At 41.7% G+C, this 128,000-nt stretch overlaps 2 protein-coding genes across 6 annotated transcripts; one reads left to right on the top strand and one right to left on the bottom strand.

Moving 5' to 3' along the window:
* Window positions 1-6,419: 6,419 nt before the first annotated feature.
* On the top strand, window positions 6,420-17,017 carry LOC140202241 (barrier-to-autointegration factor-like). The gene is made up of 3 exons (XM_072267113.1): window positions 6,420-6,864; window positions 11,462-11,604; window positions 16,806-17,017. The coding sequence occupies exons 2-3, from the start codon at window positions 11,479-11,481 to the stop codon at window positions 16,950-16,952; spliced, it is 273 nt and encodes a 90-aa protein (XP_072123214.1). The 5' UTR covers window positions 6,420-6,864; window positions 11,462-11,478; the 3' UTR covers window positions 16,953-17,017.
* Window positions 17,018-26,708: 9,691 nt separating this feature from the next.
* On the bottom strand, window positions 26,709-104,196 carry entpd6 (ectonucleoside triphosphate diphosphohydrolase 6). 5 transcript variants are annotated; one of them, XM_072265664.1, is made up of 14 exons: window positions 104,121-104,195; window positions 81,880-82,171; window positions 71,041-71,117; window positions 64,229-64,372; window positions 59,927-60,002; window positions 56,651-56,686; window positions 55,810-55,898; window positions 43,471-43,550; window positions 41,325-41,389; window positions 34,013-34,114; window positions 33,453-33,593; window positions 31,003-31,059; window positions 28,378-28,490; window positions 26,709-28,289 (listed from the first exon to the last, which is right to left on the bottom strand). In XM_072265664.1, the coding sequence occupies exons 2-14, from the start codon at window positions 82,097-82,099 to the stop codon at window positions 28,212-28,214; spliced, it is 1,278 nt and encodes a 425-aa protein (XP_072121765.1). In that variant the 5' UTR covers window positions 82,100-82,171; window positions 104,121-104,195; the 3' UTR covers window positions 26,709-28,211. The 5 variants fall into 5 exon arrangements, with proteins under 5 accessions (XP_072121765.1, XP_072121767.1, XP_072121766.1 ...); XM_072265666.1 differs by lacking the exon at window positions 31,003-31,059 and having other exon boundaries at window positions 104,121-104,196; XM_072265665.1 differs by lacking the exon at window positions 56,651-56,686.
* Between the last annotated feature and the right edge of the window lie 23,804 nt (window positions 104,197-128,000).

Genomic DNA, 128,000 nt, shown 5'->3' with positions numbered 1-128,000 from the left:
TTGGAGAGGGTCCAGAGAAGGTTTATGAGAATGATGGGTTAATGTATGAGGAGTATTTGATGGTCTGGGCCTGTACGTGCTGGAGTTTAGAAGAATGGGGGCACTCATTGGAACCTATCAAAGGCCTCAACAGAATGGGCGTGGAGAGAATGTTTCCTGTGGTGGGGGGGTCTAGGACCAGATGGTACAGCCTCAGAATACAAGGATTCTCCTTTAGAACAGAGATGAGGAGGAACTTCTTTAGCCAGAAGGTGGTGAATCTGTGAAATTCATTGCCACAGACAGCTGTAGAGGCCAAGTCATTGGGTATATTTAAAATGGAGGTTGATAGGTTCTTGATTAGTTAGAGCACCAAAGTTATGGAGAGAAGGCAGGAGAATGGGGTTGAGAGGAATAATAAATTAGCCATGATGGAATGGTGGAGCAGACTCAAAGGGCTGAATGGCCTAATTTGTTCCAATTTCTTTGCTACAAACAAAGACTGAAAAACAACCAATGTGCAAGAAAGACAAACCGCAAATAAAAATAAAATAAATAATAATGAGAACATGTGTTGCTGAATCCTTGAAAGTGAGTCCAAGGGTTAGGGAATCAGGTTAGAGTTGAAGAGACACCATGCATATAGTCAGCCAGACTGAAGCCTCACACAGAATATCAACTTTATCTGATGTGTTTTCAGGAAGGTACTGCTTCATACAGTTTTACAGCTCTAGTAACCAGGTGTTCATCCTGACCATTGGTGCTGTCTGTGTGAAGTCTGCATGTTCTCTTTATGGCTTGCTTGTGATTCCTGTGTGCTCCACGTCATTCCACTGTCCCAATGACATGCAGGTTGGTAGGTTAATCAGCTACTATAAAATGTTTTTGAGTGTGAAAGAATGGTAGAATCTGAGGAGAGTTGATAGGAATGTGGGAAGAACAAAAATTGGGATTGCTGTAAGTTCGATGATTGGCAAAGAGTTGGTAAGCCCAAAGGCCTTGTCTATGCTGATGATTGTATATTAACACTGTAGTGGCACATTATTGCATCCTATCAATGGTAATGCATATTACACACCCAGGCTGTTTTCCTTAATAACCACACAGGCTGCACTTCCAATATGGTAACAGAATGCACCTCTCTCTTATTAATAAACTGCTTTGCCTTTAGAAAGAGCAAGAAGTTGCAACCTGTATAAATGGCTAGCAGATTGGGTCTCATTTTCAGAATATTGTTGCATTGACAACAGGGAAGCATAGTCGTTAGCATAATTGCTTTACAGCAGCAGCTATCACTGATCGGGGTTCGAATCCTACTGTTGTTTATAAGGACTTTGTATGATTCCCCGTGACCGTGCGAGTTTCCCCTAGGTTCTCTGGTTTCCTCCCACATTCCAAAGACACTTGTTTAGAGTTAGGGTTAGTGAGTCGTGGCATACTATGTTGGCGACACTTGTGGGGTGTCCCCAGCACAATCCTTAACTGTGTTGGTCGTTGATGCAAAATGACACTTTCAATGTACTTTTTGATGTACTGTACATATGACAAATAAAGTCAATAAAGGTAATTAGCAACATACACAAAATGCTGGAGGAACTCAGCAGGTCAGGCAGCATCTACAGAAAAGAGTAAACAGTCCACATTTCAGGATGAGACCCTTCAACAGGACTGGAAAGGAAGGGGAGAAGTCAGGGTAAGAAGGTGGGAGAAGGGAAGGAAGAAACACAAGGTGGCAGATGATGGGTGAAACCAGGAGGGGAGGGGGTTGAAGTAGAGAGCTTGAAAGTTGATGGGTGAAAGAAATAAAGGGCTGGAAAAGGTGGGAAATGATAGGAAAGGACAGAAGACTATGGAAGAAAGGAAAGGGGGAGGAATAGCAGAGAGAGAAGATGTAAGGAGATATGGTGAGAGAGGGAAACAGGAATGATGGGGAAAGGTGAAGGAGAGGGGGTGGCCAGGTACTGGTGAGAAATCGGAGTTCATACCATCAGGTTGGAGGTGACCCAGACGGAATATAAGATGTCTGCAGTCTTCATCCCTCCTCCTCTTCCTAATCACCCCATTCTGGTCTTCCGCCTGCTCAAAATTTGGTTTTAATTGTCATCTGCCAACTTTGCCTCCTTCACTATTCCCCATTCCTGTTTTCCTCTCACCTTATCTCCTTACCTGCCCATCACCTCCCTCTGATGCTTCTCCCCCTTCCCTTTCTTTCATGGTCTTCTGTCCTGTCAGATTCCCCTTTCTCCAGCCCCTTATCTTGTTCACTAATCAACTTCCCAGCTCTTTACTTCACACCCTCCCCTTCTCCTGGTTACACCTATCTCCTCCCACCTTCTATTCTAACTTCTCCCCTTCCTTTTCAGTCCTGACGCAGTCTGAAACATTGACTGTTTACTCTTTTCCATAGATGCTGCCTGGCCTTCCAGTATTAGTTCTTCCAGTACTTTGTGTGTGTTGCTTTCGATTTCCAGCATCTTCAAATTTTCTCATGTTTGTAATAAAGATAATTATTTGGTTTCTCTTCCTGCTTCACTATTTCTGGACCTCCCAAGGATTTATCTGTGCCCCCTACTGTATCTTATCCACGTTAGTCATTGGTGACATCACCGAAAAACATGGTCCATTGTTCATACTGACAGCACCCAACCCTGTCTTACTATTTGTCATAACCACTTTCAAAGAAAGTGCTCTCCACAAATAAGAAACATTGTACTGCATATGGATAATGATATAACTTGTACCTCTGTGTAATGGAACAAACTGCACCCCATATAAATAAAGTTGCATATTTCACCCTCTCATGAAATAAAATTAACATTTCTCAACAATAGTGAGACCGATTTCACTTTCCCACCTCCAATGTTCCTTCTAAGCTGCACGGATGCACCCGTGCACATAGCCTTTGTTGCCATACAGCTGGAATTTTCTTTTACATAATGTTAATAAATAGAAGGGCCGAGATGGCCTGTTTCCATGCTGTAATTGTTACATGGTTATATATGGTTATAATATAATTTTGAAATTTTGCAAATATATTTTTGAAATCTGTTAATGTAATTGGGATACCCTATAATTATGTTAATACAGTGTAATCCATAAATTTTCTAAATAATAAATGTATCACAATCTTTACTTTGAAACATTTTAGAGCTTCAACATAATTACACTTTCAGTGTTTCAAGTTGCAACACTAAACACAGAATGGAAGTTGGTAGCTCTTTTTTAATAAACTGCAGGCCCATTGAACGCTAATGCCATCTCATCAAAACACTTTACTTTTGCCATTGTGCCTGTCAGTTGTTTTGACTGCCTGATATCGTCTAGTTGTGTTTTGTGTTGAAGTCTGTTTGTTTGATGTGCATATTACAAAACAGAAACATTTAAAGCGCTGTGCACTTGACAGACAGTAAAAATTTCCTGCTCAGAGCAATAGTTGGTTCGAGCAGCTGTAAAAAAAAATTAGAGGAGTGGTGCCCACCTCACATATAAATGCTGTAATTGTATATTTATTTATTCATGGGATCTGGGAAACACAAGACCAGTTCATATTTTCCAGTTCTGATAAAGGATCATTGACCAGAAGGGCTGAATCTATGCTGCCTGACCTAAAGAGTACTTGTATAAGTACTGTCTGTATTTTTCCCAATTTTTTTTACCTATGCCTAATTTTCCATGAGAAGGTGCTAGTTCAATAGCCTCCTGAACTGCTGCCATCTGTGGCTAAGGTAGTCTCGTAGCCAGGAGTTCCATTCTGATCAGAAATACGAATGAGATAAATATCCTTGAGTGATGTTGGAGATGAACACAATCAGGCAAATTAAAATATTCTATCGAACTCCAGCTTTGTATCACAGAAATAGTGGAAAGGTTTTATGAAGACAGAAGCTGAGTTGCAAATACAATTAACATTACAAAGCCAAGAAATTCTGCAGCTGTTGGAAATCCAGAGAAACACAGACAAAGCAGCATCCATGGAAAGGAATAGCGACAACTGTTCGGGGCAAGACCCTTTATCAGGACTGGAACTGAAAGGGGAAGAAGCCAGAATAAAAAGGTAGTGGGAGGGGAAGGAGTACAAGCTGGGTGACAGATGACGATAGGTGAGGGTGAAGGCAGGTGGTGGGGGGGGGATGAAGTGAAAACTGGGAGGTGATAAGTGGAAAAGTTAAAGGGCTAAAGAAGAAGGAATCTGATAGGAGTGATAGGAGAGGTCAGTGGACCATGGGAGAGAGGGAAGGAGGAAGGGCAGCAGGGGGAAGTGACAGGCAAGTGAGGAGAAGAGGTAAGAGAGGAGTCAGAGTGGGGATTGGAAGAAGAGGGAAGGGGAGGAGGGAACCACTAGAAGTTCAAGAAATGATGGCGGCTACCCAGATGGAATATGAAATGTTGCTCTTCCAACCAGACAGCAGCCTCAGGGCAGTAGGAGGAGGTCACGGACCAACATGTCAGAATGGGAATGGGGGATTGGAATTAAAATGGTTGACCACCAGGAAATCCTGCTTATTACAGACATGCTTGACAAAGCAGTCTCTCAATCTACGTCAGATTTCACTGATGTAGAGAAGACTGCATTGGGAACACTGGATACAGTAGATGACCCAGAAAGACTTGCAGGTGTAGCATTTCTTTTGCATAGTAGGGGATTTGAGGTTATGGGGAAAAGGTAGTTAGGTGAAGATGAGTCCATGGCCAGATCAGCCATGATCTTATTGAATGGAGAACAGATTCGACAGGCCAGATGGCCTACTCCTGCTCCTATTTCTTATGTTCTTATGCTTGCAGGGATATACATGATGAACGGAAGGTGAAGGAACTGAAAATAGCTTTGCAAAGAAGACTATCCTAATACTACCCCTCCAGTGATATCCTGGAATTAAAATGACTGACCTTCAACAAACACAAACACCTTCCTTTCTGCAAAATATTACTCCAGCCAAAGAGAAGTTTTACTGTTGATTCCTATAAATTTCAATTTTATTCAGACTTTCTTAATTGCAGGATCCATCAAGTAATCCTATAACGTCAAAGCAAGTTAATCTGGCTTTTAGAATCTGGAATTTAGTTCTGCCCATGTTTGGAGTAATGTATTTAGGAACAAGTTGTCATAACTGAAACTGTCCACTCTAAAACTGTTGCAATCAACTGCTAGAGCGGACCCAAGTGCAGGACACAGGCACGGAGAGCAGGTTAGGATTCTTACGCGGACCTGAACGTTGACTTGGACTCGGAGCCTGGACTTGGACTTGACTTGGACTCCGAGCCTGGACTTGGAATTGATCACTGAGCGACAAAACCAAACGACAACAGACAATTCATATCACAGCTCGGAGCAGCGGCAAACGGCCTCCAATACCCAGCCAGACAGAAGACGACAAAAACAAATAACGACAGACAATTCATATTGCAGCTTGGAGCAGCGGCAAACGGCCTACAATACTCCGCCGGACACAAGACGACAAAAACAAACGACAGACAATTCGTATCGCGGCTTGGAGTAGCGACAAATGGCCTACAATACTCAGCCGGACATGAGATGACAAAAACCAACGACAGTCCATTCGTATCTCGACTCCGGGTAGTACGTGAAGCAGCAAACGGCTGGCAAAACTCAGCTGGATGGCAGGCTCTCGATTCGACCCAGGAACTGCGAATGGCAGGCTGTTGACTCGACACATTCTCGGCAGTGTGGAATGAGCATAGCCTCACCGCTGAGGTTATGAACCAGCAGCGAGTAGATGTAAGCCAGAGTTTTTATGCTGCTGGTTCGAATGAGGATCAGGTGCCCTAATCAAGAAGCCCAGTGGAACATGGGGGAAAAGGAAATTAACTGAAATGAGGAGTCAACAGACCGGACCATGACAAAAACCCTGTAGTCCTACTGTCAGTGTTCTCCTCTGAAAGTTACCTAATCTCTTTTCAATATCACGTGGCCAAATGGTTAAGGCGTTCGTCTAGTGATCTCAAGGTCGCTAGTTCGAGCCTCAGCTGTGGCAGCGTGTTTGTATCCTTGAGCAAGGCACTTAACCACACACTGCTCTAGTGTCTGTGCAAGGAGTGGCGCCCCACACAGACTTCCAATCTGTGCCTTGTAAGGCATGAAAATGCCTAACACAGGTCTCTCATGGTCTGAGTCGATGTTCCCTCCCTCCCCTTTTCAATATACTTCAGATTTTATCAGCATCCTTTGGACTACTGGTCCAGGTCTCTCGATCACTAGTCCAGTAACATAACCACTGCAACACCATACCACAGTAGAGTATGCACTAATGATTAGAAATCATTCTGATGTTTTGGCCATTTCCCATTCCCATTCTGACATGTCTATCCATGGCCTCCTCTATGGTCACAATGAAGCAACTCATAGTTGGAAGAGCAATACTGATTTCTCTATCTTCCGGTAATTTCTCCCCCACCCCTTCTCCTTTTCCTTTCTCCATTTTGGTTGTCCTTTCACCCCATTTCCTCCCTCTGGTGTCCCTCCTCCTTCAGTTTCTCCTGTGGTCCACTGTTCTCTTCTCTGATTCCTTCTCCTCCAGCCCTTACCTTTTGCACCGATCACCACCAGCTTCTTACTTCATCCTCCCCTACCCTATCACCTACTTTCCAGCTTGCATTTCTCCCCCTTACCAACCCCCAACAACTTCTTATTCTGGTTTCTGCCTCTTCCTTCACAGTTCTGAAGAAGAGTTTCAGTTGGAAACGTCGACTCTTTATCCCTCTCCATAGATAATACCTGTCCCCCGGAGTTCCTCCAGCATTGTGTGTGTGTTGCACTGGATTTCCAGCATCTGCAGAAGCTCGTGCCTCTACGCGACCTTAAACCATTCTTCGCTTCGGGGCACTTAAAGCGATGGCGAGAGAATCCCGGCCAGGTTCACACACACGGTACCGGAGAGCGGCTCCCGCGGGAGCGCGAGGGCGGATCGCGCGGGGTGGTCGGGGGGGCGCGAGGGCGGATCGCGCGGGGTGGCCGGGGGGCGCGAGGGCGGATCGCGCGGGGTGGCCGGGGGAGCGCGAGGGCGGATCGCGCGGGGTGGCCGCGAGAGCGCCTCACGTGTGCTGACCGGAAAGCGCTAGGACGGCTCAGATAACGTCGAGGGTCTGGCACACGGTGAGGAGGGAGAACGGAGCGGTCAATTGACCTGTGGAGAGGAGGCGAGGGTGGGAGTCAGGGCCAGCTTATGTTGTGCGAAATGTTAGTCATTTACAGGAGATACCAGTTTATGCACATCAAGCTTCCAAAACGTGATAATGACCAGTCAGCGATGAGGTCGAGGTACTGTATATACTTTGTGGCCAGCGCTCCTAGGATGTGAGAACTGCACTTTACACCGACTTGAGGGAGCTGACAGGATCTTGGCTTTATATGCTTCCAAAAGGTGACATCGAAGAGGTGCACAGGAGCAGGGGCCTGGAATTTTTGTGCCTCGGACATGTAGTATGTTTCTGATTTCACGCCTCCCCCCCCGGTCTTCTTACTTATTAAGAATGTCCGCAAATGACCCATCACTGTCACTTGAAAGGAATGTGAAATAAGTAAAGATTGATGAGCTTCTCCTACAAGGGAGTGTTTCACAATTGGGAGATGCACACGCAGTTTAAGTGGGATAAGCCCTGTACTAGTAGCAAGAGAGTGCAGGTAAACACAGATGATCTGATCAGTTAGGTAAGGATAATCCATAAAACACTGGGGAAGATTTAGGCCATTTGGCCCATCAATTCTACTCCATTCCCGGGAGCTCCAGACTAATAGGGGGATGAAGGGAGTTAACGGCAAAGGCTAGGAATCCACACCAGTCAAGGGAAGAGCTCAATAATGCATTCATATGTTTTGAGACAGGTATTTTTGCTAGATCCTTTGAAGCCTTTTGTTGAACTCCTGGTTGAGCATGTATGCTCTACTCCTCTGCTTTTTTCCACCAACCCTTGTAATACCATGTTTGAAGTAAGTTAACTAAAATAAATGTGGATTAAAAAATACATACATCAGTAATGATAATTGTAAAACTACTGGATTGTTGTAAAAGCACACCAGCTGCAATAATGTCCTTCTGCCTTCCTTTCCTGATCTGGCCTATATGTGAGTCAGCAATGTTGTTGACTCCTCACCATTTCCTCAGTGGCAATTGAGAATGGACAATATATGCCAAAAATATACACATCTGTGAATGAATAAATTGCAAGCATGGTTTAATACTTGCAATGCCCTTTTCAAACTGATTAATGAAAGGAGTGAATAATGATTTCCAAAGTGTTGCCAGTTGCAGGAGATGGAATATAACTGTATTCTAAATGCCTTCAAATCCAGTGCTGCAGCTTCAATTTAACCTTGACTTGTCCCAGTATATCATGGGCACATTCCTCCCCACCATCGGTAATATCTGTAGGAGGCTTTGTCTCAAGAAGGCATCATCACCAACTGGGCCTTGCCATCTTCTCACAGCTACCACTGGGCAGGAGATACAGAATCTTGAAGTTTCCCACCATCAGCTACAAGAACATCTACCTCCCTTCAACCATTCAGTTCTTGAAACAACATTATAATTTAGCAACACCATGACCACATTTATCACTTTGCACTAAAATAGACTTTTCTGTGTTGTGTTCTTTCTTTAAAAATTGTGTAGAATTTATCATTTATGCTTTTAATTTATGTTTTCCTTGTGCATGCTATGTGCCTGTACTGCTTCTGCAAGTTTTTTATTGCCCCTGTACTTGGGCACATGGCAATAAACTTAGTTTTGACGTCGACACATCTCTTGGGTATATTGTCTGTATGTAAATGATGCAGCAAATATTGGGAGAAAGAAACATCAATCATTTACAATTGATAGATATCTTCCAGTCAACTGAAATTATTTTACACAAAAGGTAGTGTCAAATTTAATTATTTGTTTGCCAAGACTAAACAGCCAGAACTGAGGCCTCACTAATCATGTAAAGGCAATGGAGAAATGCTTTGTTTAAAAATAAATCAAGATTGAGATTGGAAGATTGAAGGACAAAGTATAACTTTTTTTTGCAAAAGAATTAGGAATGAGAATAGGTAATTTAGTTCTTCAAGCATGCTCCACCATTGAATAAGATCTTGGCTGTATCTGCCTCAGTGTCATTTTTATTTCTTTTTCTGATCTTGTGATTCTAAGCATCTTAGGCAGGGCAAGGATCCACTCTATCCATTCTGAGGACCGTAGCAAGAGCTTTAAGTATCAAAGAATTAGCTCTCATCTTTAAGAATGCCAGAGAATGCAGGCCTAGTATAGTTAATTTCTTCTCTTGGGCAAACCTCCAATTCCAGGACCCAGTATGGAGAACTTTTGCTGCATCCCACCTTGTCAAATTTGTATATACATTATCAGATAAGAAGTCTAAAATCATTCTTAACATTCCAGGTGTGGTCTCACCAAGGCCCGAAATAATTGCAATAATTTCCTAATTTGCAGTGAAAACATAATGCACTTAAATATTCGATTTGGTGCTTTTGCAGGCTATCAGGTTGGTTTTCTTTTCCTGCTAAGCCCTGTCCCTATAGCTTCCTGGGAAACATCCAGAGCAAAAGCTCTGCAGTCACCTACCAGATATGGGGATTTGGATTTCAGAATCTTGGAATTTCTAATCTGCACACTTTACAGATTGTGTAACCTCAGAGCAGTTACTAGTATTTAAACAGAGCCTTTTGTAGAGTCACAGCATTGTAGCACAGCACAGAAACAAACCTTATGGCCCACAGAGACCAAATCAATCATTAAGCGCTATTTACATTAATTCTACATTAATCTCATGCTTTACTCTCCCCACATTCTCACTCTAGATTCCAGCACGCACTATACATTACTGGCAAATAACCTAGTGTTGGGGGGTGTGGTGGGGGCAGTTGAGTTGACAATCAACAATATTGTTGAAGGATGGTAATTGGTTGTGTAAATATTTCTTGTTTTACTGGATGCCTTAGCTGAACAACCCTGTAGTTCATTGATTGATCCAATACTGTAGCTGTGTTGGAACAACTTGTTTGAAGTATAGATAGACTTTATAGAGGAATGTTGTTTGCCACTCATTGCCTTTGTTGTATCCACTGACTCAGGCAATATTTTCCATTCATTGCAAGTGAATATATAGAATATAAAATCATACAGTTCAGTACAGGCCCTTTGGCCCATGATGTTATGCCAACCTTTTAAACTACTTCAAGATCATTCTAACCTTCCCACCCACATACATAAATTTCAGAATTAAATCTTGACAGATCCAGTGTCAGGAGTTGACTGCCCTACTGGTGGGGCTATGCTGACTGTGAAATCTCTTCAAGAAGTCTAAAATGCCCAACATTTTTCATTCAGTCTGACATGTGTTCACGTGGCCCCACACACCATAACCATCTAGTTCGGTCCCCTCTTGCCATCATTGCTCCTCCCCCACCTCCTCCTGTCCACCTTCTTACTGGACAGGCAACTGAAAAACAAACAGCAAAAAACAAACAGCAGCTGTGGAGGCAAAGAGGTGGTCACTGCTTCAGGTTGAGATCCCGATGCATAGTCTGTGATGCTGGATCTCAATCTGGAACATCATAGTAGGGGTTCATGTTGCAAAGTTGTCCAGATAGGACCAGGCACAGCCTTAGAATACAAGAATGTCCCATCAGAGCAGAAATGAGGAGGGATTTCTTTAGCCAGAGGAAATCTGAGGAATTCATTGTTACAAACGGCAGTGGGGGCCATCATTGAGTATATTTAAAGCAGGGGTTGATAGGTTCTTGATTAGGAAAGGCGTCAAAGGTTACAGAGAGAAGTCAGGAGAAAGAGGTTGAAAGGGATAATGAATAAGGCATGATTGAATAGTAGAGCAGACCCAATGGGCTGAATGGCCTAATTCTGCTCCTAGGTCTTATGGCCTTATGGTGATTGGGCAAGATGACATGAAGCTTGTATACAACATTAACCTAGGCATGAAAATATCAGGCTAAATAGTCTGCCTCTGTCCTCATATTCTATGTGTTTTTAGTGGGTTTTTTTTCTTTATCTTTTCAGTTATAGTAATATATGCATGTTTTAAAATTAGGAACAGATTGGATACTCTTAAACATGAGTAGCAGTCAAGTTGAATGGTATGGCTTTTGTGCTTAAGGTTGGACAACTGTTGAACTTGATTCATTGCCAACAAATGTGAAAAGGGTTATTACTGATTAAAAAGTGAGCACTTGATTTGAAATAGCTTCTCCATTATTCTTCAGATCTGCACAGTTTTTAGGATGCAAATAAAGATAAAATATATTTAAAACTTTTGTAAGCAATACTGCTTTTTGTAGCTCTTTTCCAACTCTGAGATTATAGTGATAATACATAATCTGCCCTTGCATAACCTATTTATAATTTACTAATTTGTGGAAATAATCTGAACAGACAAAATGCTAAGAGAATCTTTGTTTTTCAAAGCTTGTACAGTTTATTCAGATAACTAAATAAAACTATCATTTTGTCAACAGATTTAAGAGACTGCGTGATGATTTCAACATCACACAAGCACAGGAATTTTGTGTCCGAACCAATGGGAAACAAATCAGTTTCTGCCTTGGCTGGAATCGGAGAAGCACTTGGAAGAAGACTAGAAGAACAAGGTTTTGATAAGGTAAGAATGGGCTATATGTTCCTGGAAAACAGGTGTATCTATTGAATCAAGGAATAGAGATCTGTGCGTGTTTGGAACCTGTCACATCTGATGAAAGGTCACTGGACTAAAACATGAGCTCAAAGCACAGGTACTGCTTTGCCTACTGAGAATTTTCTGTGTTTATGAATAATTCAAGCATCTGCTGTATTTTACTTTTGTACAGCTGATACACTTCCCTTCTGCAATTGTCATCTTCATTTCTTTCAATTCATTCTCCTAGTTTTGATCATGTTCATAGCCACCTCCTTTATCAGCATTATCTCCATTTCTGATTTAATTTGTATCTTATTGAACCAGTTTGATCATTAATGGCATTTGTTTTGGAAAATAACACACACAAAATGTTGAAGAAACTCAGCAGGTCAGACAGTAGCTATGGAAGGAACTGAGAGCCAAGGCTAAGACCCTTCATCAGGACTTTTGGGAGCTGTGGCTGGATTAGCCAAGGCAAACAATTGTAGTGCATTTTGTACATGGGACGCATTACAGCCGTGTGTATCAACAGTGGGGGAAATGAATGTTTAAGGTGGTAGAATGGGATACCAATCAAGCCAACAGCTTTGCTCTGAACATTGTTTTATCTTCTTGAATGTTGTTGGAACTGCTTCTATCCAGGCAACTTGAGAGGATTTCATCATAACCTGACTCGTGGCTTCTAAATAGTTGGAAAGCTCTGGGAGTCAGGAAGTGAGCCACTTGCTACAGAATGACCATCCTAAGGGTTACCACTGATCAGAGATATGATTGCATTAACCACAAGGTGGCAGGCCTCAATGGAGTACCTCATAAGGCTCTGAAAACTTGTGCCAACCAACTGGCAGGGGTATTCAAAGACATTTTCAATCTCTCACTGCTACAGTCAGAAGTACCTATCTATTTCAAAAGGGCAACAATTATACCAGCTCCCAAGAAGAGCAGTATGAGCTACCTTAATGACTATCAGCTAGTTGCACTCACATCTATGGTGATGAAAAGCTTTGAGAGGTTGGTCATGGCTAGAATCAACTGCTGCCTCAATATGGACCTCTCATCACCACACTGCAATTTGTCTGCGACAAATGTTGGTGATATTAACCCCGATTCTGATAAATACTGTGATTGCAGATACAGGTCAAATGATGCCCTAGTGTCAAGGGCAATCACTCTCGTCTCCAAAATTTGCCTCCTTCCTTCATGTTTGATGAGACTGAAGCGATGTGGTCTGATGAGCAGGTTGTGGCATTGTTGGAAACACCTTCCGTCGACTTTCTGATGCATGAAGCTAGGTGATAATTTGCCCCACCATTTGTGGATAAGAGAATTTTGATGTGCTGCCAAGTTGTAACTGTATTTAAACATTTTGGCTAGATGCATGGCTAATTCTGAAACAGATGTATGGTACTACAGCTGGGAACTTGTCTATTGCAATAACCTTCAGTATGTCCACTGCTCTCAACCATTTCTTGATGTAACAAGGGGTGAATTGAATCGGCAGAAGGCTTAGCTTCTGTGATGGTGGGGATCTCAGAGGGAAGTTAAGATTAATCATTTATTTATTAACTGAGGTTAAAATCCTTGAGTGCCCTGGTGAGGTACAAGTTCAAATCTTGGCTTCTGGTTATAAATCTGGGAAGTTTACCTAGCATCATTTCATATTACATTCAACCTCTCATGTTTAAGATTCATCTGAAGGAGGGAGGAGAAGATGGCAGCGTGACGCAGTGCGCGCGGCCGTTCCGAATGAATATCGATACGTGTAACTAGGGGTGCCATGCATCAATCCGGATTTGATGGGGACAGCCGTGAAAGCGCAGAGGAACGTCTGGAGTAACTTCTGAAATGCCTGCTTCGCTCCCGCTGCTACTGTGCGATCAAGAATCTCCGGAGACGAGGCCCCAAATCCTCGACTTTGTGTATCGCCTGTTGCCAGGGCCGGGGTTGAAACGCTCGGCAGAGATGGTGCTCGTGCTCGGTGTCGAATAGGTGGTCGGAGGCTCGGAGTTTTTCAGATGGACTCAGAGTCGGACTGTGGTTGGATGCTTCCGGGATGCTGCATCGGCAAGTTGGCGGCGCTGGGGGTTTACCGTCTACGTGAGATGATGGGGCTTTCGAGAAACTCCGAGATTTTCACTGTGCCATGGTCTGTTCTTATCAAATTACAGTATTGCTTTGCACCGTTGTAACTATATGTTATAATGTTGTGGTTTTTGTTAGTTTTTAAGTCGGTTTGTCATGTGTTTTCGTGATATCATTCTGGAAAAACACTTTTATCATTTCTTAATGCACGCATTACTAAATGACAATAAAAGGGGACTGCGTGTCCTCATAATCATAATTATCTCTCTGTTCTCACTCCCTAGACTGTTCACACTATCCTTCTAATCCCAAATAATCAGTCCTCAGCAAAAATCTCGGTTTCATCCACTTGGACATCTAGTGTAATGAATCTCGAGTTTAGTGTGATTCTGAACATTTCTTCATTTATGTTTCAGCTCCCTGATGTCATTTACCCTCAGTGTCTTTCATTTTCAGGATTTTCATTTCATCTAGGCCTTTCCCTTTGACTGCTTCACCTCTTGTTCTACTAATAAAAGGGGTGCCACAGTGCCATAGTGGATAGTGCAATGCTATTACAGGTCAGAGTTCAGAGTTCAATTCTGACATCACTTGTAAGGAGTGTGTAAGTTCCTCCCTGTGAATGTGTAGGTCTCCTCCCACAGTCCAAAGATGTACTGGTTAGTAGGTTAATTGGTTACAGTAAATTGTCCTGTGATTTGGCTAAGTTGGCTTGCTGAACAGTGTGACTCTTTGGGCCAGAAGTGCCTGTCCACGTAGTAATAAATAAACAAACAAACAAATACATACATATCATTAACTCTCCATATTTTGAGGTCTAGCACTAAAACATTAAGCACCAAGCTCGGCAGTAATGTAGGTGAGAGGGTAGGTTGTGCAATTGGCAAGGTTACTCATAGATAGATATCCTTGGGAGAAGTAAGCTCAGGCTGATGGAGAGTCATAAGGATTGTGATAATGATTTGAGAGCCAGTAACCCGATGGGGAAGAAATGAAATAAGATAGATGACAGAAGGGTCTAGGTGGAAAAAACAAAGAATGTTCCGAAACATGACCCAGGCAGCCATAAACCTACCAACTTCCAGTTTCTGCAAAGGTGGTGTGCAATGCATTCCCAGAAGGTAGGTTAACATTAGAGATTGTACACCTTTGATACATTCTCAGGTTAGATCCCTCTCTCTGGTAACTGAAGTGAGTGGATTTATAAGTGACTCTACTGACGTCCTACGTCCAATTTATTTTCTTTAACCCATTCCTCAACACTTGAGGTTACTCCCTTCCCCAAACACTACTCAACCTTTCCTTTGCTGACTGCAATCTACTGCTGTTGCCTTAACTATTTCCTCCATCTGTTGTTCTCTTTTTCTGTTCATGTTAATCATTTCTCCTTTTACAGCCTCTTAAATAGCTACTTTACTTCCTTTCTGCCTTCACGTTTACTTCTCTCAATATATAGTCTGCCTAATATTTTTAGCAATTTCTGTTAAACATTTCAGCTTTTGTCATTGTGAAGGGAAAGGGGTATTCTAGGATCACGTACATACGTAAGCAGTGATGTGGATTCATAAAGCGTAATAGTGAACTCTAGAAAAACTCTTTAACTTGTTTATGAGTTCTACCTACTAAAAGCCTCCAAAATGTGGTGGATACAGCTCAGCTCATCACAGAAAAAGCCTCCCCACCACTGAGCAGGTCGACAAAGAGCACTGCTACAAGAAAACAGCATCTATCATCAAGGACCCCCACCATCCAGACCATGTTCTCTTCTTGCTGCAGCCATTGAGAAAGAGGTACAGGAGCCTTAGATCCCACACTACCGGGTTCAGGAACAGTTATTACCCCTCAGCTGTCAGGCTGCTGAACCGGCATGGATAACTTCACTCACCGCAACAGTGAACTGATCACTGAACACTGCCTATGGGCTCACTGTCAAGGACTCTACAACTTAATGGTCTCAGTATTATTTAACTTTTATTATTATTATTTTTATTTGTACAATTTGTCTTCTTTTGCACATTGGTATCTTGTCCGGCCTTGTGTGTAGTTTTTCATTAATTTTATGGTATTTCTTTATCTTACTGTGAATCTCTCTTCCTGCCATTACAGACATTTACACCACACGCTGCATCTGCAAAGCAAACAGCATTATGAAAGACCCCACGCACCCCTCATACAAACTCTTCTCTCTCCTGCTATCTGGCAAAAGGCACCGAAGCATTTGGGCTCTCACGACCAGACTATGTAACAGTTTCTTCCCCCAAGCCTCAATACCCAGAGTCTAGACTGACACCAACCTACTGCCCTCTACCGTGCCTGTTGTCTTGTTTAATATTATTGTAATGCCTGCACTGTTTTGTGCACTTTATGTAGTCCTGGGTAGGTCTGTAGTCTAGTGTAGTTCTTGTGTTGTTTTACGTAGTTCAGTGTAGTTTTTGTATTGTTTTATGTAGCACCATGGTCCTGAAAAACGTTGTCTCATTTTTACTGTGTACTGTACCAGCAGTTATGGTCAAATGACAATAAAAAGTGACCTGACTTAAATGCCTGCAAGAAAATGGATCTATATGGATCATATAGGTACTTTAATAATAAATTTACTTTGAACTTTGTTCAACTATTTTGGATTCCTGTGTACTACTCCGGTCTTTTTAGGGGCAGTAATGAAGGTGCAAAATAAAATCTAGGTGGGTCATAAAGCTGACATCTGTCTGGAAAAATTGAGCTACTCTGTAATATAAAAGGAACATTGAGAGATAGTCCCATAAAAGTTTATAACAGTATGAAAGTGCTGGTTTGAGTTGGCAAAGGTGATGTTTTTGCTTTTGCAGTGGACCGGAATATGAAGTGGTTTCTCATAATTCCACTTAGAAATTTGGAAGAAACCTCAGCACTCAGAATAATTAGAATGGAAGTGACCCGACAGGAATAGTTGAGGTAAACTGTACAGATGCATTTAAGAAGAAGCTGAACAAGAGAGTATGAGGTAGAATATATTGATCATTAAATGATAGAAAGTCTGGTATGGAGCATATACTGTTCTTTATATATAAAGAGTAATATTTACTGCTAATCTTTAGTAATCTTATTTTCTGTTCCGTTTTCAGGCTTATGTAGTGCTAGGCCAGTTCCTTGTTCTGAGAAAGGATGATGAATTATTTAAAGACTGGTTGAAAGATATTTGTGGAGCCAACAGCAGACAAGCTGGACAGTGTGTCTTCTGTTTACAGGAATGGTGCAATGCTTTCCTGTAGTTAATATTCTTGTCTAAGGCATGTATGAATTTCATTACTTATGATCTGGGTTAATAAAGGCATTCTGAACAAAATAACGATTTTCCTTTGTTTGTCTTAAGCATGTATGTAGTTCATTGCCTTGATGTTTTGTAGATTAATACCAATATTACATGCAACATCAATCCTTTTTTGTCAAGATATGTGCTTCACATTAAAATAGGTAACTAGTTTCTGATACAAGTGCTGTGCTTTGTGTGTCCACAGTACTATGAAACAAAATGAGAAAAAGAGCAGGCTGAAATAGCAGCAGAACTGGTAATTTGATAAAAGTTATATACACTAAAGTACATTTAATTTTGACTATGGACAGAATCCTTCAAAAGCAAAGATGACAATATCTCTAAGTAGTGGATACAGCCAGTCCATCACAGGAAAAGCACTCACCACCATTGAACACATCTACAAGGACCACTGCCACAAGCAAGCAGCATCCATCACCAAGTACACCCACCATCCAGGCCATGCTCTCTTCTCGCTGCTGACATCAGCAAAAAAGTAAAGAAGCCTTAAGTCGCACACCACCAGGTTCAGGAACAGTAATGACCTTTCAACCATCAGGCTCCTGAACTAGCATGGGTAACTTCACTCACTTCAATGCTGAACTAATTCTTTTTTGTATTTGCACAATTTCTCCTCTTTTCCACATTGCTTGTTTGTCTTTGTGTGTAGTTTTTCCACTGATTTTATTGTGTTTCTTTGTATCTACTGTGAATGCCCACAAGAAAATGAATCTCAGGGTTGTACATGGTAACATATACGTACTTTGATAATAAATTTACTTTGAACTTTTGAACTTTGAAGTACTTAGAGCTCAGTGCAAACACTGCATTAGTTTTGTAGCTTAACAAGTCATAGGCTTATAAATGGTTCACAAAGCCAAAAGAAGTTGCCACATTTAGGAGGGGTCAGTTTTTCTGATTGGTGTACATAGTACTCAAGGTTTTGATTTATTCCATTCCTTTAAGTAGATGTTGACTTACCACACAATGTCTATAAATAAAAAAATGTACAACAATCACATTGGCATTTTCAGATTAGGACAGTATATCATCACGAGTATTGGTAATGGTGGATACTTCCCACATTAAATCTATTGCCTTCAGCTTTGTAGCTTTTTAGAGTGCTGATTATATTTATATAACTACAACTCTGTTGTAGTTGCATGGGAAGTTGGAACTTGCAGGATATGCATCTGGCTATCAATCATATCAGTGCCCAACAAGAGCAGAGTCAGCTGGATTAGCACCCAGTTGCTCTCACATTTACTGTGATGAAGTGCTTTGCGAGGTTGATCATGACCAGAATCAACTCCTGCGTCAGCAAGCACTTGGACTCACTGCATTTGGCCTACTGCTACAACAGGTCTACAGCAGATGCAATCTCACTGGCTGTCCGGTCAGCCTTGGACTAATACCTACATCAAGTTGCTGTTTATTGATGGAGCTCAGTGTGCAACACCATCATCCTCTCAGTTCTACTTAATGAGCTTTGAAACCTGATCCTCTGTACCACCCTCTGCAACTGGATCCTTGACTTCATTGTGAGATCACAGACAGTCCAGATCAGAAATAACATCGCCTATCGCAGATAATGATCACAGAGGCACCTCAATGATGCATGCTTAGCCCGCTGCTCTACTCTACACCTTTGACTGCATGGCAAGGCACAGCACAAAATGCCATCTATATATTTGCCGATGAGATAGCTGTTGCTGGCAGAATCTCAGGTGCTGATGGGGAGGTGTACAGGAGTAAGACAGTTCAGCTGGTTGAGTGGTGTCACAATGACAAGCTTGTACTTAACGTCAGTAAGACATAGAATTGTGAACTTCAGGAAGGGAAAGTTGAGGAAGTACACATGTCCTCATAGAGGGGTGAACTGTTTCAAGTTCCTGGGTTTCAACATCTTTTAAGATCTACACTGGGCCCAACATATTGATGCAATTACAAAGAAGCCACACCAACGGCTTTATTTCATTATGAATTTAAGGAGGTTTGTTATGTCACTAAAGATACTAAAAAAATTTCTAGATGTACTGTGGAGAACATCCTAACAAGCTTGACTATCCTTACCAATTCGTTTGAATAGGTAACAGGATGTTGGTAAGGGTTGCTTTAAGACTAACAAATTTCTACAGATGTATCATGAAGAGCATCCTAACAGGTTGCATCACCATCTGGTAGGAGGGGCTACTGCACAGGATCAGAAAAAGCCGCAGGGGTAGTAGACACAGCTAGCTCCATCACAGGCACTCGCCTCCCCACCATTGAGGACATTTTCAAAAGGCAATTCCTCAAAAAGGCAAAAACCATCATTAAGGACTGCACAACCCAGGACATGTCCTCTTCTCATTACTGCAGGAGCCTGGAAACATACATTCAATATTTTAGGAATAGCTTCTTCCACTTCGCCATCAGATTTCTAAATGGTTAACAAACCCATGAACACTACCTCACTATTTTTGCACTAAATTTCATATATATTTCTTATTGTAATTTATGGTATATTTCATGTATTGCTGCTGCAAAACACATTTCATGACATAATGTGTCAGTGATAGTAAACCTGATTCTGATATAATGGAAATCAAAAATAAAATGTCCAGTACTTTTATGTGTAAATCAGTCACACGTGGAAGAAAATAATTGTAATAATGCTGTCCTGTTTGATATTGCAAATAAGAATCAGGTTTATTAATAACATACTGTATACTGTGAAATTTCTTGCTTTTTGGTGGTACATTGCAAGACAAAAATTATCATAATTTGCAAAATTAAATAGATGAATAATGAGTTAGTATTCTTGGACCATTCAGAAATTTGAAGGTGGAGGGGAAGTCGTTCTTAAATGTCGTGTGTGTCTTCAAGTTTCTGTTCCTCCTCTCTGATGGTGGTAATGTGAAGATGTCCCCGATGGTGAGGGTCTTTAATAATAGATGCCACCTTCTTGAGGCACCGCCTCTTAAAGATGATCTTGGTGGTGGGGAGGGTAATGCCCATGGTGGAAATGGATGAGTCTACAACCCTCTGCAGCTTCTTGAGATGCTGATCATTGGAGGCTCTATATCAAGTTGTGATGTGACCAGTCAAAATGCTCTCCACCAGTCAACATCTGTAGAAATTTGCAAGTTTTGGTGACATACCAAATCTCCTCAAATTCTTTAGAGCCATTAGTGTGCCTTCTTTGTGCTCCTGAGATGTTGATGCCCAGGACCTTGAAGCTTTTCACTGCTGAACCCTCAATGCGAACTAGTGTACATTCTCCTGACTTTTGCTTCCTGAGGTCCACAAAATGTTCCTTGGTCTTGCTGATGTTGAGTGCGAGGTTGTTGTGATACTAACCAATCTAGCTCATTCCTCTATACCTCCTCGTCACCAACAGTAGCAGATTTATATATGGCATTTGAGCCGTGTCAAGCCACATGATCAAGGGTGTAGAGAGAGTAGGGCAGTGAGCCAAACCGTGCATCCTTGAGGTGCACCTATGTCAATTGTCAGAAGTATCACTTGCGTAAGTAGATCAAAAACACATCTTCTGCAGTTGAATCAAATTAAGGACAGTTAAACAGCACTGGAAATCTCTCAGCAATTCTCTTCCCCACCTCAAAATTATTTTAAACTTGCTCCTTAAAACACATATATAGTTCTGCACAGTATTTATTCATAAATGGAACTAATATTTAACTATTGGAAATAACTTTCAACATTTAGGATTACTAAAGCTATATTCCTCAGGATGCATTATTCAGATTTGGTTTTGAAGACCTTCCATCTTAGGCAGTTGCTTAGGATTACTTGTTATCATACTAGAGAAGAGCAGAATATGTCCACGTATAATCTTTTCTAATGTGGGGCATTCCTGTACATCAGCTATTTTATACTCTTGACATAATGGTGCCTTGGCACAGTAGCAGAGAAGTCTGAGATGCCGAATACCAGTCAGAAAAGCCAAGAGAAAATCTGTAGATGCTGGAAATCCAAGTCACACATAAAATACTGGAGGAACTCAGCAGACCAGGCAGCATCTATGGAAAAGAGTACAGTCCACGTTTTGGGCCGAGAAAGCTCTCCATTTCTTTCTGACACCAGACCCAACCAATTCCCCTCTACCACCACTCTCCTCTGCCTAGCGGAACTTGTCCTTACTTTTAATCATTTCTCCTTTAGCTCTTCCCACTACCTTCAAACAAAAGGTGTAGCCATGGGCACTCACATGGGCCCCAGCTATGCCTGTCTGTTTGTCCGGTATGTGGAACAGTCTGTGTTCCAAGCTTACACTGTGGCTGTCCCACACTTTTCCTATGCTACATCAGCAACCGCATTGGTGCTTCTTCCTGCACCCATGCTGAACTTGTCGACTTCATCCACTTTGCCACCAACTTCCATCCAGCCCTCAAATTTAACAGGTCAATTTCTGACACCTCCCTCCCCTTTCTCGATTTCTCTGTCTCTATCTCTGGAGACAATTTGTCTACTGATGTTTATTACAAACTCACTGACTCTCACAGCTACCTGGACTATACCTCCTCCCACTGTTACTTGTAAAAACACCACCCCCTTCTCTCAATTCCTCCGTCTCTGTTGCATCTGCTCTCCAGATGAGGCTTTTCATACCAGAACAAAGAAGATGTCCTTCTTCAAGGAGCTTCCCTTCCTCCAACATCAACATTGCCCTCAACCACATTTCTTCCATTTCACACACGTCTGCTCTGACCCCCATCCCCCTGCCACCCTACCAGGGATAGGGTTCGTCTTGTCCTCACCTACCACACCATCAGCCTCAACATCCAGCATATAATTCTCTGGAACTTCTGCCATCTCCAATGGGATCCCACCACAAAACACATCTTTCCCTTCCCCCATTTTCTGCTTTCCACAGGGATCGCTCCCTACGCAACTCCCTTGTCCATTCGTCCCTCCCCACTGAACTCCTTCCTGGTACATCCTTGCAAGCAGCAGAAGTGCTACAGCTCCTCCCTCACTACCATTCAGAGCTCCAAACAGTCCTTCCAGGTGAGGTAACACTGCAAGTCCGATGGGGTCATACACTGTATCCGGTGCTCCTAGTGTGGCTTCCTGTATAGCAGTGAGACCCAACATAGATTGGGAGATAGCTTCGTCAAGCATCTGTGCTCCATCTGCCAGAAAAAGCAGGATCTCCCAGTGGCCACCCATTTTAATTCCACTTCCCTTTCCTGTTCTGATATGTCTATCTATGGCTTCCTCTACTGTCATAATGAGGCCACACTCAGGTTGGAGGAACAACTTCTTATATTCCACCTGGGTAGTCTCCAACCTGATGGCATGAACATTGATTTCTTAATTCTGGTAACCCCCCTTTTCCTTCTCTCACCTTATCTCCTTGCATGCTAATTACCCCCTCTGGTGCTCCTCCCCATTTTTCTTCCTCTCCTATCAGACTCCCCCTTCTCCAGCCCTCTCTTTCACCAATCAACTTCCCAGTTGTTTGCTTCACCCCTTCCCCTCCAGGTTTCACCTATCACCTTGTGTCCCCCCCCCACCTTTAAACTCTACCCCTCATCTTCTTTTCTCCACTCCTGCTGAAGGGTCTAGGCCCAAAACGTCGACTGTACTCTTTTCCATTCATGCTGCCTGGCCTGCCGAGTTCCTCCAGCATTTTGTGTGTGTTGGCTGAATACCAGGTTCTGCCAAACAGGCTTAACGCGCTTTGATAAGCGTGGTGGCATGGTAGCGTAGCAGATAGCGCAACACTCTATAACGCCATTGATCAGCGACTGGGATTCAATTCCTGCTGCTCTCTGTAAGGAGAATGTATATTCTCCCTGTGACCATGTGCTTGCCCCCCCCCCCACCACATTCCAAAAACATACGGGTCAGGGTTAGTGATTGTGGACATTCTATGTTGGTACCAGAAGCATGGCAACACTTGCGGCCTGCTCCCCACCCCAGCACACTGAATAACCAATAAGCATCAATGCACACAATGCATTTCAATGTACACGACAATCAAAACTAATCTTATATCAAATGGGAATTTAAGAATTTAAAGGAGGAAATGGAACTCGCACCAAATTTGGCATAGACAGGGAAAAAAAGGACAAAGTAAACGTTTAAAACAAAATAAACCACTTTATATAAACAATGGAACTGCAGCAGTGTGATTCCAGAGATTGCTATTCCCTTTTTAGGGTGTGGGTAACAAATGGCATTGCATAAATATAATCCGTTATCAAAAACGTCCTTGCACTGCTAAGTGCCACCCTTTCTCAATGCTTTATTTATATTGTTAGGGCTCTTGAAACACAGGCTGCTCTACATGGTTATTGGATGAGTGACACAAATTGTCCAAAAACTTCTAGTGACCGCATTCTTAGGGTATTTATTCTTCGTCATAAATTGCCAAGTTAGTTGCAGAATAAAGAGGGTCATCAAGACAATGAGACGTTGGAGCAAAATTGAGCCATTCAGCCCATTGAGTCTGCTCCACCATTCAATCATGGCTGATTTATTACCCCTGCCGAAGGTTTTCAGCCTGAAACGTTGACTGTACTTTTTCCCATAGATGCTGCCTGGCCAGCTGAGTTCCTTCAGCATTTTGTGTGTGTTGCTTAGATTTACAGCATCTGCAGACTTTCTCTTGTTTGTCATTTATTACCCCTCTCATTTTCTAAATATTCTGTAAGCTTAGTCCCTTTAAAATGACTTCATGACCAATGCAGTTTTCCTTAAAACTAAAAAAAACTTGGAACTAGAGTAAATAAAATTATATATATTTAACAGTTTATATAAGGTTAGAAATAACCATGACTATGACAGCATATAAACCAGGAGAAGGTGCAGTTGTGGTAAATAGTATATAGTGCAACAAATCTTCGAGAAGTTCAAAATTTCCTCTTCATTATTAACTCAATGATAAATGACAAAAGTTTCTGTTTTCTGCTCAAATCAATATAAAAAATGAACTCAAGATTCTGCAGATGCTGGGAATCCAGAACAACACACACAAAATGTTGGAGGAATTCAGCGAGTCAAGTAGCATCTATGGAGAGGAATAAACACGTTTCGGACTGGCATCTTTCATCAGGTCTGGAAAGGAAGGAGCCAAAAGCCTGAGAAAGGAGGTGGGGGGGGGGGTGGTTACAAGATGGTAGAAGATATGAGAGGGATGAAGCGAGAAACTAGCGGGTGAAAGGTGGAAGAAGTGATGGGAAGATGAAGGAATCTAGTAGGAGAGGACAGTAGACCATGGGAGAAAGGGAAGGAGGAGGGGCACCAAAGGGTGGTGATGGGTGGGTGAGGAGGAGGGGTAAGAGGGCAAGCAGAATAGGGAAAGGAAAAATACAGAAGTGGGCGAGGATAGTAATTACCACAAGTTATACCATGAGGTTGGAAACTACGCTGATAGAATGCGAAGTGTCTTCACCCCCCTCTGGTTCCCCTTCCCTTTTCTCCATGCTCCACTGCCTGTCCTATTAGATTGCCTCTTTTTCAGCCCTTTACCTCTTCCAGTTTCTTACTTCATTCCCTCTTCCCCCACACACCCACTTTCGCTCTCACCAGGTCGTATTCCTTCCTTCCACCCCGCCACCCAACTTATTCCAGCTTCAGGTGGTGAATCTGTGGAAATCATTGCCACAGATGGCTGTGGAGGCCAAGTCATTGGGTATATCTAAAGCAGAGGTTGAATGATTACTAAGGATGTCACAGGTTACAGGGAGAAGATAAGAGAATGGGGTTGAGAGAGATAATGATGAAATAGCAGAACAGACTCAATGGGCTGAATGGCCTAATTCTACTCCTATGTCCTATGTACTTCTTCTGCCTTCCTTTCCACATTTGATAGTCTCAGCCCAAAATGTCAACTGTTTTTTCCCCTCCATAGATGTTGCCTGACTTCTTGTTGTATTCCTCCAGCATTCTGTGTTGGTCAAAAAGGAACAAAACTTTAGAAGACATATCCTTTTAAGTAGAACACTAAAATTAATTTATTTACTTAATTCTTGAAGATCTGTAAATATCAAATACCAGTTGTTGCTCTGTTCAAATGTATTGTAACTTTTTACATGAGTTCTGTGACTTTTTAAATGAAAATAAGTTCAAACTTGCAATCAGGAAATAAAAGAATGGCTTAAGAACAGATAGCAAACAAACTTAGATGGAAACAATCAATGGTACAAACACATCCATACATCAGTAGGAAGCCATGATGAGAACAGATTTGGGAGCAGAATTTTCATATGTTTATTTGTTTCAAACGTCTGAGGCATTAGTAAATCTTCATTGAGTCTGCATACTGAATGTTCATCACCTTGTAAAGTGATTTTGGTAGGTGACCATATACTTCCAGAAATTAGAAAGATAAGGTGCTAAAAGTCAGCCTCCAACAGACAATAAGGTAGATTTTTTACATTTTGTGTTAACAAATAATGTAAGTGGAATCTATTAGCAAAAATCTTTGCAAGACCTGTCCAGTGATAGCCTCATACCTGAAATGCTCACCCCATTTTATACCCTTAGTCCGGTGAATCAAGGTCTCCAAATTGACTTGGATAACATTCAATGACTCCACTTCCCCTTTCATAGGGAAATTAACCAATCTTTAATTAATCATTCTGAGAAGAGTTCCCAAATTACAATAGATTAGCAGAGTGCATATTTTATCCCAGTTAATTTTTGCTTGAGTTTAGCATTTTGCATTAAGGTTGGAAGATTCAAGCAGATCACTGACCATAAATTTGCATTTTAGCTTCAACACAAGGCAATGTAATGAGAAGGGTCAACATCTAACCATCATTGAATGACAATAATGCTCCTTCAGCAGCAGCTGGTTTCAAATTTACAAACAGGAAGGACTCGCCTGGAAGCAGAAATTAGGTGCCAGCTTGTTTACTACGGCAAATTGCCTAAAAACTAGCTGACAAACCTTATGGCTGGCTAACATCAATTCTATAATCGATTTACTGGGGAAGATTTAATATTAAATTTTGCAATCACTATCCTTTAAAATTTGAAAGTGCAACTTTCAAACATTACTGAAGTAAATAATTTAAACAATTATAAATAAAGGTTTTCTGTGAAGTCCTTTTGAGAGACGTTATATCCTATACAGTCTATAAAAAAAAGTGGCCAGGTTACTTCATTCAAATACTATGGTTTGGCAGGCTTATTCAGCACAATGCCCCCAAGGAGGTTACAGATGAAGCATGGAAAAATCTCCTCAAACTTTGCTCTTTTTTGCAATGGAATTCCAATATTTAAATCAACATATACTATTGGCAGACAGTTCCAAATGTGAATGGCTCATTTGCAGATATTGTGGCCGATAAAAGCTATTCAAAGCATGTTTATAGCTCTCACAGTTGTGCTTTGATGCATACAGAATAAAATATTACAGGCTCGTGTAATACATAACTGAATGGTCTTAAATGTAACAAAATGGCAAGTCCCTGCAACTGACAGATATCCAGCAGTAAATGGTATTACTTATTCAGCAAATCTGCGATATTCTTCTCATTATGCTATGGTGACATCCATTGTAGATGGAGTGTTGAATAAAGGTTGATTGTGATGTCCAACTGTGAGTAGCTATTTTTCTAAATGAACTAGTGTTCTCTCAAAACGGTTTTATTTTCATTTCATGGAAAAGATCTGATTCAGATCTGGTTCAAGCCTGGGAACCAAGGTCACTGAGCATACCAAGATAAAGATGCAAATGAAGGATTCTAGGGCAGTATTTACTATTGGACAGTTATTTTAATAATTCAAGTATTATTAGCCCTTAACATGTAGATTTAATTGGTTATTAACACCTGAAATATGTATTATGGTTGGTACTAAAATATACAAATGATGGGAATCGGAAGTGCACAAAGTTTCTATTGGATCAATATTTGTATCCAACTAGTGAATTTCTGTATAAAAAATAGCATTTCTTTGTTCAAACTTCAGAAAAGTGTGGTGACAGGGGCTATGCTGTTTTCCTTCTGCATCAGTAAATAAAGTGTGATTGAGGAACAAGTGTGAGTTTTCAGAGTCCAGTTCATTGGCGGGACAGTGTAACAGCCAACAAGGATGTGCTGGGGTCAGCCTGCAAGCTTTGGCAAACATTCCAGCGCCAACAAGCTTGACAGAACAACACAGAACACAACAAAGCAGGACCACCAAGTCAAAAGCATCACTAGCAAGCCAAGACCTGTTCCTCCCTCCCAACCAGTCCTCTAACCCCAAGACAGGCCATCTTTGGCCTCCAGGCTCCAATGGACTCGTGGATTTGCAGATATTGGGCTTTCGACTTCCACAAAGGACTCAAAGAGGTTTGCACCCTCACAGCTCTGGCTATCATGCCTCGACTTCTGTACTTCGGAACGACCTTAGGGTTTTGATCTTTTGGTAGCGACCCAGGACTCACCAATAACAACGAATGAGGACACAAGATCCAGGCCTTGAGCTCCAGACTCACCGATGGCGGGCCCCTGAACACTAGGCCTTGAACTCTGGTCTTTGCTAGCCCAGCTTGCATACCGAGACATTACCAGCCTCATTCTTGCTGCTTTGCTGGCTCAACATCTGACCACATCCAAGTGGCTGAATGTAGAACAGAGGCCTAGACTCCAGCCTGTCCTCTAAATCCCCCACATCCCTGTCCCTAAATCCTAACCTGATCACTAACTCCCTTCCCAGACCTCAAAATTTTCTCTACAAACCTAAAAAAAACAAATAAGGCAGAGTTTATAAGACAGAAATTGCAGCTTTGTGCAATCTTGACTGGAAAAGGTTAAACAAAAGGCACCATACTTGAAATTCTGTTTCGTGTGAACATCAATCTTTGCATATAGAACATGTCGCAATATAGTCTATGAATAATCCAATTGAATAAAAATGGTATTACACATTAAAAAGAAACAAAAAATAAACACAATCCACAAGGCCTTAAAATTTAGTTTTTGTTGATTCCTAAAAAATAAAATAAACTTATAACAAAGATTCTCACCATTTTTGTTAAAGATTATGCAAAATCTCAGCCAATGTGGCGACCGTCTAAAAATCAGTGATTTTTTGATCGCCTGGATTTAAAACAATAAACCACAGGACTCAGAATATTAAAATCAACAAAGTCTAGATCCGCATTTTCTGATCGCCCCATTGCCACTGGGGGAAGACAATATTTTGAAGAAGGTGTGTGTTCAACCCTGACGGAACTGTTTGATAATGTAAACAATCGCTTTTCTCTCCAGTTTCAGTGAAGGGAGTCGATGTAATGGAATGTAGCTCCCAGTGCCCAACTGCTCTCAACACCATTGATCTTTCGAGCAAGCTGTAAAGAGAATCACAAACCACTTCAGATAAGACACTGCAGAGTACTAAATGAAAGATGTTAATTTCATCCATCACATCCAAATTACCTTTAACTCAGCATCGTTTTGGAATCCCAGCTCCTGTAGCAGTACGGTTATGTATACAAGATCCATGCAAAGAAATGGTTGATCTGTTGACCCAGCTTCTATACTTTGACATGCTGAAAAATAAGTGATTTTCATTTTTCATAAAATGGTCTGAAAAGGATCCAAGTTCTTTTGGGTGCTCCAGTGATTGAATAGTGGAGCAGACTCAGTGGGCCAGATGGCCTAATTCTGCTCCTATGTCTTATGGTCTTAGAATGAATTTCATGGGAGAGTGAACCACAGAAGAAAGGAACCAGAAGGTAGTGAGGAGCAGGTGAGGAGAAGAGAAGGAGTGAGAATGGGAATTGGAGAAAGAGAAGGGAGAAGGGAGGAGAAAGAACTTAGACTGGATAAAAATGATAAAACTTAAAAGCATAAAAGTTAGACTGAATCTCTATATTTATTCAGTGACAGGTACCATAAAAGAAGTGGTACTGATACAAAGGTCCAAACATGTCTCCTGATTTAACTGAAGAGTTATATTGTGGGACTAACTCAAGAACATCAAAACAGCATTCTAGACATAGTAATTCTACTTCTAGCTATAAAGATAGAAAAAAAACTTATTTTCTGAGTAAATTACAAGAATAAAAACTTTGTTTTTGCATTTTAGAGATTAAATATTCAGGCAAAGTTCCAGTGTTCCTTCAGATATTTTAATTGCACTTGACCTCTAATGCTCAAAGGAAACCATGAAATTTCCCATGCTTTTCGATTTTGGAATTTTTTTCTCCCTGAATGGGAACGAGGCATTCCCTTGCAATTACATGTGCATACATTGCAGCGTAGTGGGTGAGTCAGCTATAGTGGAGACCAACCCATCTTCAGTGGAGATCTAAGTACAGCAATTTCAGCAGGGAATTAGGAACAATAAGATTTTTTTCTCTCTGACTTCAGGATATTGAGGCCAATTCACAACACTATCTGGCGCATCTCAGATAACGAGGTCAAAAGTGGTCTTTTTGAAAGCAAATTGGGAGAGTCATTCACTGGATTAATTTTGAGGAAATTATGACAACATTATATTGTGAGGCACCATTAAGGTACTTACTACACTGGTTACAGTAACCTAACAAAATCAATATGTGAAGGTTCTTTGTCATCCAGGTCATTGTATATCAAGCAGTAGTAAATCAAAGCAACTGTACTTGCTGTGTTGTCTGGAAGATGTTTTGCCACTCATCCGAGAGGCTTGACATTTTGGATGGGGAGGGCAGGTGGTTTGAAAGAAGAGTTAAAGAAGCCATCGTTGTCAAACTGGAAAACCCATTCCTGAACAGAGGCGATGGGGTACAACACCACCTATTAGTTACTTACAATGCGGTCTTAACACCTCTACAGCAGTTCACACCTCCATTCATGCAAAGATAAGACTAATGACCCTCTCATTACCTCTACTACATTTAACAACCCTCATGTGATTGCTATACCTTTTAAACAAATCACAGAGTTTATAAACCAGAAAACCACCCACCATGGATTAGAACCAAAGAAACCTTTTGGATGAGTGGCGAAACATCTTCTAGACAACACTGCAAGTCCAGTTACCTTGATTTACTACTACTTGATAACAAAAGCAATGCATTTTAATTCATTTATTAAAGAGTCTTTGCTCTCACCCATTTTCTCCTCAAGTAGGCAAATTTAAAACTTTGAAATGGCAAGCAGAACAAATACACACATAGTAGTTTCATTCCTGGATAAAAGTATTCCTCGTTTCCCCAAACTGACCCTCTAGCTGACCAACTACTCCTCCCAGCCCATTTTGTCATAGCACGTGCCACTTTAGCTGTCATATTAAGGTGGTACTGTCCGTTTAAACCCAGTAACTTAGTCTACATTGAAAATTCTTCTAATATGTAAGAATTCGTGCTCAAGTCTTTGCAGTGTGCATCATGTTCTATTTCCACTCCTTCAAACATATGAATTATTAGGTACTTTCTCACTTGAAATCAAATACATCCTTGATGAAGGAAGTTCTCAGTGGCCAAGGTGGACACCAGATGTCCTGCCAATTGTTAATCGGTTTTAGAAGGGTGGGGGAGGGGGGTACAATTTAAAAAAGTAGCAAACAAGCCTTTGCTCCAAAATCAATTGCAAACTGGAGGAGCTGCAATACCGTGGCAACATTAACATTTCTAGTGATAAAGACCATTTAAAAATTAGGAACAGCAATACTTAACACATTTTGCTAGACTGGGCGAGTTTAAAAAAAATCAGCATCACTGACTGGGCAGGTATGATCTTTTGTTTGCACAATTCATAATTTCTCATATATCCTTACAATATATAAATGATATATTCTGCCCAATGAGTCTAATGCTGACACACAGAGCAATCCTATTCCAAATTTATTTCACATAGACAATGCCAGATGTCTGGATTAATCTTGAGTTAGTGAAGCTGTGAAGCACCAGCGCCACCCACTGTCGTCCCCTGTGATATGGAAGACATTCGGTCACTTAGCTAAACTGTGAAACATTACAGACTGACAGCAGTTAAAAATAAATACTGTTCAGATTCAAGACGCGCACGATTCCAAAAATTACAACAATAATCTAGAATTGTTGCATTGGTAGTTCTTACCAAGCTTGGCTGCTCTCCTATAATCTTCAACTCTTAAAATGCCTCCTTTTTCTTCATCTGAAGAGGATTATGAGAGATTAGGAGCTGAAATGTATTTAATTATATTTACAAATTAACACTTATTCCTGCCCCTCATTTACACATTGGATTGTCGCATTTTCTACTTCCTAAGGAAAGGGTGTGCAGAATGTTTCAGACTTTCAGTCCTTACCTCAAGGAACTAGGAGGAGCTGAACTTTTCTAACAGCTGCTTACTTCCCACCTCTGACAATATTAGGCTTTCAGGAAATGAGGTCCCATTTTTATCTCTATTGCTTGATGGTGCCAATTCATGCTTGCTTGGTTGGGTGTCTGAATGAACAATTCACACAGCAATATCCATTGTCTTACCAAAGTACCTCTTCTTGACGTGAGTATAGGCAGGTTACTCATTCACAGCCGAATTTGCTCAGGATTGAGCATTACGCACCAGTGAAGGAATGACAATGGGCAGGTACTTTCATCAGCAGTTTGTCAGCAGCAGCACACCACAGGGAGAAGTGGAGGTTTACCAATTCTTGGTCAGTTATGAAGTTGGGATATAGCTGTATATCCAAGTTGCATCATCCATCAAGGACACCAACAATCCAGGCCATGCTTTCTTCTCATTACTGCCATCGGGAAGGAGGTATTACTGCATGGAACACCATGCTCAGGAACAGTTAATACCCTTCAACCATCAGGCTCCTGAATCAACATGGATAACTTCATTAACCTTCTTCCCATTCCCCCACTTTCACCAGCTCAGGGCCATTTGAAAAGATCTAGAGAAACTTGACAACGCTGCGCCTTGCAGCAATCTAGTAGTTAGAAGAGCAACCCCCAGGAAACATCACTACAAACACATTTCAATCTGTAATCATCAGTCCATCACCCTTTGTTTCATGTCAGTCAAGTGTGGCTTCACCTTGAAAAGAGCAACATTTTATAACTGGGCTGGTGAATATTACTGAGCACTCTCATGATCTGTGGGCAATATTGGGAACTGAAAGATTCTGCCAACATCACATTTGTTTCTCTTTTATCCCTGTACAAGACTCTGGTATGGCCGGAAGCTGCAGGAGACTACTAGTTGTAAGGAGCATGCAAAATGGAAAGGCAGAGTACTTTATCACTGTGATAGATTAGTAAACATTGAAGTACAGAAGCAACCTGGCTGTCCTTGTACACAGGTCACCCACAGTAATCATGCAGTGCTGCAGGGAGTTAAGAGGCAGAATTAGGCCATTTGGCCTATTGAGTCTGTGCTACCATTCCATCATGGCCGACACATTTTCACAAAAAAAAAACATGCTTTTAAGTAAATGATCCACTGGCCTTCTCTACAAACTATTTTCAGTGGAGGAGAAAGGATGTCTTCTTATTTTGCACACAGTTGAGATCCCAGCAGGTACACTGGGTATAGTTTTTGTGCTCTGACCATAGTATATGGTAAATATAGTAAGTATATACTTACTATAGAAGGTTCACTAACTTGTCAAAGTAAGTTTATTGTCAAGAATGTATTACTGCATGTTACCATATACCCATACTACCTTGAGATTCATTTCATTGATCTGTAGGATAGCAATACGATCAATGGAGACTGGAATGAGCAGAGTTTAGAAGAATGAAAGGGGATCTCATTGAAACAGGTTTGACAGACTGGATGTGAGGAGATTCTCCTTGACTGAGATGTCCAGAATGGTGGGGGGGGGGGGGGGGGGGGGTCCCAATTTCAGGGTATGGAGTAAAAGCCAGTAGGGACTGAAATGAGGAGGAATTCCTTTACCTGAAATTCCTTTACCTGAAAGAGTTCTCCACAACAAGACAGTGCAGGCCAAAATGCTGAGTATATATATATTTGAAAATATATAGATTTCTAGATATGAAAGGTAACAAAGGACACAGGGAGAGATAAGAATGATGGTATGGTATTGAGTAATGAAAACACAGGAGGAGTAGATGATTCAGCCCTACGGCATGCTCCACCATTTAACAAAATCATTGATGCCTTTTGATTTCTTACGTATCCTTAGAAATGGATCTGGAGTCTCCTCCCAAAAGCAGCTGTCACAAGAAATCATCAGGGCCACTGATGCCCCTCATGCAATTGCCAAGGGAGAGTTAGGGAGGAATTTATCCTACCTCATTTAATCGTGTTTTTTTTTGCCTGCCAGAACACTGCATGGTCTTGGGGTGCTTACGTAGTGCACATTGTGTGGGTCAGGCTGGAAACACCAGAGTGCTGCCTCTTGTACGTGGTTATTGTTATTATAATCCTACCTACTCTACTCTCATAAAGACAATGAATGCAGTTTTCTGTTGCACATTCTGAGATTGCCCAGTTCAGCACGGGAATTCTTGCATTACAGCTGCAATGGTTTCTAACGTTACACCATCAACGAAACAGACTTCCCTCATGAACTTACCAATCAGCCCAACATCGACTGCTCTGTCGTAGTAGTAGGAAAATGCATAAAATGAAATGTTCTGTACTTCCTCAGGCTTATGCACCCTTTTGTAAAGCACCTTCTCTATCCTTGAATAACATGAATCATATAGGTGCTCTCCTAGAAGCAGAGAGAAGGGAGAAGTTATTGGCCATTTACTTGTTACAAGTACTGAACAGTGCAAATAACTCTAATTGTGTGGTTTAATGCCAGTGTAGAGAAGAAGAAATATGATCAAAAGGATGTTTTGTGCATATGAGTTTCAATTATTATTAAGTTAGGGAGCTCAGGCAGAAGATGGCAGTTGATGCCTTATTACTGAATAATAATCAAGTATTTTTTGCTTTATATACTGATGGCAAAGCAACATACTGGGGGAGTGGGAGTAAGAGAGGGCAGAGAAAGCGGGGTGGGGGGGGGGGTAGTGAGAGGCTTAAAACATGTCCTTTCAATGCTCCAAGATTCTATAATTCACTTGGAAACATTCACCACAAGTGCTAGACAAACAAGAATCAAAACATGCTAAAACTATACTCTACCTGCTTTCTGTCCTTTAATGCTGTAAAGAATTTCAGCATGTTTCCATTCTGTTTTGTAGCCTGGTGCTAAGCAGGAACTGACTAAGTCTTGATCTTTCTCAGCTGTAAATGAGTGAACAAAATCAAGGACAGCAAGACGTTAGAACTCAGTTGCAATTTCTCTCACAAAATTATTGGAAGCAGAGAGGACCTTCATTGGTTGGGATCGACCATGGATGTTGTGTCCTGGCTGTCGATACGCAAGCCAGGGCAGTACAATATGGAGTGTAAGCTGTTGTCAGTGCAGCAGGCTACCCTCACCACACAGCTGATGAATCCAAAGGATCGGCAGAGACCGATACAGCTTGGCACCAGCTGTGTCACAGGAGTTGCCAGTCAGTGTTGAACTCAACGCAGGACTGCCCAAGGGATGAAAGCTCCAGATTTCCCCTTGGGATTTACTCCCGAAGCCTTACAGATGAGTGAGTATAGCTACAAGACATTGGAGGTTTGAGATCAGAAGTTTCCTTCTCCGAGACAAGCTGCCAAACATGGCTGACGAGCCCCATCTGCCTGGAGCGACTGCTTTTAAGGCACCAGTAACCCACCTTTGCTCCTTCTTCTGTCAGTAGAAACAGTTGTGCTGGGCTTAGTAGCTAAGCTACATGAAAGCCAGGAGCTGGACCTGGTCGTCAGAGGCTATTTGAGATGCACACCATCAGGAGCATTTAATAAGTAATGGGTATTTATCCCCACTAAAGCCACCTCCCCCCCCCCCCCCCACCAAGCTATGACAGCTTTTAGAATAAAAATGTTTTATTTCTAAGTTCTCCATATTCAATCATTTTTTTCCCGGGTAAGACAAGAGAATTTATGTTTGGAATAATCACATAGTTTTTCACTCTTCCTTTAAAGAAGAATGTACTTGTCCTGTATATAGTGCAGAAAAGGTTCTCATGGTTGAAAAGATGTCTTACAAAAAGATTGAGCTGATATTTATTGACAAGTGATCTTATTGAAACATAAGAAAGAGGAGCAGGAGTAGGCCATCTGGCTCGTCGAGCCTGCTCCACCATTCAATAAGATCGTGGCTGATCTGGCCATGGACTCATCTCCACCTACCTGCCTTTTCCCCATAACCCTCAATTCCTCAACTATGCAAAAATCGATCCAACCTTGTATTAAATATATTCACTGAGGTAGCCTCCACTACTTCATAGGGCAGAGAATTTCACAGATTCACCACTCTTTGGGAAAAGCAGTTCCTCCTCACCTCCGTTCTAAATTTTCTCCCCCGAATCCTGAGGCTATGTCCCCTAGTTTTAGTCTCAACTACCAGTAGAAACAACTTTTCTGCCTCTATCTTATCTATCTCTTTCATAATTTTGTATGTTTCTATAAGATCTCCTATCATCCTTCTGAATTCCAGTGAGTACAGTCCCAGGCAACTCAATCTCTCCTCATAGTCCAACACCCTCACCTTTGGAACCTCCTCTGTGCGGCCTCCAAATCTGTATATCCTTCCTCAAGTGAGGAGACCAGAACTGCATGCAGGACCCTGTACACTTGCAGCATAAACTCCCTGCTCTTAAATTCGATCCCTCTGGCAATGAAGGCCAACATTCCATTTACCTTCTTGATAGCCTGCTGCACCTGCAAACCAACCTTTTGTGATTCATGCACAAGCACTCCCAAGTCCTTCTGCACAGCAGCATGCTGCAATCTTTTACAATTTAAATAATAAATTGATCTTCCATTTTTCATTCCAAAGTGGATGACCTCTCATTTACCAACACTGTACTGCATGTGCCGGATCCTTGTCCATGCACTTAACCTATGTATATCTCTCTGCAGACTTTCCATATCCTCCACACAATTTGCTTTTCTACTCAATTTAGTGTCATCAGTAAACTTAGGTACACTACACCTGGTCCCCTCTTCCAGATCATTAATATACGAGGGGTAATTGATAAGTTTGTGGCCTAAGGTAGAAGGAGTTAATTTTAGAAAACCTAGCACATTTATTTTTCTTGCATTTACACACTCAGTCCAGCGGTCGTGGAGCATATGGATCCCTTCTTTGTAGAAGTCATCTTGAACCTCCAGAAAGTAGTCCACAGCAGGGGTGATCAATAAGTTTGTGGCCAAAGGTAGAAGGAGATGAGTTATTAACTTCAAACTTTCTGCATTTTCACTCAAAGAGTTGAACTGCACGTGCATGTAACAACAGCTGTATAACTCATCTCCTTCTACCCAGGCCACGAACTTATCAATCACCCCTGCTGTGGACCACCTGGAGGTCCAAGACACTCTCGTTACATGCACGTGCAGTTCAACTCTTTGAGTGATAATGCAGAAAGTTTGAAGTTAATAACTCATTGCCTTCTACCTTAGGCCACAAACTTATCAATCACCCCCGCTGTGGACCACTTCTACAAAGAAGGGATCCGTATGCTCCACGACCGCTGGACTAAGTGTGTAAATGTAGGAAAAATAAATATGCTAGGTTTCCTAAATTTGACTCCTTCTACCTTAGGCCACGAACTTATGAATTACCCCTCGTATATCGTGAACAGCCCGGGCCCAGCACTGATCCCTGCTCACCACTGACTGCCAAACAGAGAAACACCCATGTATCCCAACTCTCTGCTTTCTATTGGTTAACCAATCCTCTAACCATGCTAATATATCACCCTCAACTCTACGCATCCTTATCTTATCGATAAGTCTTTTCTCTGACACCTTATTGAACGCCTTCTGGAAATCCAAGTAAATAATGTCCATCTGTTCCCCCCATCCACTGTGCTTGTTATATCCTCAAAGAACTCCAGCATGTCTGTCAAACAGGCCCTGCCTTTGCTGAATACATGCTGCGCCTGCCTGATGGATCCATTTCTTTCCAGATGCCTCGCTATTTCTTCTAAAATAATAGTTTTAACCATTTCCCTAACTACGGATGTTAAACCAACTGACCTATAGTTAGTAGTATAGTTAGCAGACCTTTTGCCTACATTTTTTTGTGAACAATGGCGTGACATTTGCCTTCTTCTAATCCACCGGAACTTGCAGAAAATTTTGGTAAATTATCACCAAAGCCTCTACTATAACTTCTGCTATTTTTTTCAGTACCCTGGGATGCATTCCATCAGGACCAGGGGACTTGTCTACCTTCAGGTCCACAAGTTTGCTCAGCACAACCTCTTTAGTGATAGCTATTGTATCAAGGTCCTCTCCTCCCATCGCACCCATATAATCTCTCTTCAGCATGTCAAAGATAAAGAAGATTGAGGGAAGATGAGCACAGGTTCTGCATTGACTTTCCTCTTTGCAGGAATTATAGTAATGCTAATGAATAAGGCAACTGTATGCAGTCATTTTTTTTTGACCTAGTTGTCAGCTGGCCCGTCACGTTGCAGCTGTACACAACTTTGGAGTACTGAGTGCAATTCTGACTGCTACACTATAGCAAAGATATGAAGGCTTTGGAGTGGGTGCAGAGGAGGATGTTACCTGTCTTGGAGTATAGTAGCTATAAGGAGAGGTTAGACAAACTTGTATCAGAATCAGAATTAATATCACTAGTGTAGATTGTGAAATTTGTTGCTTTGCAGCAGCAATACATAGTAATAAAAGCTACAAATTACAATAAGTATATATAATGGAGGTCACCTTTTGAAAGTGTCCTGGATGCTAGGGAGGCTAGTGCCCATGATGGAGCTGGCTAACTTTACAAATTTCTGCAGCTTTTTCCGATCCTATGCAGTGGCCCCTCCATATCAGACGGTGATGTAACCAGATAGAATGCTCTCCATGGACCATCTTTACAAATTTGCAAGCGTCTTTGGTGACGTACCAAATCTTCTGAAACTCCTAATTAAATATAGCCACTGTCAGCCTTCTTTGTAATTGCATCAATATGTTGGGCTCAGGATAGATCCTCAGAGATGTTGACACCCAAGAACTTGAACCCTTTCCACTGCTGATCCCTCAATGAGGACTGGTGTGTGTTCATTTGACTTCCCCTCCTGACGTCCATAATCAAATCCTTGGTCTTACTCATGTTACTGCAACACCACTCAAATAGCTGATCTACCTCACTCCTGTACGTTTCCTCATCACCACCTAAAACTCTGCCAACAATAATTATCTTGTCAGCAGATTTGTAGATGATGTTTCAGCCGTGCATAGTCACAAAGTCATGGGTCTAGAGAGAGTAGAGCAGTCAGTTAAGCACATATCCTTGAGGTGCGCCAGTGTTGACTGTCAGTGAGGAGGAAATATTATTTCCGATTCACTCAGACTGTAGTCTCCCGGTGAGGAAGTCCAGATCCACCTGCAGAGGGAGGATCAGAGTCCCAGGCTTTGGAGCTTTTTGATTGGAACAGAGAGTATAATTATGTTGAATGCTGAGTTGTAGTCAATTAACAGCAGCCTGAGCTAAGTAATATTATTGCCCAGGTGATCGAAGGCAGGGGGGAGATCCAGTGTAATTGCATCCACTGTAGACCTATTGTGGCGATAGACAAATTGCAACAGGTTCAGGTCCTTACTTAGGCAGGAATTGATTCTGGCCATGATCAACCTCCCAAAGCAATTGATAATAACTGATGTTAGTGCAACTGGATGATAGTCATTGAGGGAACTCACTGTGCTCTTTTAGGGCACTGGTATGATTGTTGCTCCTTTTAAGCAGGTGGGAATCTCAGACTGATGCAGTGATAGAATTAACATTCTTGCCAGTTGATTATAGAGTTTTTCCAGAGGTTTTCAGAGCCCTATCAGGTACACAATCAGGGCATGATACTGTGCGATGGTTCACCCTCTTGAAAGATGTTCTGACGTCGGCCTCCAAGACAGAGATCACAGGGTCACCAGCTGCTGCAGGGATTCATGTAGATAGTTTATTCTCCCTTTTAAAGCGTGCATAAAAGCCACTGAGCTCATCTGGGAATGAAGCATCAGAGCCATTCATGATGTTAGAGATGTTATTGCATACTGGAGGCAGAGGGGTGAATTGATAGATGTCTATAGGATTATGAGAGATATAGACAAGTTTGATAGTCAGAGATGTTTTCCTAGGGTGGAAGTGTCAAGCACTAGAGGTCATTGGTTTAACGTGAAAGGGGAAAATCTAATGTTTTGTTTACACAAATAGTGGTAGGTAGTGGGAATGTGCTGCCAGGAGAGCGGGTAGAAGAAGATGTGATAGCAACGCTTAAGAGGCATTTAGACAGGCAGGAAATAGAGGGATAATAGACCACGTGCAGGCAGATGGGATTAGCTAGATTGGCACAATGATATTGTGGGCTTTACTGTTCTATATACAGGATGACAGACTGAAACCTGAAATAGTACAATACTACTCACCCGTGGTGTCTATTCCCAGCTAACCTGTCCAGTCTACACTCAGTGGCCATTTTATTAGGTACGCCTGCTCATTAATGCAAATGTCTAATCAGTCAATCATGTAGCAGCAACTCAATGCATAAAAGCATACAGACATGGTCAGGAGGTTCAGTTGTTGTTCAGACGGAACATCAGAATGGGGAAGAAATGCAATCTAACTGACTTTGACTGTGGAATGATTGTTAGTACAAGACAAGGTGGTTTACGTATTTTAGAAATTTCCTGGGATTTTTATGCACAAGTCTCTAAGGCGAAAATGCCTTCTTAATGAGAGAGGTCGAAGGAAAATGGTCAGACTAGTTCAGACAGTAACTCAAATACCAACTGTAGTGTGCAGAAGAGCATCTCAGAATGCAAAACGTGTCGAAATTTGAAGTGGGTAAGCTACAGCAGCAGAGCAGATGACCAGACTGAGTTCCACTCCTGTTCCTAATAAAGTGGCCACTGCGTGTAGAGTGAACTCAGATTCATGCAACTTTAGTTACAAAAATACAAGCTATTTATAACACAGAATTCAAGCCACAAAACAGGTTCTGTAGTCAGGTTGGCGCTCATTGTTTCCACTGCCCAGCTGAGCTGTGGAGGTGATTTGCAGTAACAGGATTGTACACGCATAAGGTTTGATTTACAATCACTGAAGGAAAACATTCTTGAGCTCTGATTTATGTTTTGCTGCTGAGCTTGGATTTCATTCATCCATGATTTACCTTGAGAAGGAAGTCCTCAGCCTTCAGTCATGATACACTGCAGTCTGCACGTGAAGGCATTCCTACAATGCTCTTTGATAAGGAGTCCCAGGATTTTCACCTGGGGATGATGAAGAAACAGCAATGTATGTCCAAGTTAGAACTTAGAGGAGGTGGGGTTCCCACCAACATACATGCCCTTAATTCATGCGCGAGTCCTGGCCCAGTGATTTGGTCCAAGGTGGGAGGAGGAAAGGCAGAATTACTTAAAGGTTTACGATTAGCCTTATTTGTCACATGTACATCAAAACATACCGTGAAATGCATCATTTGCATTAAAGCAAATCAGCAACAACTGTGCTGGGGGTGCATCAAGTGTTGCCGTGCTTCCAGCACCAACACAGCACTCCCAAAACTCATTAACCCTAACTGTATGTCTTTCTGGAATGTGGGGGGAAACCGCAGCACCCAGAGGAAACCCATGTGGTCACGGGGACAACATACAAGCTCCATGCAGAGAGCGATGGGAACTGAAGTTTAATCTGTGATCACTAATGCTGTAAAGCAATGAACTAACCATTACGCTAACTTGGTAGAGACCTGGGTCTGCAGCGTCCTGCTTGCCTTCCAGTGGACTCATTCAATTAGTTCAAGGGCTGTGGATATTGGCGTTTTCTGACCAGCTCTAGGTACACCTGTACCATGTAGATAGCTAAGAGTCAACTACTTTGATGGATCTAGAGTCACAAATCAGCCAAACTGGGTAAGGAAACGGATTCCATTCCCTAAAGGTCAGTGAAACAGATAAATTTCCCCTTTCCTCTCCAGCCCCGGTGAAGGGTCTCAGACAAAAACATCAACTGGTTACTTCTCTCCATAGTTGCTGCCTGACCTGCTCCAGCATTTTGTGTGTATTCCTCAAGAGATGAATTTATGACAGTCCAGCAGTTTTGAGCTTACTATTATCAACACCAGCTTTTATTTCAGATATAAATACCATAATAAACAGATTTAATTACTCAAAACTTAAATTTCCCCAGAGCCAGTGAGATTTGAACTGATGCTTTTGGATCACCAGGCAGACACTGGGTTGCTAATCCAGCAATTCAACCATTATGCCACTATGTTGGGTAACAGTCTCCTGAGTCCTTTACAAAGCTAAATACAGCACAATGTAACAAGTGAGAAGAAAGATATCCTCCTTGAGGCAGAAAAAACTATGACCTGTTATGTCAACTTACTTGGTCTACCTTCAGTTCCTCCTAAAATCGCCAATCTCGCTGACATCAGCCCAAGCCCCAAGTAACTGAAAATTGAAAACAATATTAGTGAAAATTGAAATAAAGGTCATCAGCATAAATATAAACTCTTCCTGTGTTAAAGCTGGCTATAGGAAGCTACAAAGAGGCACATAATTATGGAATTTGGCTGAACATCTTATTCAAATAGATCACAATCGTGAAAAGTTATGCGCTCAGTAATTGTTAGTCTAAAGGAGCTTGAATTAATTAGGAACTATTATTTAGCAATAATTTCTCATTGTGAAAATCATAATTATTACTTTTAATATTACTAAAGCATGGGAAAAGTAAATCCAAAATAAAAGAAACCAAATGATCATTTTTATAGCCATCTCGTACAAGCTAGCTTGTTGGAGCAGACAGTTCCATTTTCTTTGCTCTCCTCAAGTACTCATTCACTTCCCATTTCAGAATTTTAGGTTCTCCTTACCCCGAACAAATTTTCAACTGCAAATTGTCCAACATCTGAATTCTTGCATGATTAGGCTTCCCTTTACAAATAGTTATTACACAAACGCTGAAAAGAATACTAACGTTAGAGGCAGCAAGTAGAAAACAAGTACATTTCTTTGAAGGCTGATGCAAAAAGCTTGGGCTTGCTGCAAACCATCTTTCTTCCAGTCCTCTTCCTCAGAATTCCCCCTTTGTTGGCTGATCTTTTGTGCACATTCCTCTGGTCAAGACCCAACACTCTATTTTCAGAGCTGAATTTGGGATGATGTTTCAGGAATTGGCAGTGGAATGCTACATTAAGGCAATGGATGGAGCTGATTCAAGCAGCAATTGCGAACACATGGCAAAAGGAATTCTCTGGCACTGATGATGACCTGCTGTTCAATAGTTACCCTGCTAAGAACAAGAGGAACCACAGCCAAGCACGTGCACTAACTGTTTGAACCTAAGGATCAGCTAAAAAGCTGTAACGCAAAATTACCATCTGCGGGATTATGACTGATCATCTCCAAGTCAGAAACACACCTGAAGTGTTGCCTGGAGCTGACAGACAGATTGCAAATTAGGGATTGAAAAGCATGTCATGAGTGGGATATTTGGAATACACATGCAACATACTTTATGGAGAATATTAAACAGATTGAATCTTCATTGGCAAAGCAGTTCTACTTTTCAAACAAGACTTCTGCTGTTGTGACATGGTACAGAATGGGATTATAATGAAATTGGCATCAGTGAACTGAGAAATCTTAGACTTTTTCCACTTGGATAACTATCATCATCATCATGTGCCCTGTCATATGACGTAGGCAATCGTGGTCTTCTATCTGTATCGAGAATATTCTTGGCAATTTTTTCTACAGAAGTGGTTTGCCATTGCCTTCTTCTCAGCAGTGTCTTTACAAGATGGGTGACCCCAGCCATTATCAATGCTATTCAGATTATCTGCCTGGCATCAGTGGTCGCATAACCAGGGCTTGATGTGCACCAGCTGCTCATACGACCATCTACCAGCTGCTCCCATGGCTTCACGTGACCCTGATCAGGGAGCTAAGCAGGTTCTACACCTTGCCCAATAGTGACCTGCAGGCTAGCGGAGGGAAAGGGTGCCTTACACCTCCTTCGGTAGAGACGCATCTCCACCCCGCCACCCAAATGATAACCATAGTTCCATAAAATCTCAAAATATTTCTTTACACTGATACTGGTTTAATAAGAGGAAGAACCACATTGGTACTTTTATTATCTAATCTGCTTCGAGAGAACAAATGAAACTACATAAAACATAACAAAAATTCTGTTCCTACTTTAACATTGAATTTCGCAGGTTACCTTAACCCAACTCACTTTCTGAATGCTCATATTTAAAAATAATGCTATATTGTGTAGGTTTTCAGTGCATTCTAGCACATCCAGAGGAACCCGAAAACAACCTTACCCATTAACTCATTTGATCTCACCCTATCAGATTTCTTCTACTAATTCCTCCCCCACCTTCTTTGCAACAGAAAATTAACTTTGTTTTTCTCTCTTACCCAGATCTAACAGAGGGAAACATTAACTATATTTCTCTTTGCATCAATGCTGCCTGACCCGCCGAGGGTTTCCAGCATTGTCTGTTTTTGTTACTAACCTGTGTGAGTAAAGTGTGAAAGTGCTATTGAACATCTGAATTGAGGTAATATAATCAACAGGAGAGGTCTGGAGTGTCATCTGGAGAAGAAACAGAAAGACATATTCAAAAGCCGCTGTTCCAAAAAGGAGATTAAAATCTGAATAACTATCCTTAAGACATCTTAAAATTACACAAAATGACTGGAAAAAAGATCAGTGTTAAATAACACACTCCCACAGCGTATCCAATTAAATACTTTTGAAATACATTCATTTTTAGACAAACAAATGCAGCAATATATGTTTTGCCTGGATTCACAATTAAACAAATAACTTGATAAATATTTCTTGCCAAGAGAAACCTGTTTCTCAGGTTTTCTAATCTACTGAAGGCAAGGAATCCCATATGGACATTCAACAATATAGCAACTCAGTCAGTTTGTAATCAAGAGGACATAGATAAAAGTTGAGAGGTAGGAGGATTGAAGTGGATATGAGGAAGAATTTCCACTTCCCTTCCCCCCCTCATGTAGACAGCTGTTGGAATCTGGAACGTGCTGCCTGAGATGTTGGTGGAGGTTGGTACTTACGCAACATTTAAACAGCATTTAGACAACCCATTTGAATCGCCACAGCACAGTAGGCTACAGGCCAAATACAGGAAAACAGAACAAGTAGTGACCAGTATAATGGTTGGCATTTCTATGGTATCTGGGCTGTATGACTCTTTTCTTCCATAGTCGGCAACAGTTGACAACCCTCCCCGGCACTGCTGGTCAGAGTCTTCGCCCAGGTGTTTTTAACAATGGTGTCACTCCTCTGGCTCTACAAAACTGAGACATGAGTTGGCTTACATGTGGTTTTAATCCCTGCAGAAAGAGAAACACTCTACAGATGCTCATTGATAAAACATGGAAGGGTAAACTGCAATAGGATCAAGCAGATGGACTGTGGACACTTGGTGAGTCTGCAAGTCGGAGGCCTGATGGCACATCCAGAAGTCGGAGGTTCGATGCCTGCAAGTCCAGGCCATGGACTGGTTTGTCCTGGGGTTAGAGACCTGAGAGAGAGAAAAGGGGCTTGTTTTGTTGTTCTGCTGGTTTTCTGCTGAACATTATTGGCATGCTATGTTGGCGCCGGAATGTGTGATGACACTTGCGGGCTACCCCAGCACATCCTTAGGTTGTGTTGGTTGTTAAGCAAATGACGCATTTCACTATATGTCTTGATGTAAGTGTGTTAAGAGAAATGAATCTGAATCTATGACTCTAAGAGCTTCAGCGTAAGTAGGTCATGGACGAGTTGGGAGTGTTGTCAACAGAAACCAGTTGAGGTGTTCACACTGTAATTCAGACCCAGGTACAATTAAACGACTGAACGTTGTGACGTTACCACGTGATAACTGGTGATTGTAATTTTATGCGAATGTTGGCAATGAACAGGATGTATACATGCAAGGCAGCAGAAAAATGGTGCAAATATATATGCATGTTAAGTGATTAATTGATAAAACATCTTGTTTTTAGAGAATCTTCTCAAAGTGTGCATTATCAGCAAGAACACAAGAGATTCTGCAGATGCTAGACAATAAGACATCTGCTTTCAACATCAGGTTAGTTATTTTCCCAGTGCAATCTAATTAGATCCAATTTACAAAGCTAAGCAAAATGAAGTTAATTTGTTAAATTTTTTTTTTGGTGTCTTCACTGCCAAGGCCAACATTTAAATTGAATCCCTAGATTCCTGCGGTGAGCCATCACTTTGATCTGCTGTGATACTTTTAGTGAACATATTCCCACAGCAGTGCTGAGAGGAGGGAGTTCCAGGATTTGGACACATCAGCCATAAAATAGCAGTGATATATTCAGAATAGTGTAAAACCTGGATCTCAACCTGCTGGTGGTGTTCCTGTTCACCTGCTGTCCCTGACTTCCTTGGTAGATTACGTGTATCCTTCGTTAACTTTCTGTCAGTGAGTCATTCAAATGGGAGAGTATTGTACAGCAGACAAGTCCCTCGACATTCATGTCCTGAATTAACATTCGGTATGCAAGTGACTTGGATACCGAATGTTAATCCAACACTGGACTTGGAGGTGGATGGTCGTGCCGGGTCCCAACCTGGGCAGCAGCAGTATCTGTGCGAAAGAAAGCCTGGCAGTCTACTTCCGTATCTTGCTATGAAAGCCCTGTTGTTAACTACACTATCCATGGGGTCACCATGACGGCACTCAATAACAACAACGCATATATCCTTATTTTCTGGAAATAGAGCAATAACAGCTTTGAAGAGGTCACCTCTTCTAAACTGTGTTACTGTGGAGTAAATACAAACCAATAAGTTATTGACACTACTGGTGTCCCAGCTGACGATCAGCTCTAATCCAACATACAACACCCTTTTCACCACCACCCTCACTCCCAAAGACCAACTCAGCAGCATCAATAGTTGTTCCCATCATACACTATTTGATTTCTGTGGTATCTTTCACAGATTCAAAAGAAGTGACTTGAAATTTCACTTCATGAAATTTCAAGGAACTTAACACTAGCCTTTACAAACACTTTTTTGCATATTAATGAGTTTTCTGCACATTGAGTAGTGATCTTTGACAGAAATACAGCCATTCTGCAGTAAGCTCACTTGACCGTACAATCTCAACCAGGCTGATTTCAACAGAGCACATCATAATTGGTTAGAAAATTTAAATCTAAAGGAATACCAAAATGCAATATAATCTTCTGTTCATAAAATAATCTTTTGATCTTTGCAAGGTAATGGCAACTTTTCCTCACAGATCAAATGGATATTGCTGAATAAATTTGTCAGGGCGACAGCAACAAAACACTGAACTGGAATTATGTTTGTACCAATCAAAACTTCCATAATATTGAGCAAGGCAATCCTCAAGATTCTACCTTAGTAAACGTTTTCTTTGTTGTACTGAAAGCTGTGCCCAATAGATGGCAGCAGAGCCTGGTAATACTTCATTACAATGAGAACAGTAATAATTTTCATTGAATGAAATACACTATTTGTGCAAATTTATACAGTGAAATTAAACTAACAATTTTAATAGTGCCAAATGAACACACTTATACCTTGAATAAATATCAAATATTGTCAGCACAGGGAAGAACAGAAATAAATTAGAGTTATCATAAATTCTTACAATACCAAGAAAGTATTGAGATACAAGTTTTTCCATTTTCAGTGTGTATGTTCTTTTGAGAATTAAAAACTATGGGCTGAAACATTCCTCCACCCTCTCCTTTTCTGGTGCACTGGTTTCTGATATGGGACAGCTTAAAATTACATTATTTTCCAATCCCTCCTCGGCTTCACCCTTCCCAAACTCTAACTTTGGCCAGACTTAGAACTCAGAACTTTAAACTTCCTGCACATGTGGAGCCTTGAGCATCCTTGTATTAACATCGTAACCCTGGCTATCCTGAAATCCTAAAGTGATGCATTAACATATTTCTTCTGAAATAAAATGCTTGTGTAGTCTGGGTTGATTTTTAGTTTTCCTAGCTCCCAACCAACCCAAGATTTTTTAGTCTGTTAAAAGGAGACTCATTAATGTATCAGTTCCCGCTTTGAAGAACGTGACCTGTCTTATTAACTTATCTACTCCGAAGGACATTGAGTGAACATGTAATAGCATAATATGGCTTGAACCACATGTCCCCTAATCAAACCAAAGAGTTCCTTAAAATATACACAGGGAGATTTGCATTTTTGAGTATTATGTGGAGTAAACGGGCAAACTAACTTCAAATCAGAGAGCAACAACAAACAATAATTCGACAATCAACGTCAAGCAGCAACCTTTTAACTATGACAGCGATCAAGATTTTAAAGGCAGAGTCTCGAGGCAGTTTATCTGAGTGAAGGAGCGACCAATCAGCAAGAGGCAGTGTGTAAAAAGGGCTACCTGTCAGTCAGGTCCACGTTCAGGATTTAAAAAGCAGAGCTTCGCGGCAGTTTTCTCTGAGTTGGACAATCAACCTCAGGGGTGCGTAAAAAGAACAACCTTTTAACCAGGACGGTGATCAAGATTTTAAAGGCAGAGTCTCGCAGCAGTTTCTCTGAGTTGAGGAGCGACCAATCAGCAAGAGGGATTCAATAGAAGGGGCCGATAAAAATAACTCAAGTGCGAGCAGAGTGGCCATTCTTTTGAGCGTGCCAGTCTTTGGAGTGGCTTTGGCTCATCAGGCTTAGGCGAGGTAAAGTATCCTGTAAGCTATTCTCTCTGTTCTGATTTGTTTGTTCCTTATCTGTTAGGCCAAGTAGTTTAGTGAGAATGGCGCCAGGGGCAGTGTTCCGTCTTGTGTGTGGGATGTACATCAAGCTGCAGCTCCTCAGAAAATATTTCAAGAAACTAGAGCTGCAGCTCGATGACCTTCAACTCATACAGGAAAATGAGGTGATACACAGGAGCTACAAGGGTGTAGTCACCCCTAAATTGCAGGAGACAGGGTGACTGTGAGAAGGAGGGGAAGTGCACAGCCAGTGCAGAGTACGCCTGTGGCCGTTCCCCTCAATAATAATTATACAACTTCTGATAATATTGAGGGGGAATGAACTACCAATAGGGAGCCACAGTTACCGGGTCTCTGGTACTGAGTCTGGTGCTGTGGCTCAGAAAAGCAGAGAGGTGAAGAGGTCTGCAGTACTGAGATTCCTTAGTCAGAGGAACAGAGACGAGGTTCTTTGGGCACGATAGGGACACCTGGATGGCATGTTGCCTCCCTGGTGCCAGGATCAGGGATGTCTCTGATCCGATCCATGGCATCTTAAGGGCAAGGGTGAGCAGCCAGAAGTCTTGGTACATATTGGCACCAATGACATAGATAGACAAGAGGTGAGGAGGTCCTGGAGAGAGATTTTAGAAAGCTAGATAGAAAGTTGAGAAACACGATCTCCAGGATAGTAATCTCTGGATTGCTCTCTGTGCCTTGTATCTGTGAGGGTAAGAATAGGACAATTTGGCAGGTGAATGTGTGGCTGATGAACTGGTGCAAGGGGCAGGGGTACAGATTTATGGATCATTGGGATCTCTCCTGGGGACGGTACAACTTGTACAAAAAGGTCAGGTTACAACTGAACCCAAGGGGGTCCAATATCCTTGCAGGCACGCAGGCTAGAGTTTTCAGGTGGTTTAAAACTGATCTGGCAGGGTGATGGGAACAGGAGTGATAGTGCTGAAGATGAGGTAGTTGGTTTACAGAACGGTGAGAATGTGTAATGATAGGGTAAAACTGCAGTCAACAGGATGAGTTGCAATGTAAAAAGCAGACAAAATGGAAAACGGTGAATACAGGACTGAGGGTGTTGCATTTGAATGCACACAGTACATGGAATGAGGTAGATGAACTTGTAGAACAGTTACCGATTGGCAGGTATGATGTTGTAGGCATCACTGAATCACGGCTGAAAGAAGATTATAGCTGGGAGCATAATGTCCAAGGGTACACATTGTATCAAAAGGACAGGAAGAAGGCAGAAAGGGTGGTGTTGTTCTGTTGGTAAAAAATAAATCAAATCATTAGAAAGAGGTGACATAGGGTTGGAAGGTGTTGAATCATTTTGGACAGAGTTACGGAACTGCAAAGGTAAAAAGACCCTGATGGGACTTATATACAGACCCCCAAATGGTAATAAGGATGTGGGCTACAAAATACAAAGGGAAATAGAAAATCTATGCTAAAAGGACAATGTTACAATAGTCAAGGGGGAATTTCAATATGCAGGTAGATTAGGAAAATAAGGCAGGTGCTGAATACCAAGAGAGGGAATTTCTAGAATGCCTACAAGATGGGTTTTTAGAGCAGCTCGTGGTTGAGCCACAAGTGGATAAACTATTCTGGATTGGGTACTGTGCAATGAACTGGAATTGATTAGAGAGCTTAAAGTAAAAGAACTCTTAGGGACAAGTGATCATAATATGATTGAATTCACCGTGAATTTTGAGAAGGAGAAGCTAAAATCAGATGTATCAGTATTACAGTGGAGTAAAGGGAATTACAGAAGCATGAGAGAGGAGCTGGCCAGAATTGATTGGAAAAGGACATTGGCAGGGTTAACGGCAGAGCAGCAGTAGCCGAATTTCTGGAAGCAATTCAGAAGGCACAGGATGTACATATCCCAAAGAGCAAGAAGTATTCTAAAGGCAAGATGACACAACCATGGTTAACAAGAGAAGTCAAAGCCAACATAAAAGCCAAAGAGAAGACATATAATAAAGCAAAAATTAGTGGGAAGTCGAGGAATTGGGAAGCTTTTAAATATCAAAAGAAGGCAACTAAAAAAAGCCATTAAGAAGGTAAAGATGGAGCACAAAAGTAAGCTAGTCAATAATATTTACAAGGATACCAAAAGTTTCTTTAGATACATAAAGACAGGCAATAGTGGATATCAGACCGCTGGAAAACAATGCTGGAGAGGTAGTAATGGGGGACAAGGAAATGGTGGACAAACTGATTAGGTATTTTGCAACGCACGTGAAGTATTTTGCATCAGTCTTTACTGTGGGAGTTACTAGCAGTATGATGAAAGTTCCAGGTGTCAGAGATCATGAAGTGTGTGAAGTTACTATTACTAGAGAGAAGGTTCTTGGGAAACTGAAAGTTCTCAAGGTAGACAAGACACCTAGACCAGAAGGTGTATACTCAAGGGTTCTGAAGGAGGTAGCTGAAGAGATTGTGGAGGCATTAGTAATGATCTTTCAAGAATCACTAGATTCGGGAATAGTTACAGAAGATTGGAAAATTGCAAATGTCAGGAAGGGAGGCAGAATTAGGCCAATTAGTCTGACCTCAGTGGTTGGGAAGATGTTGAAGTCGACTGTTAAGGGTGTGGTTTCAGGGTACTTGGAGGCACATGATAAAATAGGTTGTAGTCGGCATGGTTTCCTCAAGAGAAAAACTTGTCTGTCAAATCTGTTGGAATTCTTTGGAGAAATAACAAGCAGGATAGACAAAGGAAAATCAATTGATGTGGTGTACTTGGATTTTTCAGAAGGCCTTTGACAAGATGCCACACAAGGCTGTTTAACAAGTTAAGATAGCCTCTCTGTAATGTTTCACTGCTAAGGTAATGGTTTCTCTGTAGCAGCAATGTTTGGGTTATGACTAGAGATAACGGGGCTTTGGAATGTGTGCTATCCAATGAGAGGCATGTTGTTCTTTCTTGTGGGTTTGGGAGCAGGGATTTTGCTGTCTTTTGTTGGGGAGAGATGAAGACGGAAGACACAAATGGAGAGAGCTGGTAGACTGCCAGACAGAGTGGATTTGAAGTGAGGGTCCGAGAGTTGGCTACGCTCAGAGGTTGATGGGGAACAAATGGATGGAACCGTGAGCTCCAACATTGCGCATTAGACTGTTTCATGAGAATGGACCCCTTTTCATTGTTTCTTTACTAACCATATAGTCAAATTAAGAATTACAAAGCTCAATCATTTATTGCATATTGTGTATTGTTTGTTATTTCATGGTATTGATTTGTAACAAGGGAACACATCACGCAGCATCTATCCAAACAAGATTTTGCCGGGGGCTGTCTTCCCCTAGATTAAGCCGCTAGCCGAACCGAGGGTTGCACATAGAATTACAGGAAAGATTCTAGCAAGGATAAGCCAGTGGCTGATTGGCAAGAAGCAAAGAGTGGGAATAAAGGGACCCTTTTCTGGTTGACTGTCGGTGACTAATAGTGTTCCACAGGGCTCTGTGTTGGGACCAATTAGTTTAATGCAGGGGTCCCCAACCTTTTTTGCACTGCGGGCCGGTTTAATATTGACAATATTCTTGCGGACTGGCCGACCCGGTGGGGGGGGGTACCAACGGACAACAGTAGCAGTCAAATACGTTGTGTTTACCCCGAGAAAGACTACAATGCCCATGAAGCCTTGCGCGGGCACCAATGCGCATGCATGTACGTGCCGATTTCTCTTTCTACAAATCATTTTTGGCAATTCTGTTCGGGGGGGGGGGGTGTTAATCCTGACCGGAATATAGATAAGTAGCTAATACACTCAATTTCGTTTCTAAAAGTCTTTATCTAATGAATTTAATATTAAACACACACCGCATATTTTCCTCGCATGAAAATAGTGATAAGTCAATTATCAGGGGAGCTTGAAGTAAGTGTTGAACGAACTTCCGGTAGAAATGGTAGAGGCAGGTTTGATATTATCACTTAAAGAAAAATTGGATAGGTATATGGACAGGAAAGGAATGGAGGGTTATGGGCTGAGTGCAGGGTGGTGGGACTAGATGAGAGTAGCGTTTGGCACAGACTAGAAGGGCAGAGATGGCCTGTTTCCGTGCTGTAATGGTTATATAAGTAAGTCAATAGCATCATAACATTGTATATTAAACACACAGCACATATTTTCCCCGTATGAACATACAAAATTATTGCAACGCACCAATATCGCTGAATCAGTGGGAGCCCTGGGCTTGTTTTCCTGCAATAAGACGGTCCTATCGAGGGGTGATGGGAGACAGCGATACTCGAAGGGGGTTCCTTATGTCCAGTCTATTCTGGTTTAGTTTTTGCTGCATTCATTGCAAAGGCATGTTGGAAATGGAAGCAACGTTTTCAGTACTTACGTGGCTACCTCAGGATATTTAGCCTTGACTTTGATCCAGAATGCCGGCAGAGATGTTATGTCAAACATACTTTTCAGCCCGTCGTCATTTGCAAGCTCCAGGAGTTGATCTCCTTCCTGCGCTGACATGGATGACGCGTGGGTAATGACCTCGCGTGCGTAATGGCTCAACAGTGCATGACAGGGAAGGAGGAAAGGTGCAGCTGACTCTCATATCGTTTCCTCGTGGCCTGGTAGCACATGCTTTGCGGCCCGGTACTGGTCCGCTGCCCAGTGATTGGGGACCGCTGGTTTAATGTTATATGCCAATAATTTGGATGATGGAATTGATGGCTTTGTTGCAAAGTTTGCAGACAATGCAAAGATTGGTAGAGGGGCAGGTAGTTTTGAGGAAGTAGAGAGGCTATAGAAGGACCTAGATTAGGAGAATGGGCAAAGAAATGGCAGATGGAATACAGTGCTAAGGAGTGTATGGACATGCACTTTGGTAGAAGTAGTAAAAGGGTTGACTATTTTCTAAATAGAGAGAAAATACAAAAATCTTGGGCGTCCTTGTGCAGGATTCCCTAAAGCAGCCTTTCTCAACCTTTTAAAATTATTTATCTACAGCTCATGGTATGTTAACTTGATCAGCAAGTTGTAGAGATAATAATCCAAAAATAATTGTCAATGCTCTTTTGAGTAGACAATGAATTTTTAGCCAACCTTTCTTGAAAAAGCAGGTAAAGCTTAGCTTACCTTTCTTGAAATTACCTCCTCCTTTCTTTTTCATAAATTTTAAAAACTCATAAGGCAAACATAACAAATTTCGGTTAATAACTGGCTTAAGCTAAAATGGGATTTAATTTTTCTATAAGTAGGCTGAGTAGATTTAATTTAAAATGATTGTAAATTGATTTCAATTAATGCTATTTACAACATGAAAATTGATTGACAATTTTGAATAGGAAGTCACTAAAAACCAGAAGCCAAAGCAATATGAATAAAAATATAGCCACATTGGACATATCTGTAAAACACAGGGATTAAGAAAATAAAAAACAAGTAAATAACTAAATGAGAAAACTACAAAATATACTAAAACTTCACAATTTACTTCTAACCTACACAATCCACCTTTTGCAATGTTTACAGCAACAGCAAAGTGGCAGACCAGCAGCTTTTTACGGTGTGTAAAAATTCCTTCTTTGGAACACAAATTTCCCTCCAATTTTCTATTACACCAGTAGAGTTTATTCGCTCCCATAAGTCAGTCGACATTAGCAGAAGCTGGGGGAGGTAATTTGGGAGGGAGAGGCTAACGTCACAGCCCAAGTTGGGCAAGTCCATTCAATGCTCTGAAAACACACTTCACGTTCCTCATCAGCCTACTGTTCCCCCCCCCCGTACAATATAGCACTCACCACCAACCTACCGTCCTCCCCTCCATGCAATACAGTGCTCAGCAATTATCAACAGCCTCCCCATCTCGCATCGAAAACTGAGAATGGACTCGATCAAACAAACACAGTCCTACTGGACTGAGTGACCTTTACTGAGATTGCTAACGGAGCTGCTCGGTCACTGCCCACCATCGTGAGAGCTAGAATCACGTGGAATTCAAAAAATGATGTTTGTTTTTAATCACGATCTCTCGCAGAACCCCTAGCGACTTCTCGCGGATCCCCAGTTGGGAAACCCTGACCTAAAGGTTAATTTGCAGGTTGAGTCTGTGGTGAGGAAGGCAAATGTGATGTTAGCATTCATTTTTAGATGTCTAGAATATAAAAGCAAGGATATTATGTTAAGACTTTATAAAGCACTGGTGAGGCCTCACTTGGAGTATTGTGAGCAGTTTTGGGCCCCTTATCTTAGAAAGGATGAGCTGAAACTGGAGAGGGTTCAAAGGAGGTTCACAAAAATGATTCCAGGATTGAATGGCTTGTCATATGAAGAGTGTTTGATGGCTCTGGGCCTGTATTCACTGGAACTCAAAAGAATGAGGGGCAACCTCATTGAAACCTGTTGAATGGTGAAAGTGAATGTGGAGAAGATGTTTCCTATGGTCAAGAGTCTAAGAACAGAAGACCACAGAATTTCCATTCCTTTGAGAACAGAGATGAGGAGGAATTTCTTTTGTCAGAGGGTAGTGAATTTGTGGAATTCATTGCTACAGGCAACCGTGGTGGCCAAGTCTTTATGTATATTTCAGGCAGAGGTTGATAAGATTCTTGATTGGTCAAGGCATTGAGGAATAAGGGGATGGCAGGTGGGCAGGGCAGGAGATTGAGTCTCAGAGGAAAATGGATTAGCCATGATGAAATTGCTGAACAGACTCGATGGGCTAAATGGCCTAATTCTGCTCCAATATCTTATGGTCTTATGGACAATCAGTTGCCAAACTGACCTTTGGCTAGCTTTGATGTATCAACACCTGCCATGAAAACAGTATGTAGTTTTATAAAGGGGGTGTCTATGGGCTCCAGGAACAGAATATAGTTTTATAAAGAGGGGGTGTACAGACTCTGGGAACAGCATGTAGTTTTTATTAAGGGGGGTGTGTACAAGCTCTGGAAACCGTATGTAATTTTTACTAAAGGGGGTGTGTACCGGCTCTGGGAAGTGGGGGGGGGGGTGTACAGACTCTGGGAACAGCATGTAGTTTTTATAAAGGGGATTGTATGGGCTCTGTGTACAGTATGTAGCTTTTATAAAGGGGTGGTGTTTATCAGCTCTGGAAACAGTATGTAGTTTTTATAAAGGGGATTGTATGGGCTCTGGAAACAGCATGTAGTTTTTATGAAGGGGGATATGTATGAGCTCTGGAAACAGCATGTAGTTTTTACAAAGAGGGGATATGTATGAGCTCTGGGAATAGTATGTAGTTTTTATAAAGAGGGTGTGTACAGGCTCTGGGAACAGTATGTAGTTTTTTTTAAAGGGAGGTGTGTATGGGTCCTGGGAACAGAATGTAGTTTTTATAAAGGGGGATTTGTCTGAGCTCCGGCAACAGTATGGAGCTTTAATAAAGGAAGGTGTGTATGGACTCTGGAAACAGTATGTAGTTTTTTTTAAAAGGGAGATGCCTGGACTCTGGAAGTGTGTGTTGTGAGCAGTTCTCAATAGCATTTTTGCAAACCACTGGTACATTTACTTGCTCAGGCTATACTGCACGGTGCTGGAGTGCCATATCAAACCTTGAAATAAGTGTGATTTGAAGTGGTGTTGGGTTAAATACAGCATAACACTTTTAAAAATAAAATAAATTAGCTTAGCCTCAAAGAGAGCTGAACATTAAGGACTTTTGCACTCCATAGCTTTTAGCAGTAATTTATACCGCTCAGTGACAGACACATGTTGGCCTGCCTACAACCCACTGGTCTTCCAGTTTACAATGTACGAGGTAAACGCTGACTGCTACATTCCAGGGTACATGCTGAGGGGCACACTGAAGCTCCACCACAAATGCTTTTTGGGAAGGAGCAAATTTTAGGGATCTGCTGCTGCCACGCCCTACCCGCCCCGCAAAGCTCCTGAAACCCAATGAGTGTCACTGCGTTATTGCAAGGGAACATATTGGAGTGCTGGTAAATGAACGTAGAGAAAGAGACGTCCCGATTGTATTTACTTTACACATTATACATGTATACTCCTGGGAAAAAAAATTGGATGAAACAAAGTTACGTTCGACTAATCACATTCAGGCAGGTCACAACTCTGATCGCCACTCATGGAACAAGTTAGATATTCATATTCAAAACATACCTCACTGTGGGGCAAAAATGTGATTTGCGTAGAACCACCCCCAAGGTCAAGCATTCCAACAGCATCTTGCTTTGAATCTTGCAAGCTGTCTGAAATGAATACACTTCAATTGGTACTGCAATAATCAAACAAAAATCAAGCTCCCCCGAGAACGTATTTGAAACCAGAGCATGTAGCCTCATTCCTTCCCGTAAAGTGCAGATTTATTGAATGTGCTTGTGGTAAATCAACAACTACCCATACAATTCAAGGGAACATGTATATAAGGAACAAGAGACACCCTGAAGGATCTGGCTGCTGCTACGTGAGAAATGCTTACAGGAACACCAAGGTGATCCTTAAAAAGCAAGTACAGGTGAAGCGGGTAGGGACTTAAGACAAAACCATAGAACATTAAAAACAAGGAAGAGGTCTAATTTGGCAGAACACTGGAACGATTTCAAGAAAATGATTTCATCATCGAAAAGGGGAGAAGAAGAAACTCTAACAAAGATAAGTAGTAGTTTATCAAGAAGAGAGGAGTACAACAGAAATTATGCTATCTAAACAGGGCGTGCTAGGTATACAGTACAAATTTAATAGGTACACCAAACAAGTGACTAATTCTTGGCAACGTTCATAGACATTGAGCTGCCTAAGCTCTTTAATGCTTGTACTTGCCCACGAGACTTTCACATGGATTCAGCCAGGTAAAACACAACTGATGTGTAACTAAACAAAAACATCTTGGCTACATTAGGATTACAATCTCCTACGATTAATTCACTAACATTAACAGTCAGGAAAACTCATTTCTGTAGAATTCACAAAGCATCAGCAAGAAAACTCAACTTTTGCTTACCTGTTAAAAAGTTGACAGTAATCCATGCTGAAATACCTGCAATTCCAAAGCACTAGTTACAGGAAAGTAGGCAAAGAATCAGAAAGCAAGTATTTACTGATGGAAAGACCATCATATTGTGTCTGATAGTAAAATAATAAAAATGAAAAAAATTTACATTAAAATTCTGCATGTAAAATTTGAGAAATGTTTGAAGCGTTTCTGAGTTCTTTGGGCACAGAGCTCGGAAAAATCAACACAACAGACTTTTAACACCATAAATCAGCAAGTTGTTTTATGTCTCCCCTCTCGCTGTGAAACAGGGACACCTCTTTTTTTTCCCTTATTAGGGAAATGCTAATGCCCTTGAATGGAAAAATCCTCCAAAACATAGTGGATATAGCCCAGTCCATCACAGGAAAAGCCCTCCTGAACACTGAGCACTTGTAGAAAAAAGCATTGCCACAACAAAGCAGAATCCATCACTAAGGACACTCACATTCCAGGCCATGCTCAATTATCACTGATGCCAGCAGGAAGGAGGTACAGGAGCCTCAGGTCCCAGGTCCTTATTAGGGAGAGAGAGAGCCTCTGGTATGTCGAAAACTGGGTGAATGAGTAGTCTTTGGGGTATTGCAAGTCTGTGTATTTATTGATGCTTTGCTGCATGCTTGAGTGCTTGGTGGAGGGTGCCGATGCTTTTTATGTTGGTTTGGGGGAGGGGTAGTTGCTTTGCTGCTGCTAATGCATGGGAGGGGGAGCTGGGGGGGGGCTTTGGGGTTCTAGCATTTAACTGTCATTCATTCTTTGGGGCACTCCTCTGTTTTCATGGATGTTTGTGAAGAAGAACTTCAGGATGTATATTGTATACGTTTCTCTGACATTAAATGTACCTATTGAAACTATTGAAGTATGATATGCACAGGAGAAAACATTTGAAATTTTAACTCACATCATAGAATCACAGGAAACATAGCTCTTTGAAAAAAACTGTTTATCTGCATATTTTTGTTCCCCTTGGTCCAGATACTGCAAATTTACCTTTTTTATCCTTCTCCTCTGACCTCTCCCAATAACAAGACGTTTTCACCCAGAGAACTGGCACTCATTGGATTTTATTTTGTCTTTCGCACCACTCTTTGTAATCTCTAGAGCAGAGGTTCCCACCCCGTGCTTAATAGTTATTGGTCCATGGCATAAAAAACGTTGGGAATCATCTCTATAGAGACTTGTGCATGAAAGTGAGTTCAGCAGTTTCTAAGATACTCAAACCACCCTGTATGGCACCAACAATCATTCCATGGTCAAAGTTAATTAGATCACATTTCTGCCCCATTCTGATGTACTTACAGATATATAGTTATGATTTTACAGGACAGATAAGTAAAATTAAGCTGCATGGTACAGGTACATCTGGAAGACTACTCAAAACTATATTTGGACAATAGAATACAGGATCCTACCAGTAACAGGTAAACATTGGTATTATATTTTCCACATCAATTGATCAATTCTTATTTTTTAATTTTTAAAAATGTATTTTATTTAGAAATTCAGTGGGGAACAGGTCTTTCAGTCCCAACGAGCTGCAGCACACTGCAACCCACAGAACAATTGACAATGACTAATCAATCTACTAACTGGTACGACTTTGGAACGTGGGAGTAAACCGAACACCCAGAGGTTATGCACGTGTTCATGGGGAGGACGTACAAATTCCTCACAGTGCCGAAATTGAAAATCCGATGCTTCAAACTGTAATAGCATTCTGCTATCTGCAATGGCATCGTACCTTGAAACGGTCATTCAGATGGTCAGAGATATAAAGCAGAGAAACAGGCCCTTTAGCCTAGTTCATCCATGCTGACCCAATTGTCTTCCTGAACTAGTCCCACTTGCCTGTGTTTGGCCCACATCGCTCTAAATATTTCCTATCTATATACCTGTCCAAATACCTTTTAAAATTTGTAATTGTACTACTTCTGGCAGCTTATTCTGTATAACCTTCACCCTTTGTGAGAAAAACTTTTCCCTTAGATCTTAGAACATAGAAATCTACAGCACATTACAGGCCCTTCGACCCACAATGTTGTGCCGACCATTTAACCCACTCTAGAAACTGCCTAGAATTTCCCCACCGCATAGCCCCGTATTTTACTAAGCTCCATGTACCTATCTAAAATCTTCTTTAGAACTTTCTCCTTTCACCTTAAACCTAGGACCCCTATTTTTAGATTCCCCCTACGCTGGTAAAAATCCATTCATGTTATACAATTTCCCTCCCCCATGATTTTATAAACCGAAGGGCCTGTATTGTGCTGTAGGTTTTCTATGTTTCTAATGTCACACCTTTGCTCCATTAAAAAAAAAGTTTCGGCTTATCTAGTCTCTCCTTATAACTCAAGCCCTTAAGTCAGTGGTAACATCCTTAGGAATCGTTTCTGCATCCTCTCAAGCTTAGTCACTTCAAATAGTATGGTGATCAGAAGTGCACATAATATTCCAAATGTGGTCTCGTCAATGTCTGACCAGCTGTGATATGACATCCCGACTCCTGTACTCAATGCTCCATCTGATGAAGGCAGATGCCTCCTTCACCACTTTGCTACCCGTTTTGCCACTTCCAGGGAACAATGTAACTGTACCCAGAGCTTTCCCTGTTCTTCAACACTTTCCAAAGCCCTGCCATTCACTGAGTAACTTTTGCCTTGATTTAACTTCCCACTTGTCTGAGTTAAAATTCACCTTCCATTCCTTTGCCCATTTTCCCAGTAGATCTAAACTCTGTTGTAATTTTAGACAACCTTCTTCATTGTCTACCACACCACCAACTTTGGTGTCATCTGCAAAATTATTAATCATACTGCTTACATTCTCATTCAAATCATTGATAAACAGTATATGCCTAAGAACAGGGAACTCAACGCCAATCACTGCAGTGCACCGCTGGTCACAGGCCTTCAATCTGAAAAGTAACCATTCACTACCACCTCTAACTCCTTCCACCAACAACTTTATATCCATTTAGCAAGCCCACCCTGGATCCTATGGGATCTCACCTTATGGACACTTCTACCATGCAGGACCTTGTCTAAAGCCTTGCGAAGGTTCATGTGAACAATGTCTACTGCACCTGTTTAAGACCCATCCCCAAGCGATCACTGTCCTTTTGCAGGATCTATGTATTCTCCTTGCAACCTGTTCTTCAGTTATCCTTGCATAATCAGAAAATGCATCAGCAGCACTTAACTAACCAAGTATATGCATGTTAGACATAAATAACAGTCAGTACCCTACCTTCATCTGTCCCATCCATGATACTAACACAATCATTTGACACTCGGAAAGGACTTGATTGAAAGACTTCTTTCACCTGGAAGAAGGAATTCAGAAAAACACAGAAGAATTACTTTAATTACATTTTCCAATTGTACTTTTGATCCTAGCTATTTAGCAGACAGTGAATGGCTGCATCCAACATGCTTCAATAAACACATACATTTACAAGCTCAGAGTATAGTAGTGCTAGAAGTTAAACCTCTGCATTTCTTCTCGGCAGCCATAAAATGTGACAACAGATGAGTTCTACTAAATGGAGTTACTAATGCCCATTTTTATATGCACATGGCACAAAAAACAGGAACCATTGAAAAGCAAACAACAGGAATTCTGCAGATGCTGGAAATTCAAGCAACACACATCAAAGTTGCTGGTGAATGCAGCAGGCCAGGCAGCATCTCTAGGAAGAGGTACAGTCAACGTTTCAGGCCGAGACCCTTCGTCAGGACTAACTGAAGGAAGAGTGAGGAAGGGATCTGAAAATTGGAGGGGGAGAGGGAGATCCAAAATGATAGGAGAAGACAGGAGGGGGAGGGATAGAGCCAAGAGCTGGACAGGTGATTGGCAAAAGGGATATGAGAGGATCATGGGATCATGGGACAGGAGGTCCGGGAAGAAAGACGGGGGGGGGGGCGGGGGGGGGACTCAGAGGATGGGCAAGGGGTATATTCATATATTCAGAGGGACAGAGGGAGAAAAAGGAGAGTGAGAGAAAGAATGTGTGTATAAAAATAAGTAACAGATGGGGTATGAGGGGGAGGTGGGGCCTTAGCGGAAGTTAGAGAAGTCGATGTTCATGCCATCAGGTTGGAGGCTACCCAGACGGAATATAAGGTGTTGTTCCTCCAACCTGAGTGTGGCTTCATCTTTACAGTAGAGGAGGCCGTGGATAGACATGTCAGAATGGGAATGGGATGTGGAATTAAAATGTGTGGCCACTGGGAGATCCTGCTTTCTTTGGCAGACAGAGCGTAGATGTTCAGCAAAGCGGTCTCCCAGTCTGCGTCGGGTCTCGCCAATATATAAAAGGCCACATCGGGAGCACCGGACGCAGTATATCACCCCAGTCGACTCACAGGTGAAGTATTGCCTCACCTGGAAGGACTGTTTGGGGCCCTGAATGGTGGTAAGGGAGGAAGTGTAAGGGCATGTGTAGCACTTGTTCCGCTTACACGGATAAGTGCCAGGAGGGAGATCAGTGGGGAGGGATGGGGGGGACGAATGGACAAGGGAGTCGCATAGGGAGTGATCCCTGCGGAATGTAGAGAGAGGGGGGGAGGGAAAGATGTGCTTAGTGGTGGGATCCCGTTGGAGGTGGCGGAAGTTACGGAGAATAATATGTTGGACCCGGAGGCTGGTGGGGTGGTAGGTGAGGACCAGGGGAACCCTATTCCTAGTGGGGTGGCGGGAGGATGGAGTGAGAGCAGATGTACGTGAAATGGGGGAGATGCGTTTAAGAGCAGAGTTGATAGTGGAGGAAGGGAAGCCCCTTTCTTTAAAAAAGGAAGACATCTCCCTCGTCCTAGAATGAAAAGCCTCATCCTGAGAGCAGATGCGGCGGAGACGGAGGAATTGCGAGAAGGGGATGGCGTTTTTGCAAGAGACAGGGTGAGAAGAGGAATAGTCCAGATAGCTGTGAGAGTCAGTAGGCTTATAGTAGACATCAGTGGATAAGCTGTCTCCAGAGACAGAGACAGAAAGATCTAGAAAGGGGAGGGAGGTGTCAGAAATGGACCAGGTAAACTTGAGGGCAGGGTGAAAGTTGGAGGCAAAGTTAATAAAGTCAACGAGTTCTGTATGCGTGCAGGAAGCAGCGCCAATGCAGTCGTTGATGTAGCAAAGGAAAAGTGGGGGACAGATACCAGAATAGGCACGGAACATAGATTGTTCCACAAACCCAACAAAAAGGCAGGCATAGCTAGGACCCATACAGGTGCCCATAGCTACACCTTTAGTTTGGAGGAAGTGGGAGGAGCCAAAGGAGAAATTATTAACAGTAAGGACTAATTCCACTAGACGGAGCAGAGTGGTGGTAGAGGGGAACTGATTAGGTCTGGAATCCAAAAAGAAGCGTAGAGCTTTGAGACCTTCCTGATGGGGGATGGAAGTATATAAGGACTGGACATCCATGGTGAAAATAAAGCGGTGGGGGCCAGGGAACTTAAAATCATCGAAAAGTTTAAGAGCGTGAGAAGTGTCACGAACATAGGTCGGAAGGGATTGAACAAGGGGTGATAAAACAGTGTCGAGGTATGCAGAAATGAGTTTGGTGGGGCAGGAGCAAGCTGAGACAATAGGTCGGCCAGGACAGGCAGGTTTGTGGATCTTGGGTAGGAGGTAGAAACGGGAAGTGCGGGGTGTGGGAACTATAAGGTTGGTAGCAGTGGATGGGAGATCATTGAAAAGAACAAGTCTTGCTTTGTGTGTGAATTTCACTTGGGCCAATAAACAGTAAGGATTAAGCAGAGCAGCCATTGTCTGAGTGGACAGAGTTAGAGTGGGGAACTGAGGCTTTGGCAAGGAGGCACGGGTAGTGTTCTTTTTATGAAGTAGTTAACTGAAAAAAGACATCAAATAACAATTAATTAAAGCAGGGATGCAGGATCAGGTGATGTGAGTGTTGGTGGACCACGCTGTAGCTCTGGGTTCAAGTGTTCAGGAGCGCGGGCTCAGGGTCGATGACCTGGAATCTGAGCTTCAAACACTGCGATGCACCAGGGAGGGGAAGAGCTACCTGGATACTGTGTTTCAGGAGGCAAGTCATGCACATTAGATTAAATTCCTCAAATTCTGGCTGTGCCAGGGACAAGACCGTGACTGTGATTGAGGCAGATAGGGAGATTCTAGAAATAGTGCTAGAGGATCCTCAGCCCCTCTGCTTGCCCAACAAGCCTGAGATTGTTGCTCGTGTGGATGAGCGTGGGGCTGTAGGAAGGATGAGCAACCAAACCATGACAAATTGGCACAGGGTTAATAAGATCAGAGAGTTAAATGCATAGCTCATAGATCGGTGTGGGCGAACTGGGTTTGAATTTGCACCAGTACTGGGGAAGGAGGGTGCTATTCCAATGGGACTGGCTCCACCTAAACAAAGCTGGGACCAGGGTCCTGGTGAATCACATAACTAGGGCTGTCTGTGGATAAGGCTTTTAACTTAGTAGGGGGTGGGTACAACAGTTTGGAAAAGTATGAATAAAGAAATAGAGGAGAGTGAAGGAGAGGTTACTCAAGTCTGCAGAATAAAGAATAAGAAAAAATTTGAGAAAGGGAAAAAACTTCAGACTACACGGAGACAAAATTGAAAAGGTTGATGAATACAGGGCTCAAGGTGTTATATATGAATGTAACATAGATGATCTTATAGTGCAGTTAGAAATTAGCAGGAATGATGTTGTGGCTATCACATCGTTGTGTTTCAAAAAAGATCACAGCTCAGAGCCTAACATCCAAGGATACATACACATTATACTGAACAGACAAGTAGATGGGGTGATGCATTAACATCAGATAACATCCTAGAAGCTATAGCTTTTGATTATCTGTTTAAAAATAAATTGATTATACCTACATTCAACATTTTAACTACTTGGTTTATGCTTATATACAGTACATCATTTGTACAGTAAGGTAAAGCATACAATCAGAATAGGTTCTGATGAAAGATCATGACAGTTCACTGTTTTTATCTTCACTGATGGTGCTTGACTTTTTGAGTAATTCCAGCATTTCCTGTTCTTATTTCAAGTCACTGTACCTGTTGAGTGAGAGAGCGCGAGTGGGTTCAGTGAGTCAGTTTCTTACACTCAGTGGGTCATTAATCTCTGGGACTCTGTCAAACGGAAGTGGAAGCAAAGTCTTTGAATGCTTCACCCCAAAGGTACAAAGATACACAATAAAAAGAACGAAGGATTATTGTACAGCCAAGGCTAAAATCAGATCAGTCATGATCTTATTTAATGGCAGAAGCTGAATGATCTACTCCTCCCAATTCTTATGCTTATATGTAAAAGGAGTTTCAAGCTAGGAGAGGAAAGAATGCAAGTGATTCATTTGTTATTTAAATAAGCAGGGTTCACAGTTTGGAAATCAAAGAACCATGAAAAAAGAATTCACTGTAGCATTTAAAGATTACAACCTTTGAAAGACTGATTCGAATACTGCATGGTTTACTTTTTTAACAATATCCTATAAATAGGCATAATGGGAATTTTCTAAACGAACTACTTTATTCAATGCTAATAAATACAATAAGGAGGTTACCTTGTCTAGTAAAAGCTGGGCTTTTACTCCAGGTAAAAGCCGTAACCCAGCCGTGGCTTTTAATACTAAAGGAGTGCTTGACCAATGGTCATAAGGAACTGATTCTTTGGCAATCTCCAGCAGATCTTGAATTCCCTTTGTGCTCTACAATACAAAAGCAAAATATAGCCAACAGTGATAAACTAGATTTATTGATCAAGGAATGCATTTGTCTAGAAACATTTATGGTACTTAGAAAATTACAAACACACTTTTCCTACTTATTGGCTACACAAATTTAGTAACTTACTCAAGAGAATTATGAGGCTATGCTACTGGATGGATCTATTGTTAAAAGATTAGGAAACTGAGGGCTATTTGGAAGAGGCACAGAAGAGCTGAGGCCTGGGCAGATCAGTCATGATCATACTGAATGCACGGCAGGATTAAGTGACTGAGTGATTTACTCCTGTTCCTATTCTCTTGTACTTAACTTAGTATAGAAAGTCACATTAGTTGTAGGAGTCTATTTGATTCCATCTCTTTCAATAAGAGTGTTGTGGTTGATTAAGTTTCCATCACCATTTTGTTTGAAACAGTGCTTTTATATTTCAGAATAACCCCACTCCCAGGTTGAAGGATCAACACCTCATATTCCACCTTGGTAGCCTCTAACCTGACAGCATGACAATGGTTTTTCAAATTTCTGGTAGTCTCTTCCCTCTCCATCTTTCTCTCTTTCTCCATTCTGGCTTCCCTCTTATCCCTTCCATCATCTTCCTCTAGTGCCACTCATCCTTCCCTTTCTCCCATGGCCCACTCTCCAACAGACTCCTCCTTCTTTAGCCCTTTACCTTTTCCACCTATATCCCAGCTGCTCACTCCACCCCTATCTCCCCATCCACCCCATTTTTCCTCCTAACCTGCTTTCAGCTATCACCTGCCAGCTTGTACTCCTTCCCCTCTCCCTCAAACTTTTTATTCTGTTTTCTCCTCCCTTCCTTTCCATTTCTGATGAAGGGTCCTACCCAAAACATTGACTGCTCACAGAGTCTTCATAGATGCTGCCTGACCTGCTGAGTTCCTCCAGGATTTTGTATGTGTTACACAGAAATCAGTCCTCGTGATGCAAGCTTTGCTGGAGAGGAAACACTTGTCATCCACTCTTCAAGGCTCAGGGTAGTGGTGAGGCTCCTTGAACAGTTGTTGTCTTTATGTGGTGAATGCCGCAATACTCTGATGGAGCGAACTTTAGATCTCAACTCATCAACATTAAAATAAAGCCACAAAAGGTCCCAAGTTATTTGCTATTTAATTTATGATTTGTAAGGCTCAATTCTGCAGTTTCTTATGTTAAAATCCAATCTAATACATACTTGCAATACTCTAGTTCTAGCTCTGAGTTCAAGAGTAAAACACTCAAATATTCTTTAACTGAGGTACTATTTTTCAATCTTAAAGCTACCACTAAAATAGGATTATATTGCCTAAGGATTACATTTGCTTCCTGATTATTACTTGCAGCTAGATGCCATACAAAATAAGTTTGCTCACAGACATTTTTACAGTAACTTCAAGGTAGCAACATATCCCGTATGTCTTTACAGAAACAGCTTCAATTAAAATTTAACATTGAACATACAAGACACGAGGACAGATGACCAGAAGGTTAGTCAAAGAGGTTTTTTGAGAAGCAGGAAGGTACAGAGAAATTCAGGAACAGTGACCTTTAGTTGCTACAGAAATGGAGCAATTAAATTCAGAGAAGATCAACATCTAGAAAGTGACAGAAGACAAGGGTGCCATGGTAGTGTAGCGGTTAGCATGACGCTATATAGTTCTAGGTGTCGGGAGTTCCCTCCCACAGTCCAAAGATGTACTGGATAGGTTAATTGGTCATTGTAAATTGTCCCATGACTGGTTTAGGGTTAAATCAGGTTTGCTGGGGGTTGCTGGGCACATAGCTCAAAGGGCTAGAAGGGCCTATTCTGCGCCATATTTATAAACAAACAAACAAAGTCAAATTTCAGAGAAATCAGAGCAGTGGAGCACAAGCCCTTCGGCCCACAATACTATACTGATCTTTTAATCAACCTAAACCGTACCTCCTAAATATCCCTCTATTTTTTGCTCATCCATGTGCCTATTCAAGAGTTTCTTAAATGTCCTCAATATATCTGCTTCTACCACCAATCCTGGCAGCACATTCCACCCACTCACCATTCTCTGTGTAATAAACCCACCTCTGACATCCCCTTATATAGTCCTCCAATCACCTTAAAATTATGCCCCTTATATTAGCCATTTCTGCCCCAAGGTTCCTGGCTGTCCACCCGATCTAGATCATCAATTCCTTCAATGCTGGATTTGAAATGAGAGAAGATATTGAGCAGAGTGGGTGGATCTTGAGCTTGAGAGAGTGAGAGTCAATTTTACTGAAAGCCAAGTGGACTGGTCAGATTCTGAGTTATGTTTCCTCTGACTGGGTTGTTCAGAACCAGAATTCAGGACAGAGATAAGAAATAAAAACAGAAAATGCTGAAACTATTAAAAACGCAGATGCCTGATCAGCTGAGTTTTTCTAGCATTTGCAGGTACTGTATTGTTTGAACAGAAATAAAAAGACACTTCTTCTTCCAGGAGATTGTAAACCTGTAGAATTCTCTACCCCAATGGACTGTGGAGGATCAGTCACCTAGTATATTTAAGATAGAGACTGGTAAGTTTTAGGTATTAAGAGAGTTACAAGAGATGGTATTAGCGCAGAAGAGCAGGACAGAGCTCGAAAGATCAATCATGATCCTGGTGAATGGCAGAGCAGGCATCAGGGGCTGAATGGCCTATTCCTTACTACAGAGATAGGAAGAGCATGTGATTCTTTTCCTTTCCCCCAACCATCAAAAGTCAAATCTTTGCATTCTCTCCTAGCTACACCCCACCATGCAATGACCCCTACACTTGAGGTATTGGATGACCCCACCAATCCTACCAAGTCAAGAAGCTGTATTATCTTATGGCCCAACTTAGGAGCACTACCCAACTTACTGAAAATCACAAACAATCTGTTGGAAGAACTCAGCAAGTTGAGTAGCATCTGTGTATGGAAAGGAATTCACATTTCGGGGCAAAACACTGCATCAGGGCTGAGATGGTCAGTATAAAGTGGGGAGTGGTAAGACAGGAGCCTATAGTAATTGGTGAATGGAGCAGGGGTAGGAGATGACAGATGGGTAGTGTCAGGCTGGAGAGAGAAAGAGTTGGAAGACAGTGGCAGGTGAATGATAGAGGGAAGTTATGGGAAGGGGGAGGGGGAAGAGTGGAAGAAAACACAATAAAGACAGATAAAACAAGATAGGGAGCATGAAGACTGACAAGCAACACACATCAAAGTTGCTGGTGAACGCAGCAGGCCAGGCAGCATCTCTAGGAAGAGGTACAGTCGACGTTTCGGGCCGAGACCTTTCGTAAGGACTGACGAAGACTGGCAGTCTGATTTGCATTAATTAGAAACAATGGGAAAAGAATGTCGATAAGCATGGATTTTTAGATTTCCCATCTGAAGTTCTGCCAAAACCTATGAGTGGTATAAATAGGGTAAATGCAGCAGACTTTTTCCATTGAGGTTGGGTGAGACTACAATTGGAGGTCATAGGTCAAGGGTGACAATGAAATGTTTAAGGGGAACTTCTTCACTCAGAGGGCGGTGAGTGTGTGGAATGAGCTTCCAGGACTAGGGATATTAGGTCGATTTAAGATAAATTTCAAAAGGTACATGGGTAGGAGGGGTATGGAAGGCTATGGTGTGGGTGCAGGTCAATGGAACTAGGCAGATAAATGGTTTGGCACAGACTAGATGGGCCCAAGGGCCTGTTTCAGTGCTCTGGTGTTCTATTACTCTAATCATCATCAGGTTCCTGAACTGGAGTCAATAACTTCACTCACTACATCTCCAAACAGATTTCGCAACCTACAGACTCACTTTCAAAGACTCTACAACTCATGGGCTCAGTATTATTTATTTTTTATTTGCCTTCTTTTGCACATTGGTTGTCCGACAGTCCTTATGTAGAGTTTTTCATAAATTCTATTGTATTTCTTTATTTTCTTGTAGATGTCTGCAAGAAAATTAATCTGAAGGTAGTAAATGGTAACACATATGTACTTTGATAATAAACTTACTTCGACTTTATTTGGTTTAAAGCTTATAATATTGTTCCTTATGCTGCAAGTTTACCTGCTATCTTTTTATGTTTGTTAAGGTTCACTTAATCACTCAATTTGCTTTATAATATATGCTGTTAGCTAAGTTAGTCAAAGTTTGGCTGAAACATAATCTTCACATTGAACCATTTAATACTAGAAGCTTTGTTGTTTATGAGGGAAAGGATTTTTGGAAAACATGCTATTTAAAAGAGGACCTGTTTTAAAACCAGCAGGAAGACATTTCTGTTGAAAAATACCTTTTTCATTAGATTTGGCACCTTAGCAGGTTTTTTTTTAAACACTGCACATCAGTTAATAGAATCTTACAATCCTGTGTAAAAAAAAAATAAGAATCAGAGGCTGTTCGAGCATAAACAGTGCCTGTTTAAAATTTTAAATTGCTAGGTTAAAAGGCCTTAAATGTTTGTGGCATACATTAATGCTAGGATGCAAATGAAGCAGATATGACCACCGAAATTAGTACTGGAGATAGCGAGGAGGATTGCTCAAGGGTACAGAAAGATGTAGAAGAACTGGAAGGTTGTGTGGAGCAACGGCAGATGGAACACAATCCTGCCAAGTGTGAGGACAATCAAAGGCAGGATATGCACAGTAAATGCTATGGTCCTAAGAGAAGGGCAATAAACAGAAGGATCTTAGAGTACAAGTCATGAAAGTGGCAGCACAAGTAAAGAGGTATGAAAAGGGGATATGGGATGGACAATACTTTAGACAGGATGACAAAACCCAAGACAAAGTTTAGAGGATTGTTGGTAAATTGATATCAGATATGAGGGAGCTATCTAGATAATTTTTGTTACGACAAAATAGATCAAGAGAGTCCTAGTTATGATATACCACTCAACTGAGTTTCGATCACAAGAAAAACATCTAAGACAATTATTTGCACCATTTATTGTACCGCATGCTGCCTCCAACGCCTTCCTCCTTGGGTAGTTGTAGCGGGCCGCAACATGTTACACAAGTCCAGCTCCACTGTTATTAGGTAACTTGATAAAGTGGAAGTAAAAACAGTTTCAAACATAACCTTAATTAGATATACAAAACACCACATAGGAAAGCTGGAAGATGAAAGAAACAACAATGATGGTGAAGGAGACAGAGACAGAGAAGATGAAGATGGTAAAGTTGACAGCAAATAAGACGACCAAGATGAAGAAAACGAATAGCTTTATTTCTGGAGAGGAATTAACAGTCAAATGTTTTGGGCTAAGACCAACTGATAAAGGATCTTTGCTTGAAACATCAACTGTTTATTTCTCATCATACACGCTGCCTAACCCACTGAACTTCTCCAGCATTTTGTGTTTATTACTCTGGATTTCCAGCATCTACAGAGCCTCAAGTTTGTGAATATATTTATTTGTCACACTTACATCGAAACATTCAGTGAGCTGTATTTGCATCAAAACAAATCAGTGTGTATTGTACTGGGCTGCCCACAAGTGTCGTAAGAGACCATAAGACACAAAAGCAGAATTAGGCCAGTTGGCCTGTTGAGTCTGCTCCACCGTTCCACTACGGTTGATTTATTATCCCTCTATAAGACACATACAGGAGGTGAATGACTTTTATTATCTCCACGGTTCAATGGTTCTAATACTGATCATATTGCTTCTATATTTCCTTTTCTAACGCTGGTGGTAAATCAACTTAAAGTTCTCTGTCTAATCATCCCTCTCCCTGGTCTCTTTCTTAGTTCTACAAGTTATTTAGCATTTCCACAGCAAAAGTACTAATACAGGATCTAAATTGCCTCTCTATGTTCAGTCAGCATGAGCAACTCCGAGCTTGCAGTCCCTTTGCATTTTAATTCTCCAGTCTTTTCCTATTCATGACTGTTCATCCTTTGCCTCCTACACAGACCTGATCAAACTTAACACACGCTTAATGAACAGCCCCTCATTCTCATATGATGCTCTTTCCAGCTTTCCAAGTTGAACATAAAGACGCAACAACAGCTGCTCTGGATTTGGTAAAGCTGTGCGTGCATGCTTAAGGTAAGGAAATTGCTTGAAGTCTAACTTGCCTTTTGTCTATGACATTCTTCAAATATATAAATATTCTTTTCCCCAGATTTCCCATGCTCCATCCTCTTCTCTTTCCTGTTGCATCTAGCAATACTTTCTCCTGACAAGTTTTCATTTCTTTACTGCTCCCATTACCATCCAACTATTCACCTCTTGTATTTTCCAGTTCAATCTGGTTTTCAGACAGAACCATTTACTTTACAGATAGATAGATACTTTATTGACCCCAAAGGAAATTACACTGTCACAGTAGCATTACAAGTGCACAGATATAAACATTAGAAGAGAAATAGAAAGAATAAAAAATAAGTTACCTCAAACAGTCTAACAGGAGGGGGTCATCACTTCCCCGGCTATAGGTTGACTCATTATAGAGCCTAATGGCCAAGTGTAAGAATGACCTCATAAAGCACTCTTTGGGCAGCGCAGTTGTCTTAGTCCTCTTTGGACCTTTGCCCCTCTCCACAGCTGCTTCAATTTGCTAAATGTTTACTGTACATTGCTTTTATTGTACTGGGTAAATTGCAAACAGCATTATTCACTATTAAGAAAACATAAAAAATTAAGAAGAAAAATTACCAAGTGAGGCTTGTCAGAATATGCTGACAATCCTGGTTTCAAGGCTTTGAAAGTTTCATTTGCAAGTTTAGGAGATTCTGTTGAAAATAAACAAAATTTAAAAATGACAAACTTTTCATATCAATTACGGAGTATTTAGCAATAGGTATATTCATTGCTTGTCTTGATAACCAAGCTCAACTAAATAATCTTAGCATAATAGATGAACAATTAAAGTAAAAAAAAGTATCAAGTACAAATAAGATAGAGCTTAAAAATCTTTTAAATTCATATTTTTATAATAAAAATTAGAGCATCAAAACTGAAAGGACTAAGGTCCAATTCAAATTAGCCCCTTTGCTTGCATTTCACCACTAAATGCATTGCACTGTACAAACTGAAAATAATCCACCTTCATGCTGTTCATTTCCAGGGTACGGGATGTCTCGGATCGGGTCCTGAATATTCTAAAGGGGGAGGGTGAACAGCCAGTTGTCTTGGTACATGTTGGTACCAATGACATAGACAGGACAAAGGAGGAGGTCCTGAAGAGAGATTTCCAGGAGTTAGGAAGGAAGCTGAGAAGCAGGACCTTCAGGGTAGTAATCTCGGGATTGCTACCTGTGCCACGTGCTAGCGAGGGCAAGAGTAGTCGGATCAGGCAGATGAATGCCTGGCTGAGAGACTGGTGTAGGGGACAGGGCTTCAGATTCTTGGATAATTGGGATCTCTTCTGGGGAAAGTATGACCTGTTCAAAAAGGACAGGTTACACCTGAACCCAAAGGGGACCAATATCCTGGCGGGAAAGTTTACTAGAGCTGTTAGGGAGGGTTTAAACTAATTTGGCAGGGGGATGGGAACCGGAATGATAGAGCGGAGGAAGGGGAAAACAGAAATAAATCTAAGATAGTGAGCAGTAAAGATGTCAGGAAAGACAGGCAGGTGATGGGGCAAATGTGTAGCCATTGGGATGAGTTGCAGTGCAATAAAGTTGCAGTGAAATCAAAGCAAAAAGTATCAAAGACTGGTCTTAAGGTGTTGTACTTAAATGCACGCAGCATAAGGAATAAGGTGGATGATTTTGTTGTACAGCTACAGATTGACAGGTATGATATTGTGGCCATCACTGAGACCTGGCTAAAGGATGCATGTCTCTGGGAGCTGAACGTCCAAGGATACACGGTGTATCGGAAGGATAGGAAGGTAGGCAGAGGGGGAGGTGTGGCTTTATTGGTAAGAAATGATATTAAATCACTAGAAAGAGGTGATATAGGATCGGAAGGTGCAGAATCTTTATGGGTTGAGCTAAGAAATAGCAGGGGTAAAAGGACCCTGATGGCAGTTATTTACAGGCCTCCAAACAGCTGCAGGGATGTGGACTACAAATTACAACTGGAAATAGAAAAGGCTTGTCAGAAGGGCAGTGTTATGATAATTGTGGGGGATTTTAACATGCGAGTAGATTGGAAAAATCAGGTTGGCACTGGATCTCAAGAGAGAGAATTTGTAGAATGTCTGCGAGATGGCTTTTTAGAACAGCTTGTTGTTGAGCCCACTAGGGGATCGGCTGTACTGGATTGGGTATTGTGTAATGAACCGGAGGTGATTGGAGAGATTGAGGTGAAGGAACCCTTAGGAGGCAGTGATCATAACATGATTGAGTTCACTGTGAAATTAGAAAAAGAGAAGCCGAACTTTGATGTGTCGGTGTTTCAGTGGAGTAAAGGAAATTACAGAGGCATGAGAGAGGAACTGGCCAAAGTTGACTGGAAAGAGACACTGGCGGGAAAGACGGCAGAGTAGCAGTGGCTGGAGTTTATGCGAGAAATGAGGAATGTGCAAGACAGGTATATTCCAAAAAAGAAGAAATTTTCCAGTGGAAAAAGGATGCAACCGTGGTTGACAAGAGAAGTCAAAGCCAAAGTTAAAGCAAAGGAGAGGGCATACAAGGAAGCAAAAATTAGTGGGGAGACAGAGGATTGGGAAGTTTTTAAAACCTTACAAAAGGAAACCAAGAAGGTCATTAAGAGAGAAAAGATTAACTATGAAAGGAAACTAGCAAATAATATCAAAGAGGATATTAAAAGCTTTTTCAAGTATATAAAGAGTAAAAGACAGGTGAGAGTAGATATAGGACCGATAGAAAATGATACTGGAGAAATTGTAATAGGAGATGAGGAGATGGCAGAGGAACTGAACAAGTATTTTGCATCAGTCTTCACTGAGGAAGACAGCAGGATACCGGACACTCAAGGGTGGCAGGGAAGAGAAGTGTGCGCAGTCACAATTACAACAGAGAAAGTACTCAGGAAGCTGAATAGTCTAAAGGTCGATAAATCTCCTGGACCAGATGGAATGCACCCTCGTGTTCTGAAGGAAGTAGCTGTGGAGATTGCGGAGGCATTAGCGATGATCTTTCAAAAGTCGATAGATTCTAGCATGGTTTCGGAAGACTGGAAAATTGCAAATGTCACTCCGCTATTTAAGAAGGGGGCAAGGAAGCAATAAGGAAATTATAGACCTGTTAGCTTGACGTCAGTGGTTGGGAAGTTGTTGGAGTCGATTGTCAAGGATGAGGTTACAGAGTACCTGGAGGCATATGACAAGATAGACAGAACTCAGCATGGATTCCTTAAAGGAAAATCCTGCCTGACAAACCTATTACAATTTTTTGAGGAAATTACCAGTAGGCTAGACAAGGGAGATGCACTGGATGTTGTATATTTGGATTTTCAGAAGGCCTTTGACAAGGTGCCACACGAGGCTACTTAACAAGATAAGAGCCCATGGAATTACAGGAAAGTTACATACGTGGATAGAGCGTTGGCTGATTGGCAGGAAACAGAGAGTGGGAATAAAGGGATCCTATTCTGGTTGGCTGCCGGTTACCAGTGGTGTTCCACAGGGATCAGTGTTGGGGCTGCTTCTTTTTACATTGTACATCAATGATTTGGATTATGAAATAGATGGCTTTGTGGCTAAGTTTGCTGACGATACGAAGATAGGTGGAGGGGCCGGTAGTGCTGAGGAAACGGAGAGTCTGCAGAGAGACTTGGATAGATCGGAAGAATGGGCAGAGAAGTGGCAAATGAAGTACAATGTTGGAAAATGTATGGTTATGCACTTTGGCAGAAAAAATAAATGGGCAGACTATTATTTAAATGGGGAAAGAATTCAAAGTTCTGAGATGCAACGGGACTTGGGAGTCCTCGTACAGGATTCCCTTAAAGTTAACCTCCAGGTTGAGTCAGTAGTGAAGAAGGCGAATGCAATGTTGGCATTCATTTCTAGAGGAATAGAGTATCGGAGCAGGGATGTGATGTTGAGGCTCTATAAGGCGCTGGTGAGACCTCACTTGGAGTACTGTGGGCAGTTTTGGTCTCCTTATTTAAGAAAGGATGTGCTGACGTTGGAGAGGGTACAGAGAAGATTCACTAGAATGATTCCGGGAATGAGAGGGTTAACATATGAGGAACGTTTGTCCGCTCTTGGACTGTATTCCTTGGAGTTTAGAAGAATGAGGGGAGACCTCATAGAAACATTTCGAATGTTAAAAGGCATGGACAGAGTGGATGTGGCAGAGTTGTTTCCCATGATGGGGGAGTCTAGTACAAGAGGGCATGACTTCAGGATTGAAGGGCGCCCTTTCAGAACAGAAGTGCGAAGAAATTTTTTTAGTCAGAGGGTGGTGAATCTATGGAATTTGTTGCCACGGGCAGCAGTGGAGGCCAAGTCATTGGGTGTATTTAAGGCAGAGATTGATAGGTATCTGAGTAGCCAGGGCATCAAAGGTTATGGTGAGAAGGCGGGGCAGTGGGACTAAATAGGATAAAATGGATCAGCTCATGATAAAATGGCGGAGCAGACTCGATGGGCCGAATGGCCTACTTCTGCTCCTTTGTCTTATGGTCTTATGGTCTAATGGCCCATATTATTCAGTATATACATCACAGGAAGTAACCTTCAATTCCTCTTGCCTGCTATCTAGCTCTATACCTTAAACCGTCCAGTTAAGACTTCCTCAAATACATTACCTACACTACTATCTTAATCCCAAAAGCTGGAAACTTCAATTACAAGTTAGCAGAAGCGCTCAACCACAGAATTTAGTACACCTTATTCAGTGCCCCATAGCCATTGAAATTCACTGCTCTTCAACTTAGACTCTGATTTTCTTTTCCTTACTCTATTATCTTAGTTCTCAGAACCATAAAATCCTTTGCCAAAACTTTGACATCTATTTCAATTGTGTGGTGTACTGATGTAATTCTGTGACTCATGAAAGTCTAAAATAATTTGTTTAAGTTTTATGCTTTTAGTTCTAAAGTTACAATTTTGTATAAAGTACTTATTATTATTAAACACAACAATTTATTTGGTCACATTTAAAGTAGTATAAATTAAAATGTCTGTCTGGTGTGCTGGCTCTTTATAAACTACAGAACTGTGCAAAAGTCTTAGGCACCATAGATATGTATATTTATCTATGGTGCCTAAGACAGGGGTCCCCAACCTTTTTTACACTGCGGACCGGTTTAATATTGACAATATACTTGCGGACTGGCCAACCCGGAGGGGGGGGGGGGGCGGGTAGGGTTGCCAACGGACAAGAGTAGCAGTCAAATATGTTGTGTTTACCCCGAGAAAGACTACAATGACCATGAAGCCTTGCGCGGACACCACTGCGCAAGCGTGTACTTGCTGATTTTTTTTCTACAAATTGTTTTTGTCAATTCTGTTCGGGGGGGGAGTGTTAATCACAACTGGAATATAGGTGATAAGTGGCCAATACACTCAATTTCCTTTCTAAAAGGGTTTATCTAACGAATTTAATATTAAACACACACCACATATTTTCCTCGCATGAATATAGTGATAAGTCAATTACCAGGGGGAGGACAGGGGAGCTTGAAGTAAGTATTGAATGAACTTCCAGTAGAAGTGGTAGAAGCAGGTTCGATATTATCATTTAAAGAAAAGTTGGATAGGTACATGATAGGAAAGGAATGGAGGGTTATGGGCTGAGTGCAGGTTGGTGGGGCTAGGTGAGAGTAGCATTCGGCATGGACTAGAAGGGCAGAGATGGCCTGTTTCCATGCTGTAATGGTTATATGGTTATATAAGTAAGTCAATAGCATCATAACATTGGATATTAAACACACAGCACATATTTTCCCCGTATGAACATATAAAATCATTGCAACACACCAATATCGCTGAATCAGTGGGAGCCCTGGGCTTGTTTCCCTGCAACAACAACGGTCCCATCAAGGGGTGATGGGAGACAGCGATATTCAAAGGGAGTTCCTTATGTCCAGTCTATTCCGCAATTTAGTTTTCATTGCATTCATTGCAGAGATATTTTGGAAATGGAAGCAACGTTTTCAGTGCTTTCGTGGCTATCTCAGGATATTTAGCAACGCAAACACGAGGAATTCTGCAGATGCTGGAAATTCAAGCAACACACATCAAAGTTGCTGGTGAACGCAGCAGGCCAGGCAGCATCTCTAGGAAGAGGTACAGTCGACGTTTCGAGCCGAGACCCTTCGTCAGGACTCTGTGTCAGTCCTGACGAAGGGTCTCGGCCCGAAACGTCGACTGTAACTCTTCCTAGAGATGCTGCCTGGCCTGCTGCGTTCACCAGCAACTTTGATGTGTGTTGTCAGGATATTTAGCTTTGACTTTGATCCAGAATGCTGGCAGAGACGTTATGTGAAACATACTTTTCAGCCCGCCGTCATTTGCAAGCTCGAGGAGTTGATCTCCTTCCCGCGCTGACATGGATGATGCGCGGGTAATGACCTCGCATGCATTCAAGCTCAACAGTGCGTGACAGGGAATGAGGAAAGGTGCAGCTGACTCATATCGCCAAATCATATGGTTTCCTCGCGGCCCGGTGTTGGGGACCGCTGGCCTTAGACTTTTGCACAGTACTATATATTGGTTACAACAGGAAGGTGGTTGGGAAACAGAAACAAGAGTACTTAGCTCAGTGGTATGAAGTGTAATTTGGTAACTGGAAAAACAATGTACAGTATTATGCAAAAGTCTTCAGAACCCTTGCTATACAGTTGCATGAAAAAGTTTGCGAACCCTTTGCAATTCCCCAGTTTGCTGCATTAATTACTCATAAAATTTAATTTAATCATCTAGGCCACAATAATAGACAAATACAAACTGCCTAAACTAATAACAATTGTACTTTTCACATCTTTATTAAACACATTGTTTAATCATTCACAGTCCAGGCTGGAAAAAGTATGTGAGCCCTTGTATTTAGCTGGTAGAACATCCTTTAGCAGCAACAAACTCCAACAAACATTTCCTGTAGCTGCTGATCAGACTTGCACAATGGAACATACCAAACTGTTTCAGTTCATCAATATTTCTGGGATACCATGCATGAACAGCCTTCTTCAGGTCATGCTACAGCATCTCAATTGGGTCAAGGTCTGGACTGACTTGGCCATTCCAAAACACAAATTTTCTTCATTTTAAACCATTCTGTTGTTGATTTACTCTTGTGTTTCAGATAATTGTCTTACTGCATTATCCAACTTCTATTAAGCTTCAGGTGACAGACCGCTACCCTGACATTCTCCTGTAAAATGTCTTGATACAATCTTGAATTGATCTCTCAACGGTTGCAAACTGTCCAGGCACTGAGGCAGCATAGCAACCCTGAACCATGTGCTTCTTCCACCATACTTCACAGTTCAGGTGAGGTTTTGGGGTAGGTGTGCAGTGCCCTTTTCCTTCTAAACAGAGCAGTGTACATTTCTGTCAAAAATTTCAACTTCTGTCTCATCTGTCTACAGAACACTGTCCCAGAGGTGTTGTGGAACATCTAGGTGGTCTTCTGCAAACTTGAGATATGTAGCAATGTTTATGTTGGAGAGCACTGGTTTCCTCTGTGGTGTCCTTCCACGAACAAAATTCTTGTTCAGTGTTTTTCTTATAGTGGACACATGAACCGAGACTTTAACAAGTTCAAGAGATTTCTGTAGGCCTTCTGCTGTTATCCTTGGGTTGTTTTTTCACATCCTTCCGCATTGTATGTCGTGCTCTTGGTATGATCTTTACAGGACGCCCATTCCTACGAAGAGCAGCAACAGTACCGAACTTCCTCCATTTGTAAACAATTTCTCTTACTGATGAACACTCAGGTCTTTAGAAATGCTCTGTAACCTTTTCCAGCTTCATGCATCTCTACAATTCTTCTCCTAAGACACGGGTCCCTAACCTTTTTTGCACTGCGGATCGGTTTAGTATTGACAATATTCTTGCGGACCGGCCGACGGGGGGGGGGAAGAGGTGGTGTTAATCACGACCGGAACATAGGTGATAAGTCAACAATAAGTCACTTATCAGTGGCTAATACACTAAATCTCATTTCTAAAAGGGTCTATCTAACGAATATAATATTAAACGCACAGCACATATTTTCCTTGCATGAATACAGTGATAAGTCAATTATAAGTCATAAGGGGGTTCCTTATGTCAAGTCTATTTTGCAATTTAGTTTCCGTTGCATTCATTGCAGAAAACCCTGCTTTGCAGAGACATGATGTTGGAAATGGAAGCAACGTTTTCAGTGCTTTCGTGGCTATCTCAGGATATTCAGCCTTGATTTTGATCCAGAATGCCGGCAGAGATGTTATGTCAAACATACTTTTCAGCCCACCATCATTTGCAAGCTCAAGGAGTTGGTCATCTTCTCGCGCTGACATGGATGATTCACCAGAGATATTCACAAATGGATCACGGACCCATTCCTTTGCACATCTTGGGTCATTTGCGGTTGGGAAGTAACGTTCGAATTCTGTCGACAGCAAAGATAGGTGTTCGTGTGTCAGCTGTGAGCCTCAGTCTCTCCCAAATTCCCAGCTAATGTTGGGAACATGTCAAATATGCCCTTGTCCACTCGCCGTCCCCACAGTTCCAGTTTGGCTGTGAAAGCAGACACTTTATCTGCCAACTTGAAGACAGTTGTCATTCTCCCCTGAAGTGACAAATTGAGTTCATTGAGCAGGCTGAAGATTACACACAGATAAGCGAGTTTTGCTATCCACTCCTCATCACTGAAGTGTGCTGCCAGTGGTGACTTTTTTTTTTGAAAGATATCTCTGTAGCTGCTCTCTTAACTCAAAAACCCTGGCCAGGGCTCTCCCCCTTGATAGCCACCTAACTTCAGTGTGTAAGAGAAGGCGTTTGTGCTCTGCATCCATTTCCTCGCAAAGCTGCTCAAACAGACGTGAGTTAAGGGCTTTTGCTTTGATGTGATTGATAACTTCAACAGCGTCACTCAATACGCTGTTAAGATTAGGTGACAATTTTTGGCTAGCCAGCATTTCCCTGTGTGTGACAGTGTGTAGACTGGCATTCAGGAGCAACCTCTTTGACTCGAGTAGTGAAACCTGACTCGTTAAGCCGTTCCAACAGCTGTGCTTCGATGTCCTCCGCTATGTCATCGATTCTCCTTGAAACTGTGGTAGCTGAAAGAGAAACCTGTGCCATCTTGTTAGCTGCAGCTTCTCCCAACAGTTCATGGCACATGTCCTTGGCAGCCGGCAGAATGAGTTCTTCACCAACAGTGGAAGGCTTCTTAGCCTTAGCAATACGGCTAGCCACTAAGTATGACGCTCTCAAAGCAGCAGCATTGTGGAGGTGGTGGCTCTCAGCACTTGCTTCTGTCCCACTTGCTCACGTTTTTTCCGCTCAAAAAACTCAACGGGTTTGTCTTTAAGTGCAGGGTGCTTGGACTCAAGATTCCGAAGCAGTGTTGAGGGCTTCATTGCCTCATTAGACAGCTTCTCTCCACGATCACACACAGGGGGCTTGGAGCGTGCAAGTCACCGGTCGCAATAAAGCTATATTTTATGTACGACTTGTCGTATTTTCTGTTGAAGGAAGCTTTCTTTTTTTTTGCAGTCTCAGCCTCAGCTGTTTCTGCGTTATCATCATCATTAGGCCTTTTATGTCCCCTACTATTTCTTCCAAAAAAACTCTCAAGCAATGTTTGTTTTTTACTCATCGAGTAGTTGTAAGTTAATGACCGACTGATGAACTTGCATGGGTAATGACCTCGCGTGCGTTCAAGTTCAACAGTGGGCGTGACAGGGAATGAGGAGAGGTGCAGTTGACTCATATTGTTTCCTTGCGGCCCGGTGGTTGCGGACCACTGTTCTAAGGTTCTCTGAAAGTTGTTTTGATCGAGACATGGTACACATAAATGGATCTTTCTTGAGAAGAGCAGGCTCTGTCAGTAACCTGACTTTGTGTGTCTTTTTCATAGGGCAGAGCACCTCTACAACCCACACCTCCAATCTCATCTCATTGATTGGAACACCCAACTCCAAACAGCTTTTGTAAAAGGCATTACCCCAGAAATACACATACTTCTTGAACCAAGACTGTAATTGTTTAAATGGTGTATTCAGTATTGACGAGAAGCACAATTGTGTGTTATTAGTTTAGGCAGATTGTGTTTGTCTATTATTCTGACTTAGATGAAGATCAGACCACATTTTATAAGTAATTAATGCATAAAACCAAGTAATTGCAAAAGGGTTCACAAACTTTTTCTTATAACTGTATGTGCCATATGGATTTTTGCATATCATTTGCATCTTTGTCAAATTTCTGTTGAATGTGGGTACTATTCTTTCCCCTGAGAAGTTAGTGGTTTCAAACCACGGAAGTGCATAAAATCTGGGCAGAAATTCTAATTTAAAAATTGGGGAGTCCTATGCTATTGGGAGTACAAAGAAAACAGAAAGCTGAATTGCATCCTTAGATGTACACAAAAGATCCTACGGCATTGTTTCAAAGAGATGAATTATCTCCGTGTCTTCTACATTACTTATCAAAGGTTCAAAAGGTTCATTTATTATCAAAATATATAACTCTGAAATTCTTCTCCAGATAGCCACAAAACCAAGAAAGAAAAGTATAGTAGCACTCATGCAATACCTAAAAACAAATATTCTGGTCATTCATACACTGTTGTGCACAAATTGATTGCTGTAATTCCAAGTGCACTTATAGTTAAAAAAGTATTATTTTTGCCGTGTTCTGTATTTTCAATCATTTCTTCACATGAAATGGAATGAATCATTTGGCTGGAGATGGGCTCCTGCGATAGTGGAAATCTTATAACTGTAAATGACATTGGGAGATCCTAAGATCACAGAAGGCAGTATATAAATTTTGGTTTGAGATGTTGAGAAATTTCTTTACACAGATTTATATATTATACCAATTCTTGATCTACCTTGGAGCACTATAGAAGCTTAGTCATTCAGACAGAGATACATTTTTCAACACTAAGAGAAATGGAGAATATGGGAATTGGTGGCAGAAGTGAAGGAGGCATATGACGAGCCATGATCTTACCTAATGATGGAGTGGGCCTTGTGAGACACGAGGAATCCATGCTCCTATTTGGTCACAGCAAGATACAAAGTGAAACAGGCCCTTCAGTCCACCAAGTACATTTAGTGAATCAGGTACTTACACTAATTCTACATTAACCCCATTTTGCATTCTCCCCAGATTCTCAAATTCTACCACTTACAGGAGCAATTTTACTAAGTCAATTAACTTAGCACCCTGCATGTCTTTGGGATGTGGGAGAATCACGCAGAAAAAAACCTACATGGTCACAGAAATAATGTGCCAACTCTGTAGACAGTTCTCATATTCCTAACAGGAAGCGGCAAAACACAAATGATATGCAAATAACAGCATGATTAACAGTTTCTAATCTCAACTAACCATTACAGAAGGGATTATGTTATTCAGTGCCTTTAATGTTCATACCATTACTATTTCACAAAATAGCTGAACAAAAATCCTACCATTTGCCATCTGGGTAAACTTGAAAACATGGATGCGTGTCCCAGTGCTGCCAGCATCAAACATAACTCCATAGAAGGCTTGAGGAACAGGTTGTCCGTGTGTGACCTGCACATTGAATCCAAGTCCACTCTGTATTCGTTGCAAAGGTTTCTTCTGATAGACGTATAGGAATAGGCATATGAAAAGGACCAAAACAAATGCAATTTTTGGGGCCTTCATGGTTATCAGCAATTAAATACATATTTTATTTGCAGCTGATCCACTCATGGAATACTGAACTCGAAATGGAACCTATCAGGAAAGAACAAACAGTTAGTTTCATCAAGATACAGGAAGAGATCTGTTTGCTCCACATACTTAAGCAGAATTGCTCTTTTATCTTTGCATTGGTTTATAACTGTTGAAGCCAATGCAAACCTTTGGCATAGTTTCAGTGACTAGAAAACAAAGACAGTACAACTTGAATCCAAAAATAAACAACCCTGCAGATTCTATAAAACTGAAATGATAACCAGAAAAGGTGGAAATACTCAGTAGATACAGTGGTTTCGTCAGAAAGGCAAAGTGAGTTTATGTTTCAGGTTGAAGGCCTTTTAATGTAACAGTCTCAAAGTGCTGGACCACATAAGGGCCATCAGACATGAAGTTGTCTATCTGTGCTCAATCAAAATTAGGCCTAGAGTTTGCTTGGAAATGCCAGCACCAAAACCATCTAGACCTGGTATAAGTCAACTTGTCAATGATGAGAATTCAGAAAACAAGATGGACAAGTTACATTATTTTGAATTGTGTGGACTCAATTGCTTTAAAATTTTTAAATGTTGAAGTTTAATTATTTTAAATTTGATTTTTAATAATAGTTCAGTAAATTTTAAGCTTGTAAATGTCAAAAACATTCACAAGCATTCAAATCCCTTAGCAGTATTTTCTGACCAAAAGGCAGAATCCGAGTTTCTCCTCAGTAAGTCCATGTGAACACCAGTTCCACATCAAAGGGACTAACTTGTTAGTGCTCATTAACAAGTCAGTTGTTAAAAATTATACTAAGCATAGTATCATTTATTAGCAGAAAACCACACACCTTCAGTGAGGCTAACACAAGGCAAAAGTAGCAATCTGACAGCAGAGCAATATAACACAAGACAAGAAATTAATGCCAGCCTACTGGTCAATTGTAGTGACTAGCTTCTTGCTCTATGCTAATTATCTTGGAGAAATTACAACCTATTTACAAAACATCAATTACTGTAGGCCAAAAACAGAAGGTAGATTTAAATGATAGACAATCCGAACACTATTGATAGCTCTCTCAACTCTGAATGTGGAGGACTATTTTTAAAAGACCATTTCAGCAACGTGAACACACAATCTAAAGTGCAGGATTAAGGGAGAATCAACGTTTCACAATATATTTTCTTTAAAATAATACCATCCTTCAAACAAAAATGGCCAGATAATCAGATTTAATGATGCTGGGAGCTACACTCAGTGGCTACCTTATTAGGTACACCTGTACCTGTAATGCTAGTAATTATCAGTTAAACACGCGGCAGCAACTCAATGCATAAAAGCATACAGAAATGGTCAAGAGGTTCAGTATTGTGGATATAGACCTCCACTTAGCAAATCAGAAGTTAAGGGGTTGGTGGGGTTAAGAAATAGGGGATTATGGCAAGACCTGTAGGATAATGGGCTTAAGGGGAGATACCTTTACAGAATTCATAAAGCCATTGGGTTTATGGAAGAAGAGGGTAAAACAAGGAAGGAGGGAATTATATTGGCTCGACTTAGAATTGGGCATATTCTGCTTAATTATTCCTTATATCTGTTGGACAACATCACTCTGAGACGTGTAGGTTTTGTCATCATCACATTCTTTTACAATCTTTGAAGCATGTAAGATTGAAAGAAATTAAATGTAGGCTTCACTATCTTTGGGGGTTGAGAGCTTTCATTTAAAAACTTTACTGAGCTACAAATAACTTTAATTGAATTCACAATATTGTCTCTCATTACTTACAATCTACAGACCTTTTAGGGTAATTTAGCTTTCATTTGATAAAGAATTAGTAGGGGTTTTATTTCCCAATTATCTACACCACAGTCCAGTCAGTGGCGGTAATGCACCTTCATGTTGGACTGCCAACCACCATCAAAAGTCAGAGGAGAAGGGAGACTTCCGGTAGAGCTCATGGAGTGAAGTCGTGTTCTTGACTCGCTCCATTACCTCTGAGCTTTATCCTATGATCAGCTATATTTAAGCTAACTTTTAAGGCACCGACTCTTACAATACCTTGCAGCGGATTGCTATAATGTATTTGGATGCTTTTAAGGTCCGCTATGTCTAAGAACGGGAAAGACGGCAAACCCCTGGTTAGACCGAAAGTTACTAACCCCCCTCTAATTGAACCAGCGGTAACTATGCAAGCTATATCGGATCTGATTCATGCGGAAATTTCAACTACTATATCAGATTTGATTCGTGCGGAAATTTCAACTAAACTGCAGAAAATTATCGATGAAATTGATAAAATGAAAACATCTATCACGGAACATCAGATTGCTATATCTAATCTCCAAGTATCTACGCAACAAAATGAACTCAAGATGGGGAAAATTGAAGAAACAATTACTGTAATAAGGAAAAAACTTGACTTTCTGACCTTTAAAAATTCTGACTTAGAATGCAGAATGCGACGACAGAACATTCGAATTATTGGTATTCGTGAAGCCGCTGAATCTGATGACCCTATAAAGTTTTTCTCTCAACTTTTAAAAGATTCATTTCCCACCTTATTTCCTGATCAACCACCACTATTGGATCGGGCTCACAGAGTCCCATTATATCCGCCTAAGTCAGATTAACCTCGGCATGTTATTTTACGATTTCATTATTTTCAAGACAAGGAGAAGTTGCTTCGCTTTGCTCGCCCTAAAGATTACATTGATTTCTCTGATCTTTGCTTTCGGTTGGTGGAAGATTTTAGTAAACAGGTTCGCGATCAACGTGTCCGTTACAGATCTGTGATGTCGGAATTCTACAAGATGGATTTAAAACCAGTGTTGCTTTATCCCGCATGTTTGAGGATTCGATTGTCTGATGGGTCTTCCCGTTTTTTCGACTCTCCATCGGAAGCCCAGAGTTACCTGGATCAACTCTTGCCTTCAATGTCTTAATCGCACTATTAAATCATCTTTGTTTGATCGGAGGCAGTTAATCTGTTGGGTTTAATTTTTTTTTGCTTTATATGAGGGCAGAAAAGTTTTTTTTCGGTTTAATTAATATGGTTGCCAAACTTTTTTTTAACTGCGTCATTCTTTTCTTCTTCCCTGGGGATTCTGGGTGGCTATTCCCTCAGCGTCATTTTACGTATATCCCTGGAGGCCTTAAACTTTGTAGTTTTCAAACGTACTTTTTGTAGTTTTCTTGGCTAGTCTATGCTACTATTTCATTTTCTTGTTTAATTATACGGTCTGTTGTAGGTTAACGGTTTTCTTTATATGTACCTGTTTTTTCTTTGTATTATATCGTTTTCGTTTTAATCGGTGTACTTTTTTTTATCCCTTTATTGTTTTAGAACTTTAGCTGATCTTTTTATATATACACACTTTTTTTTAGTAAGCGTCTATCGGAAGTCATGGGGGTAGTTCTAGTGCTCGCTTCTTTCTGGTTCTTTCTGGTTGGTCTATCTTAGATTTAGCTTTGGGGATACGGGGGGGAGAGTAGGGGGGGGGGCTTCACTTTTTAGGTTTTCTTTCTTTTTGGGCTTCTTATATTACCGAAGTATTGGTTGCGTTCTCTCTCCCGTTATCTCTTGTTTATTCTGTTCCCTTTCCGGGTTCGTGGGTCGAACCTATTGTCAATCCTCCTTTATTTGAGGGTTGACTTTAGGGATTATGGAGTCTACTATTAATTTTGTCTCTTGGAATAATAACGGTCTTAATCATCCAATTAAAAGAAAAAAGTCTTTAAAGTATTCCGGAGACTTAAAGCACATATTCTATTTTTACAAGAGACCCATGTGCGGAGGGGGGACAGACTACGTTTTTTTAAGTTCTGGAAGGGTCAACACTTCCATTTGAATTCCAACGCTAAAATTCGAGGAGTTTCTATTTTTATAGATCCCTCAATCACTTTTGTACAACACGATATTATTTCTGATCCGAATGGTAGATTTCTATTGGTTAGTGGTTTACTCTTTAATAAAAAGGTAGTTTTGGTTAACGTCTATGCTCCCAACATGGACTGTCCGGAATTTTATAAATCATTATTTAATTTGTTCCCGAATTTGAATGAGTTTTCACTAATCTGGGGTAGGGATCTTAATACCTGTTTACCCCCATTAGTGGACCGTTCGGCTCCTTTACAGACTCTACTTAATAAATCTGCAACCTTGATTAATTCATTTCTCTCAGATTCCGGGTCGACGGACATTTGGCATTTTTTGCATCCTCAGGAAAAAGATTTTTCTTTTTTTTCACATGTTCATCATTCCTATTCAAGAATTGATTATCTTTTTATTGACCCTCGTCTTATTTGTTCAGTGGTTAAATGTGAATATGACTCTATAACCATTTCGGATCATGCTCCACTTAAACTTTCTATTAAAATATCGGCCAATACACAAAACAAGAGACAATGGCGTTTTAATTCGCTGTTGCTTCAGGACTTGGATTTTGTTAACTTTATGAATGAACAGATTGATCTCTTTTTTACAATCAACTGTACAGAGGATATATCCATGAACACCCTTTGGGATACTTTTAAAGCTTATATTCGTGGTCAGATCATCTCGTATTCTGCTGCTTTGAGGAAGAGGTTGAAGGAGGAGGAGCTGGTTATTGTGGACAAGATTAAGGAAATTGATAAGAAATATGCTACAGCTCCCTCTGAGAAGTTGTATAAACAAAGAACTGAACTTCAAATGGAACACAGTTTATTACTTTCGTCCTCTATTGCAAATCAATTAATGAAAACAAGAAGCGAATTCTATATACATAGTGACAAAGTTGGTAAACTCAAACACCAGGAATTCTGCAGATGCTGGAAATTCAAGCAACACACATCAAAGTTGCTGGTGAACGCAGCAGGCCAGGCAGCATCTGTAGGAAGAGGTACAGTCGACTTTCAGGCCGAGACCCTTCGTCAGGACTAACTGAAGGAAGAGTGAGTCAGGGATTTGAAAGTTGGAGGGGGAGGGGGAGATCCAAAATGATAGGAGAAGACAGGAGGAGGAGGGATGGAGCCAAGAGCTGGACAGGTGATTGGCAAAAGGGGATACAAGAGGATCATGGGACAGGAGGTCCGGGAAGAAAGACAAGGGGGGGGGGGACCCAGAGGATGGGCAAGAGGTATATTCAGAGGGACAGAGGGAGAAAAAGGAGAGTGAGAGAAAGAATGTGTGCATAAAAATAAGTAACAGCGGGGGTACGAAGGGGAGGTGGGGCCTAGCGGAAGTTAGAGAAGTCGATGTTATTAAACGAAGTTGGTAAACTGTTGGCTAATCAGTTGAAGACTAACTATACTAAATTTCAAATTAATCAGATTTATAATCAAAAAGATCGACTGATATTTGATCAAGCTGAGATTAATCAATCCTTTTTTGACTTTTATTCCTCCTTATATCAGTCAGAGTCTCCACGAGACTCTAAACATGTGTATGACTTTTTAGATAACCTAGATTTCCCTAAGATTTCACATGATATATCTTCTATGTTAGACTCTTCCTTTACCACTGATGAGATTAAGGATGTTATTTTTTCTATGAACCTGGGGAAAGCTCCTGGTCCTGATGGGTTTACCGCGGAACTTTATCATTTATTTGCATCCTCATTAATTCCTTGGTTATTCAGGGTTCTGGAGGCCTCATTAAAACTTGGTAAACTTCCCGAATCCTTTTATAGAGCATCGATCTCTTTAATATTAAAGAAGGATAAAGATCCTGCTCAATGTGCATCTTATAGACCAATATCCTTATTAAATGTTGACTCTAAAATTTTTTCTAAATTATTAGCAAACAGATTAGAAAAAGCACTTCCTTATATTATTTCAGAAGACCAAATGGGTTTTATTAAAGGTCATTACTCTTTTTATAATATTCATACACTGTTAAACATTGTCTATACCCCGTCACAAAATGATCCTGAATGCGTCATTTCCTTAGTCGCTGAAAAAGCCTTCGACAGAGTCAAATGGCCTTACTTATTTAAGGTGCTTGAAATGTTTAATTTCAGCCTGAAATTTATATCCTGGATCAAATTGTTATATCATTCTCCTATGGCCTCAGTTCGTACTAACTCTTTAAACTCACCTTTTTTTCCTTTTTTTCAAGGTACCAGACAAGGTTGTCCTCTTAGTCCTTTATTATTTGATATTGCATTAGAACCTCTTGCAATTGCTATCCGAGAATCTCCAAATATTATTGGTATAACTCGTGGTTTAAAGTCTCATAAAGTATCACTTTATGCTGATGACTTACTTTTATACATTTCTAATCCTCAAAAATCTATTCCTGCTGCTTTAGATTTATTAGCACAATTTAGTCTTTTTTCAGGTTATAAGTTAAATCTCAGTAAGAGTGAACTTTTCCCGATTAATAAGCAAGTTCCTTTATATCAGAACCTCCTGTTTAAATTGGTTAATAACCATTTTTCATATCTTGGGATTAAAATTACCTGTAAACATAAGGATTTATTTAAGACTAATTTCCTACCCTTAATTGATCACATTACTCAACTTTCATTTAAATGGTCTCCACTTTATTTAACCTTGATTGGTCGTATTAATGCTGTTAAGATGTTTATTCTGCCAAAATTTTTATATGTATTTCAGGCACTACCGATTTTTGTTCCAAAATCCTTTTTTGACAAAGTTGACTCTAAAATTTTTTTCATTTATTTGGCAAAATAAAAACTCGAGATTGGGTAGAATACATCTACAGACAGCTGAGAGAGATGGAGGTTTGGCATTACCTAACTTTAGATTCTATTATTGGGCAACTAATATTCGACACATGAAATTTTGGTGACTTGACCAAGCCACCCTATCCATTCCTAAATGGGTAGTATTGGAATTACAATCTGCTCAAGGTTATGCACTCGGCTCCATTTTAGGATCTTCTCTTCCTTTCGATTTGAAACTCCACGAACAGGTTTGTAACCCGATAGTTAAATATACCATACGAATTTGGTTTCAATTCCGAAAATTTTTCAATCTTAGTCAATTTGGGCTTGCGATTCCTATTTTAGGCAACATATTCTTTCCCCCCTCTTCCATGGACAGTGCCTTTCAAATTTGGAAGACTAATGGTATATTACAGTTTTTGGATTTATTTTTAAATGGTTCCCTTATGTCTTATGAACAATTATCTAACAAATATAACTTACCAAGAGTACATTTTTTTAGATATCTCCAAGTTAGAAATTTCCTAAGTACTATACTCTCTTCCTTTCCGACGTTACCTCCTACATATATTTTAGATACTATAATTAACCTTAATCCATATCAGAAAGGTGTAACGGCTAATTATTTATAATACTATCATGAAACTTAGGAAAGCTCCATTTGATAAGATTAGGTCAGATTGGGAAAAGGAACTGGGCTTTATTATCTCGGCGGATGACTGGGCGCATATTTTACAACTAGTCAATACTTCCTCTATCTGTTCCAAACATTCCCTAATTCAATTTAAAGTTGTTCATAGAGCACATATGTCTAAAGATAAATTAGCTCGTTTTTATTCTCATATTAACCCTCTTTGTGACAGATGTCATGGGGAGATAGCCTCCTTAACTCATATGTTTTGGTCCTGTCCTACTTTGGAAATTTTGGAAAGACATTTTTAATATTATTTCCAAGGTATTGAATATAGATATTTCTCCCCATTCTATTACTGCTATCTTTGGATTACCTACAATTTCCAGTACTCTTTCCCCTTTAGCCCGTAGAATGATTGCATTTCTTACTTTAATGGCGAAAAGATGTATTTTACAACATTGGAAGGAGATTAATGCCCCAACTACGTTCTTTTGGTTTTCTCAGACGATATTATGTTTAAATTTGGAGAAAATCAGAAGTAATCTTTATGATACTTCAGTTAAATTTGAACAGACTTGGAGATCTTTTATTCAACATTTTCATTTAATGTAATTTTTTTTTTCTCTTTGCCCATATCTACATTCCCTTCTTGCTTTTTTAACTGTTTTTAATGGAGGTCGGGTTTGAGGACGTGATTGTTTTAAATCTACTGATACCTAGTTAGCCCATTGCCTTGCTTTGCTTTTTAGATTAGTTGCACGGTGGGTTTTTTTGGGGGGGGGGGGTTTGGGTTTTTTTCTTCTCTTTATTGATATGTATGGAAAATTAGTATACTATTATATTACCTTGTTATTTTATATCTAAACTGCACTGTTTGTACTAACTTTTTTTTGTGTATTAATATCTCTTGCAAATTTATATTGCAACAGTGTATTAGGGTCTATATGGTTTACCTTTTGTGTACTAATTTAATAAAAAGATTTAAAAAGAAAAGTCAGAGGAGAAGAAGAGGAGGAGGAGGAGGAGGAGGTTCAGTTGTTGTTCAGACCAAAAATCAGAATGGGGAGGAAATGTGATCTAAGTGACTTTGACTGTGGAAAAATTGGTGGTGTCAGATGGGGTGGTTTGAGTATCTCAGAAACTGGGATTCAACAGTTTCTACAGAAAATGGAGCAAAAAACATCTAGTGAGCGGCAGTTCTACAGGTGAAAATGCCTTGTTAATGACAGATGTCAGATGAGAATGGCCAGAGTAGTTCAATTTTTTGGAATGTGACAATAACTCAAATGACCATGCGCACCAACAGTGGCGTGCAGGAAAGTATCTCTGACCACACAACATCAAACCTTGAAGTGGATGGGCTACAGCAGCAGAAGACCACGAACATACATTCAGTGGCCACTTTATTAGGTACAGAAGGTACCCAATAAAGTAGTCACTGAGTGTATATCCACCAGGTGGTGGTGGCATCCGTTAGTCTCACAAGACCATGGATCTGCGCCTGGAAAGTCCTGCTTCAGTCTGTGTTAGAGCAGTGTCTGTTGTGGCTGTACAGGCCCACACGGGAGTGACAGTCTCGGCTGCATCAACTGCACTTGAAGGCACTGTCCTCCAGTGTTGTCTTGGTGCTGTTTTCCCGACGAGTGAGCTTTTCCTCAGCAGCAAGCCTCAGCTTCTCTTCTCCTCTTTTTAGACCACTGTGTAGTTCCAGCCTCCAGTGAGAGCGATCGCTTGCGATGTCTTCCCACCTCTCGACGTTCATTTTCAGTGACTTCATGTCTCTCTTGCAAACGTCTTTGAAACGAAGATGGGGTCGCCCTTGTGCTCTCTTGCCGGAGGCCAGTTCCCCATAAAGCAGGTCTTTTGGGATCCTCCTGTCTGACATGCGGTGTACCAGGAAAAAAACCCATCAAATCAGATCCAATCTCTGTAGTCTTACAACAGATAGCCCTGAATGAAATGGGTAATAACAAAAGGAAACTGTTCAAGGACATCTGTATTCTTTACAAGTGTGAGTGTGTGAGACAGTGAGAGAGAGCAATGTTTTGTGGAAACTAAGGCATGGCAACGGTTAAAATAGTGTGATGTATAGTACAATATTCTTGGAAGAGGCAATTCCCCTGAGAACATTGTGGGATATTATGACATAGCCAAATCCAACAGACCACACAAGATAAAGATGTTAAAGAGGGATAAGCAAGCATCCAATAGGACAACGACTCTTCCCTGAAACTAAGATATGAATGTTTGACTCGATGAGATTAAATATGGTTCCTACTGGTCACAAACACTTGTAAATCTAAATCGTGACTGGGGATTTCTTTTATTTGTATTTTAATATGAAACGAAGTGTACAAGATTCTCAAAGAGTCAATGGGACTGTACTGTTCTCTTTGTGCACTAGTAAATAAAGCTTGATTGGGAAATGGTGCTCCGGTTTCTTCCTACAGTCCAAAGACGTACCGGTTGGTAGGTTAATTGGTCGTTGTAAATTCTCCTGTGATTAGGCTAGGATTAAATTGGAGGTTGCTGCACTGTACCGCAAAGAGCTGGAAGAGTCGATTCCGCACTGCATCTCAATAAATAAAAAGAAATGATTACTGGATGACAGAGTTCAGTTAATTGGCAATGAGTTTTCTTGGAGATTCCACTGAGATGGAAAACCTTTGCCTCTGCTATATAGGGAACAAAACTGAGCCCTTGTGGCCAATCTGGCCTGAGTCTGTGAGCAAGTAGGACTAACTCTGTTATTGGAACTCAAATTTCTTCCTGTCCAGAATAGTTGAAGTAGGCCATCACATCAGTTGCCAAAGAAGGAAGCAACTGTAAACAGAGATTTGAGTCCCCCATAAAGGAACCACGTCCTGGCAGAAGAGCCACAGCAGTCAGAGATTTGAGTCCTGATTCAGATGCCCATGAGATCGCGCCCTGCCTGTAGGTTTCAGTCCTATGAAAAGGACCATTGTGGGAAACAACAGGAATTCCTCAGTGCGAATAGGTGTGTGAGAGCAACTAAAATGGCAGGGGAGCTCCATCAAAGGATTGTGCCAGACTCCGTACTGCTCCCCAAGGGAATGCCAGTGACATACATAATTTTTTTTTTATACACCATGACCCTGAGAATGCAGAACATGCTGAGAGTAGATAAAGTGGACAAAGGGAGCACACAGGTGTTTCCCTCCAGATGGTTTCACCAGGCAGAGAGTATTAGTGGAAATGGTAAAAGGTAAGAAAAACACTGTTTGATCTGTATAATTACTGGAGAAGTGAAATGCAGAAGCAGCTGGATGTACAGAATAGAGCAGAGGAAAGGAGGAGGTGGAAAAGACAATGGTATCTACCTCACATTTAAAAAAAATCCAGTACTTGAATTACTGGTGTAAAAATAATAGCAAAAATCAGATGAAGACATTGGTGATTATAAAACCATAAGACATAGGAGCAGAATTAGGGCATTTAGCCCAGGGTCTGCTTTGCCATTTCATCATGGCTGATCCATTTTTCCTCTCAGCCCCAATCTCCCACCTTCTGCCCTGTATCCCTTTATGCCCTGACCCATCAAGAATCTGTCAATCTCTGCCAGCTGCCTATGGCAAAGAATTCCAGATTTAGCACTCTCTGGCTAAAGAAATTCCTCATCTCTGCTTTAAAGGATGCCCCGCTATTTTGAGGCTGTATCCTCTGGTCTTAGATACTCCCACCATAGGAAACATCCTCTCCATATTCACTCTATCAGGGCCTTTCACCATAATAGATTTCAATAAGGTCACCTCTCAGTGCTTTACGACATTGCAACATTGCATCCTTGCTTTTATATTCTATTCTTCTTGAAATAAATGCTAACATTGCCTTCTCCTCCCTCACCAAAGACTCAATCTGCAAATTAACCTTTAGGGAATCCTGCACAAGGACTCCCAAATCTCTTTGTGCCTCAAAGTACTTTCTCTCCATTTAGAAAATAATCAACCCTTTCATTCCTTCTATCGAAGTGCAAAGTTCTACCATACACTTTCTGACACTGTATTCCAACTGAAACTTCTTTGCTTATTCTCCTAATCTAAGTCTTCTGCGACCTCCCCATTTCCTCAAAAGTATCTGCCCCTCTACCTATCTATGTATTGTCCACAAACTTTGCAGTAAAGCCATCAATTCTATCATCCAAATTATTGACATATAACGTAAAAAAAAATCAGTCCCAACACAGACCCCTGTAGAACACCACTAGTCACCGGCAGTCAACCAGAAAAGGCTTCCTTTATTCCCATTCTTTGCCTCCTGCCAATCAGCCACAGCTTTATCCATGTCAGAATATTTCCAGTAATACCATGGGCTCGTAGCTTGTCAAGAGGCCTCAGGTGTGACACCTTGTCAAAGCTCACCTGAAAATCTTAGTATGCAACATCAACCATATCTTTGTCTATCCTGCATGTTATTTCTTCAAAGAATTCCAACGGAGATTTGTCTGGCAAGATTTTCCCTTAAAGAAACCATGCTGACTGAAGTCTATTTTACCATGTGCCTCCAAGTGCCCTGAAACGACGTCCTTAACAATCAACTCCAACATCTTCCCAACCAATGAGGTCAGAATAACTGGCTGATAATTTATTTTATTCTGCTTCAGTCCTTCTTGAAGAGTGGAGTGATATTTATAATTTTCCAGTCTTCCAGAACCATTCCAGAATCTAGTGATTCTTGAAAGATCATTACTAATGCCTCCACAATCTCTTCAGCCACCTCCTTCAGAACGCTAGAGTGTACACCATCTGTCTATGACTTATTCCCTTCAGACTTCTCAGTTTCCCAGAACTTTACCTTTAGTAATGGTAACTTGACGCACTTCATGACCCGACACCTGGAACTTGCACCATACTGCTAGTGTCTTCCACAGTGGAGACTGATGTAAAATACTCACTCTTCCTTCAGTTAGTCCTGACGAAGGGTCTCGGCCTGAAACGTCGACTGCACTTCTTCCTAGAGATGCTGCCTGGCCTGCTGCGTTCACCAGCAACTTTGATGTGAGTTGTAAAATACTTATTCAGTTCATTTGCCATTTCCTTGTCCCCCATTACCACCTCTCCAGCATCATTTTCCAGTGGTCCGATATCCACTCTTGCCTCTCTTTTACACTTCATGTATCTTGCTACCTTCCTGTAGCTCCTGTCTATCACCTCCCCATTCTTCTGTATGCTTCGAAGGTTATCAAGCTGCACCTGGTGCAGACTTCCCACATCCCACACTCAGTACAAAACACTGCCCCAGAGCTTTTCTCACTACACTATGCACTAATAGATGAGGAGTAAACAAATAAGAACAAAGAGAGAGCAACTTATAAGACAATCTACCTCACCCAAGCCTGATGAGCCAAAGCCACTCTAAAGACTAGCACACTCAGAGGAATAGCCACTCTGCTTGCACTTGATTATTCCTATTGGCCCTTTCTAATGAATCCCTCTTGCTGATTGGTCACTCCTCAAATCAGAAAAACTTCTGTGAAACTCTGCCTTCAAAATCTTGTTCGTCACCCTGATTAAAAGGTAGTAGCTCTTTTCTCACAGCTCTGGTGTGGATTGTCCAACTATGTTGAGCATGTGGGCACGTGGCCAAGTGGTTAAGGCGCTCGTCTAGTGATCTCAAGGTTGCTAGTTCGAGCTTCAGCTGTGGCAGCATGTTTGTGTCCTTGAGCAAGGCACTTAATCACACATTGTTCTAGTGTCTGTGCGAAGAATGGCGCCCCACACAGGCTTCCAAGGCATGAAAGTGCCCGACGCAGGCCTCCCATAGTCTGAGTCGACATTCCCTCCCTCCCCTTCCATGTTGAGCATGTGTGATAATTTGATAAATTGATGGTGCTTGGCAAACCCACATTGATTAATGCTATTGTAAACATGTTGCAACCCTGTATCAAGCGTTTTGTACTAGAATTGGATAGGAGGCCAATCCATTGGCTTGAGGTTGTGACTGTTTTACTTGTGACTGTCAAGTCCATCATCAGCAAAAGAGACAGTTTGATTAAGTTTTACATGCAGGCCCAATGGGACCAGGAAATGCTCCAAAATTTAGGAGACAGAAAGGATAGTGGTAATCTAATATATAGCCTTCTAGTTTCTTTTCTATTGATGAAATGGCAAGTTAGCAGGATAAACCCAAGATACCGCAGATGCTGGAAATCCTGAGTAACACACACACAATGCTGGAGGAACTCAGCAGGTCAAGCAGCATCTACAGAGGGGAATAAACTGATATTTTGGTCAATACCCTTCACCAGGATGTTACTGATGATAGTGTGGGGGGGGGGGGAGGAATTGGCAAAAGGCTGACTGTTTTCAAACAACCAAAGGCCTTATTTCACCTGCAATGGTAATGTGGTTTCCCCAAGGAACCTTTTCCCTTGGCTTGTCCATGCATGTCTCCCCCCCCCCCACATGTGGCAAAACGGGGATGAATCATATTATTCCACAAACCTGCTATGAACCAGGCTTCACTACTTGAGCTGATAAAGTTAGTATAAAGTCTATCATTTGCCAAAACATAACACAGGAAAAACGTCAAATATTAAGCTGGCTTTGCACTCAACAATGTGGACCCTTCATACATATGCAAACTAATTTTATCCAGATTCCCAAATGCACGGGGATGTTGCATGCAGTTGTAATAAAGGATTTTTTTTCTAAATGGTTAGAAGCATAACACCCCCTCCCCATAAGGAGAAATAATGTCGTAACTATGGCTAAGGTGTTACTAAATTAGGTTTTTCCTCGATTCAGAATACTGGAGATGATATTGAAGCTAGGCGAGAGGAGGTTAGTTCACAACAGGGGGATGGGAACCAGTGCAGAGAGACAGAGGGGTGTAAAGTGAGGGTAGAAGCAAAAAGTACTAAGGAGAAAAGTAAAAGTGGCAGGCCGACAAATCCAGGGCAAGCATTAAAAAGGGCCGCTTTTCAGCATAATTGTATAAGGGCTAAGAGAGTTGTAAAAGAGCGCCTGAAGGCTTTGTGTGTCACTGCAAGGAGCATTCGTAATAAGGTGGATGAATTGAAAGTGCAGATTGTTATTAATGATTATGATATAGTTGGGATCACAGAGACATGGCTCCAGGGTGACCAGGGATGGGAGCTCAACGTTCAGGGATATTCAATATTCAGGAGGGATAGACATGAAGGAAGGGGAGGTGGGGTGGCGTTGCTGGTTAAAGAAGAGATTAACGCAATAGAAAGGAAGGACATAAGCCGGGAAGATGTGGAATCGATATGGGTAGAGCTGCGTAACACTAAGGGGCAGAAGACGCTGGTGGGAATTGTGTACAGGCCACCTAACAGTAGTAGTGAGGTCGGAGATGGTATTAAACAGGAAATTAGAAATGTGTGCAATAAAGGAACAGCAGTTATAATGGGTGACTTCAATCTACATGTAGACTGGGTGAACCAAATTGGTAAAGGTGCTGAGGAAGAGGATTTCTTGGAATGTATGCGGGATGGTTTTTTGAACCAACATGTCGAGGAACCAATTAGAGAGCAGGCTATTCTGGACTGGGTTTTGAGCAATGAGGAAGGGTTAATTAGCAATCTTGTCGTGAGAGGCCCCTTGGGTAAGAGTGACCATAATATGGTGGAATTCTTCATTAAGATGCAGAGTGACATAGTTAATTCAGAAACAAAGGTTCTGAACTTAAAGAGGGGTAACTTTGAAGGTATAAGACGTGAATTAGCTAAGATAGACTGGCAAATGACACTTAAAGGATTGACGGTGGATATGCAATGGCAAGCATTTAAAGGTTGCATGGATGAACTACAACAATTGTTCATCCCAGTTTGGCAAAAGAATAAATCAAGGAAGGTAGTGCACCCGTGGCTGACAAGAGAAATTAGGGATAGTATCAATTCCAAAGAAGAAGCATACAAATTAGCCAGAGAAAGTGGCTCACCTGAGGACTGGGAGAAATTCAGAGTTCAGCAGAGGAGGACAAAGGGCTTAATTAGGAAGGGGAAAAAAGATTATGAGAGAAAACTGGCAGGGAACATAAAAACAGACTGTAAAAGCTTTTATAGATATGTAAAAAGGAAAAGACTGGTAAAGACAAATGTAGGTCCCCTGCAGACAGAAACAGGTGAATTGATTATGGGGAGCAAGGACATGGCAGACCAATTGAATAATTACTTTGGTTCTGTCTTCACTAAGGAGGACATAAATAATCTTCCAGAAATAGTAGGGGACAGAGGGTCCAGTGAGATGGAGGAACTGAGCGAAATACATGTTAGTAGGGAAGTGGTGTTAGGTAAATTGAAGGGATTGAAGGCAGATAAATCCCCAGGGCCAGATGGTCTGCATCCCAGAGTGCTTAAGGAAGTAGCCCAAGAAATAGTGGATGCATTAGTGATAATTTTTCAAAACTCGTTAGATTCTGGACTAGTTCCTGAGGATTGGAGGGTGGCTAATGTAACTCCACTTTTTAAAAAAGGACGGAGAGAGAAACCGGGGAATTATAGACCGGTTAGCCTAACGTCGGTGGTGGGGAAACTGCTGGAGTCAGTTATCAAGGATGTGATAACAGCACATTTGGAAAACGGTGAAATGATCGGACAAAGTCAGCATGGATTTGTGAAAGGAAAATCATGTCTGACGAATCTCATAGAATTTTTTGAGGATGTAACTAGTAGAGTAGATAGGGGAGAACCAGTGGATGTGGTATATTTGGATTTTCAAAAGGCTTTTGACAAGGTCCCACACAGGAGATTAGTGTGCAAACTTAAAGCACACGGTATTGGGGGTAAGGTATTGGTGTGGGTGGAGAATTGGTTAGCAGACAGGAAGCAAAGAGTGGGAATAAACGGGACCTTTTCAGAATGGCAGGCGGTGACTAGTGGGGTACCGCAAGGCTCAGTGCTGGGACCCCAGTTGTTTACAATATATATTAATGACTTGGATGAGGGAATTAAATGCAGCATCTCCAAGTTTGCGGATGACACGAAGCTGGGTGGCAGTGTTAGCTGTGAGGAGGATGCTAAGAGGATGCAGGGTGACTTGGATAGGTTGGGTGAGTGGGCAAATTCATGGCAGATACAATTTAATGTGGATAAATGTGAAGTTATCCACTTTGGTGGCAAAAATAGGAAAACAGATTATTATCTGAATGGTGGCCGATTAGGAAATGGGGAGGTGCAACGAGACCTGGGTGTCATTCTACACTAGTCATTGAAAGTGGGCATGCAGGTACAGCAGGTGGTGAAAAAGGCGAATGGTATGCTGGCATTTATAGCGAAAGGATTCGAGTACAGGAGCAGGGAGGTACTACTGCAGTTGTACAAGGCCTTGGTGAGACCACACCTGGAGTATTGTGTGCAGTTTTGGTCCCCTAATCTGAGGAAAGACATCCTTGCCATAGAGGGAGTACAAAGGAGGTTCACCAGATTGATTCCTGGGATGGCAGGACTTTCATATGAAGAAAGACTGGATGAACTGGGCTTGTACTCGTTGGAATTTAGAAGATTGAGGGGGGATCTGATTGAAACGTATAAAATCCTAAAGGGATTGGACAGGCTAGATGCAGGAAGATTGTTCCCGATGTTGGGGAAGTCCAGAACGAGGGGCCACAGTTTGAGGATAGAGGGGAAGCCTTTTAGGACCGAGATTAGGAAAAACTTCTTCACACAGAGAGTGGTGAATCTGTGGAATTCTCTGCCACAGGAAACAGTTGAGGCCAATTCATTGGCTATATTTAAGAGGGAGTTAGATATGGCCCTTGTGGCTACAGGGATCAGGGGGTATGGAGGGAAGGCTGGGGCAGGGTTCTGAGTTGGATGATCAGCCATGATCATAATAAATGGCGGTACAAGCTCGAAGGGCCGAATGGTCTACTCCTGCACCTATTTTCTATGTTTAACAACTGACCACACTTCACCAGACAAGTGGTAAAAGAAACAATGAAAGGTTTATACAGTGTAAGGAACGTTTGTCATGCCCATGCTGTCTGCAGTCTACAGGTGCAGTAGAGAAGCAGAATGGAATTCATAGAACATTGAACAGTTCAGCACAGTACAGGCCCTTTGGCCAGCAACATTGTGCCAACCCTTAAACCCTGCCTCCCATATAACCCCCCCACCTTAAATTCCTCTATATTCCTGTCCAGTAGTCTCTTAAATTTCAATAGTGTATCTGCCTCCACCACTGACTCAGGCAGTGCATTCCATGCACCAACCATTCTCTGAGTAAAACAAACCTTCCTCTAATATCCCCTTTCAACTTCCCACCCCTTACCTTAAAGCCATGTCCTCTTGTATTGAGCAGTGGTGCCCTGGGGAAGAGGCGCTGGCTGTCCACTCTATCTATTCCTCTTAATAGTTTGTATACCTCTATGATGCCTCCTCTCATCCTCCTTCTCTCCAGAGAGTAAAGCCCTAGCTCCCTTAATCTCTGATCATAATGCATGCTCTCTAAACCAGGCAGCATCCTGGTAAATCTCCTCTGTACCCTTTCCAATGCTTCCACACCCTTCCTATAGTGAGGTGGCCAGAACTGGACACAGTGCTCCAAGTGTGGCCTTACCATTGTTTCATAGAGCTGCATCATTACCCCGCGACTCTTAAACTCTATCCCTCGACTTATGAAAGCCAACACTCCATAAGCTTTCTTAACTACCCTATCTACTTGTGAGGCAGCTTTCAGGAATCTGTGGACATGTAACCCCAGATCCCTCCGCTCCTCCACACTTCCAAGTATCCTGCCATTTACTTTGTACTCTGCCTTGGAGTTTGTCCTTCCAAAGTGTACCACCTCACACTTCTCCGGGTTGAACTCCATCTGCCACTTCTCAGCCCACTTCTGCATCTTATCAGTCTCTCTGCAATCTTTGACAATCCTCTACACTATCCACAACCTTTGTGTCGTCTGCAAATTTGCCAACCCACTCTTCTACCCCCACATCCAGGTCGTTAATAAAAATCACGAAAAGTAGAGGTCCCAGAACCGATCCTTGTGGGAGACCACTAGTCACAACCCTCCAATTCGAATGTACTCCCTCCACCACGACTCTCTGCTTTCTGCAGGCAAGCCAATTCTGAATCCACCTGGCCAAACTTCCCTAGATCCCATGCCTTCTGACTTTCTGAATAAGCCTACCATGTGGAACCTTGTCAAATGCCTTACTAAAATCCATGTAGATCACATCTACTGCACTATCCTCATCTATATGCCTGGTCACCTTTGATAAATCTGAAGATCACATTTGATAAATCTTGTAGGGAAGTCGTTTTAAAATAGCCAGAGGCCCTACTCATCATGCTTATGTTCATGAGTTCCAGACCTAATAGAGTGATTCATCAGGCAGTAAATAGCTGCCCCAGTTGTCTGTCAGTGCCCCTTTGAATGCTACGGAACTGGATATGCATAGCAAGAGCAAGGACACGTTGACCTACTATATAGCATTGACTAAGTGTTTTGAGAAGTTTCCATTCACAAGTATCAGAAGTGCAGGAGGCAACTAATGAGACCTGCCACGTCTATGAGCCAGGGAACTATGCGTCCTTTAGAACATATTGGAGAAAGCATTGCTTGTACTGTGGTGGGACAGACCGTAGCAAGTGCTACTGACTAACCAAACTGCAGTGAAGCTCAATGGACAATGAACATGGATAGATGCATCACATTGCTAGCATGCTCCAACACTGGACTAACGTCTAAACCAGGGGTTCCCAACCTGAGGTCCATAGACCCCCTCAGTTAAAGGTCGGGGTCCATGGCATAAAACAAGGTTGTGAACCCCTGGTCTAAACTATGCTTGCTTAGTCTTACTGTAACTCAATATGCAAGTGTTAACTAATGGAAGGATAACTCAGCTGTTCTGCAAATGCTGTCTGTAGACTCTCAAACCAATTGTACAAAATGTGGGATATGTACCTCCACTACTCCACTACTGATGCCTCAGGAATGCACTCTTTGTATTTTCCTTGAATGAGCTCTGGCATAAAAGACAGTGGGCATCTTCGATAAGGAATGTTTTACTGTGGAAACCCAAACTTTTCAAAGCAGAAATGCCCAGCACATTAAGTATCATCACAAAGCCACAACAGTGCCTCTACTTGCTTAGAAGTTTGCGTAGTTTTGGCACATCATCTAAAACTTTATCTAGTTTAACCACGTCTTTCCTACAACAGGAAGACCAAAACTGTATACAATTGACTGATAAAAAAAACTGACCTAGGTTAGGCAAATCGCTAACAAATCTTCATTAATTCAGAATTTACACTTTGTCTCTATGTGAAGATCAATGTAGATTATGTTGACCCCCAGGCCAACAATTTAATTCTTGAATGCTATTGTTCCCTTTGTAGCAATACCCTTCCAGACCACCACTGCAACCTATTACCCTGCCATTGGGAAAATGATTGACCCTTCTTCTCCCTTCCCCCCTGGCATGGGGGTCTTCCTTGTGACAGTCTCTAGAATTCTTGATGCTTTGAATCTGAAGCCTCTCCTTTTCATTCCCTTCTCTTATCGGTCTAAACTGTTGTGCTTTGATTTTGTCAGCTCTCGTCTAACTGCTAATGTGTGTCAGTTTTCTACTCGCTCTGGTCCAAGACAGCACCACTCTATTGCCCTTCTCCCAAGTAAAAACATGTACCCTATGTATCTCTCTTTGTCCTCCCCAAGTCAATCCCATTCAAACCAGTTGAACCAGATCAGACAGTTGAACCAGGGTTACTTGCTTTATTTTAGAGTTAGAGCAAAGTAACAGGCCCTTCCGGCCCAATCAGCCCACTCCACCCAGTTACACCCATCATCACCATTATGAGTCTTGTCGTATGACGCGGGCGATCATGGTCCCATGACCATGACTGCTCTTGGCAAATTTTTCTACAGAAGTGGTTTCCCATTGCCTTCTTCTGTGAAGTGTCTATCCAAGACAGGTGACCCCAGCTGTTATCAATACTCTTCTGAGATTGTCTGCCTGGCTTCTGCAGTCGCATAACCAGGACTTGTGATATGCACCAGCTGCTCATACACGACCATCCACCCCACCACCTGCTCCCATGGCTTCATCTGACCCTGATCCAGGAAGGGGGGGGGGGGCGGCGAGGCTAAACAGGTGTTACACCTCACCCAAGGGTGACCTGCAGGTTAGCAGAAGGAAGCACCTTACAACTCCTTTGGTAGAGACACATCTCCACCCCGCCACATGCCAATTACACCCATGTTACCAATTAACCTACCAACCTGCATGTCTTTGGAATGTGGGAGGAAACCCACATAGTCATGGAGAGAACGTACAAACTCCTTACAGACAGCAGAGGAAATCGTCACTGGTGACACTGCACTACCATGTTGAAACAGCATTCCTCAAGTTAGGCAACAGTATGTCAACTTCATTCACCCAGAACCTTCTAACTCAAAGGCTAGAATGTTAAAATGGACATAATAATTGCAAAAGCAGATGATGACAGAACTACTACACTGTTGTGGTACATAAATGGTGATCCCGTTTCTAATAAGTCAGAGAATGAAGTATTGCATGCTCGTTTGTAATAGACTGTCTAAATTAAGCAATAATACTTTATGAAAACATGGGATTAAGGCAATACCATTACTTATCAATGCTGAACTCTGGTGGGACAAAATCAACAGATTGTAAGTTGCTCTGCGTGGAACTTGAAGAAACATCTGAACAGGTAAGGGTGACACAGTCACTCACCAGGTATTACCTCACAGAGCACTTTGGATAATTTACTTCGGTTTACGAAAGTTTAATTTGGATAATTTACATTGAAGGTAGTTTATTTTTCATTAAAATACATTTTTAATAAAATTTCACCCTTCCAAATTTTATCTGAAGCAAACCGGAACCGTTGATTTATAATTCATAGGTATTATAAAATCCTGAGATAAATAGTGACGGTAAAACATGTTCAAGAAAAGCAGTAGACCATTGACTATTCCGTAGTTTTTCTGGATCCTCTGAGGCCCAGTAATCTAATGAATAGCTTTACAGTAGATTGGTTAAGTTGCAGAGCAGCTGTGCACCCATGGCACAGTATGAATAGCTCAAGTGTTACAAATCTACTCCCAAGTAATGCTACTTGAACAGAATATTGCCTGGTGAGATTTAGGCTTTGTTGTATAAGAGCGCCATTTAAGATAAGGTTTAGATAATAAAGTGAAGATCCAAAATGAAAGCAAGTAATTAGACTTTTGGAACAAAAAGTTCCTATTATACTGAAGGATCTTGGTATGAGACACAGTCAATATTAAGAATGAGGATCTACGATCTCGCAAGGTATAAGGATTAATATCGAGCAAACCTAGATAGCTTAACTAAGAATCTAAAGACAACAAAAATGGGATGCAATACAAGGTTCGGAGAGAAAGGGTTGAAAGGCAAAGAACAGAAAGGAGAGACCAGCGCAGTGGGGACAGGAAGACCTGGAGGTGAAGAGGGGGTATCGTGAGCGGGCAAGTGAAGAAGAGGGGCAACAGGAAGGACAGCGAGGTAGGTGGGGGAACGCCAGGTGGCCGGGAAACAGAGGGGATGGGGGGGCGAGATCTGTAGGGAAAGGGAGGACAATGAGTGCAGCTAATTCGATGGCTACAGCTGGAGGGACTGTGATACCCAGCGACTGCATTAGAGAATAATACCGGAACCACCCCCCTCACCCCTCACATTTAACAGCCGCTGGAGTCGTCCCCAACAACCCACCGTCCTGCCCGCACTCACCACATCCTTCACCGACCGCCACTCCGCTGCCCGTGACGTCACCACGCACCGGTCGCCTCCGTCACGCGACCCAGCTCGCGGGCCCTGATACGCATGCTTAGTTGGCCCGGCTCCCGTCCCCCGGCACGTTGACAGCAGTGCGCATGCGTCGGCCGTGGAGCCTGCCGGTTTGCTGGGTAGGTTTTGGTACGTTGCGCCCTTCCCACACGAACCCGCTTTCTCTTACGTCCACCCTGGACCGGATAATTTTGAGAACGCCGGTTTCGAGTAAAAACGACAGGCGTCCACACTAGGCGTTTTTCAAAATATCTCTGTCCACACTAAAACAGATTATTTGGGCGAATCTCCTCCTACTGGGCATGCACAGACACAACTACAGAGAACAAGCGAAGAGGAAACGGTATGATATTTACGTTTCCGCGGCGGCGTTGTTCTATTTCCATTGGTCAAAAACTAGAGTACCAACAACAACAGCGAAAGAAAGTTTTCAAAAATGTCTTTAAGGAATACAAAGAAAACCTCCGCTGGAGAAAGCAGACCGGACTTCGTTTAGACAGACAATGAAGTCGAGCTGTTTCTGCGAGTTACAAACGACTACAAAGTCAGCAAAGCAATGGAGAGCCTGGAGATGTTTAACTCCAAACAAGCTATTAACGTAGACAATAAAGTAAACAACACACGCATGAAGCCGTCCTCTACCCAAGATCAACATTATCAACAATTACAAAATGTTAAATGGTCAACTCGACATAGACTACCAATCCCCCATCAAACCCAAACATATTAGGAGCAGAAGAGGGCACTCAACTCAATTTGAAATACTAACTATCAAGTCAGATGTGTACAGCAATTCATCCCCCCCCCCGCACAAATAAAGCATGGAATAATCTTAATCCTAACACAGTCACACAACCAAACCCAATTAAATTTAAGGCAGCTTTTCTTCTTCAAAAATCTCCTTCCACCCTCCCTCCGCCACCTCCAGTTTAAAATGCATGCAAAATATTTTGGAGGATCAAGAACCAAGAGAGTGGAATCTTCTGCCGCCAGACCTGTGCAGTATTTCTGACATTAATATTTTTAAAGATAGACTCAATCAAATCAATTTAGGGGATCTGGTCAAAAAAGCTCACTTTACAATTTAACTCTCACGCCGTTCACACCGACTGCGCGTTATAACAGTGGTGGTCAGTCAGTGACAGTGCTGGCTTGGAGACCCCGGGGTACAGGAGATCGAGGGTACGACCACCGCAGACTGGGAGACTGGAGGGTACGGGCAGAAGAACAGAGGATGCAAACAGAGAAACCAAGGGGACCAGCTTGAAAGCCACCTCCAGTTTAAATTCCATGCGGAATATTTTGGAGGATCAAGAACCAAGAACAGCCATCCGGCAGTGTTTGAGTAGTCCCAAGCAGAAGCAGAAAAAGCATTGTTGTTGTGGTGTTGTCATGACAACATTTTTAAATTTCTCCGTTTACCCTGTTCTCACTACAACGCGAAACAATTGTTTTCAAATTTACACACTCTGGAGAGTGTTTTCAAAAATCTCCGTTTTCGGGAGATGAAAATGCCATTTCAGTGTGGACGGAAGGTCAAAACGAAGAGAAAAAGTTTTGTTTTCAAAATTATCTGGCGTAGTGTGGATGTAGCCTCAGTGATACTCCACTCAGAGGAGGCCTTCCTTCATGAGGACATCACCTTCTCCTCCTTGTGAAGTTTCATCGCAGTTGGCAGGCCAACATAAGGTGCATTGCTACCTACTGAAGTGGAGTGGGGAGCAAAGAACGGGAAATCCCCGCTCCCCCCAAAACAAATTCAAATAATATCAGAAAGTCTAATATTTTTCGGAGTGTCAGATATGCACTTGTATACATTACGGTAGCAGAGATATCCTAACAAGCTTTCCATGTTTAACTATACCTGTCCCAAAGATCTCAATTTAGCAATTAGATCTTTCCTTTGCACCTCATAGAAACGAAATCGGAATCAGGTTTACTATCACTGGCATATGTTGTGAAATTTATTGTTTCGTGGTAGCAATACATTGCAATACATAATAAAAACTATGAATTACAGTAAGTATATGTTTAAAAAGTAATGAATATGTAGTGCAAAGAGGGAAATATACTGAGGTGGTTTTCATGGGTTCTTTGTCCAATCAGAAATATGATGGTGGGGGGGGTCTGGGGTGGGAAAGAAGCCATTCCTGAAACATTCAGTGTGTGTCTTCAGGCTCCTATACCTTCTCCTTGATGATAGCAATGAGAAGAGGGCATGTCCTGGGTGATGGGGTTCCTTAATGATGGATGCTGCCTCCCTCGATGCTGGGGAGGCCAGTACCCATGATGGAGCTGGCAGAGTTTACAACTTTCTGCAGCTTTTTCCAATCCTGTGCAGTGACCCCTTCATAACAGACGATGATGCAACCAGTTAGAACGCTCTCCATGGTACATCTGTAAAAACCTGTGTCTTTGTTGACATGTCTCCTCAAACTCCTAATGAAATAAAGCCGTTGTCATGCCTTCTTTGTAATTGCATCAATATACTGGGCTCAGGACAGATCATCGGAGATGATGACACCCAGAAACCTGATGCTGCTCACCCTTTACAATTCTGATCCCTTAATGAGAACCAGCTGATCTATCTCAGTCCTCAATACCTCCTCTTCCCCGTTGCAAGAAGTGCTTTGAGCAGATGAATGGCTCCGAGGAGGAAGGGGCAGTACTCATGAGAGAGCCAGTTCATTCGAGATGGTCTTTGAGGGAAGTTTGGAGTGTGGCAGGTCCAGCACGTGAGTGATGAGATACACCCCTGACTACTCCAGAATGAGTTCCAACGTTGGACTGGTTTAACTGTAATGGGTGCTTTTATTTTCCTTTTCTTTTTCTGTAACTTTGTTGAAGTTGAAAATCTGATGAATACACTTTCTTTATAATTTTATGCTGGTGTACGATCAGTCATTTCTGGACTACCGATAACTGTGTATGGGCAGTATTTACACAGCTTTTGCTACCAGCTATGTTCATTAATTGGAACAGCCTGACTTTCCTGTTTGGTTGGAACCCAAATCATACCAATGCTAGACGTATATTGTTTATGAAAGGTGGCCTTCTCACCGCTAAGTCACGTGGCTGGTGGCAGAGTTAGCTGACAAGTCAAGTAGGTGTACGAGCCCCATTCAATACCTTGCGTCCATGAATGTTGCAGCAATCTGCATTCGAACACAATACAAAGATTCAAAGTTTCAGAGTGCATTTATTATCAACAAATGTATAAATTATACAACCTTGAGATTTGTTTGCTTAACAGGCAGTCGCAAAGCAAAGAGCCTGAAAGAATCTAATTAAAAAATAAGACCAACCCCCCGTTCCCACAGAGAAAGAGAAAAAAAACACAAAACAAATCATGCAAGCAATATAAGTGAATAACAACAGCAGCATTCCAAACCAAATTGAGTCCTTAGATCCAAATCCTCAGAGTAGGCCCAAAGACTCGGTATTCAGTTCATCATATTGATGGGGCAAATCACTGCAAAGTTCACAGACATGAAGCACAGCAGCTGGGGGCAGCCTCACAGCCTTAGCGCAGCGGAGAGAGGGGCCCCCAGACTATCTGGGCCGGCACTTAAATTGTCTGAACCTCACACGAGGAACCAGGCCCTGCTGTGGTGAATTGCTCCGGGCCTAGATTTCAACTGTCGGAGAAGCCTCTCTCAACCTCTCCAAGTTGGCTCAGCGCTTAGAGCGATACTACCTTACCCAAATCTCGATGCCCTGCCTTTCCAGTCTATCTGGGCCAGGGTGCTTAGATTGTCCAAGCAGCAGATTGTATCTCACGTTAGGGCCGGGGCCTTGCCATGGAAAACCACCCTGGACTTAGAACACGCTGTCCAGCATTTTGCTTCAGACCAGGATTTCGTTGCCGAAGAGGCCATTCTCGACCTCACTAAACCGGCTGGGCACTTGGAGCGATTCACCCTTGCATCTAGGTTAGTTGGACAGGCATCTGAACTCTTCTGTCCCATCTTCCCCCCCCCCACCGAACTGTCCACTCCAACCAGTATGGCTGCAATTCGAAGTGTGTCAATTTTGTAGCGCACCAGCAGGGCACATTTCTTGAGTTCTCTCTGTCCTCGCTTGCCTCTTCATTGTTTGCGGTGATAGTTTACCACAACTTACTTCAAAAAAGGTGTTTTTAATTATGTTTTAAGTCAAATTCCTTTGCTTTCAAACCACCAGTAAGCTATCCAATATCTTTGGTAGCGCCATCTTAAACCGGAAGAACCAGAATACATTTTGTCTAATGCCAAGTGAACACCTGGGGGCAGGGGAGTGGGGAAGCAGCACCGACTCCAGCTTGGACGCCTCCAGTGGCGTACACCCACTCCAACGCCTTTCTCCTGGGCAACTAAACAGGCGATCCCGTGGCTTGAGGCCTGGTTCTTGCTAAAACCGAGGCCATGCAGCTACCCCACCGTCCGCCCCTGCCATCCGCCAATAAATCAGTGACTTGGATGTGCAGCATTCTACATTCACAAAGTCCCACAGGTTCTTGCAAAAACAAGAAAAGCTTTTCTTGACAGACTGATGATCACTCACTGTCAGACTGCACAAAGCCTTTGCTCACTGACTTCTCTGATGCTTCTCTGATTGCAGGCCACACCAAGTCCAGTTCCTTCAATTTCTCCGCCAACGAGCAGCAGAGTCTTGTGATCGTAAAGAAATACATTTATAATAGACAATAAAACTTCTGGTTGACCCTGTAGCGCCACTGCAATCGATGGTGCCGCCATCTTACTGGATGTACGTCGAAGCATAGAGTCAAGTGCAACTACGAACAACAGAGTCCAAGGATAGGGCAACCTACAAGTGTTGCTATGCTTCCAGTGTCAACATAGCATGCCCACAACTTATTAACCCTAACCCATGCGTCTTTGCAAAGTGAGAGGAAACTGGAGCACCTGGAGAAAACCCACATGGTCAAGAGGAGAACATATGAACTTCTTACAGACAGCAGCAGGAACTGAGCACCGATCTTTAGTTGGCACTGTAAAGCCTTACGCTAGCCGCTACACTACCGTACAACCCCATTTTTGGGTTGGATCATCCCAGTAGGTTCTTTTGGGGCTTTTTATTATTTCGAAGGCACTCTGTGTTGTGTTTTTGCTGTCTCTGAAAGAGAGTTTGAAATTGGACCCAAGCTGAGAACCACATGAACAAGCCATAATCTTTGTATAGGACAGTATCAGTACTGGAACGGCCAATTGTGGTTAACCACAGTCTGTATTTACAAAAACTAAAATTTTCCAAATTGAAGAGTGTTTAGTCCTTGTAAAAAAAGATATAATGGTACAACTGCCCACAGCGTACATCTCGCTGACAGAAAATTGAACAGCTGGTCACTTTTTCTCCACTTGTTTTCAAGATTTCAGCTAATTTTCTGTGGATTTACAAACCTTCATCTAGTTCTAGTATTACAACTTTGACTTATGTTTGGTTACAAAGAGGAAGATATATTTAACTTGATTTGGATCTATGTCATGCTTTCCCTCCATGATCCGATTTCTGAATGGATAATGAACCAACTCATGACAATACTTCACTTTTTTTGGTCTCTTTTACTCTACTTATTTAATTTAATGTATATACAGTGCTGAGCAAAGTTTTAGGCACCTAGATTTTTTAAATATAAATTTTGTTTTGGATTTGTTTTTGTTTTCTGCATTAGTGTGTCAGTAGAAAAGAGCAAATATTAGATTTCCAAACATTTATTTTCCAAAATATTGAACATTACAGATAATTTTTTGTTTTTTGTTAAAGAAAGTAACATAAACCCCTTTTCACATAAAAACTCAATTGTAGGTACATAGTCCAGTGTATGATTAAATGTAGATAACAAACAGGTGCTAATGAACAATGACATATGAGTTGAATGAACTAATCTGATTAACTGAAACAGAAATGGGTGTAAAAAGAATCAAACTGGGTGAAGGGCAAATGCTCTAAAAGGTGAGGGTGTGGCAATTTGACCTTCACATCATGAATTCTTACACCATGGCAAGAGTGCGCACAGCAACGTGTCACAAGGTGGTCATCCTGCATCAGCAAGGTCTTTCCCAAGCAGAGATTTTTGAGGCAGACAGGGGTTTCAGGATGTACTGTCCAAGCTCTTCTGAAGAAGCACAAAGAAAGGGACAAGGTTGAGAACCAGAAATGCAGTGTTTGGCCACAGAGGACAGGAGGTAAATCAAAATGACTTCCATTCTAAATCAAAAAAAATCCAGCACTGCTATAAGCTCTGAACTCACAGAAACCACTTAAACCCAAGTATATCCCTCTACTGTCTGAAGAAGTCTTGTCAGAAGTGGTTTTCATAGAAGAATGCTGCCAAAAAGCCATTTCTCTAAAGCGGAGACAAAGCCAAGAGACTCACCTACGCAGAAGAAACACAAGGACTAGGGTGCTGAACAATGGCACAAAAGTGCTCTGGTCTGATGAGTCAAAATTTGAATTTCTTTTTCAAACAAGAGGCAATTTGTCCATAGAAGAGTTGGAGAGAACTATACAGTTGAGTATCTGGAGCTAACAGTGAAGCACAGCGGAGGTTCTCTGCCGCCAAACAAGTGGAATGAGGTGTCGAAATCTGAATAAGATCATTGCAGGTGGGTGGGTTACATGTTGATCAACAGCCACTGGCCATGGGCCAATGATCATTGCTTGCTAGTCAACAGTCTCAGCTACTGCAGGTGAGTCAACAGCCTTCACCCATTAACCAACAGAAAAAGTGGGACTGGAATTCACCTTGTGCTCTGCAGCGACCTTGGTCTGAACGCTGCTAAGACCAACCCCCTGAAACAAAATGCCACTTCTGTAATAGAAGAGAACATTGGGCTTGAAGTTGTCAGCACAGAAAACATGATGGACAACAGAAACAAGCCCAAGAAGTTCAATCCTCTGCCCTACGGAATTGTCAGGAAATCCTGATCTGATGATATGGTTCCAACAACTAATTTTGGATGTAATAGACATATTGTTGAATACAAACACCAACTAAGCCCTCACTTGCCTTGTTAGGATTATATGTTAACCTACTGATTGTGAATGAATGTGCTGAATTCTAGTTGGAGATGAAGGATGGTGATGATCATAACTGCAAGGATAATAAAGTGCCATGACAATGCAAATGATTACAAAGAAACACCTCTATTGAACCTGGGTCTGACTCTGTGCACTGATGGCTGCTCAACAATTTAGGAAGTTTGATTGACTGGTACCTGATATGGTTCCTGGTACCTCTGTATAACAGGGAGAACTGAAATTCCTGATTGAAGCCTGTAAGATTGTAGAAGGAAGATCAGCTAATATCTACACCAATAATCAATATCCTATTGGAAATGCTCATGATGTTAGAATGTTAAGGAGGCAAAGGAGGTTTCTTATGGCCGTAGAAACCTGAATCAAGACTAGCCTAATTCAGGAACTCATGATTATTATAGAATTGCTGTCAGAAATTGCTGTATTAAAATGTAAAAGCCACTCTAAAATTACTATAATGGAAAGCTGTGGAAATACTTAAGCAAATGAAATTTTGAAAATGGGCAGCATGGGAAGGAGATTAAAGAAATAAAATAAGTAAAAGAAGTTTTAAAAAAAAGTTAAGAGTTGAAGGTAGTGAGATCATCTACAGTGAACTGACAACTGAAATTATGGAAACTGAGTCGAACTCTTTCATAAATAAACATGCAAGATATTCGAGAGATGCAAGCTCAATGCTCTAACCAGGAAAAGTGATTCTGGATGGAGAATGGTGGGAAGTTAAACAGTGGTGGAGCATAGTGATATGGCATGTCATAGTGTAGTAGCTCCGACTATGTTGCTTCCTATCTGGCACAGGAGATAAATTCCCTAGGCTATTTTGGAGCACAAAAGATGATCCACATTTGATCTTGATGGTAGTGGAATGCGAAGTTCAGGGCACAAACTCAACAAACATTTGAAAGGTGTATGATATGCCAGAAAACGAATCCTGAAGCAATGGAAAAGCTATCATAATTAAGTGCTCCTGCACCATTTGGCCCATTTTTATATATATAAGTGAACACAACTACAGCTGTGAAGATCCCTGTGAGCTCTGTCTCAGAGGCCGATGTCAGGCTGTCTTTAAAGAGAGTGAACCCTCACAAGGCAGAAGGTCCAGATGGAGTACCTGGTAAGGCTCTGGAAACCTGTACCAACCAACTAGTGGGAGTATTCAAGGACATTTTCAACCTTTCACTGCTATGGGCGGAAGTTCCCACTTGCTTCAAAAAGGCAACCATTATACCAGTACCTAAGAAGAATAATGTGAGCTGCCTTAATGACTATCACCCTGTAGCACTCACATCGACAGTGATGAAATGCTTTGAGAGGTTGGTCATGACTAGACTGAACTCCTGCCTCAGCAAGAACCTGGGCGCATTGCAGTTTGCCTAGTGCTACAATAGGTCAACGGCAGTTGTAATCTCAATGGCTCTCCACATAGCTTCAGACCACCTGGACAACACAATCACCTACGTCAGGATGCTGTTCATCAACTATAGCTCAGCATTTATTACCATCATTCTCACAATCCTGATTGAGAAGAACCTGGGCCTCTGTACCTCCCTCTGCAATTGGATCCTCGACCTCCTAACCGGAAGATCTCAATCTGTGCGGATTGGTCATAACATATCCTCTTCGCTGACGATCAACACTGGCACACCTTAGGGGTGTGTGCTTAGCCACTGCTCTACTCTCTATATACACATGACTGTGTGGCTAGGCATAGCTCAAATACCATCTATAAATTTGCTGATGATACAACTGTTGTTGGTAGAATCTCAGGTGGTGACGAGAGGGTGTACAGGAGTGAGATATGCCAACTAGTAAAATGGTGCCGCAGCAACAACCTGGCACTCGATGTCAGTAGGACGAGGGAGCTGACTGTAGACTTCAGGAAGGGTAAGACAAAGGAACACATACCAATCCTCATAGAGGGATCAGAAGTGGAGAGATTGAGCAGTTTCAAGTTCCTGGGTGTCAAGATCTCTGAGGATCTAACCTGGTCCCAACATATTGATGCAGCTATAAAGAAGGCAAGACAGTGGCTATACTTCAGTAGAAGTTTGAAGAGATTTGGCATGTCAACAAATACACTCAAAAACTTCTATAGTTGTACAGTGGAGAGCATTCTGACAGGCTGCATCACTGTCTAGTATGGAGGGGCTACTGCACAGGACCGAAAGAAGCTGCAAAGGCTTGTAAATCTAGTCAGCTCCATCTTTGATACAGTACTAGCCTGCAAAGTACCCAGGATATCTTTAGGGAGCGGTGTCTCAGAAAGGCAGCGTCCACTATTAAGGGCCTCCAGCACCCAGGGCATGCCCTTTTCTCACTGTTACCATCAGGTAGGAGGTACAGAAACCTGAAGGCACACACTAAGCGATTCAGGAACAGCTTCTTCCCCTCTTCCATCCGATTCCTAAATGGACATTGAACCCTTGGACACTACGTCACTTTATTTAATATACCGTATTTCTGTTTCTTTGCACATTTTTTAATCTATTCACTATACATATACTGTAATTGATTTACTTACTTACTATTTTATTTTATTTTTTTCTCTTTTATATTATGTGTTACATTGAATTGCTGCTGCTAAGTGAATAAATTTCACTTCACATGCCAGTGATAATAAATCTGATTCTGAACTACATTATTTTATCAAAGTGTCAATGATACTCAGACATACCGGTAATAATACACATTTTTAAGGTGGGTGGAAGCTATTCCAGCAAGGAAAGCCACAAACACACACACACACACGCACACACACACACACACACACACACGCACGCACATGACTATATTCTGAGTTGGGGATTGCCATAGATAGATAGATAGATAGATATACTTTATTGATCCCGAGGGAAATTGGGTTTCGTTACAGCCGCACCAACCAAGAATAGAGCGTAAATATAGCAATACAAAAACCACAAACAATCAAACAACAAAATGCAAACTATGCCATGTCACATTGATTCTGCCAAAGAGCACATTTCACTGGAATATTTGTCAGGAATTATGTAGACTGATGAACACTGAATGAACTTTCCTTTGTTCACATCATCTAGAGTCATCAGGACACGTCGAGCGAATGAATGGAACCATCAAACAACTAAGTATCATGAAGAAGGTGTACCATGGCTTACGGCTCTTCCTATTGTCTTGTGTAGCATCAGAACAACCCCAAACTAGAAAACAAATTAAGTCCATACGAGGTAGTAACAGTACGCCCCATGTCACTACCAGGAACCCTCAATCTCAGAGAGACTGATATACAGATTATGGCAGACGGTTCAGTTAACTATTGTTGAAATTCATCCAGGCTGTCCAGTCTGCTTTCCAACAGGTTTCTGCCGATTGGAGTGATCCAACAGAAGGACAACACACTTTGAATCCAGGTGAGTGGATCCCCTTTAGAAAAATGCTTAGGGAACCACTGGGAACTCAATGGGAAGGTCCTTATCAAGTACTGTTGCTTACTAGCTCAGTGGCAAAGGTAGGAGGTAAAAGTAAATGGATACATTCTAGTAGTCACTGCAAGTGAGCTGAAGTGGTACCCAATGAAGACAACAAGCACTGAGGTTAATGTCATAGTTACGTCTGACTCAGTGACTACACTGAGTAAGTTACTAACCAACCAGAAGACTTCAAACAGAGTCAATAACTACTGAGTATGAAGATGCTCTTAATTTTTCCTACTTACAATGATTCATAATGTATATTTGAGAGTATTAGATGGAATTGCTGATGCTGTTAATGCTTCTAGCTGTTGGGTATGTCAATATATATACCACACCCTTCAAAATAGTCACCAGTGCTAGGCATTCCTACAGATCCAGAACAAACATGCATCCTTTTTCCTTAAGCCACATTCATAATCACAATCCAACGATAGATAGTTCTTCAAGATTGCATAGCATTAGATCTTCTGTTGGTGGGGTGGGGGGGCGGAGAACGTGTGCAGTTATAGGCAAGAAATGTTGTACTTGCATACCTGATGAGTCAGAAGGCATAATTGATTTGGCTGATCATATTGGTAAAGAAGCAGCTAAAATATATCTATCTGATGGATAGTATTTTTTGACTAGGTTCAATAAAGTCTAGGAATCTGGAGTTACTCAATATTATGAGTCATAATATTTGCCCTGAAATGCCTTATCATAATTTGTGTCTGTTTTACAATAAGGACAGTCATTAATAGAGCAGCTCCAACTCTTTATGTACACAGACAGTCTACCTAACAATGAGATAATCCAATGAATACCCTTTGATAGTTCCATAACAGGTGAATTTTTGATTATTTTATACTTAACGTAGGTATCACAAGGTATCAAAATGTTTGTTGTGACCCATCTAGTGTAGTGGATAGTGCTTGTCGCTCTCACTTCCAGCTTCCACCACTGGCTGACAGTCTCGCGAAAAGGAGTCTCTCCCTGCCTTACATAGCCTCTCCAACAGCAAGCCTCATGTAGTACCTCCTCACAGGCAACACGAGGAAACTGAACTCCTTTTGGACTCCGGCTGAACTACAGAGGACAGGTCTGGGCCCTGCACACATAGCACACAGGCCCACCAGCATGTAGACATGCACCGATGCTTGTGAAACAGATCTCCGGCTATGGGTAAGTAGCTGCACTACCTCATGGGCAGCTTCGGGAGAGACCAAGACTACGGGAGTAGATCCAGACAGCAAATCTGGAGTGGAGCCCCTCAAGCCACTGGACGTCATTGAACATCCTTCCGGCAGCTCCTGCAGCCAAGCTGGTGCAAAACATATTGCTTCATAAACTTTCCTTTGGACTACGCTGGTGAGGCCGAGGGAGATCTTGGCAATTGGGCATCTCCGGATCTCCATACGTTCCACCATGGACACTACCAAGCCTAGCTGTGAAAGGAGGAGAGTTGGGAATGGGGCTAGCAGCCCCATCCCATAGAAACCCAGAGCTACAGAAACGTCAACAGAAGCTCCAAAGACCTCATCCATGGGAGAGGAAGAATCTTCACCTAGTGGTCAGAGAACTTTGGCGAGCTGCTGTCGGTGGCCTATGCCCCAATAGTGTTGATGGGCTTCAGAGAGAAGGGAGTATCACATTGCTTGAACAGGGGCTATTTTATTTGTTAACTGTTATCTTTGGAATTTCAGTGGAATTACCAGTCTGGTATAAGACCAGGCCATTTTTTTGGGTTTCTTTGTCTTTTGCTCTCTGCTCTTTTTCTTTCCTCACGTTCACTTTGTTCTTGTAATGCTTAATAAAATGATCATAAGCAACAGAGTTATGCTTCATTCGTGACTTCCGAATGTCCATGGATCACAGAGCATCAGAATCCAAGAGAGGATGTTGGACGGGAAGTGTAGCTTTCTTGCAACACAGTTTAAGTCTGTTGACATAATGACATCACTTTGGTTGAGAGCAATCTACCCTGAGGTAGATTCTGTTGCAGCCCACTTGGGTAAGTATAAGAGCATAAGATATGAGAGCAGAATTAGGCCATTTGGCCCATTGAGTCTGCTCTGCCATTTCATCATGGCTGATCCAATTTTCCTGTTGGCCCCCATCTCTTACTTTCTCCCCGTAGCCCTTCAAGCCCTGACCAATCAAGAATCTATCAGCCTCTGCCTTAAATATACATAAAGACATGGCCTCCACAGCTGCAAAGAATTTCACAGTTTTAGCATTCTCTGACTGAAGAAATTCCTCCTCATCTCCATTCTAAAAGAACATCTCTCTATTCTAAGGTTGTGCCCTCTGGTGTTAGATTCTCCCATTACAGAAAAACATTCTCTCCACATCCACTCTAACAAGGCCTTTCACCGTTTGATAGGTTTCAATTAGGTCACCCTTCATTCTTCTAAGTTCTAGTGAATACAGGCCCACCCATTCAATCCTGGAATCACTTTCGTGAACCTCCTTTAAACCCTCTCCAGTTTCAGCATTCTAAGATAAGGGTCCCAAATTTGCTCACAATACTCCAAGTGAGGCCTCTCCAGTGTTTTATAAAGTCTCAGTATTACATCCTTGCTTTTATATTCTAGACCTCTTGAAATGAATACAAACATTGCATTTGCCTTCCTCACCACAGACTAAACCTGCAAATTAACCTTGAGGGAATCTTACACATAAACGCCCAAGTCCCTTCGCACCTCAGTCTTTTTGTATTTTCTCTCCATTTAGAAAATAGTCAACCCTTTCATTTCTTCTACCAAAGTGCATGACCATACACTTCCCGACACTGTATTCCATCTGCCATTTCTTTGCCCATTCTCCTAATCTGTCTAAGTCCTTCTGTAGCCTCTCTACTTCCTCAAAACTACCCACCCCTCCACCTATCTTCATGTTGTCTGCAAACTTTGCAACAGCAACAAGGCCATCAACTGGGTTGTGCCTTCTTTGTATAATCACAAAGAAGGCACAACAGTGCCTCTACTTTCTTAGAAATTTGTGTAGATTCGGCATGTTGTCTAAAGTTTCGGCAAACTTCAATACATGCATAGTGAAAAAAATGCTGTCTGGTTGCATCATGACCTTGTATGGAAACACTAATATCCAAGAATGGAATAGCCTACTAAATGTGGTGGATACAGCCTAGTCCATTATGGCAAGGCCCTACCCATCACTGAGTGCAACCTCAAGGAATGCTGCCAGAAGAAAGCAGCATCCATCATCTAGGGCCTCCACCACCCAGACCATGCTCTTTTTCTATGCTGCTGCCATCGGGAAAGAGGTACAGGAGCCTTAGGTCCCACACCACCAGGTTCAGGAGATTCAGCATGGACAACTTCACTCACCTCAATTCTGAACTGATTACACTTTCAAAGACTCAACAACTCATGTTGTCAGTGTTATTTGTTTATATTATTTTGTATATTTGTACAGGTTGTCTCCTTTTTGCACATTTGCTGTTTGTCAGTCTTTATTGGTGTGTAATTTTTCATTGATTCTATTGTATTTCTCTGTTCTGCTGTGAATGCCAGCAAGAAAATGAATCTCGGGGTAGTATATGTTGATATTTTGCAAACATTGTTTGTTAATAAATTTTATTTGAACTTTAGCTTGTATACCATTATGCAGCAAATGTAAGCTGCAGAACAATTTATGTTGACAGCCAGACTATCTTCACTGTGCAGCAACCGCAAGAAAAATACAAAGGTTCAGTATTGAATCATGAATGCTGCTACACACCGACATGGAATGGTAGTTGCTGTTCCTTTGGCTAATGGTTATTTCTCCCAAGTCATCAGGCTGATCAACGCCTTCACCCATTAACCCACCCCACCATCCCCACCACCACTACATCCACATCAGCCTCTCCTCATCCCCCATGCACTGTCATTTTTCTGCTTACACTCCACACCTCATACCTACACTGACATAGTCACTGTGCCTCTGTGTTTTCATATGCACTGCTACTACCTGGAAGAGTTCATCTTGCCAAAAGTCACTTTAATCTGTCTATGTATAGAAGCCAATCTTGTATAAACACAGCCACACTCAACAGTTACTTGTACATTGTGTTTTATAGGATTGCTTTTATCTTTATTTGTGCTTTTTATGTTGCATTGGATCCAGAGTAACAATATTTTTTTTTTCCTTTATACTCATGTACTGAAGAATATTGAGCGTTGGGCTTTCTTAGAACAGGGTAGGAAGGAGAAGGCAAAAGTCAGAGTGAGAGTGGGAAAGGAAATGCCTGTCAGTGGCAGTATTTGACGTATTATTGAGAGCAGTGCTTCCAAAGATCAGAGCATCGTTGTTGCTGAAAGTTTAACAGCATTCTTCTGGACACATTGGACAGTCCCGGCCCGTATCTTTCATCTGCAAATGATAAACGGTAAACTAGGTGGCAGGTGAGTTTTGTATTGTTTTTACATCTTTAGAATAGGGGCACCCCAGTAGTGCAGTGTAGCATGATGCTATTGCAGCTTGGAGCATTGGACTTCACAGTTCAATTCCATCACTTTCTGTAAGGAGATTGTACATCCTTTCCGTGAAAATGTGAGTTTCCTCCAGAATTTGTAGCGTCCTCCCACATTCCAAAGATGTGCCATTTAGAGGAGTAATTGGCCATTATAAATTGTCCGTGATTACTTACTGCCCATTATGCCTGCTGGTGTTTACGGCAGCAAAGAAGGTCCTCCATCTCTGTTTGTACTGTTGCACACAGCTGTAGGGTTCCTCATTGCTTTTTCTGTAACAGTTTTGCTTGACCGGTCAGGATTGTTAGCCCTGAGGTGAACCGCCGAACCTGGAGGATAGGTGGACCACTCGTAGTCTGGCCTCTACCCTATGGCCTGTTTGGCATGGGTGCCATCACCAAGAGCCAATACACAAGGACCTGACTCCAGCCAGCCTAGCTCTCCGGGTCATCGAGGCATGGAAGCCTCTAAACCACAACAAGGTTGTGGCCCTCTTGGAGGTATCTCTGACTAGGCTAGGTTTAAAGAGGTGGGTTGCTGGGCATGCGGTTTGTTGGGCCAGAAGGGCCTGTTTCCCACTGCATCTCTAAATAAAAAATAATTCATTAATTAGAATCTAATGCCGGCATTGCGTGCGAATCACCAACTAGACAATTCTCCTTGCTTTACCTAATCCTTATCCTCATCATTCTGATTTCAATTGCGAAGGAAATCTCATTGAAGTAAACAATAAGGGGTTAATCCTATGGGCAGTGATCGACATTTTATGGAAAGTAAAGATTTCAAATTCTCCCCACTTCTTTAAGAAGATAATTTTAATCTATTGTCCTATTAGCCGAAAAATCTGTGTCTACCACATGTCCTGATGACTTAAATAGCATCAACATTTAATTTTGTTAATTAATAAAGGCAAATAATGGCAATATGCCGAATTTACGGTTCAGTGCAGAGGCGCACTGATGGTGTGTGGCACTGAGTAGGAAATAGCAGGATAGGCTTCCAACTTCCCTGTGGTAATGGCCCTCAAAGCAAGGAGCTCAGAAATAACGTGAAATGAGCCAGCCTCAAGAGGTTCAACTGTTACGTGAGGCAGTAACAGGTGTTAGTAGTCAGGCTAAAAAAGCAGCTTACAAGTACAGGTATCTAATATATTTCATTTCATGCAGTTAACTTTGGCTTGTAAATGACATTATTTGGCCCATTCTGTCTCTAAATAGCCACTAGACCCTTGCTTTCATTGTAAAGCATAAAAACAACATTCCAAGGTTGCCTGTTGTTTGTGGTTAGAGTGCAGCTCATGTGGGTCAGTTTTACTCATCCAACTTCCTTTCAGCTTGGTCTCCTCATGGCCAACACAAGTTGCCACAATTTAAAGTCAAACCTGCTTCAATATGGACACAATCTGTATAGTGTAGTTACCCCGTCCATAAATAATACTCCCATCTTCCCTATCTAATTCTGCTAATTATAATATTTTCTCCTTTCCTGAAATAACAGGACTCTGTTGCCACCAAACTGTTAAATTATTTAGTGTGGACTGCTGAAGAATTGGAGGAGTGTCTGATTGGACAATTAGATTTCCGTTGCCTACATTGAAGCGTTTCTGTTCATCTTTAAAACAGTAATTAATGGTACTTTGTCCTTCCTGACAATACGGCACCAGCTGGTCCCTCTCTGATTGGCAAATGTCAGCCACACTGCCTTTTTCTCTGCATCTGCCTGAATTACAGTTTATGAATCGTTTTGTTAATGTTTACCAGTCTGGAGTAATCAGCTAGCTATTCATTATGTCCGTTAACAAGCAGTGAGGGGCCTCTCAGGAGCCAATCTGTTTCTTGAAGAGATTTGATTAAGGCGCGCAGAATATTTATTGGTCAAGCCAATTAATATCCCCTTATCGATGTGTCCAGGGAATTCAGAGGAGTAGCAGAAAGTCAGCAAAACAAATATTTTCTGTCCAGCGTGTCCCCAGACTGAATAGATAGCACATCACAAGCCTGAAGGTGCCATATGCTGCCGATACAGGGTACTGTTGGGTTATAATGAGTCTTGTCAGAACTCCACAGCCTGCCTATTCTCTGCGGCCGTGTGGAGCAGCTGGGAGGAAATCAAACTGTAGCCATCCTCAGTGGGCGTGATAGCCTCCCTAAATAGCTGCACACTTGAGCAATTCTATTGTTACCCTACAGGTCATTACATCTGCTCATTAACAGTCATAGCGAACATGGATAAAGAAAGAGCTGCAGCTCTGGAGAACAATAAATCCAAATGCATACTGTCACCTGCAATTAATATCGAAATGTGGCAGCTTGCTGATGCCATTTCTTGCTATTTAGTCTGTGTTATGCAATTTGGAGAAATAGCTTCCCAAATGTCCCAAAAATTGCAGCTTTTTAAGGCAGTGATACTGTATAATTTCAGGGTGAATGCAGTGGCTCCAACAAGCAAGAGTCAGGCAGCCATCCCCATCCTAACCCTACATTACAACGTTATTCCTTTAGAATGACAATATATGAAAGGCCATCCCGTCCTCTGATCTTGGCAATTTACTTGCAAACGTTTTCATCACCATGTGAGGAGACATCGTCAGTGTGCTGCTGATTGTGGTGTGTCCCCCAAATGCTTGGCCTCTATATACTCTTTCAATCAGCTGATTGGACATCATTTTGGAAACTCAATTGTGATACAGGGAAAAAACCTTACTGCTGATTGGCTGTGTGGCGAACTTCGTTCAGTCGTGCACAAGCCAACAGCAACGTCGAGGAGAGTACCTTGCAGACCAAAAGAATGAACCAAGCTGTTAGACAAAACCGTTGTGGTCCACATAATCCAAAGTGGCGACTGCAGCCAAACTGGGAGAAAATTATCCACAAGGATCCATGAACATCAACTGGCTTTGAAGGGGTATGACCAACTCTCCGTAGTCTCTATCCATGAACATCGAGAGGGGCACAAATTCGACAGGCGTCAGTGAAAGTCATGGTGAAAGTGAACACGTGGCATACAAGAGAATTCCTAGAAGCATGGTTTTCCGCAAACAATTCTGTAAACAAACACGTAGACCTCAATCTTATTTGTGAACCGATGTGGGCAAACTTTCAGACAATGCATAAAATTCGCCACACTGCTAATTGGCAGTGAGACTTTCTCCCCACATCACAACTGGGTTTCTGAAATGATATCCAGTCAGCTGATTGAAAAGTATATAAAAGCCAAGCATTTGGGGGACATACCACTATCAACAGTGCACTGACAATATCTCCTCACACAGTGACAAAGCGTTTGCAGGTAAATTGCCAAGGTTGGAGAACAAACATTTGCAGGTAAATTGCCAACGTCTTCCGAATTATTTCCACCTATTCTGTCCACCGGAACAATGCCAGTATTCATTCCCCATGCAAGCAAGCTTATCTAATTGCTCGTCTACTTATTTACTTTCTTCATTTGACATGGCCTCAAATACTGCTCCTTGCGGCAGCCACATTGTAACTAGTATCTGAGCGAAGAAGTTCCACGTGATTTTTTTATTGGATTTTATTAAATAACAAAAACTCAATTTGTGCTTCTTCATTTTAATTATCAGTCTCTGCAAGCCTGGGAAGCTTTAGCAGATAAAGTCACTTCTAAAAATATTTTCTATTAGTGGACAGATTATACAAATAAAATGATTGGTACTGTGCAAGTATTAAACTCTTACAAAATCCCTTAGTCTAAGAACGTTGTTTGAATTTTGGAGATAATGAAAACAAGGATTTTTAAAGGGACCATGAAGCGTAATATAATGTATAAAATATGCATGACCTTTCAATCTTCCTCACTGTTGACTTCCTTGTGTACTCACAATTTGAATCAACATATCTTAGAGCAATTTAACCATAAAAGCCACCAGTCTGCAGAGAAGCCCTTAATTATCTGCCCCCTCATCTGGCTTCACCTATCATCTGCCTGCTGTATTCTTTCCCCTCCCCCACCTTCTTATTCTGACTTCTGTCCCCAAAACATCAACTATTTATTCCTCTCCATAAAAGCTGCCTGACCTGCCGTGTTCCCTCAGAATTTTGTATGCGTTTCTCTTGATTCTCAGCATCTGCAGTTCTCTTGAGTTTGTGACCGATGAAAGTTGTTTACCACAAGAAAAATGAAATCGTGATCATGTCTGCCTGTTCAATTTATAACAAGTTCACTTCTCAACGATCTGAGGTAGAATGCAGAGTTATGCTTTTAGAAAATTGTTCTGGGTTGTATCTATTTGAATTCTGTTACATCTAATATTTATATAATAGCTTTATATCTCAAAGATCACATTAAAGTGAGACAGAGATATAATTTTTGGAGTATACAAGTTGCTTATGGTAATTCCTATGGTGGTTTGGTGTTTATGCACTTTGGATGTGGGACAGTTATAACTCTGTAGGAGATGAATGGAATTATAAGGATTATGTAGGAGATAGATTATATACGTAGGTTATTTATCTAATTATTTACTTTTGTTAAAGATGCAGGGTAGGACAGGCCTTTCTGGCTCAACGAGTCGTGCCATCCAGTAACCCACCTGTTTAACCCTAGCTCAATCATAGGACAATTTACAATAAGAAATTAACCCACTAAAGAGTGCCATCCTTGGGCTGTGGGAAGAAACCAGAGCACCCCGAGAAAACCCATGCGGTCACAGAGAAAACATAGAAACTCCTTCTAGACAGTGCCAGAATGGAACTCCAAACTCCAATGCCTCATGCTATAATAGTGCCATGCTAACTGCTACGCTAATGTGGCGTCCAGCACTGATTGAAACTTGGCAAGAAGATCTAGCATTGAGAATCACAGTGCAATGTTATTATGTAGGAGATGAATTTGAATTATATAGCAAATCACATAGAACCCTTTTGTTTTTTAACAAAAATAAACCTCCAATGATCATCACCCATTGCCCTTCGAGACAGACGGATGGCAACCAACCAGTTCTTAGATGTATGCATTAGTAACAAGGTATTGCCCATTCAAAGTTCAAAGTAAATTTTATTATCAAAGTTCATATATGACACCATATACAACCCTGAGATTCATTTTCTAGTAGGCATACTCAATAAATCTATGGAATAACAATCATAACAGAATCTGTGAAAGATTGCATCAATGTGGGCGTTCAGCCAGTGTGCAAAAGACAGCAAACTGTGCAAATACAAAAAGAAAGAAATAATAATACTAATAACAAATAAACAATAAATATGGAGAACATGAGATGAAGAGTCCTTGAAAGTGAGCCCATAGGTTGCAGGAACAGTTCAATGATGGGGCAAGTGAAGTTGAATGAAGTTACCCCCTTTAGTTCAAGAACCTGATGGTTGAGGGGTAATAACTGTTCCTGAGCAATGTTCTCTCTAAGGTGTGCACACCTTTTGCTACTAGCTCACAAAGGAATTTAAACTGCGCACAAATGGTTGTCTCCCTTTACCTCGTTAGCATGTTAAGCATATTTCACGATCATACATAATCACATTTCCTTTTCCAGTTTCTGATGCGGACAGTGTTAACAAAGTGGAGTTAGCAATGATTTATTCTGCAGATTTTAGAACTGGCTTATTTATACTGTTTTTATTGAAGAAATTATTCAGTGTGCTCATGTTGTTGTCGCTGGACAAAATGTTGCACAACATAAGATTTTTGCACACACTGGTCATTACAAATTAGAGGGTACATTGTTCCTGAACCTGTGAATCCTGAGGCCTCTGTGCCTTCTTCCTGATGGCAGCAGCGAGAAAAGAGCATGTCCTGGGTGGTGGAAGTCTCTGATGATGGATGCTGCTTTTCTGTGACAGCGTTCCTCAATGACAGGGAAGGCTTTACTCATAATGGACTCCTGAGAAATAGGGAGTGAGCCATTTTCTTTGACCACTATTCTCAGCATTGTGAAACTACTCCCGTAGTTTGCAAGTTGTAGGGTCACGAGCGGATGCTTTTTTGGGTGTGAGGTGGAGGGAAAATTTACAGTTGATGCACTGTCCACACACTGTCCATACCCCTTAGGGAATGAAGGATTTGGGAACTATTGTTGAGGAAGAAGCCTTGGCAAGTTGCTTCACTTTATCCCGTGATTTGTACGAGCTGCATTATCTGAGGTGTGGGAAAAGGACTGATGTCTGCGCTCTCTGATATGGAGGTACTATATGGGACAGCAGGAGCTAAGAGATAGGGAAGAGAAACAGGGCTGGGGTCTGTGCTGCATGGCTTTGTTCCATCTGTCATAAACATGGGCAGTTTTTGCTGAACAAAAAATGTCATCAATTTTCCAACACCGACTTGCTGCCTATTGATTCACAAATGTAACATTGTTCATTATTCACAGCAGTTGCCTGTAGAATTAGTCAATTTTCATCAGGGATTGAAACTTATCACGAAGGTCTAGCATTGAAAATCCCTCAGTTTAATAAATTAAAGAGTAATATTACACATAGGTATTGTATCCTTCTGATGAGAGGATACACAGGGCTAAAATTGTGTCCATTTACAAATCTGACTTTATATGTTTTATAGTTTATATAACTTTATGTGGGGCAATGGAAGCAGTTATTGTCCTTCCTCTCAGTACCTTGATAAAGAAGTAAACCAGTCAAATGGTTTGCTAGCCCAACTTATTGGACAGTGAGCAATAGGGATGGAGTCACGTGGAGGTAGGGACAGTGGAATATGCAGTACTGTGCACAAACATATACAGTAGCTCAGACTTTTGCACAGTACTGTATCTGTCAACATGGAGTGGAGACCGGATTTGTAAATCTGGCGGGACCAAAGGATGTTGGGTGCGAGGGTGGAGCGCCATGGGAGAGGTATGGAACAGGTGGCAGAGAAGAAGTACCAGGGATGGTGGGGGTGGGGTGGTGCGGTTGTAGACACAGACAGCCTGAGACACAAGGCAAGGTCATTTGATTCCAAACAATTGGTTTATTGATCATTACAAAATGTCTCTCTGTGCTTCCTGCTCCCTCCCCTCTCTCTTCCCTTTTTCCTAACCATGATTCCCCTCTCCCCGCCCCCTTCCCACACTCAGTCCACACTAGAAACCCATATCAGAATCAGGTTTATCATCACTCATATATGTCTTGAAATCTGTTTTGTTTTGTGGTAGCTACGCTGTGCAATACATAAAATTACTACAGAACTGTGCAAAAGTCCATAGCTGTATATTTGTGCCTAAGACCTTCGCACAGTACTGAACGTCCTATTTTATTGAGTGGCTCAACTAAAACTTTCAAAGAAAGTAAAGAATTGAGATTTCTCTCATCTGTAGTTTCTTGGTTTTAGATCTCCAGCCTTTGCAGTTTTTGGACTTAATTTTCCAACATGACCAGTGGATTTTAAAATGGAGTTTAACAATTGAAGGTAACGCCCCCTCCCCCCGTCCCAAGTGGGTATACCTTTTGATTTCATTAGGAGTTTCAGGAGATTTGGTATGTCACCAGAGACCCTTGAAAATGTCTACAGGTGTAATGTGGAGAACATTCTGGCTGGTTGCGTCACCACTTAACATGGAGGTTCCAATGCACAGAATCGAAAGAGACTGTAGAGAGTTATTGAATCAGTCAGCTCCATCATGGGCACAAGCCTCCCTGCATTTGAGGACATCTTCAAGAAGATGGCATCCTTCATTAAGGACCCTCACCATCTAGGACATGCCCTCTTCTCATTACTACCATCGGGGTGGGGGGGGAGCTGCAAGAACCTGAAGACCCACGCTCAACATGTTAGGAACAGCTTCTCCCACTGTGCCGTAAAAATTTCTGAACGGGGTCCATGAACACTGCCTCATTATTCCTCTTTTGCATTATTTATTTATTTGTTTGTTTGCTTGCTTGCTTATTTATTGTCACTGATAGTAATTTATTTATAACAAGCAAAAGGATATCTGCAGATGCTGGAAATCCAAGCAACACAGAAAATGCTGAAGGAACTCAGCAGTCCCTGCAGCATCTATGGGAAAAAGTACAGTGAATATTTCAGGCCAAGACCTTTCAGCAGGAGTGGAGAAAAAAAAGATGAGGAGTAGAGTTTAAAGGAGGGTGGAGGGGAGGGAGAAACACAAGGTGATGGGTGAAACTGGGAGGGGGACTGGTGAAGTAAAGAGCTGGAAAGCTGATTGGTGAAAGAGATACAGGGCTGGAGAAGGGGGAATCTAACAGGAAAGGACAGAATGCCATGGAAGAAAGAAAAGGGGGGAGGAGCACCAGAGGGAGATGATAGCCAGGCAAGGAAATAAGGCAAGAGGGAGACGGGGATAGGGAATGGTGAAGGAGGGGGCATTACAGGAAGTTTGAGAAATCAAAGTTCATGCCTTCAGGCTTTTCATTCCAGAATGTAAGAGATGTCCTCCTTTTTCAAAAAAAATGGCTTTCCTTCCTCCACCATCAATGCTGCCCTCAACTGCATCTTTTCCATTTCACACACGTCTCCTCTCACCCCATCCTCCTGCTACCCTACCAGGGATAGGGCGCCTCTTGTCCTCACCTACCACTTCACCAATATCTGCGTCCAGCACATAATTTTCCAGAACTTCCGCCATCTCTAATGGGATCCCACCACCAAGCACATCTTTCTCTTCCCACCCCTCACCACTTTCTGCTTTCCGCAGGGATCACCCCCTGTGCAACTCCCTTGTCCATTCATCCCTCCCCACTGATCTCGATCCTGGAACTTATCCTTACAAGCAGAACAAGTGCTACACCTGCCCCTACACCTCCCCCTCATTACCATTCCTGGCCCTAAATAGTCCTTCCAGGTGAGGCGACACTTCACCTGTGAGTCTGTTGGAGTCATCTACTGTGTCCAGTGCTCTTGGTATATCAGTGAGACCCAAAGTAGATACCCAAGAACCTGCACTCCATCCGCCA

The sequence above is a fragment of the Mobula birostris genome, chromosome 8, assembly GCF_030028105.1.
Source record: "Mobula birostris isolate sMobBir1 chromosome 8, sMobBir1.hap1, whole genome shotgun sequence".
Taxonomy (NCBI): Eukaryota; Metazoa; Chordata; class Chondrichthyes; order Myliobatiformes; family Myliobatidae; genus Mobula; species Mobula birostris.
Note: the sequence above shows the minus strand (reverse complement) of the source record. Positions and strands in the feature narration are given on the sequence as shown.

What these genes read in the sequence shown, in the direction of transcription:
- entpd6 (XM_072265664.1), bottom strand. Translation starts at nt 82,099, where the DNA reads ATGAAGGCCCCAAAAATTGCATTTGTTTTGGTCCTTTTCATATGCCTA. An exon ending in CCCAGCTTTTACTAGACAAG is followed by an intron (nt 60,003 to 64,228) that starts GTAACCTCCTTA and finishes TCCTTCTTCCAG; the next exon opens with GTGAAAGAAGTCTTTCAATC. An exon ending in TACTGTCAACTTTTTAACAG is followed by an intron (nt 55,899 to 56,650) that starts GTAAGCAAAAGT and finishes TATTCATTTCAG; the next exon opens with ACAGCTTGCAAGATTCAAAG.
- LOC140202241 (XM_072267113.1), top strand. Translation starts at nt 11,479, where the DNA reads ATGATTTCAACATCACACAAGCACAGGAATTTTGTGTCCGAACCAATG. An exon ending in AAGAACAAGGTTTTGATAAG is followed by an intron (nt 11,605 to 16,805) that starts GTAAGAATGGGC and finishes TTCCGTTTTCAG; the next exon opens with GCTTATGTAGTGCTAGGCCA.